The sequence below is a fragment of the Cornus florida genome, unplaced genomic scaffold (genome assembly GCF_030987335.1).
Source record: "Cornus florida cultivar Cherokee Brave unplaced genomic scaffold, ASM3098733v1 CherokeeBrave_3.0.0_Hap2_Chr10, whole genome shotgun sequence".
Lineage (NCBI taxonomy): Eukaryota > Viridiplantae > Streptophyta > Magnoliopsida > Cornales > Cornaceae > Cornus > Cornus florida.
In genome coordinates, this window is record NW_026775580.1 from 97,920,238 (window position 1) to 98,064,416 (window position 144,179).

Consider the following 144,179-nt stretch of genomic DNA (forward strand, 5'->3'; position numbering starts at 1 on the left):
ATTAATTTTTTTCTAGAAGTAATCAACCAACCCAACTCTCTTTTGCAATCATTTGGTACGCTAGAGTCGAAGTTGAAATTTCAACACGTATAATCCCTTGGGACGATCCCTACTCACCCTATCTATATTTTATATAGAGAAAGGTAGTAGTGGCTTTCTATAAATGTAAAACTTGGCCACCTCCTAAATTCACAACTCTTTAAGCTTGACTTGGTATCGCGACCCTTGTAAAAAGGAAACCGGTCAGTTTTTGGTGCCGTTGCCGGGGATTAACGGTTTTGTTGGAATTAAACTAGACAATAATGTTTATTAGATTGCTTCTATTTTTATTTTTTTTTTTTTTTCCATTGTATATTCTTTTCTCTTGATTCTCATTATTATTTGTTCAATTAGGTACTTGACCACAAGGAAGGCGAACTTTGGAACTTAAAGCAATCATTGGAGCTTAAAAGCTAAATTTGGAGTTGAAGTGCTAAAGGACCGTTGTGAGCAATTCTTGGAACTCTTGTATTTTAATTGTTTCACTTCTTTGTATGCATGTGATAGCCCTTGTTGAGGCTCATTTTATTGCTAAATTTTTGTCCAAACATAGGCCCTTGTTGAGGCCAATTTTTTCTTGCATTTGGGTTTTAATTGTGAATAGAGGAATTGTTTGATCCAAGTTTGGGGGGGAATTACATCCCTTCACCTTATGCTCCTCCATCACATTTTAATCCTTATGAGATTGAATCCAATTCATTTCATGCATCATCTTATTATGGACTTGATCACTCATTTAATCCTTCTTATGACTATTGCCCTCCACCACCATTTTATGATGAATCAATTCCACCACCTTCTAAGTACTCACCCGGATTTGAAGAAAAAGTGTTAGCTTTACTTGATGTGCATATTTCACACACTTCACTTATTAATTCTCATTCTCAAACTTTAGCCAACTTAGAAGCTCAAGTTGAGCAAATTACAAATACTCTTTCTCATCAAGAGGAGGAGGAAGAGGCAAATGAAAAAATGGCAAGAACTTCAATGTATATAGATGAGAGTGAGGAGAATGAAACAAGTGAGCTAATGCCTAGCACTCTATCTTGTATAGAGGAGGAAGTGGCAAGTGAGTTAGTGGCTAATCCAATAGAACATAACATGATTAATGAGGACTTTCCTTGTTTTGATTATGATTTTATCTCGGACATGGCTACTCTAGAGAGTGAGGAGATGTTGACCACACTTGAGGTAGGGGAGAAGGAGGAGGAACTTGTTGAAGAGGGCATTCCTTCTATTATCTCTAATGACCCTCTTGAGGAGTGTCTTTTGGAAATGTATAAAAATTGTGGTTTTGACTCTAAAAGCTCTAAAAATGAAATAAACTCTCTAATGGACTCCTTAGCTTATTTAGAAGGTGAGGAAATGGTAATTTATGAGGAGGAGAAGAGGGATGAAGAGAGGGTGTTTCTTATTAATCCAAATGAGTCTTTGAAAGACAATGTCTCACCAATTATCAATATGGATGATCATTTGAATGTGTTTCAAGTACACAACAAAGAGGCAAGCCTAACTATGATTGATTTTGTTTTCAAGACCGTGGATGAAAGGAACAATATCATCTCTTTTATTTCTTTTCAAGTCATTCTTTTGGAGGATGATTTTATTGTCATAAGTGGGTCATTATATGAGAAAAGTGAAAAGAGGGTCAATAAGGATATTTCATATCCAGTTTTTGATTCATTTGATTAGTGGGTTGACCTAACGTTTTGCTAGAGACGTTAAACACTAGTATTCGTAGAGTTTCACAACTCTATTCCTCCCTCATTTCTTTTTATTTTTCATTCTTGTGTACATTCTTCCATCTATTTTTCAAATTTTCATTCTTGTTACCATCATTGGGGCTTAGCATAGGATTTTCTGCACTTTCAGTTCAAAATTAGGCATTTGGTGCCAGTTCGATCGATCACAAGAGCACCTTCGATCGATCGAATTGTTCTTCGATCGATCCAACTATGGATTCGATCGATCGAACTCCACTTGAGTCCCAACACTTAGAAAAAATTTTGAGCTTTCATCAATTTTGAAAGTGCATGCTCTCGGGATCTCCAGGATTTTCGCTGTTCGATCAATCCAATTACAATTTCGATCGATCGAAGAGTACTTCGATCGATCCAACATGTGGTTCGATCGATCATGAGTCCCAACACTTAGAAAAATTTTCAGGCCTCATCCATTTTTCAAAAATGTATGCTCTCGGGACTTTTCAAAATTTTTCATGTTCGATCGATCGAATTTCAAGTTCGATCAATCCAAGGTTCCAACACGTGTCAACTCTTGAGCCCTTAAACTTGTACATTCTTTATCATCTTCGATCGATCGAAATCTTTCTTCGATCGATCGAAATTTGTATCTCATTAATTTAATTTCCTTTGATTTTTCAAAATTCAAAAAAAAAAAAAAAAAAATCTTTGCATTCCTTATTTTCTTACATTTTTATTTACTTGCCTTTTTATTTTTATTTGTGTACATATTTGTTTTGTCTAAACAAATAAAAAATAAAAAAATGAGACGATTTTTCAAAGAAGCATTCCGTCTTGTTAGAGACGTTAAACTTAGCACCCATTTTGCATATTTCTTATATTTTTCCTTTTTCTTTGCATATTTTCACATATATATTAAAAAAAAAAAAAATAAAAAACAAAAAGTAAGAAAATTTTGTATATACTTGCATTATACATATTCTTTCCATTTTTTTTTTTTTTTTTTTTTTTTGCATTGTATATGTTCCTTTTCATTTCTTGCATTGCACATATTGTTTTTCATTTCTTACATTGAACATATTCTTTCATTACATTTTGCCTTATTTAATTTTCTTTTTATATTTTGTTCATGCATTTCATTCTTTGTTTTTCTTGCATTTTGTATATACTTGCTTTCATTAAATGAAAAATATAAAAAGATTCATCATTGTGCCCTTATGTGTAGTCATGCATACTTTATGCTTTAGTTAGGGCTTGATCTTATATCTCTCTTGCATCATGTGTTACATTGCCTTAGAATGCTTGATTTGATTATTCTTATCCCATTTGATATTTGATGTGAGTTTGCTAGCGTGGTTATTCAAGTAGGTTGTTGATTCCAAGTTTGGGGGAGACGTCTTTCGAATTGGATCATGACCGGGCTTCATGTCTACACCACCACGGTATACTCTTTCCACTTTTTTTTTTTCCATTGTTCTCATTGCACATTAAGGACAATGTGCGGTTTAAGTTTGGGGGTAAGGTGTCTTGTTGCATTCTACTTAAGATTTGATCTTTAAATGCATGATTGAGATTTGAGATTGATGTTAGTTATGATTTTGATCTTTTGAGGACTATATTGCTTAAAATTTAAAATTTGCTTGACTTGAGAGTCCAATACTCCTTGTATGCCTTGAGGATGCCATTTAAAAGTAAATTTTTTAAAAGATTGATATCTTGCTTGCATTTGTGATCCACATAATCCTGATTTTGTGATTGTTTTGAGATTCATTCTAGGATTCTACACTAGCACCAGCGCACGCTAGCATTCAATTGTGGAGTACATGCTTTGTTGATTATTGAATTGGTTATATCCCAATTGAGCTAGTAGTGCATTGAAAGCTTTCATTCTTGATAAAGGTGGATAACAACCCATTTTTCATTGAGTAGCCGGGATTCTTGCCTCATTAAGCAGTGAACTTCTCGCGCCAAAAGGTGGAGGGCCCAAACTCTAGGTTAATAATTCAGTTTAAAAAAAAAAAAAAAAAAAAAAAAAAGTTGCAAAAGTAATAAAAGTGAGAACTTCTCCCAAAAGGTGAAAAGTAAGAAATGATTAGATGGTTGTTGTCTTGATTTGTAACCTAGTTGATTTGAGTTTGTAAGTCCGTAGGGGTGTCTTAACACCTAATGCCCTAAAGCCATCTGGTTTGGGAGTCATTGACCTAAAGCTCGCTACATGAATCTTCTAGAAAGCTTAAGAGATCAACACATTGCACAATATTTCCATCTTTGATCCTTAATAAATAAAAAATAAAAATAAAAAGAAAAAGAAAAAGAAAATGAGTGAAAAGAATAAGCGCACCTAGAACAATAAAGCTTTAATAAAAGGTTCACTCTCTTATCTTGATGTTCGGTACTAGATCTGTGTGCTAGTTTGAGGGTAAGGATGTGATTACTTCTCTAGTTGGCTAAGATAGCAACACACTTGATGCCGGACCTCTCACATGGATTCTAGACTTGTTTCGATTTTCATGATCATTTTCTTAATATGTGGAGGACCATACTTGCTTGCTTGATATTGAAATTTTGGAAGATTGCTTAGAAACGGTTGAAAAATTGCATACTTGAGGTAGTTTTCTCCCAATGCTTGTTTGCAATATTGGTGCCTCTTTTGAAAGAATGAGCTTAATGTTTGTGGGTACCATTTCTGGAAACCCTCACGAGACTTTACTCGTCCACTAGGGGTAACCTAGGGGTTTAAAAGGCTTGTTGCATATGCTAAATGCAATCGTGTTCCCTACGAAAATGGTGTTATCATTTTACTTGCTTTCTAGTTTATACTTGTATAGTTGTTTATTTCATTCCTTTACTTCTTAGTTCATTGTTAGGGACTAGCAATATTTAAGTTTGGGGGTGTGATGAGCACTGAAAAGTGCGCATTTAAACCCGTTAAGCTTAAGCATTCTAGTACCTTTATCTATCTTACTTTGCCATTTTAGACTTATTACGTGTTATTTATATTTTCAAGCACTAATCCCAAAATTTAGCTAACTCAGCCAAATAAAAGCTTAATTGAAGCAATCCTGAGATAAACCAAAGGAGGGAGCAAAGTGAAGAAAGAAAGGAGCAAAAAGGAATCAAGTTGTGGAGCTGAAAAGTTCGATCGATCCAACTTAAAGTTCGATCGATCGAACATCTATGATCGATCACAGTACTTCTCGATAGATCCAACCTTGGCCTTTGCTGAAATTCCAAGTTCGATTGATCGAACATCACCTTCGATCGATCGAACCCTATTTTGTCCTATTCAAATGATTGATCTTATCCACTGTTGTACGCCTACCAACCACTTTTGTCTTTTTCTTCATAAATATCTTAAAAATATCCCATCCTTGTCATTATCCGGAGGAGTCAGATCACTTCGATCGATCTAAGATGCAGTTCGATCGATCGAACCCATTTTCGATCGATCCAAGTTAAGGTTCGATCGATCGAACTTCCTCCAGCGAGAAAAAATTAAAGTCCAGCTCATTTATTCCGTCCTTCATCCAATGATTGGAGAATATGCCTTGCACGACCACAGCTCATCATGGGGTGTATTTGACCTACCTATATAAAGAATATGATACACTTTTTGAGGGAGTCTCTTGTCACACATTGAAAATCATCTTAGAGGCTATTCTTGGAGAGAAGGAAGGAGGGAAGCTAGAGCACCATTGGAGGAGATCTTCACCAACAAGGAGCAGCCATAAAGTTAGCCCTTGAGGGTTGGATCATCACTACCATGAGTGGCTAGACATCCTCTTGGGGCTAGAGTTAGCCCCAAGTATGCTTTCTATACTCTAATCTTGTGTATTATTGAGGGATTAGTGTTGTATGATACATCTTGATATTCATGTATATATAAATCTTGATTATTTCATGGTTTGTATGGTTTAATGCTTCCAATTGACTATTCTATTATATCCATATGCCTATGTATGCTAGAGTAGGATATTCATGTGTTTATCTCTAGATTTAGTGTTTTTGATGCATGTCTATGTGTATTGATGCTATAGATCTAGAGATTATCAAGATGATATGCTTAATGACTGTTATTTTGGTTCATTTGATGGTTTATACCTATTCTTGATGGTTTGTGCCTCTCCCCTAGTCTAGATAACTTTATTTTCATACTAGTAGTGTAGATTTAGTGTAGTGGTAGTGTAATGTTAGATGGGAGGACAATCTACTTTTGATGTTTGATGTTCCATGCTTGTGATTCCAAATGGCATATTCCTCTAATATTGTGTTGTATGTGGATTGTGAGCTTAATGAAGGATTAATGACTAGTTATGATATGTTGTATCTTTCACATGTGTTTAGACAATTTATTCCTCTCCCAATAGATATTTTGTACCTCTCACATGATGTTTAGATAATGCATGTTTAACTAAATCATCCTTATGGATTGCTTGGACTATGAGCTTAATGAAAGGTTTAATGACTTGAATTATTATTTTGTTATCTTCACATGATGTTTAGACAATATATTCCTCTACCAATAGATGTATTGTGGCCGCACACATGTTGATTGAGACAATTTGCACTTGTTGAGTCACCCTTACCAATTGAATGTCTTTTACACACACAACATTGTTGCAACACATTCATTTCCCTCATTAGTCACTTTATTATGGTTTGGAATAGTATTGTTTGGTGGTGATCTCTACACCCCAAGACCTTTCCTTCTTACTTATTCTTTATTTTATTGCATTTTAATTAATTCTTTTCTAGAAGTAATCAACCAACCCAACTCTCTTTTGCAATCATTTGTACGCTAGAGTCGAAGTTGAAATTCCAACACGTATAATCCCTTGGGACTATCCCTACTCACCCTATCTATATTTTATATAGAGAAAGGTAGTAGTGGCTTTCTATAAATGTAAAACTTAGCCACCTCCTAAATTCACAACTCTTCAAGCTTGACTTGGTATCGCGACCCTTGCAAAGAGGAAACCGGTCAGTTCTGTGCTTTGTTAATGAAAAATAAACTGTCTTACAGAATTAAAATTCCCACGACTAGCAAAGTTTTCCAAAAACATTTCATGCATAATAGGAACGTTTTATTCATATCTGTAAGTTCTTTTTCTTAAATTTTTCTTTATTGCAAAACTTACATATTTTTAGTTCAATTGTTAATATTTTTTTATCACTGACTAAAAAAAAAATATATATCATAAAGAGTAGTCATAAGACTCGTAACTGCTAAAAGTTATATATATATATATATATATATATATATATATATATATACGCGCGCACGCGCACACACACACACACACATTTACACGTTATTGAAAGAAACTATCAAGTCCAAAGTTATCGCATTACCTTTAGCCATGAAATCAAATTGATTAATGTGTGCAGAAAGAATGAATCGATTGCTAATGGACATGGTAAGAAGTATGATTAGTAATTCTTCTCTCCCTTTATCTCTATAGAGTGAGGCCAAAAATCGCTATGTATATCTTAAACAGGGTTCCAATCAAATTGATTCCAAAAACACCCTTTGAGTTATGGAATGGTTGGAAACTAAGTTTAGGACACTTACACATATGGAGTTGTCCAGTTGAGGTCAGGGTGTACGATCCTATAGAGAAAAAGTTGGACTTAAAAACAATAAGTGGGCTTTTTATTGACTATGCAGAAAAGTCCAAGGGGTTCAAGTTTTATTGTCCTTCGCATAAACCCATTATTGTTGAGGCGAGAAATACTAGGTTTCTTGAGGATATTGACATTAGTGGGAGTGAACAACCTCGAAATTTAATTTTTGAGGAAACACGGGATTTGGTTGTTAGATTTGTGACTAAAGAACCTTTACCTGTACTTCAAGACATTTTTCAAGATATTATTATGGAAGAACAGGTAAATTAAGAAGTTCCTACCCATGAGAATCATGTTGTCAATGAACCTGTTCTAAATGAACAGATAGAGTTAAGAAGGTCCTCAAGAGTAAAAAAACCTGCAATCCCCTCTGATTATGTTGTATATCTACAAGAAATTGACCATGATATTGGAATTGATAAAGACCCAATTACGTTTTCACAAGCCATGAGTGGAGAAAATTTAAGGTTATGGTATGATGCCATGTTAGAGGAACTAGACTCTATGGCTAAAAATCAAGTCTGGGATTTGGTTCAATTGCCAGCGGGGGCTAATGCAGTTGGCTGTAAATGGGTTTATAAGACTAAAAGAGACCCAAAAGGTAAGATTGAACGATATAAGGTCAGACTTGTAGCCAAAGGGTATACTCAAAGGGAAGGCATTGATTACCATGATACATTTTCTCCCGTTTCTACAAAGGATTCCCTTCATATTATCATGGCATTGGTAGCTCATTTTGATTTAGAGTTACATCAAATGGATGTGAAAACAGTATTTCTTAATGGGGACTTGAATGATGAGGTATACATGAAACAACCTGAAGGTTTTCATTCAGGTAAAGAAAACAAATTAGTTTGCAAACTCAAGAAATCTATATATGGGTTGAAACAAGCCTCACGTCAGTGGTATTACAAATTTCATGATGTTATCTCTTCTTTTGGGTTTAAAGAAAACATCGTCGATCAATGTATATACCTTAAGGTTAGTGGGAGTAAGTTCATTCTTTTGATCCTATATGTGGATAATATTTTGCTTGCCAATAGTGACTTAAGGTTGCTACATGAAGTTAAAGAGTTTTTCTCTAGAAATTTTGATATGAAAGATATGGGTGAAGCATCCTATGTCATTGGCATAGAAATTTATAGGGATAGATCACAAGGATTGATTAGATTATCCCAAAAGGCCTATATCAATAAAGTTTTAGAGAGATTTCGAATGTTGGGTTGTGCTTCAAGTGTTGCTCCTGTTGTCAAGGGTGACAAATTCAATCTAAATCAGTGCCCAAGAAATAATTTGGAAAGGGAAGAGATTGAAGTCATTCCTTATGCATCTGCAGTAGGATGTCTAATGTATGTGCAAGTATGCACTAGACCAGACATTGCATTTGCAGTAGAAATTTTAGACAGATACCAAAGTAATCTAGGAATGGATCATTGGCAAGTTGCAAAGAAAGTGATGCGATATCTACAAGGGACAAAGGATTCCATGCTAAAATACAAAAGATCAAATCTTTTGAAAGTGGTTGGATATTCTGATTCTGATTTTGGAGGATGCATTAACTCTAGAAAGTCAACATCAGGATATGTATTCCTCTTTGTAGGGGGAGCTATCTCGCGGAAAAGCTTAAAACAGAAATCAATCACTTCCTCTACTATAGAGGCGGAGTATGTAGCATGTCATGAGGCTACAGGACATGCCTTATGGTTCTGGAATTTTATCACAGATCTTAAAGTTGTGGATTCCATCTCTAGGTCATTAAGAATCTATTGTGATAATTCCGTTGCAGTTCGTTTCTGTAACAACAATGCAAGTGGGAGTTCAAATAGGTGGATTAACATAAAGTTCCTTATTGTTAAAGAAAAAGTTTACAATCATCAAGTGTTAGTAGATTACATAGAAACAAAGTCATTGTTCGCAGATCCAGTGACAAAGGGTTTGCCGCCCAAATTATATAAGGAACATGTAGGACATATGGGACTTATTGATATGTCTTGTGTTTGATTTACTGAGATGCTTTAAAATTTGCAATTGCATTTATGTTCTGATGATTTTTAGTTTTTTATTTGTCATTTTTAAGGAAATATACATAAAGATTATAAATGACAAATTATCCTTTTGGATAATAAAGTAGAACTTTGGAATGACTTATGGGAGCTTATGCATACAGATAGTCCATTGGGACAATAAAGTTGACTTCCTTGAATAGTTTTTGAAATAACTATTTATAAAGTACTACCACATAAAGATGTTTATCTAAAGAAAGACAGTGATATAATGATACATGGAAGGCAGTACTCATTTGTATAGTGTAATTTCCGCCATGATTTTATACACTGAAATTCTATAGATAAATTTTTTTTTTTTTTTTTTAGTTCTCAAACCCAGAAGGGTAATGAATGTGTTAATATTGGCCAAGTGGGAGAATGTTGGACACGTTTATTCATTAATCGTGGTGTAGCCTATATTCTCACACTATTCTAACCACTTACACTGACACAACGTTATTGAGAAGTTATAAGTACATGATTTTTGGGAAGTTACGGTGGTTTAATAATAACTGCCATTTTGAATCAAAATAGAAAAGAAGGCTTGTATGATAGATTACTTGCTTCTCGAATTTAATTTTTTACAGAATCTTATAGAGGTCCCATTTCTAACAAGTGCAGTTTGTGTTGTCTCCATCAAGTACACGCATCAAGACTTGTATAGGCGTGAACGTTATTAGGATTTCTCATTTTGTTTTGCAGGCATTAATCAATCTGATTTCATGGCTAGAGGTAATGCGATCTCTTTGGACTTGATGGTTTCTTTCAGTTATTAGATGCCTGTTAAGTTGGACTTGGGCTTAACTTTAGGCCATAAGGTCAGCCTGGCCTAGTCTTTTTTTTATACGTAAATTCGACAATGAAATGCAAAGTATGTAAGTTTTTTTGATGCAAGAAGTAGGGGTGCACAAAAGAACTGTGGAATCGGAACCGAAACCGTGAGAACGGGAATCTAAAATTTCGGTTCTCACAGTTCCGGTTCCGGTTTTGGTTCCGATTCTAGTTCCTAAAATGAAAAACCGTTGAATTTCGGTTCAGTTCCGGTTTCAGTCTCACGGTTCTGTTCTGCAACCGGAACCGTAATATATATATATAATTATATTATTAGTAATACAATATATAACATTATATAATATTTTATATAATGTTATATATTATATTTGATTATTTGATTATATTTTATTTTTAAGTCAAATCAATGAGGCTCAGCCTCCCCAATCGCCTCCATCTCTATTCTCTCGACTCTGAACTTGCCCTCTCTCCCTCTGCAACTACAAAATCTACAAGAATCAGAAGTTCAAAACCCATATATTTCAAATCTGTCTGCAAGAATCAAAAACTCAAAACCCATATCGGCATATCATTTCAGATTGTTCAAAAAATTAAAACCCATATCTTTCAATTTCCATCGCTTGCTGTTCCAGTTAATTCGGGTTCGCAAGCTTCAGCCACTGTCTCTCAACTCTCAAGCTTGCCCCCCTCTCTCTCTCTGCAACTGCTAAACTTGCCCCCTCTCTCTCTGCAACTGTAAACTACAAAATCTACAAAAATCGAAAGTTTAAAACCCATATATTTCAAATCTGTCTCCAAGAATCAAATGTTCAAAACCCATATCAGCATATATCATTTCAGATTGTTCAAAAAATCAAAACCCATATCTTTCAGTTTCCATCGCCCGTTCCAGTTCGGGTTCGCAAGCTTCAGCCGACAGCCACTGTCTCTCAACTCATGGTTAACAGTTCTCACGGAACCGAACCGGTTTTCGGTTTGGTTTTGGTTCGGTTCTAATTTATACGGTTTTGATTCCGATTCCATTTTTGTTTTTTAGGAACCATTGTGAACGGTTCCGGTTCCAATTCTGACCAGAACCGTAAAGAATCGAACCGTATGCACCCCTAGCAAGACAAAATTTTAGTTACACCAAGCCGAATCAAGAGCGAGAACACATGACTTAAGAGTGACACCTGTTAAAACGAATTATGTGACTGAAGTGTAGCCTAATATTTATTTATGTCAGTGATTGATCTTGGATACAATTTATTTTTTATTTTAAAATTTAACATATTTCTTTAAGTTAGTAGCAATTTAAAGAAGATTATTACTTAAATAAAAAATTTATAAGCATAAGAAATGTCCATGTAGATTCGCATTAATTGATACCATCATGGTGTACACATAATGAAGACATACATAAAACGTAAATTACACCCGACTCCCACAATTGGACCGTCGAGAGTCAACTTTTAAGCATTTTTATATAAATATTAGAAATCAACAAAAAGATTTAAATATTAGAAATAAATATATTTATAATATATGATCCAATAAATCTAGAACCTAGTCTGCTTTAGTTTGTGACGTTGAAATGGATGCTTCATCTAAGGCATGCTTGAGTTGGGGAAATAAAATGCGACCATAACACCAGTCCATCACTTGAGGGCATAAAGCTTCCACCATAAACAACGCCTTGTACCATTTTGGTTCGGTCACGTATCTTTCTCCTCGTCGTATCCCGTCAACAAGGGCTTCTGCAGCTCTCCTTGAACTCATCACCGGAACTAATCGAAAAACAACCTGTCCATAACCAAGGGCCGATTCAAGAACTGTTAATGGGGTAGGTGAATATTTTTTTGAGTAGGGTAATCATTTTTATATATATAAACTTGTAGCATGTATGCAACTATGTGTTAATCTTACATTTCTTATTATTCGATTTATTTAAATGAGGTATACCTTAGATAAGTGTTCTTGTCTGGTCATGTTTGAATCTATAAACCCAAGAGTTGCAATTGTTACTGTGATTGAAGGTGCCAATTCAGATCTCAATGTCTCAAAGAAAGTTTTTACAGCCGATTTACTTGCCTGGAGCACAATGTAAATAATAATAATAATAAGGAAACAATTTATATATATATATATAGAGAGAGAGAGAGAGAGAGAGAGAGAGAGGAGATAATATTTAGATATATAAATAATGCATGTGATTAATTCATACACTGTAGAAGCCCAATGTTGGAGGGTGCATCAATGCAGCAACTGAGGAAATGGCAAGGATTTTTCCCTTGCTTTTTTTGAGGTGAGGAATTGCAAAATGGGTTGGATAAACAAGTCCCCAAAAGTTTACGTCCTGTACATATAACTACGTATTCAGTTTTTAAAAGAAAATAAAGCAAGGGAAAAAAAATTTACTACTTATTATTACTCTTACTACAGAAGGAATATTACCATCACACGTGGGAAATTCGTAACATCTGTGATATTTTCAATTGGGCATACAGAGGAAATACCCGCATTGTTGACCAGGTGATCCACTGTCAATTAACAAGCAAGCCTCTTCAGTTAAACAATTATATATATATATAGATATATAGAGAAATCAATTGCTTAATAACTCAATTCAAGAGCATATATAACTTTTGGTTTATTGTGATTTATATATTTATATTTATATATGTAATTTGGTTCCCTAGGTCTAAAATTAGCCTGCAACAAGGGTCCCCTAGGGCTAAAATTTAGATTTATTAACCTTACAATATACCATTATAAAAAACACTAAGATGAAACAGAAGGAAGATTTGCCTTAAGAGATGCTAAAAGTCAAGATGGCCACACTTCCTAAGTAAGATCACTTTGATTACATTTAAGAGTCCACTGTCCTGTTTCACGAGCAATCCTGTTATAGCTTCTAGAAACCCAATTCAATGAAAAGTTAGTTATAGTAGCATCACCGGAAATAGGAACCTGTTATAAATTAGTGGAACTTTTATACATTCTATTTGAAAAGGAAGAGTTCAAGTTTTAATAGGAATATATGTTATTTGTAAATAATAATAATTAAAAAAAAAAAAAAAAACATTTACTATATGCCAATTATAAATATGTGTTATTTGCAAGTTCGAACAAAAAAAAAAAAAATCTCATTGTGTAACAATTATAAGCTTGAGACAGACCGCATGGACCATTTCATGACAAACATCAATGTCATCATAATTTAAGAGGGGTATGTATGTTTATCCTTCGGTGGTCCAGCCATTGTGGTGATTTTGTGGGTGGGTGTGTCGTGCAGGGTTGGTATTGGGCCTAGGTGATTGTTTAGGGCCTCCAATTTAGAAAGACTTGCAAAAAAATAAAAATAAAAAACACAAATAATTTTAAAGGGCCCAAACACACTTGTGTATAAATGATCTCGCATGTGAAAGTTGACCTAAGGTCTCTCAAAATTTTGGCACTAGCAGGATACTATATCGAGCGAGTTACGGATGTATAATCTCACATCGTCTAGGCATGGAAAGGAGAACTACTATATATGTGGAATTTGTACACTCTAATTGGTATGAGGTCTTTTAGGGTAAAACCCAATAAATAAATAAAATGCAGCTCGAATTCGAAGCGGATAATGTCATACCATGTGGTGGAGTGGGTAGTTACAAATGGTATCGGAGTCTGACCTAACCGGAAATATGGCCAACAAAAATACACTCCAATTGATATGAAACATTTTAGTGTAAAACCCCAAGAGCAAAATTGTATAGGCTCGGTCCAAATCAGACAATATCATACCACGTGCAGGAGTGGATAGTTACAAATGTCAAATAACATAATTACCCTTCACTTCGCACACAGACTAAACTAGGAAACAATTATACAATTATTGCCCTTAACCAGCACTCCTATAAACATTAAGAAGGGGATTTTAAAAAAAAATCAATGAAGAAGAAATTAACCAAATACAAATAGAAAACTCACATTGGCCAAAGTGTTTGACGGCTTCGTCAATAAAGCGTTTGCAATCTTCAAGAATGGAAACATCTGCACAAACCTGAATGATATCAGGAGAGCCAAGGCCACGAGCTGTCTCCGCAACCTTTGGAAGGTGATGGGCATTCTTGTCAACTATGACAAGTGAAGCTCCTCTCTTTGCATATTGGTAAGCCATTTGCTGCATACATACATACATACATATATATATATATATATATATGAGAGAAAGATATGGAAGAAATTAAATTAAATTAAATGCGTGATCGAGTATGAACCTCTCCAATTCCTGATGCAGCACCGGTGATGAGAACTACTTTTCGTTTCATGTTCTCAGGGAAGAGGTGTTGTAAGATAGTATGTATGAAGTTGAAGATGAAGACGGGAGGTATGATGAGACACAGAGATACACATACTAGAGGCATAAGCACTAGGTATATCAACTTATGAATCAAATCACTTACATCCATTTTCTAACCAATGAAGAAGGCAATGGTCTGGCTATTTTAGTTCAATATTCAGTGTAATGAATTGTTTATGGTTGAGATTACCTTTGAGCTGTCTTATACATATAGGGGAGAGGGAGGGTGATTCAACTCAATAAATTATTAATCAATAAATATTCTTTATTACGCTGAAATCACTAAAAACTTCTTAACATATACCAAAAAAAAAATACGATTTGGGGTCAAAATGTACTACTTTTATTAAAAGTTGTACGGAATCATTTCTATAAATATTGTACAATCAATTGTGGAAGGTTGTTGTGAGATCACAAGTAGAGTCCAATTAATATTACGTTGTATAAGAATAGTTTTAGTGTTAAAGTGTGTAGCTTTTTTAGAAATTTCATTTGATAAGGAAGAGATTTTGCATGTGATCGATAGGACGCTGTAACCATTAACGTGGATAGCAACCCGACAACCAAAATTTATGAAAGGAATGGTACCGGACTACCTGTAGAAGCTTAGGTCATTTGGTATGCACTTCTGATCATGTTATCTTTTCACTTTTTAAAAGTGCCTTGTTATGGTTATTCAATTTTTTTTTTATTTTTTTTTAACGAAGATTCTCATGTGCAGAAAGAAGTGACAAACTGTATACATACGTTTACAAATTATGAGAGAATAACTGTTGAGGCAAGAGGAGGCGATCTTCGTTGTTGGGGATTAATCTGGGGGAAGCTCTTGACACCCTGAGTTAATCTAAAAAAATTTATTGATAAGGAAGGGAGATAAATAAGCGGGGACCACAAAAGTTAATTAAAAATGTTTTTTAAAAAAATAAATTAATTAATTAAATTAAATTATAAAAGAGACAAATTAAGAAGTTACAAAGAGAGTTTCAATATTTTCTAAATTTCTACTCAGTTTATCAAAATTTGGATACAGGAGTAGACAATGAGAGGTGGAATCCACTCACTAGGGACTTTTCGCCCCCTCTTTTTACTTGCTGCCCATATTATCTACTATTGATTGCAATCCGGGTGCTCTTACATTTGCAATCTTTTAGATGTAACCCTTTTTTGTTTTTTTTTTATTTTATGGAGGAATGAAATAAGGTAGGAATAGGATGAATAAGAAAATGGAATAGGAATGGAATGAAAATAGAATGATCATTCACGTGCTCTCGTTTGATTATGCATGATTTAAAAAGGAAAACTAAACTCTATATATATATATATATATGCCTAAATATATATTTAGAAATTGAGGAAGAAATATCAAGAAAAAGTTGACTTTTATTGTTTGAGAAAAGTGTGTTAACAATCACATCGTTCAGGTAAAGTAATTCATTCCTCTAGTTAAAAAGTGAAATGATTTTGATGGAATGATCATTATCCGATAACTGTAGAGAATGGACATTCTATCTTTAAAATTATTTTCCAAACCAAAAAATGAAATTAAAAACATTCAATTCCACTTTATTTTATTCCATTTCCACTTACCAAACTAACCTTAAAATGATGAATGTATTATAAAGAAAACAAGTTAAGAGACTTTCACATTATTAAGCAAGCTAGTTTTGGGTAATCTGATATCATAACATCAATATTTACAGAGTTGTAGATGTGTAGGTACTACAAATTTAGCTCGTTATCCATTTGCAGGGTTGGGGATCATGTCTCTGTTTACCCTTCGCAATAAATTCTTCAATTATTTATTCAACATGTAAACCGGGCTCTTCTTCCTCGTCTCTCCAAGTATAGGAGAGGTTGAATGTTGGAAACATATAGTCGCTAGAAGCATAATGTAATAATTAAATTATAAGACATCTAGTTTAACAATTAAAGACATCTAGGCGTAAAATATTTTTTTTGAAGAATATTTTTTTTTTCAAGTAAAATATTCTTTTATTTTTATTTTGTCGGTATTTGACAAAGGTGTAGGTCGAGGTTGAAGTAGAGTCAATCAGCGAGACATGTAAAATAAGTTGCCGAAAATTGATGGATAATTATTTTTGTTAAATTTTAATATATTTTTTTCTTTGTAAATATTTTACGACAACCAAATATCAAAAAATATATATATATTTTACATCCAAACAAACGGAACCCTAATTTAATAATTAAAGAGATCTAAATTTTACTAAAATTAAGGTTAGTCGTCATTCCTGAGATTTTCTCTTGTAGTTTTCACTTTAGTCATCATTCCTGAGATTTTCTCTCGTAGTTTTCACTTTTGTGATCTACTCGTTTGTTTTGTTTAGTTAGACACTTAGACGGAAAAACTTAAAAATAATAGAAACAGAAAAAATTTAAAATTAAAAAAACGATTGAATATAATAAAAAGAAAAGGTTTTAGAAAATTAAAATTTTCACAATTAGCTAATTCTTCCAAAAACATTTCATGCATAATAAGACGTGTTGTTCATATCAGTAAGTACTTCTTTTCCTTAATTTATAATCCGTATAAGATTTTGTAGTATTAGTTCAATTGCTGATTTTTTTTTTTTTATCTGTAACATCAGCAAAATTGATTTCTTTTTATCCTTCTACCCTTTTCACTAATAACTGCTAAGAGCTTTATATATATACGCACTCAAATGCACACATTGGTAATGTCTTGTAAACCAGTAAGTAAGAAACTATACATAATCTCCATTGAATATGATTCAAGGTATAAAGAAGGTAACTACCAAAAAAGCATACCATTGGGCTTATGGGCTATGTAATATTATTAGAAAATGCCTGCTAGGTCAGACTTGGGCTTAACATTGGGCTATTAGGTCGGGCTAGCCCAGTCTGTTGAGTGGTCAAATACCGAGACCATTTTTCAAATGCAAAGTATGTAAAAAAAAAAAAAACACCCTTTTTTAAAAAAATAAAATAAAATAAATAAAAGGCACTCTTTTGATGCAATAAGTGCCCTTCAATACTGTATTTTAGTGCCACCCAGATGTGTGTAGTAAAGTCTTAAAATCCAACCAGTATGAATAGAAATGTCAGTGATTAATCTTGGATACAATTTAACAAGGGAAAAAAAAATTGTTGGATACAATTTCTGTTTTTTTTTTTTTTTTTTTTTTTTTTTTGTAGAGTTTAACTTTTTGCATTAGGTTATTAGCACTTAATTACTTACATTGATTAACTTTATATTTTAAAATTGTTTATATAATATCATTACTTAATGAAAAACAAAAATGGTAAGTAATTCGAAAGTCAGATACATTCGACTCTTTTATGTGAGTGAATAATGAGTTTTTTACATGTCACTCATTTACATGAATGTAGTTGATTATGTCATACTCTTATACCCTATATCACAATACAATCAAGAATTAGAAGCATAGAAAATGTCCATACAGATTCATATCAATTGATATCATTGTACACACATAATGAAGATATACATAAAACCAGCATTACACAAAGCATCTCCCACGCAGTGGGACCGTGGAGACTGGAGAGTCAACTTTTAAGCAATTTAATAGAAATATTAGAAATAAAATAGGTGTATAAATTATACAGTAGTATAATAAAACCTGAAGCTAGTCTGTTTTAGTTTGTGAAGTTGGAATAGATGGTTCATTCAAGACATGCTTGAGTTGGGGAAATAAAATGCGACCGCTATACCAGTCCACGAGTTGAGGGCATAAAGCTTGGAGCATAAAAATGGAGTTGTACCATTTTGGTTCGGTCACATATCGTTCCCCTCGGCATACTCCGTCGACAAGGGCTTCTGCAGTTGCCCTTGAACTCATCAGCGGAAGTAACTGAAAAACAACCTGTGCGTCCATAACCATTTTTACCCTTATTAATAATGAATTGGAATGCTACTTTTGAAATATGTAAAAAAATATATTCAAATTAATTTTAATAATGCTATTTGTAATGAGATAGATGTCTTGACAACATTTTTATATGTATTTACACTCACACTCATAAATTGTACATAAATCTTACACCTCTCTCATCCTTTGATCTACTTGGGTGAGGCCTACCTTAGACACTCGTTCTCTTCTGAGCATTTTTGAATCTATAAATCCAAGAGTTGCAATTGTTACTGTGATTGAAGGTGCCATTTCAGATCTCAACGTCTCAAAGAAGGTTTTTATAGCCGATTTAGTTACCTGAAGCACAATGTAAATAATAATAAAAATATGGAAACAATATATCCAGATATATATATATATAGGAGATATTATTTAGATATAAGTAATGCATATGATTAATTCATACGCTATAGAAGCCCAATGTGGGAGGGTGCACCAATGCAGCACCAGACGAAATGGCAAGAATTTTTCCCTTGTTTTTTTTGAGGTGAGGAATTGCAAAATGGGTTGGATAAACATATCCCCAAAAGTTTATGTCCTGTAGGTAAACTATATATTCAGTTTAAAATATTAAATAAATTAAGAAGGGGAAAAAAATAATTTGAAAAAATGTGTTATATACAGAAAGATTATTACCATCACACGTGTAAATTTCGTAAAATCTGTGACATCTTCAATTGGGCTCACAGAGGCAATACCCGCATTATTGACCAGATGATCCACTGTAAATTAAAAAGCTTCTTCAATTTCAACAATTATATATGTACATATATATATATATATATATATATATATATATATATATATATATATATATATATATATATATTCACAAACAACCAAGCTATATTAATCTCATTTAGTTGTGTTATCAAATACAAATAGAAAGCTCACATCGACCAAAGTGTTTGATAGCTTCATCAACAAAGCGCTTGCAATCTTCAACAATGGAAACATCTGCACAAACCTCAAGGACATCAGGAGAGCCGAGGCCACGAGCTGTCTCTGCAACCTTTGGAAGGTGGTGGGCATTCCTCCCAACTATCACAAGTGAAGCTCCTCTCTTTGCATATTGGTAAGCCATTTGCTGCATACACACACACACACATATATATAACTACTCAATCAATTTTGAATTTATAATTAAATAGAGAAATATATATATATATATATATATATATATATAAGACACATATGGAAGAAATCAAATGAAATGGCAATGTCTGAGCATGAACCTCTCCAATTCCTGATGTAGCACCAGTGATGAGAACTACTTTTCCATTCATGTTCTCTGGGGAGATGTAATATTGTAAGATAGTACGTATGAAGTTGAAGATGAAGACGGAAGGTGAGATGAGACACAGACACAGACATACTAGAGGCATAAGAACTAGGTATATCAACTTATGAATCACATCACTTTGATCCATTTTTGTAACTACAAGAAGACAATGCTCTAGCTAGTTCTTTTATTTTGCTTCTATATATATTCAATGCAATGAATTGTTTATGGATGAAAATTTCATTTTACTTGTGTTATACATATAGGGGTGAGAGTACAGTACTACTGATTTAATGAAGCAGAAGCTAATAACGTTTTACAAGAACCCTAAAAATATTATTAATCAAAACTACTTTATTATTAAAAGTCGTACAGAATCAGTTCTATAAACTTCAACAAGAAGGTTGTTGGAGTGACCTCACAAGTGGAGTCCAATTTAAGTTTCAATCGATATATATGGTTTGCTGACTCGCTGTTAAAGTGTGTATCTTTTTCTTAATTCTTTCGATAGTGTTAGGTTAGGAAGAGATGCCAACTATAAAATTCTGGTGTGATACGATGATGAAACCATTAAAATTGTGTGCAGATAGCAACCCAACGTTGACATCTAACAACCAAAATTACGAAAAGAATCCTACATTACATCATAGAAATTCAAAATGAATAGCGTGTGGAGACTAGATTGTGGACTTGAATCACAAAATTATTAATCTTGTGCAAATTTTTTTTTTTTTTTTTTTTTTTTTTTGGGTTTTTGATTCATACATTGCCATTAAATTCATACCATGTCTTGCTGAACTGATCACGAACAATATTGGTCTATATATTTTTGGTATCTTTGCTAAGTGAATGATCTATATATGTTGCTGTAATAAAAAGATGAATGTATTATAAAGAAAACAAGTTAAAGGGACTTTCACATTAAGTTAGCAGCTAGTTATGGGTAATCTAATTATGTCATAACATCAATATCTATGGAGTTCTAAGTACAAATTAAAACTGATTTCATTAATATTCGAAGTAGAAATTAAGCTTGTTAACCATTTGCAGGGTTAATGATCATCCTTCTTCCTAGTTAGTCCTGTCCAATATCTTCATTGTCATGCTTTACCATTAACTAATATATAATACTTTCTCTTCAAGCCACCTTTGTCTGTTTACCCTCGCAATAACTTCTTCAGGGCTCTCTTCCACATTTTTCTAAATTAAGGAGAGGTTGAATGTTCGAAACCTACAAGTAGAAGCTACCACAACAAATAAACTACAGTTACAGAATGAGTGCATTGGGCGGTAGTTTTGTAAGATAGAATGAGTGTATTGGCAGTAGTTATTTGCGCTCTTTGCGCTTCTTAGCACCACATTCATTTTTTAGACCACAAGAAAATATGAGGTTTTATATTTATTTCTTAATTCTCTAATTCATATAACAGGAAGGACCAAAAATATAAAATATAAAAGTCCTACAAAGATTTTGGAGTGACAAAATCAATTTTCGTAAATTTTATATATAGTTTGATCAAATTGTTTTTATCTACACATTTTACATATTACGTGGTATTTAAAAATATATCATTTTATGAAATGATGTAAATGATTACTTAGTACATGAGGAGTATGACACGCACTGTAAATATATTATAGAGGTATTTTGTGCACTTTATAAACTATTGTTATTTTCAATCTTTCGTTTTTTAACTGTTAGTTTTAATTGAAATCGTACTTCTATCGCGATTCGAATATATGACGACGATAAGTGATTGAATATATGTGTTGTTATGTAAAGAATTATATATATAAATATATATATATATATATATATATATATATTTGTAAAAATTTATTGTAAATTTTAAAGTTTAAGAATTAAATGTATATTGTTTAGGCATTAGGCTTGTTAGGAATATAATTGTGTATTGACATATTTTGTAGTCAATATATATTTAATTACATAGAACAAACCCGTCACCAACATCAAATTTTTAGCTCAGCCCTGACGTAGCACCCTCTCCCAAATCTTCTTGTTCCTCCATTCAACACCCGTGCCACCACTTCAATTATAGAGGGAAAAGGCAAAACATGCACCAAATTCATAGGAAAAAGCAACAATATTCCCATTTTCCTCACATTTTTTTTACTGTGATTTATTTTCCAGTGGACACTCGGAGAGAAAGGATTGCTGAAAAAGCAGAGGCAAATTTGGAATATCACACACATTCAAGTCAAATGGACGGTAAAAGCAATTGATTTGACATCATGATAATTAAAATTGCTTTAAAACCAAGCCCAACCAACCACAGCTAATTGTGAAAAACTTTGAAAATGATATAGATATATATTTACTACGTCTGTTTTATAAAGGTAAAGTGCATTAAACCCCCTCAACTATACTCAAATAGGCACAAAACCCCTCTGAATTTTTAAATGAGCAAAAAAACCCCCAAATTATAGTGTTTGGTTGCAAATCACCCCACTCTGGTAGATTATGACCGGCAAAAATAGCACATGTTATCACGTGATGGGAATTGTAAAATTAAAGGACCATAATGCCCTTGTTCACATGAAAGGACTATAATGCCCCTTTGTCACCATTATCGAATGGCAAATTCCCACTCCGATTCCCCAACGAAGCCGGAATCGGGCCAGAGAGTCTATTATTGGAGACGTCAAAGACGGAGAGGCGGACGAGGAGGCCCAGCTGCTGGTGAGCAAATTGTAGCCTCAACACCACCGCCACCCATCTCTGCAAACCCATAACCACCGCCACCCATCACCCCATTCCAAATCCGTAACCAAATAACACATCAAACCCATAACCACCGGTCCAGCACCACCACCACCACCCTCAACCAAAACCATCACCGCTCTCCACCCAAAACCTCCACAGTCACTATTCTGCCCAACCAATACACCCTAGCCGGGAAAATGAAATTAATCCTGGCTTTACCAAATTTCCCCCAATCATATTCAACCAAAAATAAAAAAAATCCCCAAATCATGAACTCTGCAACTGGTATGGTTTTTTGCTGCTGTCGAACCCAAAAACGGCGCCGACGAAGACAGCGGCACAAGGAGTTACTGGTGAGGCGGTGAGGACGTGCTGGGTGTGGCACAATGAGTTACGGGAGACCATCACCGTCTGCGCCGTCGACAACACTGGGATGTCAGATCTGCTCTCGTCGTCTGCCGCCGTAAAGAGGTCGGCTATTAAGAGGTCGTCCGATGAGGACTCGGCCGTGATGGTCCATCTCCGCCGCTCGAGTCTCTGCCGCCTTTTCTTCTATTCTTCGCGGGACACGTGGGACGTGTTGGTGATCTGGAACGCCGACGAGGACGACGGCTGCTTACCGTCAGTGTCACCGGTCAACGACGACATGAACAAGGTGGCGTCATAAATGGCCGGCAAGATCGATGTGCGCCCTCTCCTCTCTGTGCCGCACAGAGATATAGTATATATATATGTGTATATATATATATATACATATATTTATAATATATACACACACACAAAAATAGAGAGGGGGAGATAGAAACAATGTATTTGAATAAGGTTAAAATTGTCTTTTATCTTTTTCGATAACCTGAGTGGGCAAATTGCAAAAAAGTGAAAGTTCAGGAGAGTTAGTTGCAAAACCCCATAGTTGAGGGGGGTTTAATGCATATATACTCTCACAGTCCCATTCCAATAATACCATTTGAATTTTATAATTTTTGAAGGAGAGAAGCCTTTAATGCAATTTTCCTTTTTTAAAATTTAAAATTATTCTTAAAAATTTAAAGTATTAAGCTTGAAAAAAAATTTAAATATAAAGGATATTAATGGAAGGATCTCATGTGCATAAAACACTCTTAAAATATGCTTACATTGCATATTATACCCCTATTGTATCGTGCAGTAAATCATAAATTGTCTAAATTACTCTTAGTAAATTATTTTATAAAATATATAAAAATAAATAATTTTATTAAAAGACCGAAATACCCACAATGCAGTGTGGTCGTTCTGTACTCCCCATCAACACAAGTTGAGTCCATCCATATTCTCATTTTCATTATTAGAGAGCCTCGCGCGTTCTAGAGAGAGACCACAAACCCTAGCCCTAGGTTTTGTCGCAGGCCATTTACACAAGCAAGGAATGACTGGCGACAAAACCAGCAAGTCTGATGACAGCGATCAGAGAGGATTTCAGCGGCGACACAACACACTCCGGCGATGATGACGAGCTCTAACGATTCCGACGAGGAATGATGACAGAACTACCGACAATTGACCGGCTAGCAAGGATCACTGCGCCGTGGCCACATAGAACAGAACGGTGGACGGCGATGCCGGCGGGAAGTGGATCTGAACTGCGGGACTTGGTTTTGGGTGTTTAGTTCACAATAGGGTCTTTGGTTTTGGGATTGGTTTTGTTGAAGATGGGTTTGTGATTTTTGCAATTTGATTCTCGTTGAATGGTTTTGTTGGTGGTAATATGTTTTGGGTATAGCAACAAAACGTTTTTTTTTTTTTTTCAATTGGGGTTTGGTTTTGTGGTGGTGTCGATGGGTTGGTGGTGATGGTGGTTGTGGTGTTTGCAGTAGGCGGTAAAGGAGGTTTTGGGTGGACAGGGATTTGGGTGGTGGGCTGTGGAGTTTAGGACGGCGGTCGGCGGCGGCGGCGGCGGCGGCTAAAGGGTTCTGCTACTGGTTTTTTTTTTTTTGTTTTTTTTCAAGGCCTACAGTCTGTCCACAGGTTCACCGGCTGGGATGTCTTCTGTTTTTTCTTCTCGGTTTACCTACAACTCCTACCGAGAAAAAGGAAAGGAAAATAATAATAATAATAATATGAAAGAACCACCAGAATTGAATTTTTTTTCTTTCAAATTTGTACCAAGATAAAAGATATAATCAACAGAGCACTAAATAAATGAAAAATGAAGGGGTGTAATTCTAAATATTTGTCGTTGATTATACCTTAAAAAAAATTAATTTTTTTACTTTATTAAAAACGTATAGTGATAAGAAATTAAGAATCACACAATCAAGCAAGATGCACGAAAACTAAATTTAAAAACAATCTTTTCGAATTTTGTCACTAATTAATTAGATAAAATTACTACTAATTAAATTTAATCAAGTTATGGATAAAAATCTCAAGGGAACAAAATCTACCACCACTGATCCATATAAATATATAGTCTACTTTTCTTATATAATTTTTAAATAAAACACTCCACCAATCTAATTAGAACTTGAAAATATGAGAAATAGAGAGAGAAATACAATACTAGAGAGAGAGAGAAAACATTAAATGTTAGAAATATATATATAGAAAAAAAAAATATTTTTAAAAAAAATATAAGGTAATGTGCACAAAACACACCCCTATAGTATGAAATTGGTATCATATATATGTATATATCTCTTTAGGCATTTTTGCACAATATCAAAACTAAATTTAAAAACAATCTTTTCGAATTTTGTCACTAATTAATTAGATAAAATTACTACTAATTAAATTTAGTCAAGTTATGGATAAAAATCTCAAGGGAACAAAATCTACCACCACTAATCCATATAAATAAATAGTCTACTTTTCTTATATAATTTTTAAATAAAACACTCCACCAATCTAATTAGAACTTGAAAATATGAGAAATAGAGAGAGAAATACAATACTAGAGAGAGAGAAAACATTAAATGTTAGAAATATATATATAGAGAAAAAAATTATTTTTAAAAAAAATATAAGGTAATGTGCACAAAACACACCCCTATAGTATGAAATTGGTATCATATATATATATATATATATATATATATATATATATATCTCTTTAGGCATTTTTGCACAATATCAAAAGATTAGATGTGTTTATTGCATACTTTTTTAAATAGGGGGTAAAAGTGTTATGCGGAGTATTCTTTAGCGGTATTTTTTGCACTTATTCCCTTAGTTGAAAGATATATTCAGCTTAGCCTGACTTTTCAAATTTTTGACAATTATTTTGGGACAGACAAGAAGGAAAAGATAGATTATTAAACCGACAGAGGAAGTATATATTAGGATGTAAACCGGATGGATCTGGGATGAGGCATATTAGGATGTAAAATGGATGGGTTTGGGATGAGGCACTCCAAATCCGTTCCACCAAAAAAAATATTTTCCCAAATTTGGTTCAAGGTGCTTTGATAAATTTATTTTTTTAAGGAAAAAAAAAAAAAAAAATCCAAACTTGGACAAATTTAGAATAAATTTTGTAAATTTTTTTAGTCTAATCAAATATTTAATAATCATCATAATGGAAATGTTTTTAAAATTTAAATAAGAAATAAGGTAAAAGGAAAAAGTACAACTAATAAAAAAATATTTATTTAAATATTAATTATTAGTCGACTAGGTTTGGCCCAAATTCACCTCTAGTCCTATTAGAATGATTCCAAATTCATCCCAACAGGGACTAGATAGGGCGAGTCAACCAATCACAAATAGTTAAAAAAGATTTTATTGTGCTTGCATATATGGAACCTCTAAAGTTGGAGAAAGAATAAGTTACATTAATGATGAATATTATTTTACTAATTAAATCATATTTATGGTGTTTATTATTTTAATAAAAATACTCATAATTAATATTGTTAACTATTTTGTATTTATCATACATACATACATACATATATATATATATATATGGGTAAAGTGCAAATAACCCCCTTGAACTTTACACACTCTCTCTCTCTAAAGACCCCCCTTAAACTATTTTTTGTACAATTAGCCCCCCGAACTATCAATTTTTTTGCAAAAATAACACACCGGTGAAGATCCGTTTGATTTATCCGGCCAATTAGGCGCGTGATGAACACATAAGGAATATATTTTTAAAATGACAAAGCTACCCTTACATTATTAAATGTATAAAAAAAAATGAAAAAAAAAAAAAAAACCAAATTAAAACCCTAAATCCGTTCTAGTAACCCACTTTGGTTTCCCCCTCCTCTCTCTCTGCGCAATGCCGCCAATTCACTTGCCGCTGCGTCCTCAGCCACTTTCTCTCTCTCTCAATATCACCGTCGCTACCTCATCACCGCTGTGAACCTGCCGCCACCGCCATCGCACCGCTGCAAACTTTCCGGCAACGCGCTTCTGCATCTCCGGTATCTCTAACCCTAAACCTCGACCAATATGGTGAATGGTGATGGTAATAGCTGTGAGAAAATTGCGATGGTGTTTCGAAGACCTGCCGAACGTGGTTGTTGCAGCAAGAAGGTTTATTATAATCCCAACTATCGCCAATCGCCGCCGTCGGCACCACCCACACAATCCCAATCATCAATCGCCGCCACCACCCACACAATCATCTCCTCTCAAACCCATCACCAAGTCCACGGATGGTGTTTCGAAGACCTGCCGAACGTGGTTGTTACAGCAGGAAGGTTTATTATAATCCCAGCCATCGCCAATTGCCAATCACCGTCGTCGGCACCACCCACACAATCCTAATCATCAATCGCCGCCACCACCCACACAATCATCGCCTCTCAAACCCACCACCAAGTCCGCGGCCTCTCCCTTAAACCCAGATTTTGCTAAGATTGATACATATATATGTACGCACCCCCTTTCTCTCATCTCTCCCCTATCCGTTCTCTCTCATCTCTCCCCTAAGAGATCCGATCAGAGTGGTGTGGGTAGCTGCGACGGCGGCGGCAAGGGAGGCTGCAGTGATGGCGACCCCTGCCCTTGCCCCGCCGGCGGCGGCGGTGGCGGTGGTGTTGTAATATATATATATAATATACTGAGTATATAATAAAGCTCCAAAACACTGTCGTTTCACCAGGGTAATTTTGTAATCTTATTTTTCCGGTGCCGGAGACTTGCTTGTTGTCCTTAAATACAACTTTTTAATAGTTCGGGGGGGCATTTGTTAATTTAGGGGGGTTTTGTGCAATTACCCCATAGTTCAGGGGTTTTTTTTGCACTTTACTCTATATATATTTATCATACATACATACCTATATATATATATATAGGTAAAGTGCAAAAAACCCAATGAACTATGTTTAAATTTGTAAATGACCTCTTTGAATTATATTTTGTGCATAAAACTCCCTAAACTATCTCATTTTGAGTATAAAACTCCCTACACTATCTCATTTTATTACAACATATCCCAAGGACTGTATTATATTTTATTAAATGACCATAATGCCCCTTCTTAGTGAATTACATTTAATATATTTTTCTTATCTAAATAAATTATGAAAAAATTCATACTAATTTGATGAGATATTTTCCATTAAATTTGCATAAATTAACCTTTAATTTTTTAATTAATTATTTAAATAAAAAAAATTAGTATAATTTTTTTATTTTTAATGAATATATTACATGAAAAAAATGTATTTTTTTCAAAAGTATTTAAGTAAATTTTCATCAATATATTGTATGAAAAAAATGATTTTTTTTTACGATAAAAATGTTTAAATTGGTTATAAAACGTTTTATTATAAATAATAAAGTTTTAATAATAAGTTAATCAATTTAGAAAATGGTAGTTACAAATCTATTTATCTATTTTTTTTCATTTTTATTATAAATTGATACTAAAAATAAAATTAAAGTAAATAATATAATTAATATTTACATAAGAGAAAAGATAATAAAAATAATTTAATAAGAAATGAAAATTTTAATGAGAAAAGGTAAAATAGTCTTTTGTGATGGATTTGTCTTTAATTGTAACAAATCAATAGTTCAGGGGACGATTTTTAGTTCAGGAGGGTTATTTGCAAAAGGGCAATAATTTAGGGGAGTTTTTTATATTTAACCCTATATATATATATATATATATATATATATATATATATATATATATATATATATATATATATATAAAAATCATTCACTATCTCTTTATCTCAAGGAATGTGATTTTATAAAGGAATACTTTCCACCATTCTTTCTATATATCTCTTTATTCTAAACATATTTTTACTTGTGCATCCGGTTATATATCTATTTTATGTATTTGTGGGCAACTAGACAAATATAGTCCTAGACCTTAGATCTGTTTATCTACTTTTTGTGTTTGTGGGCAACGAGACAAATATAGTTTTGGTCCCGTGGTCGTGCACATTGCTCAAAAGTAAAAACTATCAGCTTTAGATTAATATGTTTACACATATCTCCTCGTCAGTCCAGTTCTTACTTATTTTACTATTATCATTTTTATTTCTTAATTTCTATTACTATATTAATTTTCTTTTGTTGAGAGTATTGAATTCTTTTGTTATGTGTTCTTATTCATTGATGTATCATTTATATTATTGAGAGAATTGCAAATTGACATGAAAGTATTAGCGATGTATTACACATACCTATTCGCTAAAGAATTATTATTCTGTAAATTATTTAGTGTAAGGTGTAATATTATAAATTTTCCTTAACATGCCACAACTCCAACACTTGGTTGTCAAAGAGAGGAAAACTTGTTTGTCTAAGATAAAGAGGTTGATCAAAATTTATATGGAATGAAGTAATAAGGAACTACCTTAAAAAATTAAATCTAAGAGAAAATATAATGAATAGTAAAAAAGAATAGAAACGAAGATTCATATGGAGATGATGATGATATTTTAAATATGTCAAACATGCCACTTTTTTATTATTATTTACAGTCTCTTCACCTCTCACTACTACAATAATTATTTAATTTGCATCCAAGAACTATATTTTGTTCTCACATATAAGTTGAACCACTACACACCTTAAATGTTCCTTTAATTCAATTGTGTGGTTTTGGTACTATTTGTTTGTGAGGTATTTTTCTTGAAATGACACATTCAAATCCAGTTGGAAGAATCATGGTTCGTAATCGCTGTATCGATTACAGTATCACTCGCGGTAATGTTACAGGATTCAGACGAATATCGGTGTAAATCGACTTGCTCATGGATGTATTTAACGGTATCAAACCATTAAAAAAATATTACAAACTGGGTGATATGTCACATATAAGCCAATACGGCGATATGTCACATATCAGCCTATACGGCGAACCATGGTAGGAATAATAAAAAACAAAAGCAAGCTAAAACCAAAACACCAAAAAACAAAAACAAAAAAACAAACCAGCCTACGCAACCAACGAAATTCCCTCTATACCCACTGAAATCAAGCTTCAACAATGGATTTAATCATGGCAGAAAAGCTTCAAGCCATGAAGAATTACAAGAAGGGTCACTTTGTCAACAAAGTATTTATTCTTCACTTTTTCATAGCTTTGATTTGTACTCTGTTTTGAACCTACCCTTTTGGTTGCCTCATTCCTCTGTTTTAACCAATCTTCCCATGGCCAAAAATCACCTCCATTCCAACAGTGCGCAATTTTCTCCATTTTGAAATGAGTGGAGGAGAAATGGCCACGTCGCTTAAAAAAGTGGGTGAAAAAAAGTAACTGCATAGTGTTGAACTTGTATTACATTTGTGTAATAATATGGTATATTTGTGTAACAATACAGTATAGGTTATATTAATACGGCATATTGTCCATTTAGCCCTTACCTATTGTATGAAATTGTCCATTTAACCCTTACTTTACATAATTTGTAAAGAATGAAAAGAAGAGAGAGAAAGAAGAAGGTCTGCGTGGGTCCGTGAAAAAGAAAGAAAGAATAAGGGATCCAAATCTGCTCTAGTTCACCTCTCACTGGACAGAATCTAGTGAGAATCCAAGGGCTGAGATCAAACCACCTCAACCCTTTTTGCCACATCAACCCGTAACACAATCTAACTCAGCACCCACTCAATAAAGTTATTGATTGTACTCTTTTTTTACCACATGTACTAATACAGCAAATCTCCAACATACACTTATACATTATATATATACAAATATTATACAAATCTTATATACAAAAATATATTATATACAAAAATATTTTATTCCATTCATTTTCAGTAAAATTACAAATCTCAATACAACATACACTTATACATAATATATATACAAATCTTAAATACAAAAGTATATCATAGTTTAGTATCCAAATATACGTATAATAATACATTATATACAAAAATATTTTTTTGCATTCATTTTCAGTAAAATTATAAATATCTATACAACATACAATTATACATTATATATATACAAAAATATATATACAAATTTCAGTTTAGTATCCAAATATATATATAACAATATATTATATACACAAATATTTTATTCCATTCCTTTTTAGTAAAATTGCAAATCTTAAACATTGATTATGTATCGGTAAAATTATAAATCTCCTTACAACATACAATTATATATTATATATATACAAAAATATATATACAAATTACAGTTTAGTATCCAAATATATGTATAACAATATATTATATACAAAAATATTTTATTCTATTCCTTTTTAGTAAAATTACAAATCTTAAACATTGATTATGTATCGGTACAGTTCAGTATCCAAATATAAATTTATTTAAGATTTTAGGGTTTTGAAATAATTGACTAATTATATAGATTTTAGAGTTGTGAAAGTTAATTTTTTTAACGTGTTAGGAAAATATGTTGATGTTATATGTAATTTATATATGATATATGTTTTAAAAAGTTGTGATAATAATAATTTGATCTCTCTAACTTTTGTATTGTATGCTATTACAAAAAGTAAGTGATGGAATATGTAAATCTTCCTACATATATGTTAAAAGTTTTTGTGATTCTTATTATTAATTTAGGAATTCTGAAATTGAGTTGTGGAAATTAATTTTTTTAACGTGTTAGGAAAATATATTGATATTCTATGCAATTCATATATGATACATGTTTTAAAAAATTGTGATAATAATAATTTGATATCTCCAACTTTTGTATTGTATGTTGTTACAAAAAGTAAGTGTTGGAATATGCAAATCTTCCTACATATATTTTGAAAGTATTTGTGATTTTTATTATTAATTTAGAAATTGTGAAATTGAGTTGTGGAAGTTAATTTATTTTAACGTGTTAGGAAAATATGTTGATACTATATGCAATTCATACATGATACATATTTTAAAAAGTTGTGATAATAATAATTTGATGTAGAAGTTAATTTTTCTTAACGTGTTAGGAAAATATGTTGATCCTATATGCAATTAATACATGATACATGTTTAAAAAAGGTTGTGGTAATAATAATTTGACTCCAACTTTTGTATTGTATGTTGTTACAAAAAATAGGTGATGGAATATGCAAATCTTCCTACATATATATTGAAAGTATTTGTGATACTTATTATTAATTTAGGAATTGTAAAATTGAGTTGTGGAAGTTAATTTTTTTAACGTGTTAGGAAAATATGTTGATGCAATATGCAATTCATACATGATGCATGTTTTAATAAGTTGTGAATATAATAAATTGATCTGTATGCTGTTACAAAAAGTAAGTGATAAACCCAGCCTTCAAAATTTTTGATTACCAATAATCATCATTGGATTACCGCCATATAAGATAAACTTTGATATATCATCATGAATAAAGTTACAAGAAATTCAAAATAATAACCTAATACTTATAATGATCGGAGTTTCAGCTTCGGACTGTCAGAAATATTTTGGGGGATCTCTCATTTTCAGAAATTTTAGCTTATCGCTGTAATATATGGTAATTTTTCGGACTAGATCTCTTTTTATTTACTATGCTTCTTCGATCTTCACCAAGAGAGTTTTTTACACATAAACATAAATAACAGAGTTTTGGGGAGAGTTTCTTCACCGGATTTCAAATTTCAGATAAATATTTCTTATTTAATATTTCAGACATAGTATATATAGCAGAGTTTTAAGGGAAGGTCAACTTTCCTTTTAGGGAGAAATTAAAAATTGAAACTCAAATACAATTTTGGAAAGATGCAATAATACGGTGCATAAAGAAGATGTATAAATTACGCCAAACTGGACTATCGCAGCTTCAGCTTCTCGCCGGACCGGATGATCGGAGCTTCAGCTTCTCACCGGAATGTATGGTGATTTTTCCAAACGGAGTTTCTTTAAACAGAGATCTTTTTATCTTCCACAAAACATCCTAAGTTCATCTTCTTCTTTTCCAAAATCTATGTCTGGTTCTTGGTTGCCTTCTTTCTCAGTTGTACTTGATCATGGAGTTTAGTTTGTATATTTCAGAAATGAGAGGGATATTTCAGATTGGCTATATATATGTATCAGTTTTGGCTCCAATCTCAACTTTCGTTTTGGGGGAATTTCAAATTGAAAGTGAAATACAACTACAAGTACAGGGTATACAAAACTTGGATGTACAAAGTATAAACTGCCATCAGTAAATACACATTTCACAAAAATACCACATCAGTCAGTTAACCCCTCACTTAACAATTTCCAGTGAAAAGCGAATGGAGAGGATTCATTTCCAGGAAGAAGGTCCTCTGTTTTTTTTTTTTTTTTTTTTTTTTTGAGAGGTAAATTTTCAATTTATATATAAATATTAACAAAGATACAAGCCCAAAGACAACAGGCCCAACTGTAGCTAACATAGAGTGCATCAGGACCAGCCCAATGACACAAAGCCTAACAACTGCAATTAAATGCACAATAAATGGCAGTTACATTCTACTAACTATTCCGGTGAACATGGAGAGAAATCCACATTTACTTGAAGCCTCAACATGTATGATCTGGTGGCTTAGCTGGTGGACGAGCAATTCCTTCAGAAAGATCCCATTCTGCTACAACTTTTTGCACATTGTGGGAGTCCTTTATGGTTAAGACCAGTAGCTTGGAACGGATGGCTTCCAAGGTGAGGTGAAGCACCGTGTTTGGAGAAAGGAATTTCTTCTGGAAGATTCTTCTATTCCTCTCAATCAAAATATTGTAGACCAAGGCTGCTAAACTCAGTTTTGAAACTGAATTGCTATGGAATTTAGAGATGCCCTTCCAGTAATGAGAGGTCCAAGTGATTACTTCCCTCTAAGAAGACGGCTGAATATGGAACCCACACCTTGCTTGTAGAAATGTCCACAAGGGCTTAGTGAATGAACATTTGAAGAATAAGTGGTCGTGGGATTCCAAATCATAGTTGCACAAAAACACAAGTAGTGGAATTAATGTGAGAAGTGCACCTTCTATCCAAAGTTGGCAACCTCTGCTGAATCGCAACCCATAAGGTGAAAGAATGCTTTGGAATAGATGGTTTAGACCATACCAGATGTGACCATGAGGTGGATGACAGATCCTTGTTGAGAAATTTCATAGTTGCTGCAATGGAGAAGGAGGTTGAAGAAGAAGGCTTCTAGATGAACTGATCATTTCTATGAAAGTTAGGTGCTGGCAGTGGTAATGATGGTTGCAGTAGTGGGAGGATATTGGTAATGGATTGTGGAAAGGCCCAGGATGAGTGTCTTAGAAATGAGCTGAGCTCAGTTTTAGAATTAAATCCTGAGTCTTGAATCTGCTGGGGAGAGACTAGTTGGTGAAGTGGACTTAAATCACACCAAGTGTCAAACCAAAAATTAGTTGAATTGCAGTCTCCAATTTCTACCTTAACAAGGGGCTTGATGCATTCTCTGAGGCTAAGAAGCTTCCTCCAGCTCTAAGAGCACTGACCAGGTACTTTAACTTCCCAAATGCTTCTTCCTTTTGGCAAATAAGTGTTGATCCAATGCACCCATAACATATCATTATAATTGATAATTCTCCAAAATTGCTTCATGATTGCAACCTCATTCCATGTAGAGAGATTAGGAAGACCTAAACCTCCAACTCTTTTTGGAAGACAGCACTTCTCCCAAGCTATTTTAGCTCCTGTAGTCTTGAGGGCAGGGTTAAACCAGAGAAAAACTCCAAAAATACTCTCCATTTCATGTATAATGCTTGCTGGTAAAATGAACTTGGAACTCTAATACATTTGTGTAGAGAATAGGATGGCTCTAATGAGTTGTAACTTGCCTGCAAATGAGAGGAATTTGCTGGTCCAGTGCCCAATTCTAGAAGTAATCCTATCAATGAGAGCTCTGCAGTCATTTGTCCTCAACATAGAAGAAACCAAATGCACCCCAAGATATCTTACAGTAAGTACACCTTTATCAAATCCTAGGAGTGACAATATGGCAACTTCAAGCTGAGGATTAATTCCAGAAAGGAAAACTTGAGATTTGTTCTGATTAATGTGGAGACCTGATAGGTTAGAGAAAGTATCAATGGCATACTTGAAAGTTTGCAAAGAGTCAAGACTGCCATGTGAGAATAACATAAGGTCATCTGCAAAAATTAAGTGGGTTAGGGCAATGTCTTTACATCTCCAATGGAATTTGAATGGCATTTCAGTTATGGATTTAGTGACAATGAGATAGAAGACCTGCATCACAATCACAGAGAGGAAAGGGGATAAAGGGTCCCCTTGCCTCAGCCATTTGATTCCCTTAAAGTAGCCATTGAATTCTCCATTTACAGAAATGGTGAAGGAAGGTGTGGAAACATATGATTTGATCCAACTTATGAAGATATCAGGAAATCGAAATAGCTTAAGGGAATCAAACAGATAATCCCAACACACAGAATCAAAAGCCTTTTGAATGTCAATCTTGAGAGCATATCTAGGAGAGGGAGAGAACCTATGGTAACCATTGAGGAGCTCTTGGGCTAAAAGTATACTATCATCAATTTGTCTGCCATGAATGAAAGAAGATTGAGCATTCCCAATAATGTGTGGCAATGTAGGCTTAAGTTTAGAGGCAAGGAGTTTAGAGATGCACTTGTAAATTGTAGAACAATAGGAAATAGGTCTGTAATGGTTGAGGGAAGATAGGTTGGGTATCTTAGGAACCAGGGATTTGTAGGTTGAATTGACTTCCCTGTTAGAAAGAACTCTTTAATGGCTGAAGTAACATCAGAGCCAACAATAGGCCAAACCTTTTTGAAGAAAAAGGCATTGTAACCATCAGGATCAGGGGCCTCGTCACTGTTCAAGGAGAACATACACTGTATTTCTTCATCAGTTGGAATTGCACATAGAGATGGTAGGAAGTTAGGAGACAATGTCTTTTGTTGCCTTTTTTGTAGTTAAAGAAAATCGCAACCTCTCTTGTTTACTTTGCAACTGGAGGTCATCCTAAATTTGATATTAAATTTACATGTCAGGTTGTGTCAGCGCATTATGATTTTATCACAACAAAACTGATGAGGTGACATCTGTATTATTGCTGACGTGGACTTGCAAGGATTAGGATAGAAGGAATCTCAGTTTTATAAAGTAGGCGTGGCTGTACCATAGTGCTACTATTATTTTAACATATATTCCAGAAATTTTCACGCGTTTCTTACAGGGATAGTTTGGTAAATACGGAAAGTGAAATCTGTCAACAAGGAAGAACCAGTGGGCAGCTTGTTGTCACCATCAAGCCACCGCGTTTAGAAGTCTCTAGAAAATGGAAGCTTCAGACCTATAAAAGCCGCTCTCATTCAAAAGCCTCCGTCTCATCTCATCTTTCTGTCTCTAGACTCGTATTCTCTCTCTCTCTCTAAAAGTATACTATTATTTATATCGATACAGAGAATCGAAGGAGGCGAATCGGAGAATTCGTTCGGAGATTCGATCGTGTCGAGATTGTTCTGATCTCTCTTGTTTTTGGATCAGCGAGTGATTGAAAGTTCGTTATTCTGTGAATTGGATATTTTGTTAATTTATTACGCATTTTTTTTAGTGCTTTCTCGCGTTTTTTATTTTCTTAATTCTATTGCAATATAGGTAGTGAAGATTTATTTTTAATTCTCTCTATGTGTGTGTGATGATATGAAAGTTATTAGGGAATTAAGATTTGTAGTTGAAAGTAGGGTCTGTTTGGTTGATGAGATTGAGAAGGAGAGTCTAGGTCTTTATTTGATTTATTACTTCTCATATTTCATTCTCGGTGTTTTTTTTTCTTCTTCCTATGGCTTCTCGAGAATCAAACGGGATATTGGGCTACATTTGGTACCCAAAAAAAATTGATATAGTGATTAAGAAATCCAACCAAGTTAGATAGTGGGTTTAATTCTCCCAAGAGAATTGTGGGTGTTATTTGCTAAGAAATTATTTTAGCAGTTTGAGGAACTTTTTTTTTTTCTTTCTCTCATTCCATTGAGGATAAAATGCAGTATTTTTATTTCTTTAGATTGCTATATACTTAGAAACTGTATTATTGTCATATTGTATGTGTTTTTGTGTTTGACTTGATTGAAATCTAGTAAATCTAGCATTTATCATGTCATAAGATGTTAATTTGTCACTGCTTGGTATAAATTCGTTGTTCTGTTGATTTTTTTTATATATATACATTTAGTAATATTTTGTTTACAACCTTATGTATCCCGAAACTGTATTCCTGTTTGTGTGTGTTCATCTCAATTTGAGTTTGTAAAATTCCGGTAAATTTAGTGTTTATCTTTTTTTACTTAATTCTTTGGATGTTATCGTTGCAGTGTTAAAAGGAAATTGTAGAAAGCATTTATTCGAAATTACATTCTTTTGTTTGGATTAGTTAACATTTGATAGATAAAATAATTATGGCTAATGGTGTATTTGATTGAATTCATAAGATAGAGAATAAGCTGCACTTAGGAAATACGTTTGAAGTTTGTGTCATAGAATCATAGTTTGTGGTCCAACTACAATTCGCGCCTTGCATTTATAATAGAAATTTTGACTTGACATTATCTCTTTGGCATAAGAAGTTTTATAAATAAGACTAAGAGGCCCCGTTAAGATTTGATATCTTCTTTCTTGTAAGAATGTGTCATGCATGATGATAAATGCTTGTAACTATCATATTGCTTTGTTAGTTCTTCTGATTGAGTTGGATGAGGCAATAAATTCGAATGTGTGGACCACGTAATGGCTAAGCTCATCAACAACTGAACTTGAAGGACACGTGAATTTGATTTAGAAAAATCTTAGACTATGATTATTTCTAATCATTACTGATGGTTAATTAGTATATACTCTGGGAAGAGAATTTGCGGTAACCTTGTTACCCATGGACTTTCCAAGTATTAGCAAATTGACGATGATTAATTTGATTTAGGCACCCCACTTAGAAGTAGATGGGGGTTGAATGCATTTTGTTGGGTAGCGAAGTTTGTTTCATTCTTATGTCATTCCTTTTTAAAGTTGTTGTGCCCTGCATCGGGATATTCGTAGCTGGTCTGTCCATCTTGGGCTGCAGGTATTCAATTGACCAACTAGACCTAGGTAGGTTCTGCGCGTCCTTCTTCATATGAGGGGATTTTTGTCTGTGCAAGAGGTGAATTTGCAGGCACTAATAAAGATGCTCGTTTCTATTTTGTTCTGTAAACCGTGATACCTTATTTGAAATACTATGATGTGTCTACTATCCGCCTTAGTTTCCCAAGGTCAACTCAATCAAACTAAGCTTTATCTAAACATAAACCACGTGGAAGGTTAGGTTATTGTTGCATTAACGATGTCCTTGGCTGTAGTAGCGATGCAGGCACCAGAACGTCTTAGCCTCTCAATGTTCAAAAAGTTGGTTCCTTGTGAAATTAAAGGTCTAAGATGCAGAAGCTGGAGCTATTGACCTGCTTAGCCAAAGTCCTTCTTCCCATACATAATCCCCAACTCCTTGCAAATCCAAAATCATCAAAACCCATATTAATCAAAATAAGAGTTACAGGAGACAAACTACAGTAATCTGAGGATGGATTTTGTCTCTGGGAACTAAAGGACTGGGTTTATGGAATGTCCTTACTTTTTGTCAAGCAGGCTATGAAGTTGTCACTTTCTCTGTCCTAAATCCAACCAGTTTAGATAACAAGAGTGTGTGAAGGTCAAATGAGCTAGAGTTTTCTATCGAAGAGAAGCCCATGGAGTTTTCATGATAACAGAAGTTGTTTTGGGCAAGTCTCGGTTATTGAAGACTTGTTGCAGAATCGCATATTGAGGTAGGCTTGTCGTTGATGGACAATCAACATAACTCATCCCTGCAACCTCTTGCACTGTTTCCCCTATATTTTCTTATCACTCTTTAGAGTGCATTTGATTTTGTGATTTATTGCTTCTCCCATAGGTTGGGGCGTCTGTTGGTGGTGCCCAATTTAGATGGATTTGGACTTCTTCAAGAATCGAGTGATCAGTCAATGGTTACTATCCACAGCTGGAGGCTTTGGAGTTCCTCAGTGCTGCATTTTAGTTATTATTTGGGATTCTTATAGATCTACTTGTTTGATGACTCCTTCTCTTGTTGCTGATTGGAGCTGTTCAACCCTAGTTGGATTATGTTGTTGCTGATTTCAATTGGTCTGCTGCAGTTTGCGAGAAAGCAACATTTATGGAGTGTTTGCCTGCTTGGGTGGGCGACTAAATAAATTTAAGTTTTAGAGCCCTTGCTAAACTTTTTCCGAAATGCAGGTGCTTCTCATAGCCAGCTGTTAGATAGTTTTAGTTTCATCGAGAAGATTTCAATGGTGGAGCTAGCAGTTGATCATTCTGAGGTGTTTCACTTTGAGCCCAAAAACCTGCAACACAAAACTAGTGAAGAGCATAACACAGAGGTCGCTATGTCAGACTCTCAGCACTCTCTCAGAGAATTCATGTCAACAGAAGCGACATATCTTCCAAATGCCATTGGCACAGAATCGCTGGATAAAGGATGCATGCAGTATGGGTATTGTACTTGCTCATGTTCCTCCCAAGTTTAAAACTGGATCTTTATGATTCCTTTGTTAACACTATTTTCTTCATTTGACAGGTGTACTCATTATCGACGAAGGTGTCGCATTAGAGCTCCGTGTTGCAACGAAATTTTTGATTGTCGTCATTGTCATAATGAGGCAAAGGTATGTTTATACTGATCTAATGTCTTTGTTTCTTATGTTCGTTTATATTATTTGGTTGTTGTAGGAAATAATTATGGAGATTTGCTTAATAGTAGTAACTGTATGCACCTGCAAATAAAACTTCTTTATTGGAAATTGAAGCAATATTATTTGCTAATAAGTGATGGAAGATATATTGCATTTGAGATTATTAATTATAAGGCAATCAAATTGAAATATGAATGCCTAACCGAACTGTCAAATCACTATTAGCTTGACTGGAGGCTTAAGCACAATGTAGAATGCTAGTGTATAAGTGGGTTACTCATGTTTAGTCTAGACAAGGAAATACAAATAAGTAACTAGTGTAACAGAAATCATCATCTATCTTGACATTAAAATAGTTGGTTATTCATGTTTTTAGTCTAGATGAGGAAACAAAAATAAGTTCCTAGTGTAATAGAAATCATCAACTATCTTGACATTAAAATTTCAGTTTTTTTTTTTTTTTTTTCAAATGGTTTTATCCAGCATTTGTTTTGCTGGAAAATCAATTGACCTAATACGTAGACCGGCCAGATCATGCAGGCTTTGTTACATGGTTTTTATTAAATTATATGGTAGCAGATACATAAGCAAACCTGTTTTAGATGGGTACTCTACAAAAAAAATAATAAGAATAAAATAAATAAATAAATAAATAGTCATGATTTGAGATTATTTGTATGTTTTGAAAATGACTTAGGAAGTAATTGCATTTTTTTTTTTTTTCCTGAATGAAAGTAATTGTAAATTAGCTTATGATGAATTGTGAGTCTCCTGATTTTGATTATTGATCATTTTGAAGTTGAGTATTATTGCATGTTATTATGAAGTTGTGGTTCTGTATTCCAATATTTATGTTTCAGTGTTGCCTTGACATGTGGTTGTTATGAGGACTCTAAAATGTTACTTACATGTTTACATATTGATTTGCAGAACAATATAAATGTTGATCAGAAACTTAGACATGACGTTCCACGCCATCAAGTGCGACAGGTAAAAGCCCTTTCACGAATAACCAATATTCCCCTCCACCCATTGAGTGCCTAGAGCTGGTTGCTTTATTTTTTTCCCCTCATAAAGCTTGTTTAAGCATTTGTTTTAACTGTGGGAGTATTTCCCCCCTTTTCAGGTCATATGTTCACTCTGTGGTACTGAACAAGAGGTGAGTCTTGATTGGATTGATGCTGCATTTCTATCTTTGTCATGAGGATAAGAGTGTATAAACCTGAACAACATGTAGCTTCCTAGTGGGTGATTGGATTGATTGGTTTCGTTAGGATAGATGCTACAAAAATGAAGTTGGAACTGTACTGTTAGCTTTGGTAGTTTCTTTATCTTATGTAACTAAGTTCTCTGACATTATTTTACTGTGTCATGTTTGCCGCTGCAATCACACAGGTTCACCAAGTTTGTATCAACTGTGGTGTATGTATGGGAAAATACTTCTGCGAGACTTGTAAGCTGTTCGATGACGATGTGAGTATATAGCACTTCTCCTATGCATGTTGTTCTTTTGTTGTTACCACACACCAATGTTTACCAGACAATATGAACTTTGACATTGATGTTGGTGTCTAAACCGGATTTTGGTGTCCTTACTACATGTGTGCACGCATGAACATGCACAAAGTAGCATGTTGTTTTAGTTCTTTATGCCTTCAATTGTTAGTATTAGATGTTTGCTGATCTCATTATCTTGTTCTTCTATTTTGCAGACATCGAAAAGCCAGTACCATTGTAATGGGTGTGGTATTTGCAGGTATGTTCATCTTGCAGTTTGATTTGCATTTCTTGGTGTTAGGAACAACTTGAACATGCTGCTGTACACTTGATTAAATTTTATCAAGAATGTCTCTTTTACTTTAAAATCTGTCTGGCGATGTAGTATTGTGTGTATGTATATTCATGTCGAATATCAACTCACTTGCGTGTGCTTTCATTACAGAATTGGCGGGCGAGAGAACTTCTTTCATTGCTACAAATGTCGTAAGTCACGATTGTTGTTCTTTTGTTCTCTCATTTCCTTGCTGCTGTAGCATCCTATTTGTGAGCTTGGACAGCTTGAATTGATATTGTGTTTAAAGTTTATCCTTACTGTATCCTGGGTATACAATTCAGGATGCTGCTACTCAGTTCATTTGAAGAACTGTCATCCCTGCGTGGAAGGAGCAATGCACCATGACTGCCCTGTTTGTTTTGAGGTATAGCACTATCATCTCTCCTACTAACTTGATTTTCCTTCGTATAATAGTTTCTATCTCGAATATTTTGGCGACACCTTGCACGTTTTAACTGATTTGAACTCTGGTTGGTTGCAGTATCTATTTGAGTCAAGAAATGATGTTACTATTATGCCTTGCGGGCACACGATTCATAAGAACTGCTTGAAGGAGATGCAGGAACACTTCCAGTGAGTATTAAAAAAAAAAAAAAGGGATTCTGATCCCTCTTATTTTGGTTTCCTTCTCACCTGTTTGTTTGACAGATATGCTTGCCCTCTCTGCTCCAAGTCAGTCTGTGATATGTCAAAGGTATGGGAGAAATTTGACGTGGAGATTGCAGCTACACCCATGCCAGAACCTTACCAAAACAAAAAGGTCTCTCTCTCTCTCCCTCACACACACACATTTGACCACATCCATGCATGTTCACACACGCACACATGTAACAAAAACAAGTGCGTGGTAACGGGTCATTGGTAGTCATCATGTTAGAACTATATTTGGGTACATTTGAAATGTAATACGTTCCTCCTCAAAGTGGAGAAAACTGATGGTAATATGATTACAGGTTTGCATCCTCTGCAATGACTGCGGAAATACATCAGAAGTGCGGTACCATGTTGTGGCTCAGAAATGTCCCAACTGTCGATCATACAACACCCGACAAACAAGATGAAGTTGCAGTGGCTGTTTAATTGGCAATGACAGATGACGATAAATGCACTATCATGCATCATGGAATTACCGTTCATTAATTCTTTCTGGCTTCCAAGCCTCATTAACGGGGAATTTGTGGTCCTGCATCTTATGCTGTCAGAGGAATGCCCTGCATCTTGTGCTGTCGGAGCCTTGGACCTTCGATTCTCTTGCATCAATTAGTTCCTGTTTGTTCCTTCTGGTCTTTTTCATTGATGTTGTCTTCTAAGCTCCACCATGTAGGGTGGTTGAGCTCGTGACTGCACTTTCTGCCTGTGCTCACGCGAAAAATGACATGTTAGGCAGATCCATCCATGGCTTAGTTGTGAAATATGGAATTACCGTAGATGGGTTTCTGGGGAATGCTTTGATAGACTTGTATGCAAAATGTGAACAGATAGATAAAGCTCACACAATCTTTCAGCAGTTGCACTACAAGAGTGTCGTTTTGTGGAATACGTTGTTGGATGGGTACTTAAGTCTGCAAAAGCAAAAGCTAAAACCAACACACCCCAAAAAAAAACACATACTAGCCTGCCTACCGTGGCTTTATCAAAAGCTAATGCCCTTGTACAACTATGATTAGAAAGCTGCAGCATGTGTTGAATTCACCAAAATATCCCCTCTTTTCTCCCCACTGTATAAGCCTGTGTTTGCACGAATGATCAGTGCATGAGGTGGGAATCTTCACAAAGCTTTACTAAGTCCTCAACATTTCCCTCCAAATTTTGCTTTTAGCACATATTCCACAAAATTCCCTCTATACCCACTGAGAATCAAGCTTCAACAATGGATTTAATCATGGCTGAGAAGCTTCAAGCCATGAAGAATTACAAGAAGGGCCAGTTTGTCAGAAAGGTACTCATTCTTCACTTTTTCACAGCTTTGATTTGTACGTACCTACTCTTTTTGGTTCCCTCAAGTGAGAATTCTTATAAACGATTTTGTCTTTGTTTCTATACCAAATTTTAAGTCATTCTTGTTCAACCCCAAGTGCTTGTTCATAGTAGGCAATGCCATTGTTGTCATCCTCGTCGCAGAATCAAAGCTCACATCTGGTTCACACTCGTCTTCAGCCACTAACATCTACGAGGAGTATGTAGAGAGGAGCTGGAGTCTTCAGGGAGCTGCCTCCAACATAAAGAGAAGTAAGAGGAACGAAAAGAGGACATAGGTTTAACTCAAGAGAGTAGTACTGTTAACAAGATTGAAGAAGAAGTTAGAGCTGTGGTATACATAGAGGAAGAAAAAAGAGAAACGGGGGATAAAAAAGATTGTGATAATGATTGTGCTGATGCTGATGATCATAAGGAGGAGGTGGAAGAGGAGAAAATTGAGGAAGAAGAGCCCGGTTTACCTATTACGGAAGAGTTGAAGAATTTATTGCAAGGGTAAACAGACAAGGGTGGCTTGAAGAGAAAGTACTATTAGTTTGTGGTAAAACATCACAATGAATTAAGATATTGGATTTAGGACTAGGAAGAAGGATGATCACCAACACTGCAAATGCATAACAAGCTTAGTATGTACTACCTACAAACATTGAAACCAATTTTAATTTGTACTTAGAATCAAGGCGGAGCCAGGATTTTAGTTTAGGAGGCAAAGTGTTAAAGAAAAAAAAAATTATTTAAAGGAGTAGATGGAAAAAAAAAAATTAAGAAAAAGGGAAAAAAAGTAGGAAAAATGACAACTTAAAAAGGAAAAAATTAAAATTTAATTTAACAAGGAAAATTGAACTGCTCATATGTTTGTTTACCGGGAAATTGCTTGAATTGCCGTTGTTCATTCCTTAGCATGGAAGACATTGGAAAACTGCCACCCTCAAAAAGCAACGAAGTGGTGAGCCTGCTCTAAGGGTGCACATGGGACTCTTTAAAACTATCAAATTGGATCTAACAAAAATAATTGTAGTTCTAGTGGTAGATGAAGGGTTTAAGTCCTCTTAAATGACAAAAATTTAATTGAGTCTACTAAAGTGATAACATGGTATTATTAATTTATTAAATAGTGTTATATAATGATAAGACTTAAAGTAATTTTACTGATGTGACATGATATAATTGATTGATAACACAAATAATGAAGTATTAAAGGTTTTTTTTTTCATACAGACAAACAAACGAGTTTATAAGTAGAATTCTCATTTATGTAAAAACCAAGTAAAACGGTAAAAATATGTTTATTGTAACAATAATCATACTTGTGAGAATAACCGTACTTGGTGTGTTTTATGTTAGTGGAGATGATATACATAGTCAAATTAAATGTTATCATCATCATGCCTGCTCAGTTCAATGTGTCCAACCCTCCTTATCGTGCACCGCGAAATACAGGATAACCATAAAGTTTGTTAGCTAGTTTTATAACGACCCTTCCTGACTTTTTTGTTATTTTATTTTTGACCCAACCTCTCCACTCGGTTGCTTTTGGGTGTTGGCAGTTTTCCAATCTCTTCCTTCCATGCTAAGGAAGGAATAGCAGCAATTCAACGTTCAAAAAACCACTCTCTTTTACTGAAAACAGCTTCCAAGTTTCCCGGGAAACGAGCACACGAATTTTGTGTCATAAATTCATAATTTTAATTACAGTTAATTTTAGTAAAAGAACCTTTTGAAAATTACAATCATTATAAACGTTTGTTTGGTTTACAACTCAACCATTATGCGCACATGTTGTCAGAATTCTAACATTGGGTGAAATAACTTAAATATCATTTAACTTTGTTAAAAGAATTCTTTAACAATAAAAAAATTTAATAAAAAAATTAAAATATCTCTAAATATTTTATAAATTTACAATTTTATATATATATATTGTGTACATTTCAATCTCTGGTCCAATATTGCCTAACGGACTCGACTTTGACCAAACCAAGAACTTTTTGAATTTTCAATATGGGTTTTCTAGTTTTGTTTTAAAGCTTTTGATTATATTTTGAATCCCTAAATATAATTATACAGCCAAGACCATAAAACAGAAAATTGAACAAAATTATGTTGCTAATTGAAGCAATTAATCACTTATGGATTTCTGTTTTAGGGTTCTATACTTTGGTTGCACTTATATTATGAAAATGAATGAAACAAGCATTTGGGTCCATGGATTGTGGCGAGACATGTAGTTCACCACCGCCGCTATTCCCACCTCCACCATCCCCACCCTCATAACCACCGCACCACTGTGTATTCCGGCAAATGAACCACTACTGTCTCCACCCCCAAACCACCATCACAAATGTATTCTGGTGAACGAACCGCCAACAACACCACTGCAATCCCGACCCCACAACTACCACCTACAGGATATTCAAGCGAATGAACTACCACCACCACCACCAAAACCCCATAGCCGGCGGTGCCTTGGTGGTATTCCGGCATAGGCTGCGATACTAGTCTCACCATGGTGGCAACGGCGGCGAGATCACTGCATTGCAGCAGCTGCGTTGGTCTTGGCATGGCAGCATGGAGTTCTATACCTCACCTAAAGCCCCGTACGAGGACTTTTAAAGTGGGATTTAATTAATTGTTTCTCACAACTAGATTTACTGATCATAGCTATGGAGAATACTTTTACTGCGCAAACCCAATTTTTTTCTCTCTTCTGTTTTTTTTTTTTGGCTTGGAGATGAGTGGCGGCGGCGGCGGCGGCCGCGAAAGACGCTGAACTATGAAAGAGAGGAATGAGTAGATAAAAGTAATTAATGAGTACAATTTCGTATTTTCATGAAGAGTAATAATATTTGTATCGATTACTTACACAGACTTGTTAGGCCTATTATATTTGATTGTTCAATGCATGTCAAATATGAAAAATGAGACCCTCCACTTCCTTATCAAATATATTAATGACCAATCATATATAGTAGGCCTAACAATTCTGTCTAAGTAATCGTGCAAATATCATTACTTTAAAATAAAAAGGCATTAAAAAATTAGAGTATTCTTTTTTTTCTAGTTGGTTGGTACTCACACTTTTTAAACGGTCTTAGTGACGGAAAAATAAAATTGAATTTAAATGATAATAATTTTGGAATGGTGTACTTAAGTGATTAATTTTCAAAATTAACACTTCTAATTAATTATATTATTGCTCTGAATAAATACACTCTAGGAAGAAGTTAGTTCATTATATATACAAATATAAATAAAATATAAAAGAAAAAGGGTATGCCAGTGAGATAATAAAAATCATAGAATTACCATTAAATTGATAGCATGTCATATTGAACTGATGACATAACATAGGTCTATATATGTTGATATCTTACAAATGAGGTAGCAAATAGCATTGCAACCGTTTTCCCTTTGATCCTCTGCTAAGTGATGGATCAATGTTGATACAATAAGAAGATGAATCTATTAAAAAAAACAAATTAAGAGACTTTAACACTGAGCTAGTTATTGGGTAATCTACTGTTATAACATTAATCTCTACAGAGTTGGTAAGTACAAGTTATAATTAATTGGTCTCAATGCAGGTTTAATTTGTGATCATCCTTCTTCCTAGCCCAATCTAACATCTTCATTCTCATGTTTTAACCATAAACTAATAGACCTTTCTCTTCAAGCCGCCTTTGTCTGTTTACCTTTGCAATAAACTCTTCAACTCTTTTGTTCAACTCTTCGGTAGGTAAACCGGGCTCTTCTTCCTCAAATTTCTCCTCTTCCACCTCCTCCTTATGATCATTATCATCAGCAGCAGCAGAATCGTTATCAGCATCTTTTTTACCCCCTGTTTCTCTTTTTTCTTCCTCTATGTATACCACAGCTTTAACTTCTTCTTCAATCTTGTTCACAGTACTACTACTACTCTCTTGAGTTAAACCTATGTCCTCTTTTCGTTCCTCTTTATTCTCTTTATGCTTGGAGGCAGCTCCCTGAAGACTCTGGCTCCTCTCTACATACTCATCGTAGATGTTAGTGGCCGAAGATGAGTGTGAACCAGATGCGAGCTTTGATTCTACGACCAGGATGACAACAATGGCATTGCCTACTATGAACAAGCACTTGGGGTTGAACAAGAATGACTTGAAATTTGGGATAGAAACAAAGACAAAATCGTTTATAAGAATTTTCACTTGGGGGAACCAAAAAGGGTAGGTACAAAACAGAGTACAAATCAAAGCTGTGAAAAAGTGAAGAATGAGTTTGTTGACAAACTGGTCCTTCTTGTAATTCTTCATGGCTTGAAGCTTCTCTGCCATGATTAATTCCATTGTTGAAGGTTTTAGAGAGAATTGGGTAAAATATGTGTTAAAAGTAAATTTTGGAGGGAAATGTTGAGGAGTTGGTGAAGCTTGGTGAAGATTCCCACTTCATGCACTGATCATAACTGCAAACACAGGCTTATATATAGTGGGGAAAAAAGGGGATATTTTGGTCAGTTGAACACATGCTGCTGCTTTCTAATTATATATGTATAAGGGCATTAGCTTTTTTGAAAAGCCATGGTAGGCAGGTTGGTATGTGTTTTTTTGGGTGTTTTGGTTTTGGCTTGCTTTTGCTTTCCACTATTCCTACAACTGGTTTTGAACGTGTCAAGAAACATTTTGTGAAGTGGTCCATCTTATTTGTGACAACAAAATATAGTCCTTGGATGCAAATTAATGAATTATTGTGACAATGAGAGATTGAGAGGTGAAAAGCAGTGTAGATAAGCAACCAAAACAATGATTAAAAAAAAGGGCAGTGTATGATATTTTTATAATTTCATCGCCATTCATGTCTTTGTTTTATATGAATAAAGTCGGGTCATGTTAATTTTTTTTTTTTTTCACCCTTTTTTTTAATTCACCATCTCTTCTCTTAAATTTAATTTTTTAAATCATTACTTGGCAAATACTCCCTCCATTCCATAATAGTAGTTCATTTTTTTCTTTTTACATGTCCCAAATTAGTTGTCCTCTTTAAAAAGTCAAAACATCTTTTCTTTATATTTAAATTAAAAAGGATAATTTGATAATTTTAAAAGGGGACAATACATTAATTACATGTTCCCTTAAAAATTCTAATTTTTAAATATAGACATCTATTGTGGGACGGAGATAGTAACTTTCGAGAGCATTGTGGTGGGACTCACAACTCCCTCCTCTTTTCCTCTCAACTGAGTGATGTGAGATATATATTTTGTAATTGACTTATTTCGTTGTCAAAACAAGTCCGATCGAATTGTAATTTTTCGGTTCAACAATTTTAAAGATTAAAGATTGGATGCGGATTTGAAGAAGGAAGTCAAGTGTTCATTACTACACTATGAGATAATGAGAAAGATGCTCGTTTTAAGAAGGTTGAGAGGTAGTGAGAACAGTTAGGAAGGTTTCTGAACGATTCGAAACGAGTATAATTGCAAATTTTCAAGACTGCCCATCTTGAACAGGTTCAAGAATCCATGGGATTTAGTACTGTCCATCTTGAACCAATTCAAGTTGGCTGAACCGGTTCAAGGTCTTCTAGCAACACTTGGATTTTAGTTTCCTTTTTGTTGAAAGTTTCCTTTTCGATTCCAACTTTCTTACAAGTCCTATGCACGAAATTTATCATATTTTCTAAATGATTAAGGCTTTCAAAACTCTATATAAACCATGTCATATACATTGGTTTATTCACAGCTTTAGGGAAAATCAATACTATATTTTGACGAAGCCTTTAGAGAGAGAAAAATTCAGAAAATCAAATCTGATTATTCTGAATTTATTTTTGAGAGCACACATATATATTCATGAGTGATTTAGTTGTAGTGTTTTTTATGTCATCAGAGTTATTCCAGATGATTAGCAGGATTTGATTCTTCTACAATCAAGTTCAGATCTTGAAGAACAGAAGTAAACGCAATCACACTTTGAAAAGGTTGGAGCATTCGAGTGCTGTCTGATCTACCTGCTACTCTTCTACAAGTATCAAGTGTAAATCTGAGGTCAAGTTGCTGTTGGACGGAAAGTCACAAAGCCAAAGGATAGTCAGCGATTGGTATGGTGTAGAACAATAGGGTGTAAGTCAGAGTCAAAGTTCGGTATATTTTGTTTCAAATATAGTGGATTGGTTTACTTTGGACTGCATAATCCACGAGATTTTTTCCATACAAATAGTTGACGTATTTTATCAACTGTGATTTTATCGCTAAAATTCTGGTGCAATCTCTCTCTAACTCTAACTTGTTTTATTTTTTATATATTTGTGATTGTGAATGTACATTTAAATTGGTCATATAATTTAATTAATCATAAATTAAACAAGTTAACCTAATAATCTAAGTCATTAAAGAAATTAATCATAATTAACATCAACGGACGGTTTTTGCACCCCTCCTAACTCTTGTTCTCACACCAGATTGAACATTTGTCAAAAGCAAGCATTACGAAAAGAATATATATATATATATAATAAAGCTGACAAAATTTGATGTCATTTTCAAGGTTTAGGTGTGGTAAGTTGTGCTTGGTTTTTAAACAATTAATTAAGGTAATGATATCATCTCCCTGTCGAAGTAAAACAGAATATTTTCTCTCTGCTTGCCTTCGCTACAAATCAATTGCTTTTACCGTCCATTCGATTTGAATCTGTGTGATATTCCATATTTGCCTCTGCTTTTCCAGCATTTTTATATATATATATTTTTGGAGTGTCCACTGGGAAAGAGAAATAACAACAAAAATGTGAACAAAATGGCATATTCTTTTCTTTTTTTTTCCCTATAAATATGACGCATGCATGACTTTTGGCTGTATAATTGAAGTGGTAGTGGCACGTGTGTTGAATGGAAGAAAAAGAAACTACTGTAGGAGAGATACTCATGACATCAAGGGGGTGCTAATTAGGTCATCAATGTCTACCACAAATCCAATTTAATATCAACAAAGTGTTATTACAAAACATGGCTAAATCAAGAACATAATCAAATCATAATAAATAAATCTTGTTCACAAAATAAATTTACTTAATCCGGTATATAATTTATATATACGATCGATGAAGATCGGCATATTTTTTTTTTATTTTGTGAAGAAATGGAAGATTACAATTTCTCAAAGCTAACCTCCAACCATTTGTGTCTCTCACTCTCTATTTCAACTTTAAGTGCCCCTGCAAAACAAACCCTAGCACCCTCTGATATCTTGAGGTACAACAAAGAGTAGAACTGAGTTTATGACCCACGAGTTAAAACGGGTCAAAAAATTATATCGGATCTATTTTTTTTTTTTTTTTTGTGAAGAAAATGGAAGATTACAATTTCTCAAAGCTAACCTCCAAACATTTGTGTCTCTCACTCTCTATTTCAACTTTAAGTGCCCCTGCAAAACAAACCCTAGCACCCTCTGATATCTTGAGGTACAACAAAGAGTAGAACTGTGTTTATGACCCACGAGTTAAAACGGGTCCAAAAATTATATCGGATCTAAATTTTTTTTTTTTTTTTTTTTTTTTTCGGACTAAAACAAAATTCGGATCACAACTTGACACAAAACTGATTTTGAAGTAATAAAAGATTTGTGACTTGCTCACAAATTCACAATTATCTTCCAAATACATAAATATATGTATATAAGCATGAAAATGGTTGAGGTAAAAGAAGATTTAAAGTAACTTTTGGAGTGAAGCATGCGTAGAGGGGTTGTTTGAGTGGTATATTTTGTGAAGGTTGTGCATGGCACTGGCACTCTGTTTTTCATGTTACTATGAGTACCTTTTAATTGAAAAGTTTCCTTCATTCCCCAACTATCATCTATTATTGTACTCTTTTTATTCTATGAATGCAATGGTTCAATGTATGGGAATTTTATATATATATATATATATAATAAATATGTATAGAGAGAAAGAGAGCATTTGTGAAAAAAAGTTGATGAAAAAGAGAGTGATTTACAATTGTTTGAAGGTGATAAGTGAAGCTTCAAAGAAGGGGTACAAAAAGGGCGGTCACTTGGAAAAGCTATGCTTTCTTCAATTTGTTAATTTCCTATAATTTGTGGTAAGTGCTTTAAGAGCATGCTTCAATGTCCTATTTGAATAAGAAAGTGAGAAATACTAAATTCCTTATTCTGATCTTGGGCGTTAAGTTATATAATTTTTCTCAACCGGTATTATTCTTATATTTCGAACACTCTCTCGCTCTCACTCCCGCACTTGTTTCTGTGTGAATTAGCTTGAGCCTTGAAATCCTTCCATAGTCGCGATAAAGACATTTTTTAATACGAAAGTGAAATGTCATATTTTCATTCCACTTCAAATTTTAAAAAAAAAATAATAAAACAAAATAATAAATGATTCTTTAAAAGTGGGTGGTAAGATTACGTTTTTTGAAATATTTGTAAGTTATGAGAGTAATTTTGAAACATAATTATGTCATTTGTTTTTCTGAAAGAAAAAAAGAAGAAGAAGAAGAATATAATAGAGTATAATAATATGAATTATATTAGGATGAAAAAATAAATAAATATTAGGATGGAGACACCACCTACAAGAAGGAATTACATTATATAATTATATTACAAGTAAAAATAACTGAGTGTACACATTAAATGGAAGGGTTTTTCCCACGTACAAAAATCCAAGGTAACAGTTAACGCTTTGGGCATGAATAAACAATATTTGTTGAAGATAGATATATATATATATTCAGCAAGTTAAAGTTTATTAAAAGAAAAACAACCCTCTAATATAATACAAGGTGCATACCATACCCTAGGAAAACTGGAAAATAACATAACTAAAAGCCCAACATAAAAACACAGGTGAAAAACCAAAAACACAAGTTTTGAAAAGAGAACAAAGCCCAATATTTCTTAGACCTGAATCCCAGAAAATTAAGGTCCACACAACTTCGAGCCCAATATGGGCTTCAAACAACAAATTGATGCAAAATAACAGCACTGAATGCTTTATAGGACTAATCCCTAATTAATACTTTAAAAAACAAAAACAAAAACAAAAACAAAAACAAAAAAAAAAAAACAAAAACAAATCAATGTCAAAAACTCATAAAAAATAAACATTTCATTTTTTTCATCTTTTTGAAAATGAATATTAGTTAATTAAATAAGTAAATTCCCATAAGCACCTGTACAGTAGTAACTTGTAGACAACAGAATACTCACTCAACAATCAAAATCCAGGCTAATTCACAAGCTAAGTATCAACTTTCATTTGACAGAGACAAAAAAAAGAAGCCCATGTAAATTTAAACTACTTGATAGCAACAACTACAATTTTCAGTTCTTTAAATTTCTTCTCATCTCAACAGGTCAAATATATTTTGTGTCTACATAATAGAGCAAGCATTAGGATTCTCATCACTGAAGAGCTGTGGAGCATATACAAGTCCAGGAGGAAAATTGTTGTATGAGTCTGTTTTTTCTTCTTTGTCCCCTTCTTTTTTCCCATCTTTTTTCACATCTTCTTTCTTCGCCGGTGCTGCTTGCTTCACAATCACCGCGCGCTTCCCTGCACGCTTGTGGATGTAATCCACCAGCTTCTGCGAATCAAACACTCCCTTCACTGTCACCTGAGCCTTCGCCATATCGGTCTCCACAGTGTGTACGCCTATAGCATCATATATGCACAAATTAATACTACATTCACCATTATAGCTATAGAAATCAGCTAGTAGTTGCAACCATAACAAGAAATCATAGGACATTATATTTCATAATCACCTACAATAGTAGTTTTTTCATTAACTTTTCCTATTAATGTAACTAATGTTGCTACATAGGAGAGTAGTTGTCAAAAAAGTACAGTGTTCTTTGCTGCCCTGAAGTTTAAAGGACTCATAGTGTAGTTCCCATTACTAAGAACATTAGTTTTAATTTGCGAAAATAATTGAGCAATGAACCTAAGAAAGCATAACAATTTAGACAGCATTTTATATTGATTTCTCAAAAATATAAACTTGAAATTAACAACTGGTTTAAGTTCCTATCAAATGTAGTACTCATTTGAACAAATCATTTGCTTTGTTCAAAATGCACTAAACTTAAAATTAACAATTGGTTTATACAGTTCTTCTTAACAAACATAATACACATTTGTACGGGAAATGAAATTTTAATTCTTTTGAAATATCGATGACATGGTATCACATTGATTGTTCTTAATGTACCACTATACTCATTCTATGGAGTTAGAGATGCCTAATAGAAGTGCTTGTTACTAAACCATTTCCAATTGGTTCCCAAATAATTGAATAGTTTGAATTAAACAGAGATTTAGAGAATGGAAGTATTAAATTAAAATAATAAACAAATTAAGATTGAAACAAAAAAATCATAGTAGATGAGATATACCCTGCATCTTATGAATCCTGTACTTGACATCCTGCGCACAACCATCACAATGCATGAAAACCTTGAGCACCACTTCCACCACCTTAGGAGGCTGCATTAAAAAATAATAATAATAAATAAAAATAAAAAGCCCAAACATTTCAATTTGTTACCAAAAACCAAGAACAAAAATGAATCTAATCACATCCCACAAAAAATATATGAACATCTTCAATTATATATATATATATATATATAGATAGATAGATATATATACAAAAATGAATCTAATCACATCCCACAAAAAATATATTAACATCTTCAATTCTATATATATATATATATATATATATATATATATATATAGTGTTTGTGACTGTGTGTGTGTGTAACAGAGACCTCTTCTTTTTTTTCTTTCTTTTCTTCTTTTTTCTCCTTAATAATCGGAGAGATAAGCTCGACGTGTTTTTTGGTCTTCTTCCGAAGCCGCTCGGCGACCTTGGTTGGGTCGGCGTTTTTGCCCTTCACGGTCACCTTGTGATTCTTGCTATCGATTTCGATTTCTTCAACACCTGAAATTCAAAATCAAGCCAACAAATCGGACACTACATGAATGTATCTAAATCTATGGATGGAATCGATTGAAATGAATTGATTAGAAGAAAAAAAATCGTCGATATACACCATCGAATCCTCTCAACGATTTGATGACCTTATCGGCACATCCTTCGCAATGAATATAGACACCCAGTACGATCACTCCCTTCGTATTTTGCGTCTTCTTGCTCTCTTCGTTCTCGGCATTACTCGCTTCTTCACTGTTCTGTGCAGGTGGGTTGATTTTGTTATTTCTCTGTTCCATCAATCCAAAATATTTAGGAATTAGAAATAGAAACTCGGTGTCAGAGTGAGAATTAGGGTTTACTACTCACCTTCCCCATTGCCGTAAGTTGGTGAGAGAGAAATTGCAGAGAGCTACGCAGAGGATGGAATGTGTGACATTGAGCTATATATTTATATATATATATATACTCGAGCAAGAAACAACTCCCACTCTCTCTCCAATTTAACTACTCAGCTCTTTAATTTCTAATACTCTCTCACCCCTCAGACGTTAGATAAGAGAATTTCCCTAAGCTCAGAAACAATGGAAGCATGTGAACCGTTTGATCAGAATGAACCTAAAATGTTATGCAATGGTTTTTTGGGGGTCATTATCCGATTCTATAGGTTCGTACATGGTAGTTCGGAGAGCTGGCAATTTTGCACTCCACATGGGTTCTGAGGGGTTTATGGGTGTTATTACACACAGATATAGATATATATATATAGAGAGAGAGAGAGAGAGAGAGATCGTTAAAATGTTGCCAAACAAAGAGATTCAGTATTATCTCATACGTTTTGTTTTTTTTGTTTTTTCCATTGTGATTGCCAATCTTGGGCTTACACACTAATTGGATTCTAATGACAAAGCAATTCAAGAAAACTATTCATATTCATTGGGTTTTGAAGATTATATTTATTTCAGCCAACTTAGGTTATCCACATTAAATTTAATTAAGATAACAACATAGTCATTAGAAAGAAACGGTCAAAAAAGAAATTAATTTTGGAAAGAGCTAGTTGTAACTTGTGTAAAATGGTTGGCCTTGTGGGATAATAATTAGACATCTTCCCATAACCATATATATATATATATATATGACATTTTTTAGTATTGATATATAATATATGACATTGAAACAACCCCCCTTTTTTAAAAAAAAAAAAAAAAAAAAGGAAAAAATTATACTGTAAATCAGTTACAAAACTTAAAAATAATTGCAGTTTTAGTAATCGTGGTGATTCAAGACATATTATTGGTCAATACCAATTTATTATTTTTGGTGACAAGTTGTTTTTAGGTTTGGTCACCATTGGTTTGTCTCATTTGAAAGAGGTTCATTACATGCAAGTTGTCACTTCCTTGAAACGTAGTAATAAAAAGGGTTAATTTCACCTGCGTTCTTTATCTTTGACCATATTTTATTAACAATTCCTCTACATTTTAATATTTCACTTACCTCTCTTTTCTGTAACAACAGTTTACTTTACTAACGGAACACGGTGATTTTACAATTTTACCCATCAATTGATATTTATAAAATTTTGAAACTAAATTGAAAAGACAAAAACACCCTTCTATATACATACATAGATAAATATACATATACCTGGCCAAAAAAAAAAACACACAACTCTACACCATGCATGGACTAAGACATCACATCTTTGCCCAAACTGACCAGATCATCACTGTCTTCGAGTTTCGAACGAAGATCCAACTCTGTCACCATCAACCGCTCCTCGCCCGGTCATCATAATCCACCATGGACGAAGACATCTGCAAAATTGCTGAATAGTCATTAACCGGGGTCAAATCGGAATACCAATCTACAGAATTGCTAAGAACTAGCAGAATCCAACGAGGTCGCGTCAAATCAAAATACCAATCGTCGTTTACTCAACCCAATCGTCGTTGCAGAAATGCTTGCCGTTGCAATCGGCCCACATCTCATCGCCATTGTTTCAGTCCTTCATCGTTGTTTCACCACCGAACATCATCCACCTCCGAACCAGACGCCGTTCAAATCGGAATACCAAACGCACAACCCAACAACAGTGATTCTAAGAATCGAGTGACTAGTTTGATCCTTGAGCACTTTCATGAACGAACCCCACTGACCCCATGTCAAAATAGACAACGTGGACGAGCATTGAACTGTTCACGGCCTCAAGAATCGCTTGATTGGCGGTGAAATTGGATAACATGATGATCGGAGAGACGTTAGAGAAGGTCTTGTAGGCTTTAATGGTCTGAACGATTTCTAAAGAAAAGGAAGGGCGAGTTGACCAGGTGAGCAGAGATTGAAGAGCTTCTCCGAAGTAAAACATAGCTCCCCGGAGTGGTTTTCCGGTGGCTGAACCATCCAGGTGTTGATTAAGCCGCGCCAATATCAAGTGCCCGAGTTGTAGGCAAGGTTATTAAAATCGGGATTCAGAATCGTTTTGGGCTCCGTAAAATCGGAATCGTAGAATTGGATCGTGAATAGTAAGATTCTCAAATTGTGAAAAAATAATTGAAACTAACTTATTAAACAATAAGATTCATAAAATATAACAAAAATGAGACCAAAATACACAATATTACATATCCATGAGTTCACAAATCTCAAATCCTAACAATATTTTAAAGTCCGAATATAAATAAAAGAGAATGTAGCTCAAAATAATATGAGTTTACAAATCTCAAATCTTTACTCATCCATCTCCAATGTTAGAAAGGAAATTTTTTTTTTTAACTTTATGCAATTTCCTTTTTTTTTTATTTTTTTTTCCTTCGAAAAATGAAGAAATAAAAAGACCTTTTTGTCCACCAATCCAAGTGTTACGGTATATGTGACCTTATTAGTTACAAGTATGAAATTAATCAAGAGATAGCACAACAAAATTAATGAAGCACGTGTTAACTCGATCTCATTATATTATCAGTTTAGACTACAAGATTATACCTTGGCTGGCATATCCGGCAAATCTTTTAAGTTTTTAAATTATTTTTAATTTTTAATATATATGATAAGCCTTCAAAAAAAAAAAAAAATAGTCAAATGAAAATATTGATCATGAAACTAAAATTTGTCTAAACCTGTTAGTCACGAGTATGCATCCTTGAGATATAATTGATCATTTTAATGTTTTATAATTAAACACAAAAATATATTATGGAACATCCACATGCATGGTAAAAATAATTGATATATATACATATATATATATATATATATATCTTTTTTGCCACTAATGAAAAATAATTTATATTTTATAGAATAAATATTTAACTTTGTATACTATACTTGGGTCAGGCCTCTTTTATTTTGTAGCCAAACCAACCAAAAAATAAAAAAAGTCCAAAATTAAAGGCCCAAACAACCAATTTTATAGAATCGGTAGAATCGTGTAGAATCGTACGATTCTACCTCCGATTCTACCAATTGAGCGATTTTGTTACGATTTGACACGATTTTGAGTTCTAAGTCGTAGAATCATGCGATTCTATGATTCAGAATCGCGATTTTGATAACCATGGTTGTAGGTTGTTCGATTCGATGCAATCAGAGGCTCGAACAAGATCATCCACGAAATCCAACACACAATTCCACTGACCCAACTTGGTCGGATTGAACAAGTCTGAAGATTGAAATTAGGCGAAAACAAGGATTTGAGAGTCGGACTGAGTCAGTTGAGGAATAGATACCACATCGTTCAACTAAGAACTCTAATATATATGTGTGTGTGTGTGTGTGTCTGTTCTTCACTTATGGTTTATTGGGTTTTTGAAGTAAGTAATGGTGGTGGGTATTTATATGTTGTGTGTATAGGTTTCAGTAGCGAAACCTCTGATTTGATTCAAGTCAGTTTAAAAAACATAGCTCTCTCTCATCTCAAGTCATCACTTCGCGTCCGCTTCACCCCCGAGTCCAATCGGACAAGTTAGCCATCACCGCCAAGAGTGTGTATATGTGTGTGTGTGTATATATATATGTGTGTGTGCACGCGCATTGGTATATAAATAAACTACATTATCATTTAGGGTGGTTTTGTAATTCCTCAATTAGTCGGTGAGGTTAAAGATGTCATTTTAAGAACTAAAAAAAAAGGTAAAATTGACCTTCTAACAAATTCCTCATGTTAACATCTGCACACACTATTAGTTGCTTAACGATAAGGGGTAACTTGCTACCTTTGATCAAAGGTCAGGGGCATGCGTGAAATATTAAAATCTAGAGGGAGTGTTAGTGAAATATGATCAAAGGAATGTCGGTGAAATTAACCCCAATAAAACTTGTAAGATTTTCACCCTCTCAATTTTTAGATCATTTTTCTACCACATGCTAAAAGGGGCAAAGTTTATAAATATGAAACCGCTTATAAATGATTCGATTTTGATTTGAAAGTGTAAAAGACTTATTAATCCGACCGAATTCAAATACTGAATCTTATAAATATATATATTTATATATTATATTATAATAAAAATTAATAGTTTACTTTATGCCTTTAATTATTATTATTATTTTTTTAATAGATGCCTTTAATTATTGACTGAAATTTATATTTTGCTATTCTGATTAGTGTATACTACATTGGACTACATTAGTGTATACCTCCTTTCAATTATTGTAATGTATATTCTTATTTATAAAATCCCCCCATTCAGGAAAAAAAAAATATACTACATTGGACTAATTGGGTCTGAACTAGTTATTAGACTACATTATATTTAGAAAAAAGAAATCAGAATTGAATCGAAGAACTATTCTCTCTCGATCCAGTTTGAACTGTTAGAACCGATTTAAATCTGAAATACTACTCTTAAACTGGTTTAATTTGAACCGTGTGCAGCCAAAGTGGGTTCAATAATGTAATTACATTTTTGCCAAAAAAAAAAGGGGCAAAACGTTTATGGTTAAAAGAATGGGGTACCATCGTTTTCGCTTCAGCTAACATAACAGAGGGATGTATATACAGTCCACAGAGAAAGAGAGAGAAGAGAAGAAGAAGAAGGTGGTGGTGGGAGGACGAAGAATAACGCGCAACACAGTCATTCTTCTCCATACTCAAGTTAGGGTTTGTTTTTTCTCTTATCTAATTTTAATTTTCACTTCAATCCACCTTTTTTTTGGGCGGAGAAATTTTGGCCGTGTATTTGCATCCATCTGTATCTCTCTCTCTATGTATGTGTGTGTATATCGTACCCATCACATATCTGTAAATAAACATAGTCTGATATGTTTGCCTCTTCTGCTCCCTATTGAATACCCAAACGTTTGATTGAAAATAAACCCAAATTAAATCTTCTTTAGTTGTGGGTGGTTGTTCAACAAATTCCCAAGTGCATGGACGGCGATCCTAATCTCTCCATAGTATATCACCTGTAGACTGTAAAATTTTGTGAACAAATTCTGCAACTATACTGCATTTCTCTGCACTATATCAGCTTCACAGACTCTGACCTATTATGGTAGAAACCCCTTTATGATTTAAAATTCTTTATCACTGTATCATAAAAAAGATTAAAATTACGAACAACATAGTACTCAATAAAGTATTGTGATGAAATGGAAATTATTGATTGCTTGAATGATGATATTGAGAGGTTTTTGACTTCTTATTTATAGTAATTAGTTTAATTTCAATATTATCAGAGATGGATTATCAAAATAATAATAATAATATATAAAATTATAGTATATTATCATTCTCTATCGTTTTATTTCATGTTGTCACGACTACACGTATCACGTTTCCATTTCCGTTCTTCTTAGTGTTTATAGACAAAGTGGGGGGCATTTTCTTGTTGGTTACTATTTGAACTATGGAAAAAATATATTTGGACATATTATAGACAAACAACAGCCAGAGAAATGTATTTTTGATATCTCATTACTTATTCTCTTCTATGCAGCTTTAGACTGCATTTTACGAGGCTCTGCAAGTAGGTTTTTAGCAGTATCATAACAAGGCTATCTTCATTCTCATCATCATCCTTTCCTTTATTCATATTTATATGAATGGAGTCAGTCACATGAAGTACTTTCTTTATTTTTTTAAATACTTTGTACTATACACCATGTTTCTGCTAAATTTTTATTTTAAAAATCATCTTTAATTATTTTCATATTTAAGTTTTGGTTAGCCTCGTTGTTGCTTACTTTTTAGGCAAACAACTCTTCTTATTCTAACCCGTGCATCTTCGGGTATACGTTGTATATGACCATACCACTTAAGTCTACATTCTCTAATTTTATCATTAATAGGCATTATTCCTAGTTTTTTGCTCACTCGTTCATTACTAATCTTATCTCTTCTAGTCACTCATGTCATCCCCCGTAGCATTATTATTTCTGCTACATGAGTTCATTGTTCTTGTTTCTCATAACAATGCTCTGCGTATATCAAACTGCTTGCATTAAGGATTTTTTGGATTTTTTGCGTCTTTGGACTCAAATTTTAATCTGAAGTTTTTTCAACAGGCATCGTGTAAAACTCTGTTGGAATATGAGATAAGTTGTAAAAGCTGAAAGGTTCACAGGAAATTTGGTAAAACTGGAACCACATATATTGAGTATATTTTCGTTGATAACATCATAACCTTTTCTTTTCTTATTAGTTGATTAGGTTTTTTAAAAGAGCTGTAATGAATTCTGTGAAGTACTTATCATCTGAGCATAAATGGCACTGAGGTATTACCATATATTTGCACTTGTATATTTCTGTTAGCTTAGATTAGGAAAACCGTGCTATAATATGCAACAAATGTCTTAATGTGATCCAAATATAAGGTTTCAACACAGCAGAACGATATAGAGAAGTGTTGACATGGGGAATTGGTAAGTTGGGACTATGAAACATGTCTGATGTAATCCTATCATCTTTTGTCTGGAAAAAGAAAAACTGATAATAGGTACCACATTTGAAATAAACAGTAGGATTATATGTTCTATTGTTTTCATTGAAGTACAAATATAAGTGAAAAAGGCTGATGAAGTCACCTATTCTTATATCAACCCCCCATAATACTTTAAAAGCCTTTTTTTCTTCTTTTTTTTTTCTTTTCTTTTTTTCCATTTCTTAGGCTTGTGAACTTAAAGATAAAGTTCCAGACATTTGAAGAATTACCAATACGTCATAATTAAACTTGTAAATAAGATGCCAATTGTATGAATGTTAAGTGCCTTGTTACATAAGGAATTGTCTTTCCTTTAGTATGACAAGGACATTGAAAAATGTTAATGTTTGGCCGTTATCGGTCCTTAGAGAAATGTTCCATTGTGATGTGAAATGCAAACTTTAATTAGCCAATGCAATCTAAAATTTGGGGTGTGGATTCCACTTCTGAAATGAATCAAGGAACTTCAAGAATTTACTTTCATGATTTTTGTATTATTTTCATGTTTATCTTGAACAAAATTTTAATCAAAATTCTTGCTCTTGGCTCTATGAGAAGATTTTATAGTTCTGTGTAACTCTGTTACTTTTTCCTATTCATTATATTTTTGGAATCACTAAATTCCATTGTGGGTTTTACTCCCTGTTTGTTGTTGCTTTATGCAGTCATGCCCTTTTACTGGTTGTATAAGAAAGTTGTTTTCCTTGTACTTGTCATTGCAGTTCATCTTGGATGTCCATATATATTTCAGCAGCAGCCTAACATTTTCAACATTATGAACATTAGATGGCCGAGGCTTCTGACGCCCACATACCTCTCTCAGCTCTTATGGAACCAAAAAAACCCGTTAACAGCTCTTCAAATCTTTAATGAAGCAACATCCAAATACCCCAACTACCGTCACAACGGTCCTGTCTATGCCACCATGATCAACATCCTTGGAAGCTCAGGTAGATTGACTGAGATGAAAGAAGTGATTGATCAGATGACAGACGACTCCTGCGAGTGCAGAGATTCTGCCTTTGAGAGTGCAATTAAGGCCTATGCAAAAGCTGGATTGCTGGATGAAGCCACCTCTCTATTTAAAAGCATTCCCCGATTCAACTGTGTAAATTGGACAAAATCATTGAATACTCTTTTGGAGATAATGTTGAAAGAATCTAAATTAGATTCTGTTCATTGTCTTTTCTTAGAGAATTCTTATGGGTGGGAAGTGAAGTCACGGACTCGTTCCTTGAATTTGGTCATGGATGCTCTCTGTCAGAATACTCGTTCTGATCTTGCTTTGCAGGTCTTCCAAGAAATGAATAGTCAGTGCTGTAATCCAGATACGGAAACTTATCGGATTCTTATGAATGGTTTGTGTAAAGAAGGAAGACTAGATGAAGCCACTCATTTGTTGTACGCTATGTTCTGGAGGATCTCTCAGAAGGGTAGTGCTGATGATGTGGTTATCTATAGAACCCTATTAGATGCTTTATGTGATAATGGGCATGTGCAAGAGGCTGTGGTAATTCTTGACAAGGTCTTGAGGAAAGGGCTGAAAGCTCCTAAACAACGCCGCAAGCAGTTTGATCTTAATCTGTTTCGTGATTGTGTGGAGTCTGTAGACATACAACAGGCTAAGGTTTTAATCAATGAAACTTTGATGAAATGTATGGTTCCAAGTGTGGATAGTTACGGTGCAATGGCAGTTGATCTTTACTCTGAAGGTAACATTGATGAGGCTAACAAAGTGCTCAATCATATGCGTGGTAGAGGATTTGGACCATCGCTTTTGATTTACGAAGCTAAGATGGCTGCATTGTGTAGGGAAGGTAAGGTGGTTGAAGCAATAGAGGTGATAGAACGGGAGATGGAGGGGAATCATGTGCCAACTGTGAAATCGTATAATACTGTAATAAAAGGTCTTTGTGATGCAAGGAGATCCACTTTGGCTGTAGGGTTTTTGGAGAGGATGAGCAAGCAGGTGGGTTGTGTTCCTGACAAGGAGACTTATAGCAGTTTAGTGAATGGTCTATGTCAAGATGGTAAATTTGTTGAAGCAAGCCAGGTTTTGGAGGGGATGTTAATTAGAAAATATTGGCCCAATGTTGACACATTCAATGCACTTATCAGTGGTCTCTGCTCTACAGGGAGACAATATGAAGCAGTTATGTGGTTAGAGGAGATGGTCAGCCAGGGTAAGATGCCACAACTATCTGTGTGGGATTCTTTGGTGTCTTCTTTCTGTTCTAGCATGGCTGTTACTGATGTTCTCCCTCAGATTCTTAAGCAACTAACAAGATCTTCTTGATGGGTTCTTGTGTAGCATTTTGATATTAAACATTTTTCTGTATCTCAGTTTTGCTTATGAATTTTTTTTCATCTTCATTGTAATTATGTGTAATTGTGTATTGTACTAGTTGACTTATAGTTGTACTACAGTATTAGTTAAGAGTTTGATTCTATGGTTTCCCAAAAAGGGTGTCAGCAACTTCAGTGAACTGTCTTTTCAAGCCTTTAAACATCCTACAATTTCCTTCAGTCCATGTGTGTCATGTGACACAAGTAAATTTCATCCTGTTGAGTTTGGCTTTGCCATAATTTTCATTTGCAAGGTTAACAAACCATAACACCAGCTCTCGCAAAGTATGAAAATGAGATCAAATCCGCCCTAAGCAACCTCTCAACCAGTTCTTTTATGATTAGCAAGGCAGGGAGCAAATTCGAATAGCAAGACGGGAGAAAGATACCATGTCATCAATGTCGTTAACCAATTATATCATGTCATTAATTTTTAATCCTTAGTTGATATTGTGTCACTAATATTAATATTTCAAGAGCATTAAAGTATTTTTTGTTTGGTAGGAAGGAAAAAAAATTAATAGAAGTGAGAAAAGAATGGATGACTGAGACATCTTAGGGAAGAGATTAAGTATTTCCCCATTTTTGTTCGGTTGGATGAAAGAGAATGAAAAAATCTGACAATTTATTTTGATATGTAAGATAAAAGGAAAGATAAATTTTTAAGTTATTTTTATGCTTAAACCCATCACTACTTTATTTATGGGATTATTAAATAATTTGTTCATTTTTTCCTATTTACCTTTCACCCCTTTTCTTTTTTTTCGGCAATCTTTGCTATCATGCCCGGATTTGGATTTACCCATTTTAAATAATATATATTTTAATAAATGTTTTACAACGGAATGAAATAAAAGAAAATATGGCACAAAAATATAATTTTGGTTAAGGGTCATGCATTGAAAGTAGTGTGTGAGTGAAGCCATCTGAAATTAATTTTTTTAGAAAATAATAATAATAATAACTTGAAATGACCCAGCATTTTTTATTAATTACTCAAATATGTTATCTGGAGAGAGAATTCATATTATCACTGAGGATATTATTTGAAGTGAGAGCATTCATATGCCAACATTCATTCATGTAAATTTAAAGTAAGAATAATTAGACAATTTTTACTTTTTATTTTTATCTAGCATTTCTGTCAAAATTAATATTATAATATTATTTTGTTTTATTATTTCTCCTAAAAGTATTTATCTGACCACTATTTTAAAATTTAATATTATAGATAGTTTGAGTGTGAAATTTTTATTTATGAAGATAAAAGAGAGGAAAGTTGGACCACCATAAATTTTGTGTAATTGTGTATTGACTCGACCACCGCAGGGACTATGGTCACGGACTAACAGCCTGCCGTCTATGACAAAAAGTAATAAAACCCTACTTCCTTTTCTGTCTCTAAAACTCATCAGATAATACAGAGATCTGTTTCTCTCTCTAGCATCTATCCTCAACACCCCAAGTACCACGCAAAACACACACTCCATAGAAAATGAAGATGAGAAACAAGGGGAAAGTACATCCCTCTCCATCATCATCACCTTCACCCTCTTTCTCTGTGATTCACAGAGACGCTTCGTCTGTATTGAAGCTCCTACCCACTGCCATTCTCGCACTAGCCTCTGTTCTTTCAATCGAAGACCAAGAAGTCTTGACATACATGATAACTAGGTCGATGAAATCGGAAAACCCATATTCGATGATCGAAGAAAAGAGAAAGAAATCCAATACCCACAAGCCTCCGGTGTTCGATTGTGGATGTTTCAACTGCTATACGAGCTATTGGTTCAGATGGGACTCTTCGCCCAATCGTGAACTCATCCACCAAGCTATCGAAGCATTTGAAGAACACTTGGCCAATGGCGAGCAGTCGAAGAAGAGCAGCAACAACAGGGCTAACAGAAAGAGAGACAAAATGGGTCGCCGTAAACCGGCCGATGTACCGGAGAAAGTACCCGATGTGCCGGAGATTGAGGACAGTTTCGTTGTGGTTTCAGTGGAAGATGTTAATCCTGTGGTGGTGTTACCATTACTAGTAGTCGATGAAAAGCCTGAGAAAGAGGAGCAGGAGGAGGCGGTAGAAGATGAGGCGGTGGTTTTTCACAGTCCAGCGGCGAACAACGACAAGGGTTTGGCGAGGAAGGTACTGCCGGACGTGTTGGGGTTATTCAATTCGCGTTTGTGGAATCTTTGGAGTCCGAAAGCGTAGTGGAAGCGAAAGTTAATTTCTTTTTTAATTTTCTAGGGGAGGAAAATAGGTAAGTTTAGTGCTGGTATTTTATAATTTTTGTACTAGAAGATATATAAATCTATATATCTTTTCCACTGCATTTCTTTACTGAAGTTTTTCCGGGAAACCATTTTCTCGATGTAATGTCTGCTGAAGTTTTTCCAGGAAAACATTTATTTATTTATTTATTTATATCATTAATACTAGCAGATTACTTGTTTTTGCTTAGTAGCTATATTTTGCAAGTATTTATATATATTTATGACATGAACCAGTGAAAAGCGGCCTGTACTACTACAACTCAGTGGTTTGGTATACTATTATTAAATTATTCGCATTTCCTTTAGTATTTTTTTATTATTATTATTTAATGTCAACGGATGTGATTTCCTATTTTGATTCCTTTTGCAAATAGCATATTATTTTAATTAGTTACTAAATTGGTAGACATCACTTAGATTCTGGACTTGGATACTCTGTTGCCTAAAATTGCCATTACCATTGGTCATAAAAATGGGTTACCCAAAACTTTTTAAAATATATATATATATATATATATATATGATTTTTCCCACCAATTTTAGTAGACTAATGGTTGAGTAGTCAAGTCAGTGTAATTGTCATTTTTGTATGTTTATTGGATTTTTTTAGTTCTGGCCGAGTTTAGTCTATAAATTATTACCAAGTTTGTTTTTCTATAGCTGAAGTTGGCAATGATATGCAGAATAGCCAATTTGTGTGTGTGTGTGTGTTTAAAGGGTAAATGCCCCTTTTGTGTAATGGAGGTTGACGATAGATAAATTGTTGGTGCTTTGTATTTTTGTGGGAGTTCCAAAGAGTTGATATCTGATCCCTATCAATAGGTGCTCCATTTCATATCAAGAATATAAAATCATGGATTAGTGAAAATTCTATGTGTTGAGGAAAAAATATGTTTTTGCCCCACTATCAAATGTTGCCAATTTACCTGTTTAGTCTTTCCATCAATTTACCTTAAAAGAAAAAAGAATTGTATTGGAAGGAATAAGGAAAAAAAATCAATTTTGATTAATGATTTGACCAAAGGAATAAGAGAAAAGAATTAAACAATCCAACAATAATTGAGAATGTAAGTGACAGGAGGGAAGAATAGGCACAAAGAAAGGAGGGGAAGGAAATGGAAGTGTTTGGGAACCCAAAATTTTTTAATCAAGAATGGCCAAGCAGGTCTAGCCACAGCAAATTTAGTGGTTCAAAAATTATAAAATTTTAATTTAAGTCACACAAAGCCGGAACATGAAAGCGACATAATTAAGTTATAAATAGTGAAAATTTGAATCAAATCGCTCGCGAAACGTGAGAATGAGAGTGACACTTATTGAGAAAGATTGTGAAACCTAAATCGACGTAACCTTATCGACTCTGTCGAAAAGGCTGTTTACCATGCCTTGCCACCAATTACTGTAAGTAATATATTGAATTCATGAACTAAGATTGAGAGGTCGTAAATGCTCAAACGTGCATTCTTATTGTTTGTGCATTTGTGACTTTACCAACATTGCACTATTTTGTTGGGTCATTTTTTGCTAACAAGCCTTATCCACGTAACTGGACATTTTATGGGTCTCTTTCTTTGATGAGTAACACAAATGCAAAGATTAAATTGGTAGGGACGAGAGAGCCTCCAACTATTTTTGTTGGCTTTGTCACTGACAAAAAGACCTAACACATCACTTTCCCTTACAACAGGGATGAGTCGGCACAATTCCTCTTTTACTAATCTATATTGATCCAAGACGATATTTTTATTATTATATATCAATTCAATAATAGTATTATAAAATTTTAATTCATTTATAATTTTTATACTAAAAGCTACTCTGAAGTAAATTAAAAAATAAAATTATGTCATTATTATAATTCTTTTTATATCATATATACCATTATTTCACTACTTTGTCATGATTGTATTCATATTATTTTCAAGATTATTGAATAAACTTGTGTTAAAAATATCCATAAAGTATCAATAAAGTGTCCGAAATAATAAAATTAATTTTTAATTATAAACACGTATATAAAGTGTCGGATACATAATGGAGTATCGGTGCCCAACACCGCGACACTGGTACGCCTCCTTCGTAAAAGTGTCCGTGCTTCCTGGATCCAAGGTGGAGGAGTTGAACCTTATTTTCATGGTTTTTTTTTTCAAGAAAATTATTTAAATCTGAAAATTCAAAAATAATTGACCAATTTAAAATTAGGGAGGGACTCAGGTAGTTTGGGGTGATTTAATGGTTCAATGGAGCTCAGGGTACTTAATCTAATTCTAACCGGACTTTCAATCCGAACCCAACTCATTTTAAAATTCTCAACTCAGTTGAGCTTGAGTCCGTGAGAAAAAATAAAAATAAAAATAAAAAATCAGGTTGATCTTATGTGAGCCTCAGTTGGCCCACCCAAGGATCAGGCCCGCTGCTGATGAGAGGAATAAGCTAATGAGATCTAGGCATATATAAACAGACCAACACCACCAAAGATTGTTTCCTGATTATGGAGCTAACTTTAGCTGTTCTATGAAGACCAAACTGGAGGATATTTTTTATACCATACTTACCCCATTAGACAAATTGTATTGGACCTGAGGTCCTCCAAGAACAAGACCAGTCTTGCAGGAGTTTAATTTTTCCGGAAGCTTTTCCTCTTTAGAAGGTTGTTTTTAACCCATCACACTCGATTGAGAAAGAAGAACCTTGAAACCACTTATAATTTGGGCTCAGGGCTTGTCCACAAAAACCACCTAAACAGCTGCTCTACTCACTTCTTTACGAGAAAAAGAAAAAAAAATGGAAGTGGCTGCTCCTGTAGACGTTTAAGCAGAACAAAACTAGAGTCTGTCAGCACAATAAAGACAATTTATAGGCAAACAACACATATCAAAACACATTAACACTTGTAGAATAAGAACCACCTTTTTGCAAGGGTTGCTACTAATCTAATTTAATTTGGAATAAGATCGTAGAAAGAAAATTAAAAATTCATAATCAAGCACAACACAAGTGACTCCAACATTCCACTATTCCACATCTTAGATGGTATGAGCTGAGATGCAGTTAACTGCGACTGTATCGAACAGTTCTCTTCAAATATATTGAAGAGAGTGACTCCAAACACGCCTTCAGCATTGAAAATGAAATAGTAAAATAAAAAGTTTTTGGTCAATGTCTCGATTTGGCATGTATTGTCCAACGAGAACTCTACATTGACAAGCACAGGAAGAGACTCTGCTTATTTCCTAATTTGTTAAACTTTCTGGCAGCATTATCCACCACCACACGATCGTGAGGCGTGGAACCACCAGTCATTATCATCCATCACTAATCATATTCCAAATCGGGTCATTGTGAATCAACCTTCACAGCATATATATGTTTGACACTATCTGTGTGCCTGTTTAGTGACTGTTTGGTAGTGCTGACTTAACACAGATAAGTTTAGGGATTTTTACCATTACATAGGCTTGAGGCCCAAATACTATCATGTAGTGATGTCAACTTCTTGATTTATCAATAAAATGAGAGGACCACTCAAACTTTTTCTTATAAATGAAAAGACCACATAATTATTTCTCTAAAATGGAATGATATTCTACTTTAGACCACACAACAAGTTATATTGTCACTTTGACCTAACAAAATATATGATTATATCATAATGGCTTTAAAACATAAAATAAGCTTACTGAAAGGTCCTTGAACAAACGGTTTAATATTAATATGGACTTATAGAGATGGAGTTATAATTCTGGGATAGCATCGAATTTAGGTTTATACATAAAAGATGGAAAAGTCGAATTACAATCACATATTGTCAAGAAAATTTTAGACTTTCCAGATAAATTAAAAGAAACCAAATTACTACAAGCATACCAGAAAGCAGCCTTGGTCTAAAATACAAAAAATAAAAAGATAAAAAGGATAGTAAAGACAAAGATAATAAGGATAATAAGATAAACACTTTGATCTTATATATAAATTAAATTCAACGAACCAGTATAGGCTCTGATACCAAAATTGAGTAAATTGAGTTGGATCTAACCAAAGAAAAGCATGCAAAATAATATAGAATAAATTTAACAATTAAATCACAAAAATGACTACCGAACCTGATAATGCTTTGATAACGTCCTATAAAAAGGCCTGAACTCCTGCAAGAACGGGCCAATAAGCCAACAGTTCGAGTCAACTCACAGAAGAAATTGCTAATTTTAATACTAAGGCTGCTTGTACTGGTTGGATTCAAGAAAATTCTAGGATCTACACTGTCTGGCTAAATAAAATCTATATATTAGATCTTTTTGTTGACAGAAGTCTTTTGCCCGAAAGTACTGAAAATACTAGATAAAGAAAAGGAAATTTTTTTTGAACATGAGCAAACTGGATAATTTATTTCATGGAAAATATATATATGGATACACACTGTTTATACATAGTTGCACTCTCACACACTATTATACAAAGGAAACTGAAAGAAGTCACAAAAGAAAACACACTGAAAGCTGAAAATGCTAGATGGTTCTAAACTTGATTGCTCTAAAACTCGATGATCCTTGCTTGAGAAAAGAAGTTCCTCTTATAGGAAAGGGAACAGATGAATCTTCGGTTGAGATTGAAGATGCTGCATAGATGGTTGAGATGTAAGATGCTTTAGAGATAAGATGGCCTGCATTATTGCTACACTGTTGATGTCAGCTTTTGAAGAATCTGATCTACTTTTACTGTTGGGAATTTGCTTTCGGTGGATATGCTTTTATCTGTACACTGTTGGAAATCTACTTTTCTTTATTGCTGAAGCTGACTTTATCTTTATACTGTGGCTGTGGAGAATCTGTTTTTTCTTTAGAATTCTTGCATATTGGACAAATTTCTATAGGAAACACTATCTGGTGGGCTGTCCCTTCTGTGTACGCGTGCCAAATATTCATCAGTGCTGTCTGGTGAGCTGGTTTCTTCATTTTTATAGACGGGGTCGAACTGTTCCAGCAACATTTTTTCTTCATTTATTATTTCTTCAACTTCTGGAGATATTTCAATCTCTGGAAGAGGCTTAATGACATGAGGAATTCTTGTTTTGACAAAAAATTTCATGCTAATATTATGGTCGTAGAGTCTGAAACCAGGGTTGTAGCTTAAGTTAACTCGACTATAGGCTTTATAATACATCAAATGGTTAAAGGAAGCTAGTTCTATCTCATTGCGAAAGCTATTTATAAAATCAATATGTTGAGTAAGAACTTTAACTTCTGTGGGATCAGAATGAATGTAAATTTGATGCTGTCCCAGAATTATAGCTCCATCTTTTACCCATTCTGGGGGAGTATTGTGGTTTTAAAGGAGGATTGGACTTTCTGGCCTGAAATTTTGGGTTAGTTTATGTTCGAAGGCAATGACTTGATTTAAACGGTTGGGAAAATTACCTAAAGAATTTAGATATTCTAATGGCATATCTTTTGGTATGGTGATGGTGTAGATCATTCCTAATTCTAACAGCTTATTTAAATAACAGGTGGTTGTTTTTGTGGAGAAAAAGGTTTTTCTGGTTGTAAAAGGATAGAAGAAAATAATGTCTACATCTAACAAAATAATGGCCACAGGTACGGAGTTTCCTGTCTGTATAATCTTAGGAAAAAATAGTTAAAACGGGTTCCTTTGGGTGGACTATTGTTTCTGAGGTAGTTTTGGATATCAACCCATTCCTTAATACCATCAGACTTGACTTCTTCAAAAATAAGATCCTTGAGGCCATCAGGAAAAAGTTTAACTTGTTGTCTTAGGATTTATCTGTAGGTTAGAGAGAACATGGGTAATAACCTGCCATACTTGGTTTGTACCTATAAAAATTGAACTTTCTGAAGATTTTCATCTTCATCCGTCCTTTGCTCAGAAATAGTTAGTTCTGTGGGGTTTGGTGTCGTTTTTTATAAGCTAAATTTAACTTTTTATAATGAGATATAAGCGTCTCATGTTCTTGCTGTAAATTTTGATATGCTTTATTGGATGAAACAAAATATTCACTTAAAGTATTTAGATTTCTGACGAGGGTTCTATCGGGGTTATTTCTAGAAAATCAAATATTATCTAAAATAAGTTTTTGGTCAGGAAAAAGATAATGTCTAGTGCGAAACTGTTGAGCTGAGATTTGGATAATCAAAAGAGGATTAGAAGTGACTGGTGTAAGGTTATAACTGTTGTTACTCTTGATTTCCTTTCCTGCAAAATTTAACAATCAATTAGTAAACGGGATAGAATATCTGTTAAATAATTGTCTTTTCCTTTAACATGTTCAAATAGGGGTTTAAAACCCCTTCCAGTAATACAGTAAATAAAGGAAATCCATCTTTTTGCAGACATCCGTTGTTGCTTTGCTTTATTTGCAAATTTAACTATGTTATCAGAATCTGTTCTTATAAGAAATTCTTTATCAAGGAATATCTGAAATTTTTCAATAGAGTTGGTTACTCCGAGAATTTCTAGATCGGCAGAGGATAAAGTAGATTGTGCTTTATTAAAAATTCCACTAGCATAGCGACAAATTTGTTCTTCATCTCGAGAGGATTCTTTTGTAGGTCTTTGAAAAAGTAAACCTGCCCATCCTTGAGCTGATGCGTATCTCTGGACTATTTTATAACTATTTTCAAGTGTGAGTTGTAAAGGTTCTAACTGAGTGACTAGAGCTTTAATTTTCTTAACTAGCTCTATATCTTGGGTATTAAAATATTTTTAACCATGTTTACCCAACTTTGAATACAATGGTCCTATTAACTGTCCTAATTTGGGAATAACATTGCGACCATAGTTTAATAATCCTAAAAATGCTTGTAGTAATTTGGTTTCTTCTAATTTATCTGGAAAGTCTAAAATTTTCTTGACAATATGTGATTGTAATTCGACTTTTCCATCCTTTATGTATAAACTTAAAAATTCAATATCTTGTTTTTCTAATATCATCTTTTTACTACTTATAATGAGTTCCTGTGTTATAAATTCGTTGAAAATAATCTCAAGATGTTTTCTATGCTCTTCTTTAGTTTAACTGGAAACTAAAATATCGTCTATGTAAATACAACAGAATTTTGAGTGTTTATTGAATATAGTATCCATTTTGCGCTAAAATTCTTGTGGGGCATTTTTCAAACCAAAAGGTATAACAAACCATTCATAATGTCCTTCAGGACATGTAAAGGCCGTCCATTCGATGGATTCGTCAGCCATACGGATTTGCCAAAATCCTAATTTACAGTCAAATTTATAAAACCATTTTCTATCTTGTATTCGATTTATTAAAACATCTTTATTAAGGATTTTATAACTATCATCATAAGTATTATCATTTAATCATTTATAATTTATAACCATACAAGCTTTTTCTTTTTTTTTTATCTCTACATGATTTCTAATCATAAAAGTTGGACTCCTATGTCTACTATTACTTTTTCTTATTACTTTTAGTAATAAAAGTTCTTTAATTTATTTTTGAAATTTTTCTTGATCGTCTAGGGTGTGAGGATTATCTTATGCCTTTATAATTATAAAAGGATTTATTATATTTAATTTTGCTTCAAATTTTATTTTTATACCAGTGTTTCTGGGGATCTTTGTCTAGAATCTCTGTGACTTCAGCTAGTCTTATAAGATTGTCAATGTTTAGTTTGGGGTTTTTTAATATAACTTTATTATTAAGGAAAATCTTTGGTTCATCTAGATGACTAAGAAACATTAAGGCTTCAGTAACGTCTTCTAAAAATTCGGATACATCAAATAAATTTTCTGTAATTTCTTCTGTTATAGGTAAAGTATTAACATAAGTAATAGCTCTTTTTTTTTTTTTTTGAGGAATATAAGGATTTCTAGATGGAATAAAGGTTCTTTTCTTAACAAATTGTAAATCTGTAGGAGTATACATGAATCATCCAGTGAGTGAATTTATAAAATTTGATTTTAAAATAAAATCATAAATGCTGGGGGTATTATTTACTACATAGGTTTGTGGTAAAACAAAATTTTCATTATTAATTAATATAGAAATATTCTGAACATAATGGGTTATAGGTAGTTTTTCATTATTATATTGACTCATATTAACATTATAACTTAATTTTATTAATGCTTCATCTAGTACTAAATGTTTTTGAATTATACTTTTAGATGCTCCAGTATCAAGCATAGTTAAGGTTTAAACTAATTTTTCTCTAAATTCTAATGTTACTGGGAATTGGATTAGACTAGACGATTTATATATTGAATTTATAGATTCGACTAGAATATCTTCTTACTTATCTTCATATTTTGTATAGCAATCATGACATAATAAAGTTTTACAATGGTTTTCACAGTAATGACCTTTTTTAATGAATGTATTGCGTACTGTTTATAATTATAATTGGAAAATTGAAAACTAACTAAACTATACTGACATGATGGATTACTTATAGTGTAAACGAAATCTTCCATTGAATGAAACCCTTGTTTAAGGTCTTCATCATTATCAAAGTTGCTATCTAAGCTTTCAATACTATATATACTTTCATTATCATCGTTAGAATCATAAATATTTTCTAGTTCATATAATTCTTCTATCTGTTCTTCAATATCTTCAAGTATGTTGATCTTTCTTGTATCATTTTGATAGGATTATGCTTGTATCAATAAGGGCAATTTGGTCTTATATGCCCTGGATCTCCACAAATAAAACATTTGCAATTTCTTTTGTGGGTAAAATGTTTACCTTATTATCCTTATTATCTTTATTATCTTTATTATCTTTTTTATCTTTATTTATTGTTTGTTTTTTTATACTAAGACCGCTTTCTGAATTGCCTAGGTTTAGTCTTGACATAAGGTTTTTTATTGCGATAGTTCTTATAGGTCTTACTTTTGCGTAGATTATATTTTTTAGGTTTATTACGCTTATAATTATTATTTTTCTGAGGCTTACAACCATACTGGGGTGGAAAATCTATTTGTCTACACGTATAATAAAATTGTTTTTTGATTTGTTTGGATTCTTTACGTTGTCTACATTCTGCTTTTAACATGTTATACACATGATTAACTCTATCTCCTATGGTTAGCGTATCGTATCTAGGATTTTCTAACCATTTTTCCCATATTTTAGTTTCTACACTTCCGGGTAACTTCTGAAGATACCTATCGAGTAATATTTTATCTCCTGTTTTACCAGTGGCCGCAAAATACTCGAAAAACTTATTAGTGTAGTCTTTTATGTATCTAAAATCACAATTCTGCAATAATTCTAAATTACGAAAAGCTTCATTTTGCTTTATTAAGGTGTCATCTAATAATCTATCTTCGCCAACTAATACCTTTTTTATTAGGCTGGTAAAGCCTTGAATTATAAAATTATCTCGTAAGAGGGCATAATCATTGGGATAAGTTACTTTATAAGATTGCCACCAGTCATGAATGGTTCCTCTTAATAAGGTTTCACAATAGCTTAGGGCTTGAGTTCTATTGTCAAAATTGGTCAAAATAGATTGCCTAATACAATCTTGTTCCCAATTTTCGATGATTCCCCGGCAACGACGCCAAAATTATGATGCGACCGAGCGTATACACAAAATAATGCACAACACTTTAGGTTTAGAAATAATGTCAAGTGGGCACCATATTTTAAAATTTATAAAACCACTAAACACTTATATTATGGAATATGAAATGAGCAGGGATCGTCCCAAGAGATCTAAACAATTACAGGTTTTTCATAATCGAATTATACTTTAGTGCTTACGTAATTGCTAAAAATATTTGATTTTGTGATTAGACTAATTTTAAACTAAATGATTGCAATAAAATAATGGAGTTTAAAATATTGGAAAGAGACTTAGGGTGTAGGATTAACCACTAAGCACATTCCCTAACTCACAAACTTTCAACTAATTGGGGAAATAAAATATATAATCTAAATGTGGCTTGCAATGGAAAGTATAAAGCATCAATTTAAAGCTTAAATCGTTTACCTAATGACAATTAACTAAGTGTAAATCAATTCACCAATTCAAAACATGATCCATCAATTCATTAAGCAATTTCAACTCACACTAATCTAGAGGATAATGTAAATTGTGGCAACAAGCATAGAAATCAAACACAAGCATGAATTGTCTCCTTACCTAAGAACGGGTGCAATTAAACTAATTAAGCCTGAAATTAACTAAATTCAATAAGAACTTTACCTAATTTAACTAACCGTGTAGTGCAATCCATCTAGTAGAACCAAATTCCATCAAATCAAAACACAAAGACAACTAATTAACACCATGTATAGCCATCACAAGAATCAATTAACAAAGACTTCAAGTGTAGAACTTGATTACCAATCAAACACACATAAGACAACATGATATTGACATAGATAATCAAATCAAAGAATTAAATTATATTATTCAGAACTATATATCAAATACAATTAAATCTCCAAAAAGTAAAAAGAGAGAGAAATTAGGTTACATGCTTAGGGTTTATCCAACCCTAAGTTGAAGAATTAGCCGCTCATGGTTGATGGATGCAAGATGTCAACAAGCCCCATACTTTGATTCATCTAGCTCCTCTTCTTCTTCTATGAACTTTTTCTCAAGAACCCTAGCTTTTCTCCTCTTCGTATTTTCCAGAGAGAACGTAATATATCACGATACAAAAAAAAATAATAAAACTTAATAAAAATCAAAATAAAAATCACACCTAATTAAAATAATGAAAAACTAACCCTAAAAATAATGGGCTTGTATTTCCTTAAGTAACAAACTCTATTAAAGCCCATGAGTTACAAAAATAAGCCCAAAAGACAAAATCCCGTAGCCATCAAAACATAAATCCTGTAATGCTGCCAGGTGCTGGGGGATCGATCCCCCAACCTTGGGGATCAATCCCCCAAGGGCATTTTTAGTTCTGTGAATAGTGGGGGATCGATCCCCCAGAGTTGGAAATTTCCTTTAAGCCTTATTTAGCTCCATTTTGGCATTGGGTTCATTAGTTTGCGTCTTGATCCTTGGGAACGTCATCAAAGGCTCGAAAAAGATAGAATTGACCACTTTTGAAAAATGAGCACACTATACAAACAATGGGTTGTGACCTCTTTTTGCCATTTTCTGAACTTTTTCCGAATATCTTTGTTTGTCTCCAAAAAGGCTTTAATGAACTGAAATTAGTCCGTTTGAACCTTATTGACCTGAAATTAACAAAAACATAAGTTAAAACTAAAACATGAAAATAAGATGATGCAAGGACTAAAATACCCTAGTTTAGGTGCTGAAATGTGCAACATTTAAGCACTTATCAAGTTCTATTGTCAAAATTGGTCAAAATAGATTGCCTAATACAATCTTGTTCCCAATTTTTGATTACTTTTGCCCAATCTTGGGGATCATGTCTTGCTATGTCTAATATTGTTCCTGCTTGTTGTACTGGTATATTTTCATATTGTCTACGATATTGTGTTAATGTGTACATATCTGGTATATTTCTATTTTCTACATAAGTTTCACATGAGGGATTTAATCTTTGTCCAGTAGTATAGTCGTCATTTATGGTATTACTACCTGAGGCGTTAGTCTTTCTTTGGTCAGTCATTTCTTAGTCAATTAACTGAGATTCTGATCCTTCTGGTGCTTTTCCTTCTCTATATTCTATTACATTTAACTTTTCTTTAACTGTATTTAACTCAGATGTTGTATAGAAGGATTCAAATCCTACGCTTAGAATATTTTTCTTAATATCATCATTATTTCCTTGTCCTGAGTAAATACTTTCTATAAGTTTATATTTAGGTTCTAGATACTTGTCTTGCAATACTTCTAACTCTAAATTATCAAAATCGTACATTATTTTTTCTAGAATTTCATCTTCTAATCTATCATAAAGGATATTTATTTCTTCAGGAGATTATATTTCGATAAATGTAGTTAAAAAGTCTTCTTGGGTATCATCTACTAAATTGTCTTGTCTCTTGTAGTTACTAAACCTTATGCTAACTTCTCCGTTATTTGTAACATATATCATATTATTTTCGAGAATCTTTTTAGGTGTAGTAGTAAGTTTAGGTAATTTCCATTCTGTTCCTTCATAGGTAACACTACTTACTTTTCTAGCTTCTATCATCTGAACGTACTTGCTGCTAAATGGTTTAACTATTTCACTGAATTGTGCTTTAGATTGTAAGTTATATTGATTAACTACTTTTCCCAAAAATAAAGAATTAATTAGTAAGTTTTCAAATTGCCCAGTCATATTGTATCCTTTTGTGGATATAGCTATCTTAATATGTTTACTGAATTCTCTAGTAGTCATCGTATAATTGGGGATACATCCTACTATTGTTGCGTTGTCTGCTAGATATTTCAACACTGACTATTTGTGCTTGTTGATGGTTATTCCATCGATCATCGTAAATATAAGTAAGTGCTCTAGTTCCAATCTCTACTCTAGTTAATCCTATTAATCCTATCATTATGACACCTAAATGCATAAGTTCTAAATTATTATCATGTAATTCTTGACATGCTTCGGGTGTAATAAGGTCTAAAATAATTTGATTGTTGACTGCACTTATTTTTCTTTGGCTAAAATGATTATATATTTTGCTCTGGAAGTCTAGTAAATTATTAGAATAAAGATTGACTTTATTTTTTATCTTCTTCATTCTTTTTTCTATATATTTTTTAGCATCATGTTCATTATCGTATAAATCTTCTACTCTCATTATTTCTTGGGTCTTTCTAAGGATAATGGCCATTGTGGTACTCGCTTATGAGGTTAAGGTTGTAGTAAATTCACACGCTTGGTTGTTGTAGGAGAGGATTGGTTATTGGTTGACAATTTTATTTCTTTTATTTTTTCTGATAATTCAAATAATTCTTTAGAAGATTCTCTGGGAATACTTTCTTGTATCACTTCTAACTTCTCTTCAAGCTTATTAACTTTATGAGATAACTAGAGTAATAACTGGATTAAAAAGTTATTTTGTCTAATATGTTATTAGTTGATTGTACGTCGGTTTTAAAACTTGTAAATCTTATAGGTTCTTTATCAATTTTATAAAGTTCAGCTAACGCGGTTAGATAATCAGGATTACTAGTGCTCATAAAACTATTGTAATAACCTTTGGATATCGGTTTTAAGGGATTTTAAGTAGTCGATAATTGTTTTTTGATTTTCAGCAATGTTTTTAATATCACTATTGATATCTTTAATTGCGACTAATATTATCTTGTTATCTAAATTATTTGGACTAAAATTCTGTATTACTTGTTCTTTAATATAATCAAGATTCTCTCCTAGTCGTTTTATAGAGTTACCTAAATTATTAAAGTCTATTCTATTCATAAACTAAAATCATTGCCGTCTAACTTCTAAAATATTTTGTATTATTATAATTCTAGATTTGAGTTCTTCGATTCTTCTTTGTAGACTACGCATTGTGTCTCCTAATTTTAGTGCTATGTAGCAGTTTCTAAGTGTTGTTTGACAAAATTCTAAGACTTGAACAAGTTGTTCTTTGGGTAAATTGTGCATAAAGTAAACTTTTGGGGGTGAAAATATAATTTCTAATACTAAAGGGTTCAAATAAAATATTTTGACTTTCAGTCCATGTTAATATACCTTTGCTACTACCACCTATATGTAAAATTCCCATAAGTTTAAGGTTAACCACACACCGGTTAGCTGAGGCCGAATCTAAGTCAATCTCTTAGTGACATCTAACAAACAATCCAGAATGCCAAATCCTTCACGTATTAAAAACCCAAATTTTGGACCTCCACATTTTTGGATTGAGGATGTAAATACTGCTTTTCAGTATAACACCATGATCAAAGTTTATTTCAGGCCAAACACTGATAAGACACCATGAACTATATAGTTAACAAACCTAATCCCAAGTAATAACGTTTGGACGTCCATGTTATATATTGTGCGATAGAAAAAAGTTTGACTCTCGCGATAGTGATGGATACTTTTTAGGTGGTTGTTCTAACCATAGAATTGATAAAGTTATGGAAACTATTAATGTCAAAATACATGGAGTCATTCCAAAATCATTATACAATGATGATGACAACATTAAGGTTAATGGGAATAAATGAGATTATTTAAGGTGGGTCTAATTAGATTTTTAATTATCCCCTTTTGAATTTTTGGTATGTAAGACATTCACAAACAAACACCAAAACACTCCACTATTGTCCATAATGGTTACTTGGACCCTAGCTCATACAGCAGGAGAGGGTGATAATAGTTAATACCACTTGAGCTAAAGGATAGAAGTATTAGATTCTAACCATCTATCTGAACATTTAAGCTTCTTAAAACATTCAGAAGAATTTTACCATCAGTAGTTCATGACAAGATTTTATGTAGGACACACTATATGAGAGTCTGGAATTCTCGGAAAAGATTAAGGGTTCTTTTATTTTTGTTTTAGATCTCTGCCCTTCTTCAATTTCATTTTTGTCTACCAATTTCTCTATCTAGGCCGAACAGTCAGTTCTAAGTTCTAACTACTCCTTATCATAAAAAATTAGAGCTCTGTTAATTTTTGTGTAGATTTATGCATTTTGATGCAGATTTGTGCATAGTTTCAATCTAATATATATGTATAAAAACATATATGTAGATTAATGTATAGAGAGATAGGGTGAGTATATGTAATTTTTTTTTATCGTGACAAATAACTCACTCACGTTGTCCCCCATACATGGTGAACCCTCAACACGTTGAAAATTGTCCATCATCACATTATATTTTAAAAGTCTCCTTCAGAGTTAATTCCCTCATGTCAGTGGTAGGAAGTGGTCCATGATCACTTTGTATTTTTGCCTTTCGTTGGCCTGCCTAAAAGAAGAAGACATAGAAATCACTTGACCTCAATTATTTCCCAACCCATCTATATATATATATATATATTTTCCATCCAATTGGAAGGTTGGCAGACACCCACAAGAAAATCCTCCCCAAATTGAGAGGTCACTGTTTTACAAAACGATAACTCTATATCTAAAGCTTAGAAATAACACCATAACCTCTTCTTCTTTTTTCGTACAACACCGTTCAGACAAGTAGTGATTTAAACGTTAGTGTCAAACAATATACGTTTAAGACAATCATAAAATGCAACTAAAAAGATTTTGTTAAATATGGCAACCGTATGCAAAAATCATGGTGGTGGAGAATAGGATCTTAATACTTGCTTTATGGACTGCCCTTGTTAAATCTAAAATAAGTCAAAGCGCAACAATAGCCATAAAAATAATTGATACAGGATTATATGTGCATAATTCACATAAAAACAGCAGAAATATGACAAAAAGATAGTCTACTGATCTGTGTTCTAACAATTTGTATTGAAGAATGCATTTTCTTGCTGATAGATATTCAAGAATGCATTCAAATACACAAAAAGTTTATATGCTAATAAGGCCGCCAGAACAAGTGGTTTGGTTTCTGTTGCTGTGCTTCCTAAAATCATATTTACACATTTTCTCTTAAGTCGCATTTTCTAAGGCTTGCAGTTCATGCTGCTTAACAACTTCTAGTGATCCAAGCTAGTAATAAAAAGAAACACACTATTATCGTATGGCCCAGTTCTCTTAGATCTACGCTGCGATTTCACTCTAACCTAGGAAGCACGAACACGCATAAAAGGGCAAAGAATCCATGTCAGAGGTATTAAAGATTCTATTTGTTTGATGAACATATCAGGACAGTTAGTATAAAGTGGGAAATAATTGACAAATTTGTTCATAGTATGACTTCTAATTTCTCCACTGCAAAGAGTTTTAAGTCGGGCATTTCCATTGGAAATGAAAGGTGGTCATAGAGAAATTCCAAATAATTACAATTTACAGTTCTTTTTTTTTTTTTTTTTTTTTTTTTTTTTTTTTTTTTTTTTTTTTTACTTCCAGCTAGATAAAAAAGCGATTTAGAGTATAAAAAATCAGTAGCTTAATCCTCTAAACGACGACATATGGCTGTTCGGTTTACTTGCGTCCAAGTGGTCAAGCACAATTAGTATCAGGTTCATCTAAAATTGACGTATTTTTCCCCACGGTCTTAGGAGATCTAAAGAACTTCTAACACAAGTAGGATTGACAGATTAAAATAAAGTATATTCCCTTTTGCCCCTTGTTTATAAAATAATCTCAAAAATTAATAAAAGGTTGTGCACATCTGTTGTCAACCATAAATTGTTAAAGAATTCTTAAAGATGTTTGTGCCCATCAAGAGTGGTCTGGCTTGATACTGTCTCTACATGTAAAAAAACTTTTATCTTATGTCAGCTGACTCTTAATCATAAAAATGCATGTGGGGTGCACCAAATTTCTTCAAAGCTGAGAGACATGTTCCAGTGGGGGCCCCTTCTATGAAATAGAACACATTTCCAGTACGGCTTTTATGAACATGAAGATGAGTTGATCACACACGTGGCAAGTTTACTGACGCACATGAAAAATTAGCAGAGAGATGGGGGGTTATAATTCCTCTAAATGGTAATTAAATGCAAAGCTGGAACAAAGATATAATGGTTAATAATACATTTTCGTCAATCACAATTAGTAAAAAGGCAAAAAACATAAAGGTTACTACTTGAAACCGAAATATATCAGAGCAAGTGCTACACAGTGGAACACAGAACAGTAGTTCAAATCAAAGCATATTTAAGGTTTGGTCATACCTGCAATGACATACCATATCTGATCAGAGCATGGCCTGTTCAAGGACACAGTAAGGTATAAGTTGCTAGCAACACTTGAAAAGTCTTTATTCCAGATTAAGGCAATTAAAGTTATATCAGTATACCAGACAAGGGCTTTCAAGACCAATTTAAAAGAATTAAAAACTCCTTTCAATCTAGTATTACGAATTAAACGTTAAGGTTCCTAATGGAAAAAGATCTTTTACTTTGTCATATTATATATCTTTGAACCTATTAGATTCGACAAAATATTCTCTAGACTCCCTCCTGTCTGTGTATCATATATCTAGTAAAATATTGATGTTTATGAGAATGGAAAATCCATTATTACCCCATGCAGACAGTGCATGAACAAAAACATGTCAAATGTGGAAAGCCACTTGAACAACTGCAACAAGGCACCCCTGAAACATGTTCACATGCATCTTGAGAAGCTATTTTACTCCATTGAATGTGCGCTGTGATGGATGTAAGATGAAAGTTATGCCTTGGAGATAGGTGCATTGACAGAATTACTAACCCAAACTCGCAAAAGAACATAATTGCATGGGATCAGATAAAAACATCGGCTTGTGGGGTCCTGAGCCCATTCCTATTTTGGCCACATAATTTGACATGACAAAAAACTAGCCAGCCAAATCTTGTAACTTTCTTAATGTTTCTCTCCACCTGCTCCTACCTCAGGCACTTGGAGGGCTTCGGGACCCGTTTTGGCATCACATTCATTAAAGAGTAAGTCATGGACCTACTTCTAGAAATCAACTTCTCTCACCCCCTCCTTACTACCAAAGAGATCAAACATCAAGCTCGGTGGAGAAATCAAAACAAAAATGAGGGTAAGTCCAAATTCTCTCACTTGGTAAGGCCAAAGCTACCTCCAATTCTTTCTAAATTCATCATTTTATTTCTTCATTGCAGTTACTTTGTTCGACGCATCGTAAATTGAAGCAAAATAGCAATGAACCACTCAAGGACTTTCCCTTCAGTAAGTCCTGTGTTCTTCTTCGCATATTTCCTGCTACGATGTTTTTCTAGGCATGCATCACTTAGAGTAATAGCAGTCATGTTGATGAACAAGCAATCAGAGTCGTACCATAGGTGCATCATTAAACTTTGTTATTGGTTGGTTGTCAGAATAGAGTCCTGCCAAGGATATACAAATCTAGTTTTCAAATAGTAGATCATGGGAAACTTGATAGCTTAGGTGGCTTCCAGGGAAAGACAGCTTCGATCATAGAGGAAGCTTCACAAAACTAAAAACAGAAGTGACCACACAGGACCTTTAGAGTGTAGACTTGGCAACTTCCAATGCCTCATTTTTCAAGCTGGAGTACAAATTTGATATAAACATAAAATAAATCCATAAGAGTCGGTGTTAACAAACCAATGAATAGTGACCCTTGTGCTATACATAAAACAAGCGATAAGTTGCCTCCAATTTTTTGAGACACATTCAAAGAAGCTCAGAAGTGACATTCCTGCAAAATGCACTGGTAAAATCCCCCCCACCGTTAAACCCCACCACCATTTCAATTAGTTTAACATTTTGTGTAAAGGCATTCTTGTATTTGTCTTTCAGGCCAGCCATTATTGGATGATCAACAATACCACCAGAAGTCAAACTATGGCACAAGGCCCCTACACAAAGCACAAAGAGACAATCACCGTGGAAAATCATTCACCAGCCTAGAAGCAGTAAGAGTAGAAGAAGAAGACTACGAAGAAGAAGAATCAGCTGCAATCTCTGAGCTCTTCCATGGCTTCCTTCCCATAGGTACACTTGGTTCAGACACAGTCATAACTGATCCACCAACACCAACATTCCCCATCTTGGATAACATAACTAAAAAGGAAAGTGGAGTAACAGTGGATGAACTGAAGTTAATTAATTGCGAGTTGGAGACAGTTCTAGAGGTTGAAGGTAAAGAAGATGGTTTTAATGAGTCATCTGGGAGAAATAGTCATGTTAGCACTGGGAGAAGCAGTCATGCTAAAACTATTACACTTGGTGGCAAGCCAAACAAAATCACGGAGACCAATGGGAGTGGTACAATAATCTGTTCACTCCAAGGCTGTGTTTCTGGATCAGCAAATGAGTTGCCTGAAATAACAGTGGCAAAGAAGGAACATCGAGTATCACTTGGGGAGCTGTTTCAGAGGACAAGCACGGAAGATAATTTTTCTGGAGCTAAATCTGAAAGAGGAGAAAAGCGAACAGAGAAGGAAACTGGTAAATCTGCTGTGCACTTCATGAAAAAGATGCAGAAGAGAAGAATGTTCCCTGCTTCCTCTCGGATCTCCAGCGTAGCTGCTACTGGAGGAAATGCAGATTCTAATTCAACAGAGACAAAACTGCACAAGGTACATTTACTAGTACCAAATGCTAGATTATCTATGTGGAACTCACAGGATCATTATAAAATCATCTGTATTTTGTTTACAAAAAATACAATGTAAACAAAACTAATCCGATGGTTCACAGCCATCTGATTGTTTATGTTTACATTGAGAGATAGGTTACAAGTTACTACACGTACTTTTAGTCCTTGTATTTGCTTATAATTGAATATTTATAGTCTTTAATATCTTCTAATTAATAAATATGTGTGTGTGTGTGTGTGTGTGTGTGTGTGTGTGTGTGTGTGTGTGTCATCAGTATGACTCACCAGTTGCATCAGTGATTTCACAAGAATCGCAACTGGTTCTGTGAACTTAAATTGATTTTTCAAATCATAGGTGTAGAGAGAACTGAAAACCGTAGAAAGTCTCTACTATTAATTGTTAAGAATCAACTGCCTTTAAAAGCTTAAATCACTAACACAATACCAGTGCAAAAAATAAATAATAAATAATAAATAATCATAATTTCAATTTTTATATCCGCCTAATAATTATAGATTTCAGGTAGGCAGTAAAATTCAAGCTTGGGCCCCTTGCATGCTCTAATACCGTGTCACTAATCAAATGCTCTATAAGTATAAGGTAAAGCTTCTAGAGCATTTGGTCATAAACACTGATAATAAAACTTGTTTCAAAGCATATCATGAGCACATTACCCCAGTCATGCAGAATTCTGCCAATGGACCCACAATTAAAAGCAAAAAAATAGTCTCCATTTGATTGATGACACAACCCATTAGATAAACCAATTTGAAATATCTGCAGTGCTTCACATATTTTATGTAGAAAAATAAGAAATAATAAGCCTTTCAAAGTATTTTACTGAATTTGATCCTACATGTATCTAAATGTCCAGTTAAATTTCCTTATTCCATGATCTGGGGCTTGCAGATCTTACATATGTTCCGCAGGAAAGTCCATCCTGAAAGTTCGACAGGTATTCAAAATTACGAAATGTCCAAAAAAGAGATCACGTACAACTTCAACTATGAAGAGGGGTGTGCCAATGGAGATCAATTTTCTCCAGATGAAGATATCATAATAATTCCTCACAGAGCCATCTCAAAAGTGAGCATACGATGCTTCAAGAGCCAGTCTAACCCACCCCAAGTCACACTCAGTGGGAGCGATTCAAATGGAAACAGGGAATGTTGGATCAATACCGATGCAGACTGTAAGTATAAATATGCACCATACCCCGAATCCACTATAGAATTTTCATTGGCTGTTCCATGACTTTATGGTAATTATAATTTGAATGCGCAGAACCTACAGTGTGGTCCACATAGATGTTTGCATTTACAAAATCATTTTTGGTTTGACAATGATGTAATTCTGCCTTTTCTAGTCTTAATTAGTACAAAAAAAAGAGACCTCCTATTTGGCCCTGTTCTAGTCTTGCATTCTTATATCTATAATTTCACAAAAAAAAAAAAAAAAAAAAAAAAGAAGTGACTATATAACTACTTGTGGAGCACTAATGTGACTAAATTATTATAGTATATATTTTCCTACATAGAGTGTAGTGTGTTCATTGCAATTCCTAACATTTTGGTAATTGACCTTACCTATTTCCATTGTTTGCTTTGTAGACTTGGTGTTGGAGCTCTAGGAGGCAGGAAGAAGAGCTGATCATCTGGTTTGCTACCAATATCTGAGTGCCGAGCGGTGATGTCACAATGAGCATGAGAGGAAAATAATAACAAAAGAGGTCCTCCTCTTAATATTATGAGTAATCTATGTAAAAACTAAGGTCTACTCCTTGGTAGTAGACATGACTCGGTAATAATGGGAGCAAAAGTTACATATTGAAATTATTATTAACTTGATTTTCTCGTGAACTACTAATCATTTCTTTTCTAGGCATATGAACAATTTTAGGCAAACAATCAGAAAGGAACAACTAAGAAAGCCAACTAACTGTTTGTACTTAGTACCCATCTCGACCGACAGACCATACAAGTTACCTTTCTGAAAGAGTTGTGGAAATTGGAAGCTGTGGACCACTTTGAGCCAAACAATCTTCATTTTCTTTAGCTTTTATTTTTTTCTTTACACACACACACAAAAAGAAAAAAGAATGAATAGCTGAGAAATGGTAAATGAACACAATGTCTTAACAGTGACTATTACAAGTGATTTTCTGAACAAAATCTTTGAGAATGGTAAATGAACACGGAAAAAATGAGAAGAACATAGGAGAAACCAAATTTTTTTAAGGTATATAAATTCGCATAACACTGACTTTTCCATCCAAATTTTCCATGATGTTATAGAAATCATTGTCAGCAACCTATATTAAAATTATCCAAGTGTAAATTGAGAGATAAAAATCACACTCACAATTATGAGCAATATGCTCATCAAATATCAACAAAATAAATATTTTAATTTCAAATAAAATGTGAAATACAAGATGTAAGCAGTTTTATACAAACAAATGTCAACTTGATGTCATCGTTTTATGCAAGCCAAAAGGCAACAGTAGGTTTATGGCTCACTTTGAACATTCATAGATAACCTAATCTGATAGCAATCAATTCAGATGACAGAGTAATAAGCATCAATCAACCAAAGGATAAAATTAAAGCCTGATATATACACACACACTGACACACATACAAATTCACATACCAATTTTTGTTTTATATTAGATTGCAATGCCTCTGGATATGCAGTCGTAGTGTAGAAATTATGTATAAACACACTTTTATACACACAGCATTATATGTTTTACAATAGACTTGCCTGGAGAATGAAGTGCCGATGATTTAGGGTTCGAGAATTCTCCACCACACTGCTCGCATTCACGAACGGTGAGTAATTTGGTTCTTGATTTGTTGCTTTTGTGTTCCTTTTAGATAATAATAATTCCTCACAATGTGGGCATTACGATTTTGAATTTGGTTGTCGTTTTGGTTTGGATTTTGGTGCGCATTTCAAAAGGGAAATTTGTTTAGATAATGGCGGGTAAAGCCTACAGAGGTGGATTTGGGCTTCCAACCACAACGGTTCGTAAAAATGGATAATCTTATATGAGTAACAAAAAAGAATTTTCAAATTAATATAAAATTTAAATGTGATTGGTCATTCTTATCACTTGTTAAATAATTAATTTTTAAAAACGGTTTAGTAAATGAGATAAATAAAAACAGGTTAGATTTAGTACTTATTTGAAATTAATTTTTTGATCTACTTGTCATTATTCATCTTATATTCTACCAATTCTTTGTACATCTCTAGCGGCAATCATCACACAAGCAAACACTGAGTTAAAATTAATCAGGTTAATAGTTTTAGAGATGCATGCATGATGCTAGCCCAACATTAATCCCGTATTATTAGGGTTGTTTGGTTCGTGTTTGAAATTGATCAACATTATTTTTTCATGAAATGGTCTTAGCAGGTTTTTTTTTTTTTTTTTTTTTTTTCTGACTGAGAATTATATTAACTATAAATAAAACAGGTACAACATAATTTTTTTCTTTTTTTTTCTTTTTTTTTTTTTTGGGTAATTCATAACTTATCGATACCCAATAGTCTAATTTTTAAAAAAAAAAATTCAAAACTTATTGGCAAGTATATCACTGCTCTATATTTTTTATTGTTTGGACAAATAATTGGGTGTCCCAAGTATATCACATTGTTTTTAGACAGATAATCAAATACATTAATATGTTTGAAAGCATTAAATTGGTCTTGAATTTACAATTAAAAAAAAATTACTTCAAAGTTGAAACTAACTTTTCTGCAATTATAATTCAAGTTTCAAAGCATCAATAATTCCAAACGCAACATAGGCATCGACATATATATCATTGCTCAAATTTTATTGTTTAACCTTTATCCTCCTCTTAAAAACTAAGTTCGAGGGAAAAGAAAAAAAAATATATATATATATATATATATGTGTGTGTGTGTGTCTTCCGTTTTTGAACTTTGGCTTGGAGAAATGCCTCCTTATTTTTTTCGGAAACTTAGAATGTTTTCCTTTATCTGTAGATTTTACGGGGAATTTTCCCCGTAAAATCTCTATACCTTCCGCAGAAAATCTCTATACCTTCCACAAGAAAAAATGCTTCATGTGTGTCAACATTCTAACTAGGCGGTAATTGGTCAAACTGGGTTGGAATTGGCAGTCAAAGATAAGGTTTGTCCGTACCTAGGCACGTACGTCATTAGTGACGTGGCTCCATTGCTGATTTGGTCAATATTATAGTACTAAGAATCCAACATATATATATATATATATATATATATATATATACTCAGCTTAATTTTAATCAGTCTAATGTAAAGAAATTCACAAAATCATATATATACATCAAGAAGATATATGAATAGATATGCATATGAATAAATAAATAGTAAATGGTTTACATATATGGTCATGGTTTTATTTTCTTCGTTCAACCTGTCAAAGCTGGCTATGAGCTTGACTATAATGCTTTGCAAATTCCATGAATCAGAAGCTTCTTTAATTACTATATTAATTACATGTACAATTATGTATCCTTTGACTGCCAAACACTTACATATATATATATATAATTTCGGATCAGGCTTTGTTCAAAAATCCAAGTTTCTTAAATAACATTAATGACAACACTCTTTGGTTTGAGAGTTTGAGTTGAGAATTGAATGTGTACGGTATTGCTAGGTCTGTACAACTGACTGAAATATATATATATATAGATATAGAGGGAGATAAATGAATATATAATTTTTAGTTTTTGCTTCTGTATCTTCAAATGCTGATGGAGTCACTTACCTTCAATGGCCACCACTAATTATTTTTTATTTTAGTGTGGAAAAAGTCGTGGCTGCTATGTGCAAATTCAATTTTTTATAACTACTAATTAATTATAGTAATACATACACCAAAATAACATTTTATTAAAAAAAATTGGAAGTTGAATGCACCAAAATAGCATTCGTAGACCTACAATTCTACCAATTAACTCGTGAGATGGAAAGATATTACAATATATATATATATATATATATATATATATATATATATGTATATTTATACATATAAGTAAATGCTTGAAAATTCCATGGAGTTTAATTGAGAGACGTACACCTCCTATCCTAGTCTATTGATCCAGACCTGATGGTGTGAATATGTGAGACTGTTTCCATGCTACTTAATCTTTTTTCCTCATGAAGAGTAGCTTCGATCGATTCTACAAAATTATGGATATATATATATATATATATATATATATATATATATATATATATATATCAAGGTATTGCAAAGAAGTTGGAGAGAAATGTCAAATGGTCTTGTCTCTTATTTGATAAGTCAATCACATACATTTCTATTGTCCTGTTTTTGGATTTAAATCTTTAAATTTTCATCTAGAAGGAAAAGTAAATATTGATAAAAAGAATGTTGAAATTAATCAAATTGATATATATATATATATATCAAGGTATTGCAAAGAAGTTGGAGAGAAATGTCAAATGGTCTTGTCTCTTATTTGATAAGTCAATCACATACATTTCTATTGTCCTGTTTTTGGATTTAAATCTTTAAATTTTCATCTAGAAGGAAAAGTAAATATTGATAAAAAGAATGTTGAAATTAATCAAATTGATAATAGACTATATACAGTGACTCTACACTTATTCATAGCTTGAGGCTTGAACCGTCATTTCCATACACACAAATACATACATACATATATATATATAGATATACACACATATACACATGCCTGAATGTATAGATTCTTCAAAATTTAATAAAACAGTGGGCGCGGATGAAAGTGGATTTGACAATACTTAACACCGCCAACATTTTCTTGGGCACGTTTTGCACTGTAAAATCCTTGGGTTCCAAAAGAGAAAATCATAAATTACAAAGAGAAATGATAAATACACTAATTTTTTTTTATAAATGCATTCTTTTTTATTTTTCAAATTTAATTTTTTTAAATTAAATGATGTAAATGTCTCTTATACTTAATTCTCATTACAAAGGAACACAACCTTATTGATCCATTCACAAAAGATTTATCGATCAAGATATTTAATCGTCATATGGAAAACATGAGAGTTAGATGTGATTCGAATTGGCTAGAAGGACAAGTGGGAGCTGTTGGGATATGTGTGCCCTAGCATGTCAAATTCTTATTTGAATTGTAAAAGTCGTGGTTCCATATCTAAATATTATTATTAAGGCATTATACAGTTGGTGAATGGAATGTATTATTTTTCTGGTTCATTATGGAATTGATTGTATCCACGTAATTACAAAATATATTTATATATGTATGTAATGGCAATTAATACTAAGTTATAAATTAGTAATCATAAATGGTTCAAAGTTGGTAATTATATATGGACTTTTAATTAACTAAGACTTGAACCGAATCCATGATAGGTTGAGATATATTGCTAAAGCCGTCGTATGCAATTATTCTCTATCATAGTCATGATTTTTGACTCTCAAGCATGAGAGAGGTATAGATTCGTTTATTAATTAATAATTACTTTGATTTGTTCGGTGGATACTTCGAAGTCCTTAAACCGACACTTTGGGTAATTACGTAATTAATAGTTAGAGGGTTATATTATCAATATTTGCATCAGTTCTACTTGTATTTATTTTGTATTGATTATAGTTGATCACAAATTAAATTTGAAGGTCTTCGTATGTTTTAGACAAAATATTTTCTATATATTTATTTAGTAAATTATTATTTTTGTCAAACAAATTTTTATTGTGATCAAGTCAGAAATAATCAAAGGTAACAAAATAATTATATTAATTATGTTGTCGGATTAATGGCTTTATAATCCGATAAATAATTATGCATAGAGGGGTCAAAGTACAACATTAACTTAGAGATATTTACTATTTAATTGGAGTGCAATTAAATTCTTTTAGTAAAGTAGAAATTAATTTATGAATTAATTGAATTGGGTCCATAGTTTAATGGACCAAACCAATTATTAATTTATAATAGCCAAGAAAATAATAAGCCCAAATAATTCTCACCCATAACCCAAGTTGATATTGGAATCCTATTAGAATTGAGATATGGTAATTAGAGATTGAAAAGGATTTATTGTTTCCTTTTCTTATCTTTATTTTGCCTATATATATATGGGTCCATGTATATTTTTAGGTGAACTTTTGGAAGAAAAAGAAATATATTTTCTCTCCCTAATTTTTAGGGTTTGCTTTCTCTTTTAAAGGAGGTTACCACAAGCCTTGCCTCTAAGGTTATTCATCGAGGTATATTGGTGATTCCTAAAGGGAAGATTACTATCAAGAAGAAGAAGAAATGATCTTACTAAGGGATCTATAATAAATGAGAACATTCACTTTAGAGGAAAGATTTAAAGGTTTACTCAGACATTTAATATAAGTATTCAATTTATTAATTGAATGATATATCATATTTTATTTTTTTTGTATAAAACTTGTCTCTATGTGATGAATCAAGATCTATGAATGAAAATCCCTCAAAAAGTTTTTAAAACTTGTTTATGGAAGGATATATTGATATATATAGGTATATATATGTGTGTGTGTGTGTGTGTAATATAATATATGTTTATAGATATATATTATTTAAACATTATTATTTTATTTGATGGTCCTAGTTGGAATAGGATTTGAATTTTAATGGGTATAAATATACACATAAGGTTTTAGGGTTAAAAGCTTACACATTAGAAAAATAAGAGAAACACGGAGAGAGAGAAAAAAAGAGAAGGCCGACAAAGAGGAGGCCGGATTAAAGAAAGAGGACATCAGAATTGAAAGAGACAATTAAAACTTGAAGCATTAGTTTCGTTTCAAAAATTTCAGATGAGTTCTTCTCTAACTTTCTTCTTAGAACTCATAAGGATTTCACCTTGATTGGAACGGATTAATTAAGAGCTTGAATTATTATATTTTATTTTTAAAAAAACTTTGGATTTTGAATTGTTAGACGTATATGTTGTATTTATTTAAAATCAACTAATATGCATGATCTGTGACCCCATAGGTTAATTAGAGTTTATATAATTTCTGAGAATTTTTTGTAATTTTTGGGAATTTTCTATAATTTTTCTGGAATTTTTATGAGTTTGTTTTATATATTTTTTAATTTTTTAGAAATTATTTTATAGTAATTTTGGTCTTAAATAATATAACTGATGCTACTGGAGGCTTAATAGAAAATCGGCGTGCTTATAAGAGGGGGAAATTTTGTGCGACGCGGCACATAGAGTTACGGTGCGCCCCAAATCAGGACCATTGGATGGTCCTGATGAGCAATGGAATGCTCTGGTGTGGGCGTGTGCATGGCAGGGCAGTACACATGCTGATCTGGGTCGTTGGGTGAGGTTGATAGATGGAAGATAATCCGGTGTGGTGCGGGTCCATGGATTTTAGTGCATAATTGATCTGGACCATGGATTAGGTCCGGTCAACAATAGATTAATCTGGTGTGGGCGAGTGCACCGGAACACATAGAAGCAGCCAACCAGAGCAAGCCAACACACGCAGAAAGTGGATCAGGCGCGTGCAGGCACATTGACGCTCCTGCCAGTGAATGATGGCGCGTGGAAGGGCGTGCAGAAAGTGTGGGAGCGTTTGGCAGTGCATGGGCACGCGTGAGGAAGTGTTTGGGGTCCCGATAAGGTCCTGTGATGTCCGGTGAATATCCAGAATTTATTTTAAGCTTGTTAGGGTTGAAATTAACCATTAAAGAGCGTATTCTTGGTGTTCTGAGAGTCTTAGAGTGTTACTAAGATATTTAATATCATTTAATTGGCGTAAATATAATTAATTAAATATTTTGCCATGGAATGAAGTGTGTGTATGTGTGTGTGTGTGTGTGTATAGTTATAGATGTGTATATATGTGGTTGATTTAATTTATGATTCGTATAGAATGAGGTATATATATACATATTTACTTATATATATGTGTATATGATTTTAAATAATCAAAGATTATTAAGGAATGTATTATACACATATATACATATTAAATAATATATGTGTATATGTATATATTATTTAAGATGATTATTATTATTATTCTTATTTGATATATCTGGATAGGCTGGTTAGTAAATTTGTGATATGCTTCTAATTTGCATGAGATGTTTATGTATGATAGTTATCATTGAGTCTAAAGTTGGTACATGGTTAAATTGTAGGCATGAATGGGTTGTCATGTGTGTAAATATAATGCCTAAATATTTGTATGAATAAATACATACATATAAAGCAATGAATGAGTTACTAATTTAAAGGTGAAAATAAATATACTTAAGGAGGCATGTCCGACTTGCCAATATATAAATAAATATATTTTTAATGGCATGATTGATTTGCCAATGTATAAATCAATATACTTAGGGAGACATGCTTGATTTGTCAATGTATAAATAAATATAGTTAAGGAGGTATGGTTGAGTTGCTAATAAATAAATAAATATATTCATAATAGCATGGTTGAATTGATAAAGCATAATTAAATTGCTATGTGTATTAGATGATTAAAATTCATCTATGGATACTATATGTATAAGTTGGAATATGATTAAATATTATTAAATTAGAATAATCTAGTAGTTACATGTTAGTATATTATTTTTTATATATTAATAAAATAGTATTGGTAGAGATATGGATGATTTGTCAAAGCTAATATATTGGCTGTATGATTTAAATGATTAAATTCAATATTTGATGAAAGCTGAAAAGTACACATTTAAACCCCTTAAGCTTGAGTATTCTAGGACATTTATCTATCTTATTTATCCGTTTTAGTACTTATTTGTGTTTTTATCTATTTCAGGTCAATAATGTTAAAATGGGCTAAAAATGAGTTCTTAAGGCCTTTTTGGAGTCAAACGAAGTCTTAGCGATAATCCAGAGCAAAAAGAGGCTGATTTGGAGCAAAAAGAAGCTGATACTGAAAAGCTGAAAAGTTGGATGGATCGCAGAAAAAGTTGGATCGATCGAACTTTTAGTTGGATCGATCAGAAAAGTTGGATCGATCGAAAAATAAGTTGGATCGATCGAAAATAAGTTGAATCGATCGAACTGGACATGCTGGCAGCAAGCTGTCACTATTTCCGTGCGCGCCCAAAAGTTCACCTACCAAAAAGTTGCGGGATTAGATATTTTTGGGCATATATTCTAGACTTAGTGACTAAGAAAAGGACCTTCTATATAAAGGGAAGTAACCCATTTGTAAAAGGGGATTCTTTAGGCTTTTTATCATTTTTATTTTCTACATTGTAATTTTTATTTCTCTCTCTAGAAAAGTTAGAGATTAGGGTTAGAAGAAAAGAGAGAAGTGGAGGCACATCTCAAGAACACATCTCTAAATCCACTATCTCTCCATCTCTAGAGCTTCAAAGAAGAAGAAGAAGATGGAGCCATGTTTGGAGCTTGATCCCATGACTACATCCACCTCCTCCATGATTGACTAGATCTACACTTAGGGCTTGGATGAGCCCTAAGTCTTGTGTAATCTAAACCCTTGTATTTCTATTTTTGGGGATTTATATATATATTGTTGTGATTAGTGTTCTAGCCTTGTGAATTTCATGAATCTTGGTATATTTCTATGATTTCCATGGTCTAATTCTTCCTATTAATTCTCTAGTTTATTTACATGTCTATGTGTTATTAAATTAGGAATTATGTCTCACATGATTCATATGGGTTAATTCTTCCATTGATTCTCTATTTTAATTACATGTTGTCTTATGTGTGATTATTTGGGGAATTGATCTCTACACTAGTTTTTCTATATTAATTGCATGTCTATGTGTGGTTAATTGAGAATCTAGTGATGGCTAGACATTAGTGCTTAATGGAATGCTCTTGTTATGTCTTTTGATGGTTCATACTTATTCCTTGATGGATTGTACCTCTCCCTTAGTTTATTTTCATGCTAGTAGTGTAGTTGTAGTGTAGTGTTAGATGGGGGAGACAATTCATGCTTGTTCTTTGATGTTCCATGTTTTTGAATGCAAGAAGCACATACTCTAATATTGTGGTGTAATGAAATTTTGAGCTTAATGTAGGATTAATGACTTGTTATGATGTATTGTATCTTTCACATGTGTTTAAACAATATATTCCTCTCCCAATAGATATATTGTGGCCTCTCACATGATGTTTAAACAATACATGTTTAACTAAGTCATCCTTGTGAATTATTTGGACTATGAGCTTAATGAAAGGTTTAATAACTTGATTTGATATTTTGTTCTCTTCACATGTTGTCTAGACAATATATTCCTCTTCCAATAGATATATTGTAGCCTTTCACATGTTGTTTAGACATTATACACTTGTTGAGTCACCTTTGCTAGTCGAACCAATTTTGTTCACAACAATGTATTCCCCATTAATGGAAAGCAAGTGGTTAATTACATGAGCTTAGTGGTGATTCTAACACCCTAAGTCCTCTCTTCTCATCTCTTAAATCCCTATCTCTACTTAGTTTTATTTTTATTGCATTTTAATTAATTCTTTTCTAGAAGTAATCAACCAACCCAACTCTTTTTTGCAATCATTTGGTACGCTAGAGTCGAAGTTGAAATTCCAACACGTATAATCCCTTAGGACGATCCCTACTCACTCTTGCTACGTTAGTAGTGGTGTTGGTAGTGGTTTTTATAAATTTAAATTTGACATAAAGGGCTTTTCTTGAACCACACATTCACTACATTTAGTTTGGCGTATTGGAACGGCCGTCGTCAGATTTTGGCACCGTTGCCGAGGATTAACGGTTTTGTTGGAATTAAACTAGACAATAGTGTTCATTAGATTGCTTCTATTTTTATTTTATTTTCCATTGTATATTCTTTTCTCTTTATTCTCATTATTATTTGTTCAATTAGGTACTTGACTACAAGGAAGGCGAACTTTGGAACTTAAAGCAATCATTGGAGCTTAAAAGCTAAATTTGGAGTTGAAGTGCTAAAGGACCATTGTGAGCAATTCTTGGCACTCTTGTATTTTAATTGTTTCACTTCTTTGTATGCGTGTGATAGCTCTTGTTGAGGCTCATTTTATTGCTAAATTTTTGTCCAAGCATAGGCCCTTGTTGAGGCCAATTTTTTCTTGCATTTGGGTTTTAATTGTGAATGGAGGAATTGTTTGATCCAAGTTTGGGGGGGAATTACATCCCTTCACCTTATGCTCCTCTATCACATTTTAATCCTTATGAGATTGAGTCTAATTCATTTCATACATCATCTTATTATGGACTTGATCACTCATTTAATCCTTCTTATGACTATTGCCCTCCACCACCATTTTATGATGAATCAATTCCACCACCTTCTAAGTACTCACCCGGATTTGAAGAAAAAGTGTTAGCTTTACTTGATGTGCATATTTCACACACTTCACTTATTAATTCTCATTCTCAAACTTTAGCCAACTTAGAAGCTCAAGTTGAGCAAATTACAAATACTCTTTCTCATCAAGAGGAGGAGGAAGAGGCAAATGAAAAAATGGCAAGAACTTCAATGTATATAGATGAGGATGATGAGAGTAAGGAGAATGAAACAAGTGAGATAATGCCTAGCACTCTATCTTGTATAGAGGAGGAAGTGGCAAGTGAGTTAGTGGCTAATCCAATAGAACATAACATGATTAATGAGGACTTTCCTTGTTTTGATTATGATTTTATCTCGGACATGGCTACTCTAAAGAGTGAGGAGATGTTGACCACACTTGAGGTAGGAGAGAAGGAGGAGGAACTTGTTGAAGAAGGCCTTCCTTCTATTATCTCTAATGACCCTCTTGAGGAGTGTCTTTTGGAAATGTATAAAAATTATGGTTTTGACTTTCAAAGCTCCAAAAATGAAGTGAACTCTCTAATGGACTCCTTAGCTTACTTAGAATGTGAGGAAATGGTAATTTATGAGGAAGAGAAGAGGGATGAAGAGAGGGTGTTTCTTATTAATCTAAATGAGTCTTTGAAAGACAATGCCTCACCAATTATCAATATGGATGATCATTTGAATGTGTTTCAAGAACACAACAAAGAGGCAAGCCTAACCATGATTGATTTTGTTTTCAAGACCGTGGATGAAAGGAACAATATCATCTCTTTTATTTCTTTTTAAGTCATTCTTTTGGAGGATGATTTATTGTCATAAGTGGGACATTAAATGAGAAAAGTGAAAAGAGGGTCAATAAGGATGTTTCATATCCAGTTTTTGATTCATTTGATTAGTGAGTTGACCTAACGTCTTGCTAGAGACGTTAAACACTAGTATTCGTATAGTTTCACAACTCTATTCCTCCCTCATTTCTTTTTATTTTTCATTCTTGTGTACATTCTTCCATCTATTTTTCAAATTTTCATTCTTGTTACCATCATTGGGGCTTAGCATAAGATTTTCTGCACTTTCAGTTCAAAATTGGGCATTTGGTGCCAGTTCGATCAATCACAAGAGCACATTCGATCGATCGAACTGTTCTTCGATCGATCCAACTATGGATTCGATCGATCGAACTCTACATGAGTCCCAACACTTAGAAAAATTTTGGACCTGCATCCAAATTCCAAAATGCATGCTCTCGGGATCTCCAAATTTTCAAAAGTTCGATCAATCGTAAACCATTTCGATCGATCGAACTACCTTTCGATCGATCCAACATGTGGTTCAATCGATCATGAGTCCCAACACTTAGAAAAATTTTCAGGCCTCATCCATTTTTCAAAAATGTATGCTCTCGGGATCTCCAAAATTTTACATGTTCGATCGATCGAATTTCATCTCGGATCGATCACAGCTATTTTCGATCGATCGAACTTCATCTTCGATCGATCACAACTTTGCCCCTTTGACTCTTTCACTTGTTGACTTTTTCCTTTTTCTATTTTTATTTTATTTTATTTTATTTTTTATTTTATTTCATTTAGTTACCTCTCTTTCTTGACTAAAAAAAAAAAAAGAAGAGAAGTTTTTGGAAATTTGTTAAAAACACAAAAATATTTTTGTTAATTTTATTTTATTTTCAAAAATTCCAAAAAGATTTTTATTTTATTTTCATTTTTACTTTTATTTCCAAGCTTTATTTTTATTTTTATTTCAAATATTTAAAATTAAAAAAAAAAATCAAATCCCAAAAACATTTTTCTTTTATTTTATTTCCTTTTATCTTATTTCCAAAAATTCAAAAATATTTTGTTTAACTTTAATTTTTAATTCTTCTAATTTATCAAAAAAAAAAAAAAAATCTTTGCATTCCTTATTTTCTTACATTTTTATTTACTTGCCTTTTTATTTTTATTTGTGTCCATATTTGTTTTGTCTAAAAAAATAAAAAAATAATAAAAAAGACGGTTTTTCAAAGAAGCATTCCGTCTTCCTAGAGACGTTAAACTTAGCACTCATTTTGCATATTTCTTACATTTTTCATTTTTCTTTGCATGTTTTCACATATATATTTAAAAAAAAAAATGAAAAAGAAAAAGTAAGAAAATTTTGTATATACTTGCATTGTACATATTCTTTCCATTTTTTTTTGTATTGTACATGTTCCTTTTCATTTCTTGCATTGCACATATTGTTTTTCATTTCTTACATTGTACATATTCTTTCATTACATTTTGCCTTATTTAATTTTTTTTTTTATATTTTGTTCATGCATTTTATTCTTTGTTTTCTTGCATTTTGTATATACTTGCTTTCATTAAATGAAAAATATAAAAAGATTCATCATTGTGCCCTTATGTGTAGTCATGCATACTTTATGCTTTAGTTAGGGCTTGATCTTATATCTCTCTTGCATCATGTGTTACATTACCTTAGAATGCTTGATTTGATTATTTTTATCCCATTTGATATTTGATGTGAGTTTGCTAGTGTGGTTATTCAAGTAGGTTGTTGATTCCAAGTTTGGGGGAGACGTCTTTCGAATTGGATCATGACCGAGTTTCATGTCTACACCACCACGGTATACTCTTTCCATCTTTTCCATTGTTCTCATTGCACATTGAGGACAATGTGCGGTTTAAGTTTGGGGGTAAGGCGTCTTGTTGCATTTTACTTAAGATTTGAGCTTTAAATGCATGATTGAGATTTGAGATTGATGTTAGCTATGATTTTGATCTTTTGAGGACTATATTGCTTAAAATTTAAAAATTGTTTGACTTGAGAGTCCAATACTCCTTGTATGCCTTGAGGATGCCATTTAGGAGTAAATTTTTCAAAAGATTGATATCCTACTTGCATTTGTGGTCCACATCATCCTGAATTTGTGATTGTTTTGAGATTCATTCTAGGATTCTACACTAGCACCGGTGTACGCTAGCATTCAATTGTGGGGTACATGCTTTGTTGATTATTGAATTGGTTATATCCCAATTGAGCTAGTAGTGCATTGAAAGCTTTCATTCTCGATAAAGGTGGCTAACAACCCCTTTTCATTGAGTAGCCGGGATTCTTGCCTCATTAAGCAGTGAACTTCTCGCGCCGAAAGGTGGAGGGCCCAAACTCTAGGTTAATAATTGATTAAAAAAAAAAAAAAAAAAAAAAAAAAAAAAAAAAAAAAAAAAGAGAAAAAGTTGCAAAAGTAATAAAAGTGAGGACTTCTCCCAAAAGGTGAGAAGTAGGAAATGATTAGATGGTTGTTGTCTTGATTTGTAGCCTAGTTGATTTGAGTTTGTAAGTCCGTAGAGGTGTCTTAACACCTAATGCCCTAAAGCCATCTGGTTTAGGAGTCATTGACCTAAAGCTCGCTACATGAATCTTCTAGAAAGCTTAAGAGATCAACACATTGCACAATATTTCCATCTTTGATCCTCAATTAAAAAATAAAAATTAAAAAAAAGAAAAAAAAAAGAAGAAAAAGAGTGAAAAGAATAAGCGCACCTAGAACAATAAAGCTTTAGTAAAAGGTCCACTCTCTTATCTTGATGATCGGTACTAGATTTGTGTGCTAGTTTGAGGGTAAGGATGTGATTACTTCTCTAGTTGGCTAAGATAGCAACACACTTGATGCCGGACCTCTCACATGGATTCTAGACTTGTTTCAATTTTCATGATCATTTTCTTGATATGTGGAGGACCATACTTGCTTGTTTGATGTTGAGATTTTGGGAGATTGCTTGGAAATGATTGAAAAATTGCATACTTGAGGTAGTTTTCTCCCAATACTTGTTTGTAATATTGGTGCCTCTTTTGAAAGAATGAGCTTAATGTTTGTGGGTATCATTTCTGGAAACCCTCACGAGACTTTACTCGTCCACTAGGGGTAACCTAGGGGTTTAAAAAACTTGTTGCATATGTTAAATGCAATCGTATTCCCTACGAAAGTGGCGCTATCATTTTATTGCTTTCTAGTTCATAGTTGTTTAGTTGTTCATTTCATTCCTTACTTCGTAGTTCATTGCTAGGGACTAGCAATATTTAAGTTTGGGGGTGTGATGAGAGCTGAAAAGTACACATTTAAACCCCTTAAGCTTGAGTATTCTAGGACCTTTATCTATCTTATTTATCCGTTTTAGTACTTATTTGTGTTTTTATCTATTTCAGGTCAATAATGTTAAAATAGGCTAAAAATGAGTTCTTAAGGCCTTTTTGGAGTCAAACTAAGTCTTCGCGATGATCCGGAATAAAAAGAGGCTGATTTGGAGCAAAAAGAAGCTGATACTGAAAAGCTGAAAAGTTGGATAGATCGCAGAAAAAGTTGGATCGATCGAAAAATAAGTTGGATCGATCGAAAATAAGTTGGATCGATCGAACTGGACATGCTGGCAGCAAGCTGTCACTTTTTCCGTGCACGCCCAAAAGTTCACTTACCAAAAAGTTGCGGGATTAGATATTTTTAGGCATATATTCTAGACTTAGTGACTAAGAAAAGGACCTTCTATATAAAGGGAAGTAACCCATTTGTAAAAGGGGATTCTTTAGGCTTTTTATCATTTTTATTTTCTACATTGTAATTTTTATTTCTCTCTCTAGAAAAGTTAGAGATTAGGGTTAGAAGAAAAGAGAGAAGTGGAGGCACATCTCAAGAACACATCTCTAAATCCACTATCTCTCCATCTCTAGAGCTTCAAAGAAGAAGAAGAAGATGGAGCCATGTTTGGAGCTTGATTCCATGACTACATCCACCTCCTCCATGATTGACTAGATCTACACTTAGGGCTTGGATGAGCCCTAAGTCTTGTGTAATCTAAACCCTTGTATTTCTATTTTTGGGGATTTATATATATATATTGTTGTGATTAGTGTTCTAGCCTTGTGAATTTCATGAATTTTGGTATATTTCTATGATTTCCATGGTCTAATTCTTCCTATTAATTCTCTAGTTTATTTACATGTCTATGTGTGATTAAATTAGGAATTATGTCTCACATGATTCATATGGGTTAATTCTTCCATTGATTCTCTATTTTAATTACATGTTGTCTTATGTGTGATTATTTGGGGAATTGATCTCTACGCTAGTTTTTCTATATTAATTGCATGTCTATGTGTGGTTAATTGAGAATCTAGTGATGGCTAGACATTAGTGCTTAATGGAATGCTCTTGTTATGTCTTTTGATGGTTCATACTTATTCCTTGATGGATTGTACCTCTCCCTTAGTTTATTTTCATGCTAGTAGTGTAGTTGTAGTGTAGTGTTAGATAGGGGAGACAATTCATGCTTGTTATTTGATGTTCCATGTTTTTGAATGCAAGAAGCACATGCTCTAATATTGTGGTGTAATGGAATTTTGAGCTTAATGAAGGATTAATGACTTGTTATGATATATTGTATCTTTCACATGTGTTTAGACAATATATTCCTCTCCCAATAGATATATTGTGGCCTCTCACATGATGTTTAAACAATACATATTTAACTAAGTCATCCTTGTGAATTATTTGGACTATGAGCTTAATGAAAGGTTTAATGACTTGATTTGATATTTTGTTCTCTTCACATGTTGTCTAGACAATATATTCCTCTTCCAATAGATATATTGTAGCCTTTCACATGTTGTTTAGACATTATACACTTGTTGAGTCACCTTTGCTAGTCGAACCAATTTTGTTCACAATAATGTATTCGCCATTAATGGAAAGCAAGTGGTTAATTACATGAGCTTAGTGGTGATTCCAACACCCTAAGTCCTCTCTTCTCATCTCTTAAATCCCTATCTCTACTTAGTTTTATTTTTATTGCATTTTAATTAATTCTTTTCTAGAAGTAATCAACCAACCCAACTCTCTTTTGCAATCATTTGGTACGCTAGAGTTGAAGTTGAAATTCCAACACGTATAATCCCTTGGGACGATCCCTACTCACTCTTGCTACGTTAGTAGTGGTGTTGGTAGTGGTTTTTATAAATTTAAATTTGACATAAAGGGCTTTTCTTGAACCACACATTCACTACATTTAGTTTGGCGTATTGGAACGGCCGTCGTCAATATTGGCTTTTGGATTAAATATAATTTTTCTTGAATTATATTTTATTATTTAAATAATTAAATAATTATTTAAAATGGAATTAAGGATAAAGGGGTTTCTCTTTAAAAGGAAATGAGATTTTGGATTGGTTTAAGTATGATTATTTTTTAATCATGGTTTAATGATTGGTTATACTGTATATAATTATTTATACATACGTGTATCATCGTTTATTAAACTTAAAACTTTATTAGGTTTGGTTTTGATTAGAGATGATCTGTTTATTGATTTTCAGAGGCCTGGTAGAGAGCTTACTCGTTGGGTTTAACCCACGATTTGTTTTTCAGGTTATTAGAAGTTCCAGTCTCGAGGTTGAGGATCCGTAACTAGGAGACTGTCTTTCATCTTGTTTATTTTAATTGTATTAGATATAAGGAAAGTTGGACCAAATGATGTAGTCATGCACTTGAATGAAACCTTGTTGGGTAATTAATAAAGGCCTATGGTTATGTAATTATTTGAATGATCATTTTTGGATATTTATATCTATAAGATTTCAACTGCTGATTCAAACCTGAAGGTAGAGTATATTGCAACCTTAAAGGCAGCAAAGGAAGCCTTTTGGTTTGATCTCACTGATTTAGAGGTTGTGGAGCATACTAACCTGTCTATCGAGCTATATTATGACAATAGTGCAGATTTAATGACCTGGTCATTTTCATTCATTTCATTTTCTCAGATTTTCACGAATATTTTTTTTCCGTTGGTCTTTTCCTTTCTGAGTTTGGTTTCTCGTCACTTAGTGTCATCTTGAGTGCTCGGGGATGGTTTCCGAGACTCTTTTCCGTGGATTGACGACTTCCTTTGAGGACCGAGTTATTTTCACATTTTCACTTTTGTGACACTATTCACTTTTCGTCTTTTTCTCGGTTGTCACTTTGTTGGCATAACCTCACTTTTCGTGTTCGGATTTTATTCCGATTTTGCATGCATCCACGATATTTAAATTTCATACTATGTGTATTTTCACTTTTGTAGAAAAGCATGCTAAGTGCTTACTTTTCTTGTAAAGGGTATAGATGCATAACTTTTTTGTAATTTTCCTAACTTTTGGGATTTTTGTGTAATTACGGTAAAATAATTATTTTTCGTCTTAGGGACCATTTTGTAATTTAATTTAGAAGATATTTTCAAAAAGGACTTTTTTGTAATTTTTGAAAAGTGTGACAAGTGTCACACTCTTATTGGTCCACTTGTTGGTATTTGTGTGGAAACACTTTGAGGCCTTGGATGAGGACATGTGGAGGGTGGAGATTTAACCACTTGTTGGCCTAGGATTGGTGTACTTGTTAGCTTGGATGGTTGACAAGTGTTGGCTTAGGATTAAGCCTACAATGGATGCTTGGATGAGTGACAAGTGTAGGCTCACAATTTGATCTTGCATTAGTGTGTGTGTGAGAGGTAGTGTAAAAGCATATAGTGAGTGGAGGATCTCTATCCCCTCCACTCACATTTCATCTTCATCATTTCTCACTTCGTCCCTCTCTTGTAAAGAAAACCCTAGTCTCCATGGATGGAGCCTAAAGCCTTAAGCTTTGACTTTGATTTTTGAGAGCCTTCCATTGATTTCCAAGCTTGAACTTGGGAATACATTTTGTTCCCCTCATCTTCCTCTTCATAACCCTAGAAGGGTTTGCCATTTTGTGTTGATTTTGTCTTGGATTCTAGAGAGACACTTCTCTAGTGAGGTAGGGGATGTTATAGGGTTATAGGTTTGTTATCTTGCATGTTTTTGATACTTATACAACTTGTATGCAATTATTGTATTAATTTGAGAAATTATGATTAATGATAGTTGCTTATAACTCATTTTGGACTAGATATATGTCATGGCCATGACTTGATCTTTGTTGTATATTAAATTGGGACGATTTAAATGAGTTTTTAAATCTAAAGATTTAAAGAATTTAATTTGATTTAAATTCTAGTAAATTGTGTTTTGCTTGTATCCCATTTTAGACTTGAGATATGGTATGACCATGAGTTGGTGCTTGATATATATTAATTTGGAATCATTTGAATAACTTTTGAAATCTAGAGATTTGATTAATTTAAATTAATTAAATTCTATGTGATGCTATCTTGCTCATTTGATACTTTTGATTTGATATATGTAATGAGCATGCTATATTGTTTAACATATATTAATTTGATATTATTCGAATTTGATTTGAAATCTAGAGAATTTGATTATCTTGTTTAATTAAATTATATCTAATGGCTCCATGGATCTATTGGTATTTTAGAAATTGTTTCTATATTCAAATCATGGACTTGAACTTGTTATGTATTCACTTTGTTGTGTTTTGAGCATTTAACAACTTTGTTGTTATATTTATATTCATGAGAATATATTTTCTTTATGGAATATATTGATGCCATGTGTAGTGAATTGCACACTTTGTAATTGACATTATGTATGTCATTTTAGAATTGAAATTCTAAGGCATGGATTGTGTGGTTTCAACCTACTCGTGCATGGAAGGTGTTTTCATGCATTATATAAGTTATGTATAAGTTGTGAACTTATTTGGTTTAATTTTGGAATCTTGGAACATTGTTGAGTTGAAATGGTTAGGGTTTGGCTCTAGTACGGGGACGTGAGTCCTCTAAGTTATTGAGATAGTGCGTACTTAGGGTGGTCTTCCCTGCGGGTTAGTGCCCAGAATAACCATTGAGGTCTCAGCAGAATTCCGAGCTTAGATGTCCAAGTCTTCCACTATTTGTTTTCGCATTCAATTCCAAGCTAACAATCATGTTTATATTGTAACTTGTGGTTTTGGTTATTAGCAATTTTGATGTTGTTAAGTGCATCCATGTTTATGATTTTAATGAATCATTCTGACGTTGTTAAGTACATCTATGTTTTATGATTTTTATGAATTATTTTGATGTTGTTAAGTACATCCATACTAAATTGTTATATTTAGTTAATTACACACTTTTAGATTTCTAGTTGATAACCTAAAGAACCTATGTCTTGATGTGTGGTATTAGATATTCTAATTATGCTAAATTGTTATATTTAGTTGATATTGCATTTTAGACTTCAAGTTGATTACTTTGAGAATCTATATGTTGTTGCTTTGTGTAAGCATGCTCCTATGTTGTTACCTTGTGTAAGCATGACCCTATGTTGCTAAAATTGCATGAATGAGGTGATTGATGCTAGAAATGATCTTAGGTAGCTAGGATGTTCCTTGAGTCTCACCTTTGATATAGACGTTAGGTGGAATGAACCACAATAATTATATAATGCAAACTTGTAAAACGTAGGTCGATACATGCTCATTTCCTACGAGTAGCTTTATGTTACTCACCCCTACGATACTGGGGCATATTTCAGGTACAAGAACCAAGGTTGCGATTCTCATTATGCTTGGATGATTAGTGGACTTGAAGATTTTCATTTCTTGTAAAGGTTGGCTTAAAAAGCCATTTGTAGTCTTATATGTCAAAATATGTATATTTGAATTTAAACATGTAATGTGTATACGAGTACACTCTTTTCAATGTATTTGACATGTATGAGATGAGGCCGGAGGCCAATGACATGTATTTGTATCCTATGTAGTTTTGAATTCATGAAATATTATGAAAATATTGAAAAATGTTAAGTTATTGTCTCACTATGTTTGCATCGGGTGTGGGAATTCCGTTTTGATTCTTCTGTAGGATCTCATTAATCATGCATGAAGTGCGGCCAAGGGCCAAACGGTAATTTCCAATCATTTGTTAATTTTGGTTTTTAAAATATCCATTTCAAATTCATTTTCGCCTTTTTGGCCGTTGGGGGGTCGGATTTTAACTCGACCATTTATGGGAGCCATGGACCATTCTTGTGCGCTTAAAATCACTTATTACATTTGCGTGCATATTCCTTTCAGCCTAAAAATGCATTTGGGGTCAAATGCATACTTGGTGCAAAGTTGCATTTTCGCCGTTTTGAGGCTAATCTGATCTAAGGGCATTTTGGGATTGTCACATGAAAAATAAAGTTTTCTTTTGGCATGGTTGGCTAGAAAACATGATTTTGAGGGTAGTTTCTTCTTTGTGTTTTTATCAAAAAGGCCCGAAAAGTCCTCAAAATCACATTTTAAATTCAGATTTCTGCTAAGCTTTTAGCAGTTCGAGCGCTTTAAAGGGGGTTCGAGCACTCTAACTTTGGGCAGAACTCTCGGGGCAATTTTTGAGTGCTCGAAGCCCTTGCTCGAGAGCTTGAGGTACTGTTCACGGGTGTATGTGTGTCTTGGTTCAGCATTGCACCTCCGACTTCAAATCATCATATCTTCTTCGTTTTAACTCCGAATTGGTCCGTTCTTGAGTCTAAATTGATCGCGTCGAAATAAGCTTTCCAATGGTACTAATTAGAGCTTTAGATTCTTCTTGTAGCTCAAGTTATTCAAGTTTTAGTAAGGTAGTGTTTGTTTTTGGTTCGAACCGGGATAGGGTTTCCCTTCATTCGACTTCAGAACTTGATATTTTTGTCGTCCGGACTCCGAATCATGCGATTATTGAGTCTATTCTTGTTGATTTTTTGTTGTCTTTCCAATGGTGTGCACAGTGGCACCCATTTCAGTGTGGAATGACCATTTTGCCCCTAGGTTCATTCTTATCCGTTTTTGAAACGTTGCTTCCGCATTTACTTCCTTTGGGTTTTGTAACCTCGTTGAGGGTCACATTGGTGTCTTAGAGGAGTGTTGTATCTCTAGAGACCATTGTTCTATCTTTTGCTTCCGCATTTTGGATCCGTATTGGGTCATCACAGGACACACTGGGTTGAAAAATCCAAAGTCATCACAGCAGAAGTAGTCTAAACCAATAACCCAAGGTTCCATAGAAGAACAAGGTACACTAAGAGGAAGTATCATGTCTTACATGATATTGTTCGACAATAAAATGTACTCGTGGTTAGAACATTGCATTGGAACACAACTTTGTTGATCCATTAACAAATGTGCCATTGATCAATAGTTTTGATCGTCACCTGGATAACATTGAAGTTAGATGCAATTAGAATTGGCTATGAGGGCAAGTAGGAGCTGTTGGGATTTATATGCCCTGGCATGGCAAATTTCTATTTGGATTGTAAAAATCATGGTTCCTTATTTGAAAATTATGATTAAGGCATTATACAATTGCTGAATGAAATGTATTATTTTTTCGATTCATTATGCAATTGATTTTGTCCACTTGACTACAAGATATATTTATATATGTATGTAATAGCAACTAATACTAAGTTATAAATTAGTAATAAAAAATGATTCAAAGACGATAATTATGGATGGACATTTAATTAACTAAGACTTGAACCGAGTTCATAATATGTTGAGATATATTGCGAGAGCCGTCGTATGCAGTTGCTCTCTATTACAGTTATGGCTTTTAACTCTCAAGCATGAGAGAAGTATAGACTCTTTTATTGTGATACCCCTCGGATCCGAGATACGGGTTGATCAGGCCCAGGCCCAAATCCAAGGGAAATATCAAACAATTAATACTTTAATTAACACAGAATACAAATTGAATTACGAAATAAAATTTAAGCTGAAATAAACTAAATATAAATCCTTTAAAAATTGAATACTGAAAATCTGACAATCCAAAACTCCATAAGTTTAACAACTCGGGAATCCATCACTAGTGGACCCATAATAAAAATCCAAACTGAATTAAAACAACTGAAAGAACATCCTGATATAAGCTATGGAGAGAAATCCTACGTCGTCGGTAGAATGACTAGAACCTCTACTCAGCACGAACACGTCTAAGTTTGGAACTGTCGTGTACCTGAAAAATAGAAGTGGGTTAGGCCCACGCGCAAGTTCTATACTACTACAATCCGAACAGAGGCCCGATACGCATGTACACCCTAAATAATTCAACAATAGCTAATAGTCCGTAAATATATATATAGTCACATGAAAGGACTCTCACTGGACTACAGGCCGGTCTCAACCTGAATAGAGGTAACATGCTAAAACGCATACGAAGTGGGCATGTGTTGTAATACCCCTACTTTTAAAAGGCTAGTCTCAGTATTTATTTATTTGTTTTAATTGTATTTTTAATTATTTAATTGATTATTTGAATAATTATTTATGGGTTTAATTAAATTAAGTGTTACTTGAGTATTTGATTATGTGTCTATGTGTTATTTGCATTTGTTTATGTGTTAATTGTTTAATTAGATTATGTGCTTAAATGGTGTTTTGATTAATTATAAATTAAATGTTTTCTTTTATTTTATTTTTCCTTTATGGTTATGATTAGTAGTAATGGGCCAATCAATTGAGCCCCATGGACTACTTGGATAGAAGGTTGGATGGGTATGAATTATTACCCATGGATAGTTGTGTGTATATATATATATAGATATATTATATACATATATAAAAGGGAAAGTAATTTATTAATTACTTTTATGGTAACTTGGATAGTAATATTTAATCTAACGTATATGTTTTATATTTAAATAATAAAAATGTACATCGATTTGATACGTGTTATGTTTTAAGTTACTTTATAATATTATGATAACTTAAGTATTATTGGATAATCTATTAATAAATAATGGGTAATGTATTAATTACTTTTATAGTAACTTGGGTAGTAATATTTAATCTGATGTATATGTTTTACATTTAAATAATAAAAATATACATAGATTTGATACGTGTTATGTTTTAAGTTACTTTATAATATTATGGTAACTTAAGTATTATTGGATAATCCATTAATAAATAATGGGTAATGTATTAATTACTTTTATGGTAACTTGGGTAGTAATATTTAATCTGATGTATATGTTTTATATTTAAATAATAAAAATATACATAGATGTTTTGTATTTAAATAATAAAAATATACATAGATTTGATACGTGATATGTTTTAAGTTACTTTATAATATTATGGTAACTTAAGTATTATTAATTAATCCATTAATAAATAATGGGATGTGTATAATTTATTTATTTAATAAAGATATACATAAATTATATACGTAACATATTTTACTTACCTTTTTAATGTTTTATTTTTTATTTTTTTAAGTTGACTTGGATTGGGAAAAGGGTTATGGTTATTTTATTTAGCCTATAAATATATAGCTATAGGTTGTAAAAGGGGGTTAGAAATATTCACGTGATATATTCTAGAGAGAGAGTTAGAGAGGGAAGGAGGAAAAGGAAGGAAGGAGGAGAAAAACCCTGTAGAGAGAAGATCAAGGAAGAAAAAGTTTAACTTTCGATCCGAAAGTTTAAGGCAAGTTCTTCTTCTATCTCTTTCACTTTGATTCATGCTTCTGTACATGCCTAGGAAATTCCAGGATTTATTAAACACATAAAATTAAATAATTATGCATGTTTAATTGGATTATAACATAGGTTTTATGAAATTGGTTCATATTTGTCTTGTGTTATGAATTGATAAATGCATGATTTTGATTTGATTTCTGGTGTGAATTCTTACATGTTTAAATTATGTATTTTTCATATCTGTGGAATGATCAAACGTAGAAACATACCTAGGATTCTTGAACATTAAATAGAGACTAGGTTTGGGTTTAAATAAATTTAAATAAACTCAATCAAAATGATGTTTACCATTCGAATGTTTTAAACAAACAAATGAATTTAATCTTTTAAAATGTTTTAGCTATTGAGATTAAATGTGTATGATGAATTAGATATGAAAAATGCTTATTTGACGGTATGATAAAATATTATTGTTACTCAAGAATTGACTCTAATGGGGGGGGTGAATAGAGTCAATGGCCAATTTTCGTAATTTATAGAAATACAATTTCTAATTAACAATATAACCTATTGTGCAACAATCAACATATGAAATCAAGATATGAAAGTAAACAATTTATAGCACAATTATAAAAGAGATAAGGGAAGAAAAATTGCAAACTATAATACGGCGATTTTTGCGAGGTTCGGAAAACTCCTACTCCTCGGCTCAAGATCCCTCTTGAGACTTCCCAATCCAATATAGCTTCTCCTTACGGGTGGAGAGCAAACCTTGATTAGAAGTAACTCCTTGCTAAGAGAAAACCTCTCTTAGTCTTCCTTTGGGTCACACCAACCCTTACAATATCCTTGCTAAGAGACCACCACTCTTAGTTTTATATAGGCCACACCAGCCCTTACAATTTATTTGCTAAGGGAAACTCTTCCTCTTAGTCTTACAGCAGATTTGTAGATAGAATTTGTAGTACAAGAAATCTTCTCAAGAACTGATACAAATCAAACCTCACAATAGAGTATATATGAAGTCAAGTGAAGCTCAAACTCTAAGTATGAAATGTTTGAGAGATGATGAGGAAAAAATGCAGAACAAAAGCTCTGTATAATGATAGAGCAAAAAGCTCTCTTGGATGCACTTGAATGAATGTTCTTGAATGCTCTCTCAAGTAGTATAATAGAGCAGAAACTCTATGAAGATTAAAATAAGAGCAAAAACCCTTTTGATCTTTTACTAGAATCTCTCAAAAATAGAATAAGTGTGAAATGAGAAAGAAGAAGATGAGAGAACAAAAGCTCTCTTGAAATGTAATATTATGTCTCTCAAAATGGTGGTGTTTTTGCTTCAGTAAAATGAGCCTTCCTTATATAGACAGCCGTAGCTTAATATGTCTGTTAGAAGTAGTTGGAAGACTTAAATGCAGAAAAGTGCCGTTGAAGATTCAAATAATTTAGAAGAGCCGGCTCTACAAAAAATTGGAGGAGGCTCCAATAAATGGGAGGCGGCTCCAATAACTGGGAGGCGGCTCCAATTCACAAAATGCATTCTACGACACACAATTTGGCTACTGTAGTGCAAAGAGGCGGCTCCTATAATTGGGAGGCGGCTCCAATAAAAATGGGAGGCGGCTCCAATTGATAAAATGTGCTTGCTTTAGTTTTCATGGAGGCAACACGTTGTTTTGGATTTTGACAGAAAATGGCATGACTTCAAATGGACATAACTCAGTCCATGAAACTCCAAATGAGGTGAAATTTAAGTCTAAATTTATTGCCTTGAAGTCAACTTTCTAAATCCACTGGCCTTGCTCAAAAATTATAACCACAGAAATGGTTATGGTCGTTTTAGTGCAACCTGGTCAGAATTTTTGCAGACCAAAGATATGCATTTTGTAATGCTCATATCTCATTCAATTCAAATCCTTTTTAGGTGAAATTTGAGTCTAAACTCAAGAGATCGAAGTCAAATTTCTAATGCACCTAGCCTTACTTAAGAATTCCAACTACAAAAATAGTTATAGCAGTTTTAGCATAGGCTGGTCTGGAAATTTTCTGGGCTGAAAATTGCTTCTTTTGAGATAACCATCTTTCTAGCACCTTGGACTTTGATGAATGGTTCAATTTAGTTCAAGACCTATTTCTAAGAGTCTAGGGACATATAAGGATGATAAATATCAAGTTCATTGTGTCCTAGAGTCATTTACTAAATTATGGCAACAAAGGCTTTAAAGATGAAATATTAAGTTCAATGCCTTTTCCTTTTCTTTCTAGACACCAAAGTAAATCTTATGATTAATGTGCATGGCTCTAGCATTTCTAGCTCAAGTTGCGAGTTCTTTCAAAGCTTATGCAAGCTTGAACTAACCCTTTCTTAGCAAAGACTTCATATGACAATATCTATGAATGAAGTGCAAAGTCTATTATTAAGGATATAAGAATATGTGAATGATGATAATATGCATGATCCTATAGAGATGAGCTTCAAATGGATTCATAAATACTTTGACATTGAATCCAAAACACTCACCATCCTATCTACCCCTTTTCTTCATGCATTGTCCATGATCGTTTAGGCTTGAGGTAGTATTGCTTTCTTTCTTCCTTTGAGTTGCTTTCTTGCTCATTGAAGTCCAAGCTATCTTTGGACATTGCATTTTGTTCCTTGCAACTTCATGTCTTCATTGTATCCATTTCTTTCCTTGATGTGATCTTGAATAATGGAATACTTTGAATGATCTTTAGTGCTTCATTGAGGTCATTCTTTAAATGTGAATAATCTATGTAACACTCAATGTAAACATTAGTCCTTAAACACCATTAATGGTTTGTTATCATCAAAACACCTAGATTGTTATTGGATGAAATCCTTAAGGTCAACAATTATCATGTATAAGATTTAGTTTATGTAGGACATATGATATAGGAAGTTTAAATAAATAATAAGTCATTCATATTTTGTGATAACTTGATATCATATTATCATAGTTATTTCTGGATTGTTTGATGTATTTCCTTAATCTTTACATCAATTGTTGGATTATGTGGTTTAATGCACCGGTATGGGACGGTGGCATTCTAGGAACGGATTAACTTATCAGTTAAGTCCTACCTATTTTATATAAGGGAATGGATTAACTAAAATGTTAAGTCCTACTTATATTCAAGTCAGGCCAGCTGAATAAGTTGAATGACTTATGGAGAATTAATTTATTATATAAGGGAATCGATTAACTAAAATGTTAAGTCCTACTTATATTCAAGTAAGGTTAGCTGAACAAGTTGAATGACTTATGGAGTGTAATACCCCTAAAACTTAAAAAGAATATAATCGGAATTTTATTATTTATTTTATTGTTTTCAGTATTTATTTTAATTATGTTTGAGGTGCTTACGTGGCTAGGTGTTAATGAGTTTAATTACAAAAAAATTGATTATTGATTTGCATTTATTATTTGCGATTTGAATTAAATGGATTTAATTGTTTTATGTGAATTATTTGAATTAATTAAATGGTGAATTTGTATTTGTTCTATTTAATTTCCACTATGGTAGGATTAGGTTAGGGTTTTAGTGTTATTATCACCTTCAATTATGCAGCCGACGTTGGTATAATATAGGTTGGTCTATGGGCCGGATAAATCATTTAGGGTTTAATGGAACCTAGAATTGGTGGTCTATAAATATACCAGTGATGTTCTGCCTAGGGTTGAGGGTTGTATTCACGATATAGAAAAGGCAGAAGTAATTTGGGAGAAGTCTGGGAAGCAACAGAGAGGGAAGAAACAGAGGGTTGGCCGGAGACTTTAGGACGACGTCGGTGTAAGACAAGTTCTAATCCTAACTCTATCCCATTGATTCGTATTCTTTGCATGTCTAACACAACTCCAGGGAACTGTTAAGGATTAAAATTAAACTGGATTTTTTGTACCTCTGTTGTTTTAAAACTGATTGTAGTTGTAATATGTGTACTGGGTGTTTTAATTGTCTTCCTTGTGTAACTTCTGTTTAATTCGTGTAATCTGATGAGTAAGGATTCTAATTAGTTCTATAACATGTTGGGAAGCATTAGAATTAATTTAGGTTGCAAGTTTGATTTGCTGCAACAGTTGATGCTCAAGAATGCTTAAACTGCCCGTATTAAATTCTTTTTGCAAAACCCATGTATTAAATTGAGTTTGGTAATTGAACAGAGAATTCAATAGATTCTGGAACATGTGGAAACTTAGTTTAAACATCTAAGAACCTTAGGATTGGAAGACAGTTCCTCAGAAATTCACCGGACGTGGAGACGATGAACACACAGGAAGAGAGACGGCTCAAAGATTAAAGAGCAGGCTCTTTGGAAACAAAGAGCAGGCTCTTAAAATCAAAGAGCCGGCTCTTAGGGGACTTGGAGCCGGCTCCAAGACTAGAAGAGCCGGCTCCTAGCAAAAGAGAGCAGGCTCTTCTTTTAGAAGACCAGGCTCCTTCAAGGTTTTTCCAGTTTTTGATGTTCCGGCGACCGTTTGGGCTACGAGGGTTGGATTTTGGAAATTTCAGATCCTGTTAGAAGGTATAATTGGGGTTTTCAGTATGTTCTAAGGCCATATTAAAGTTTCTAAGGGTTGGTTAACTGGATTAAAACACTGGTGTTTATAGTAAAACAATGCATAAATTGTTAGAGGCAAATCTGGTTACCGTTTTTGGAGATGTAGAGGTTTAATTGCCTTTAATCTAATCTAGCAGATTACTAAGGATGGTTACACCATGTTAAACATGGAATTGTGGTAGGAACAAGTATGCCTAAGCTTTAATTACTGTTAGCTATGGATTAACTGTTATATAGAACTTAACTCGTTTCAGTTTTGAGCATAAAGACATGTTAAGTCGATTGTTGTTTTGATGTCATATTAAATTCCTATTGTTATAAAAATCTGATGGGATGCTATTGGGTGTAAATTAGACTCCTATGATTAGTTTTAAAAACCAATAGAGTGATAGGAATGATCCGGTGAAGGAGCAGAGAAGCTGAAACAGAGCAGAACAGAGGGAAGGCTCACAGGGGGAAGGAGAGCCGGCTCTGGAATGCCAAGAGCCGGCTCCCACCTGATTAGAGCCGGCTCCAAGGTTGTATGGAGCCGGCTCTAGGCTGTTTTGGAGCCTGCTCTACTTTGCCAAGAGCAGGCTCTTTCCAATTTGATGGAATTTGACGCATACTGTAATGTTTTTAGCTATTGTTTTGGCACTTGGGGTTCTTGAACAGTTTTAGAATTTTAATGGGGTTTTCATTTATTAGTTTAACCTGTAATCAAGTTCTTTAATTTCATAAAATACCCCTTTTGTGTTAATGGAATTAATAGTACGCTATTTAACAACTATGCGTACGGTTAACGACTGGAAGGTAATTAATTGTCTAGTTTAATTTGACACTTTAAGATGCTATAAAATGATTCTAAATTAGGTTTTAGATGCACGGTGGAGTCTTTTAATTAGTAAATTGGACTTGGGGCATAGGGTATGGCTCCGTGTTAAAGGATAAAACAGAATACGAGTATAACACTTAGTACGTTGTTACCGGATGGAAAGAACTAAATTGCTTAAATTAATTTAGCAATTGTTTGAATTATAACATGATTATAAAACTGGTTTAAATGCATGATAGAGTTGTTGATTTATTAAAACTGATCTATGCATGCTCTGGATGCTGGTTGTTGAACTATTACACCGTTTCTTGCAAATACATGGTTTAGATCTTGGATTTAAATTGCTGAAATTTTAATTACTTTTCTGCAATGGTATGAATATTTGGTTTAGGACTGTAAATTACTTGCTTATTATTTATATATTGTAATTTACACGGATATGGAGGATTGTATGCACCGGTATGGGACGGTGACATACTAGGTATGGTTTAGCTCAAAACGCTAATTCCTACCTTATGGATTTTAATTGCTGAACGGTTTTACCTGTTCTATCAATTGTATGGATTTTGTGGATTGTATGCACCGGTATGGGACGGTGGCATACTAGGGACCGACTGATTCAAAATACTCAGTCCTACCTATTTTGGAATAAGGGTGCGAATTATAAAAACATAATTCTCCTTATATTTAAGTCTGTGCAGTTGAATAAACTGAACGACTTATTGGATCTCTTGTATAAGTCTGTGCAGCTGAATAAACTGAACGATTTATTGGATTTCCTGTGGATGGATATGTATGGATTTTAAATATATTTGTATGGTACCACGAGATGAGCTTGAGTCTCAGGCTCGTTGGTTAGGGTGCGTATATGTAGTAGGATGCGTAGCTGGATATGAGAGGTTGAGGTGTACCCTGTTAGGTCTAGGTACTCATGCCCACCTATGGGTGCGTTTTCGCATGTTGCCTTCTATTCAGGTTGAGGCCCTCTCCATAGTCCAGTGAGAGTCCTGTAGTGTGAACATACATATCTACGGACTATTTAGTTATTATTGAGTTGGTTAGAATGTATATGCGTATCGAGTCTCTGCTTGGATTGTAGTAGGTTAGAACTTGTTCATGGGCCTGACCCACCTTTATTTTTCAGGTACTTGTCAGTTCTAGACTTAGACTTGATCGTGCTGAGCGGAGACTACTACTCACTCTTCCGACGACGTAGGACTTTCCTCCATGGTTTACTCCGGATGTTCTTTAAGTAGCTTCCATTTCAGTTTGGATTATTATTAGGGGTCCATTAGAGATGGATTCCCGAGTTATATTAGAATTAGAGAAGTTGGGTGTATCAGACTAATTATTTATTTATAAAATTTTATTATGAGTTTTCCAGTTTTGGTTTATCATTCTAGTTTCTTTTCAGCAATTTATTTATTCCTGTTTTTTTAATTATATTCTGTGTTCATTTATTGCTAATTGGTTTGATATCCTCGGGTAATCGGGCGTGGGCCTGGCCAACCCGCATCCGAAAATCCGGGGGTATCACATGGAGGATTAATTTATACTGGATAGAATGGTTACTGGATTATATATATATATATATAAGTATGGTGTCATGATATGAGGTTGAGTCTCAGGATCAGTGGTTAGGGCGCGTATATCACCAGGGATGTGTAGCTAGATATAGTGTAGTTGTGTACCCTGGTAGGTCTAGGTACTTATGCCCGCTATATGTGCGTTTTGCATGTTACCTACTATTCAGGTTGAGACAACCCTATAGTCTAGTGAGGTTCCTTTAGTGTGTGTGTATATATATATATATATATATATATATATATATATATATACGGACTACTAGTTACTGTTGGATTGACTATAATGTATACGTGTATCGGATCTCTGCTTGGACTGGAGTAGAGTAGAACTTGTTTATGGGCCTGACCCATCATTATTTTTCAGGTGTTTGTCAGGAGTAGAGGTTGTTCATGCTGAGCGGGGATCAGTCTACTTCATTATTCCGATTCTACATAGAAGATTCATTTATGTTTCGTTCTTCAGTTGTAAATAGTTATTACTGTCACTTGTTCAGATTGGTTTTTAGGGGTCCACACAGTATGGATTCCCAAGTTGTATTAATGGAGGATTTATTGTGTCAAAATGATTTTATTATTAATGGAAATTTATTAGAGGTTTTATTATTGGATTTTTCTTTTAGTTTTCTTTTAGCAAATTATTTATTCCTATTTATTCTTTTGTACTTTGTGTTCGTTTATTACCGATTTTGTTTTTGATATCCTCGGGTATTCGGGCGTCGGCCTGGCCAACCCGCATTCGAAAATCCGGGGGGTATCACATGTGTACCTAAGCCTAAACAGGGTACACCTCCAACCATCGTATCCAGCTATGCATCCCAATGCATATACGCTCCATAACCATCGATCCTGAGACTCAAGCTCATATTGTGGTACCATAACAATATATTTAAATTCCATCCTGTATCCTAGTAGTGCCGCTCAACTAGTTATTGCCATGACACTACAATTTAATAAGACTTAACTTTTGGTTAATCCATTCCTAAATCCAGAGTAGGTAGGTTCTGGTATTTTGAAACCAAACCGTCCCTAGAATACCACCGTTCTATACTGGTGTATACTATCTAATCATCCAGCAGTTGATAATACCAACAATTAAAGTAAACCTCAACTAAATCCATATCTCCATCACTGATACTAACAGGCATAGTGTAAACATCAATAAACAAAATCAACTATATACATAAACATGATCAGTTTTATATCTATCACTGATACTAACAGTCATAATGTAAGCATCAAGAAACATAGTCACAGTATATATACAAACTTACTCAGTTTAGGTTGTTCCATAAAATCTGATATAATGATAGGATTATTTGAAATTATCATTCAACACTCAGCAGTTGATATTACAGAAATTTAGAGTAAACATCAACAAAGTCCATTCCTCCAACAGTTGATACTAACTGTAATAGTGCAAGCATCAAGACAGAATTACAGTATGTATATATACATGCTTAGGTTTGGTTGTTTCACAAAATCCAGTTAATGTTAAATTAAAACTTAATATCGTTCAACACTAACACATCCTACACATGTATAATTTAGATACATGATCATGGTATATGGTGAAACGTGTTACAATTATATAATTTATCTCAGAAGATTACTAATTCAAAAAGAGTTAAACATTACTAGCTTCACAGATTTAAACATAGTGTAACTACCCGATTAAGTCCCTACTATCCAAGCTTTTCCAAGCAAGTAGACTTAATTAACACCACATCTGAAGCTTTAATTTATCCATATACATTAATTAGACCTTCCATATTCAATCCTGCACTTAACTGAAAACTCCAGAATCAACCACTGCATGCAAAACTGGCTGGAAACGAAGAAAAAAATAAAAAAACTCAGCAAGAAGACGTCTCCAAAAAGTGGAGCCGCCTCCTTTAGGCCTTGGAGCCGGCTCCCACACTTGGGAGCCGCCTCCATATCAAAGGGAGCCGGCTCTCTCCAAGGGAGAGCCGACTTTCTCTCTCTCTGCCCCGTCTCTTCGTCTTCCCTCTTCTTCAGACGCCTTCTGCAACCTCTTTGTCCTATGCTATGGTTCCCAGAAGCTGTAACTCCATCCAAGTAACTTCCCTGTCCATATTTAAGTCTTTAATACATTCCATGCATAGGTTTAAACAGAGAATTAAACAAACAAATAACACGTTTTAACAGGTTTTGCAAGCAAGCACACATACTGTGATAATCCAAGTTTTAGCATAAACAAATAATGTTATTATTGTTTAAATCAATCCTAGAATTATTTAGGAATGCAAAGAACACGAAGCCTAAGGGAGAGAGTAAGGATAAAACTTGCCTTACACCGACGTTCGTCACAAATTTCTGGCGAATCCTTTGTTTGTTCTATGTTCTTTCCCAGCTGTTTTCAAAACTTTTATCAGCCTTACTATGTCGTAGTTTTCTTCTAAAACCCTAGGTAGACATCCTAGGTGAGTATTTATAGACCACCCCTAAACCTAAGTCCAACTAAACCCTAAACTGAAACTCGGCCCATAGAGAAATCTAGGTTATATTCAATGTCGGCTGTGAACTATAACCCTAATGTATAACTATCTGTGTGCAGCCTTCCATACAGTTACGTTAAGATAGAAACTAATTAAATTTAATTAACTAAATTCAATTAAACAAGATTGTAACCAAAACAATTAAAACAATCAATTATTAATGAATACAATTAAATCCATAATTAAAATAACTAATAAATCAATTAATCAAATAGTCAATTAAACCAAACAAAAGTCAATTAAAATAACAAATAAACCAATTAAATTAACACATAAGCACCTCAGCAATTAAAAATGTAATTTAAACAACAAAGTAAATACCATTACTATCCTTTTGAAATTAGGGGTATTACATTCTTCCCCCCTAACAAAAAGAATTCCGTCCTCGGAATTCGCTCTTACCTTCTTCCAAAATTGCAGGAAATTGCGAGCGAATTGCGTCTTCCCGTTCCCAAGCAGACTCAGCCTCATTGTGATGACTCCACTGAATACAAACTAAAGGAATAACTTTGTTACGAAGGATTTGATCCCGCCGGTCGACAATACGACATGGTGGCTCCAAATAAGTTGCATCCGGCTGCAACTCAATGTCCCCAACATCGATATGCTGATACCGATCCTCATCTCGCAGAAATTTCCGTAACATGGAAACATGGAATACGTTGTGTACACGATCCAAATTATCCGGAAGTGCCAACCGATACACAACAGCTCCGACTCGATCCGTAATCATGAATGGACCGATAAATCGCGGTGACAACTTCTCTTTCTTCCCAAAACTCTAAAGTGTCTCCTATGACTCCCTTCATAGGAGACACTTTGAGTAGAACCCGATCCTTAACTTGAAACTCTAAAGCACGTGTGCGACGATCCGCATAACTCTTTTGCCTACTCTGGGCAGTGCGCATGCGATCTCTAATAAGAACAATCTCAAAAGTATCCTTGATGAACTCAGGACCCAAGAATCTGCTCTCGCCAACCTCCATCCAACAAACAAGCGATGAACACTGTTGGCCGTATAATGCCTCAAATTGTGCCATCCCAATAGTCTTCTGAAAACTATTGTTATAAGCAAACTCCACAAGCGGTAAGTAATCCTCCCAGTGGCCCTTGAAATCAAGAACACACGACTGGAGCATATCTTCCATGATCTGATTCACCCGCTCAGTCTGTCCATCAATCTGAGGATGATAAGCAGTGCTAAGATGCAACTCTAAACCCAAAGCCTGCTGAAAACTCTTCCATAATCCAGACACAAAGCTCGAATCCCTGTCCGAGATAATAGACAATGGAATGTCATGTAACTTCACAATCTTGGTAATGTAAAGTCTTGCCAACTGCTCCGAAGTGTAGTCAATGCGAATAGGCAAGAAATGAGCTGATTTCGTCAATCTGTCCACGATAACCCAAATAAAATTGTGATCCTTGAAGGAATTTGGCAACCCTTCCACAAAATCCATAGAAATGCTCTCCTATTTCCATTTCGGTATCGACAGTGGCTGTAAAGCTCCTGGCGGCCTCTAATGATCAATCTTGACTATCTGACAAGTACTACATTGTGAGACAAAAAGAGTAATGTCCCTCTTCATACTAGCCCACCAAAATTGCCCCTTCATATCCTGATACATCTTGTCGCCTCTTGGATGAACAGAAAACTTAGAGTGGTGAGTCTTAGTCATCACATCCTTCATTAACTCATCAGCAGAAGGTACCACTAACCGTCCCTTGTACCGTAAACCTCCATCAACCCCAACATGGTAGAATGAAACCTCTCCGGAAGCCATCTCTGCAACTTTGTCAATGCACTGTTGATCCGTTAGTTGTGCCTTCAAAACTTTATGAATGATAGAAGGTGTAACGACCATGCAAGCCATGAAAGCATCCGATAATTCATCCACTTTCTTCAACGCATTCCACTCAGTAGTGAATAGAGCGGAAAGACTACCAACAGGTTGGTGACTGAGTGTATCCGCCACCACATTCGCTTTCCCTGGATGGTACTGTATAGAGAAGTGATAGTCCTTCACAAACTCCAACCATCTGCGCTATCTCATATTCAGCTCTCGCTGAGTGAACAAATACTGCAAACTCTTGTGATCGCTGAATAATCTGAAGGACTCACCCAACAGATAATGCCTCCAAATACGTAAGGCAAAAACCACAGCTGCCAACTCCAAATTATGTGTTGGATAAACAAGTTCATGAGGCTTAAGCTTCCGAGATCCATACAAAATCGGTCGCTCCTCCTGCATCAGAACACATCCAAGACCCTGCAACGAAGCATCTGTGTAAACCAACAATAGTATCAGAGCATGATTTGATTCATTCTTAGAGATCATGTTTTTATGAAAATTGTCATTCATGGATCCAAATTATGTATGCATATATATATTTATTGATGTATGATTTAATATGTTAATATATATTGATACATGATGATGATGTATGTATAATTATGAATGGATGATGATGTATTTTTGGGCCATGGATGAAGCTTATAGGTTTAATGTGATATTATCTTTGGATGAATGTAATTAAGGCTTTGATTTAACTATTAGAAAGTTTAATGATGTAATTTAATTATTTTTTCATTGTATTTTATATGTATAATTAATTTTAAATCTTCATCAATGGGTACTATGAAACTTCAAGAAGGTCCAAGAGTATTAAATAATGTCCCTGGAATTTTCTGGATTTTTTATTTTTATTTTTTTTTTATTTTTCTAAAATTTTTCTAGAATTTTTAGGGCTTTATTTAAATTTTTCCAAATTTTCTGCAAATTCTGGCGACCGTAGATTTGCCGGCGACATAAGCGGCACCGGAATCACAAATAAACATGAATCCCAAATCTTAAAACTTCATTATTCTCACATACCTATATTGGATAAATAAATAATTAAATATAAATATCTCGATCTGTAATTGCAAATATCGTAGATATCAAGTCAAATGTCGAGATCATTTTTGTAGAATGAACAACGTGATAAACTGAAAGTCAAAGTGTAGAAACTGATTTTCTCTCTCTTGGCCTTTTGCACACATAAATATTATACGTATTGTTTTCATTAACGTACATAATTAATGGGAATATGCACTTTTATAAAGGCAGAGAGAGGACGAGTTTGCCTTTTAGTAACTTTAATACCACTTTCCATCAAAGTAAGGAATAAATAGGAAAAGACTTATCCAATAATTAATTACCAAAAAAGTAATTTATAAGTTGATCAAATAATATAATATTAATCTGATATCTATTTTATTCATCAATTGGTACTATGAAGCTTCAAGAAGGTCCAACAGAATTAAATAAGGTCCCTGGAATTTTCTGAAATTTTTTGGGATTTTTATAGAATTTTTCCAGATTTTTTAGGGCTTTATTTAATTTTTTTTTACCATATTTTCTACAATTTCCAACGATTGGAGTATCGCCAGCGACGAGGGCGGCGCCGAAGGAAGACAAGGGATCCGATGCGGCGCGGTACACAAGCGTATCGTGCGCTCGAATCCACAGCCGCTAGATCAAATCAAGAAGAGAAGATCGATCCGGTGCGGCGCACCTACTAATACACCAGGCATGGGATCACACACCGGATGTTGGCTGACGTGCCTTCCAGGCGCGTGCCACGCGCCACAGCGCCCCCAGGCGCGTGCCACGCACTGCTGCACCCCCAGGAGAGTGCCAGCGCGTGCAGGGTCCTCCGGGCGTGCTCCAAGGGCTGTTTTGTTTCTCTAAGTGTGTACCAGCTCCCTACAGGTGTTTACAAGCTATTGGTGGACGCTCGTACAGCAAGAATAGTATTTAAATGTTAAAAGCTGATTCCATTGGCTATTTAATTTGCTTTTGTCTGTTGTTTAACTATTTATGTGATACATGAAATAATTAATTGCTAATTATTATTATTGTTCATGCACTGGATTTATGATTTTTTTTTTATCTAAATGACTTGATTTATATTAATTAAATTATGAAAATTAATTGAATTTGATTACTAATTAATTAGAGGGCACTTATTGGGAAACGAAAAATTATTTTTGTAAATTATTTTTAAAGTGTGCCTCAAATTAAATATTAGTGAATTATTTAAAGTTTAGATATTTTCTAAATTTAATTGGATTAAAATCAAGGCGTTTTGCATGCATTAAATCATGAATTGAAAATCCTAATTATAAATAATTAAAAATTGAGTGGGAGTGGGAATTTTTATACATTACCTCATGGCATTCGTTATTATAACCATTGTGATTAAATCTTTAAAAATAAGGCCCCACGCATGATTTAAAGAGTCTAGATTACAAGAATAGTGGTCTCACGTAAATATAATTATTAAATGTCCATTATAGTTAGATCTTTAAAAATAAGGCCCCACGCATGATTTAAAGAGTCTAAACTTATAATGGCAATATATTTAATATTTGATTTTTTGTTGGAGCATTAATAACGTTATACACTCAATCTAAAATCAATAGTATTAGCTCCCTAACGGATTGGTCTATACTAGGTGATTTTAGAAAGGCTAAATAAAATCGAGAATTATTTCATATATAGATAAGGCATTGCCTAAAGAAATATGAAAATAATAAGTTTTTCTCGTCAATAGTAATAATGAACTCCACCAACCGAATAAGTTATTGGCATATTAATTGTCCAATTTTTCATACAAATTGGTTAAGGGACCCACAATTCATTAATTTTTTTATTTTGCATGATTATTTTTATTCACCTTATTTATTGTATGAATGTTTTTATTTTCAGATTTATCATGACTAGTCCATTTAGTCCACTTGCAAAACATACTAAAAGAAATCGGTTAACTGGACCTAATTATATCGATTGGAAAAGGCTACTAGATATTGTACTCACATATGAAGGGTTCAATTATGTGTTTCCTACTCCCCGACCTTCTCCACCTTTGCTTGAGGATCCTCTTGAGGAGCATGAAGTTTTTAAGGAGTGGAATAAAGTAGATGAGATGACTAGGTGCTACATTCTTGCTTCACTTTTGAATCTGCTCAAAAGTCATGCTTAACCTCAAGGAAATATTTGGGCAAGTTAGTAAAAGTGCACGCCAAACCACTATGACAAACTTGATGACCACCAAGATGGTCCAAAGTACTCCAGTTCGGGATCATGTTTTAAAAATGATTGGTTTTCTAAATGAACTTGAGATCCTTGGATACAACTTGGATGGTGAACTTCAGATTGACATGATTATCGCTTCATTGCCAGACTCATTCAACTCTTTTAGGGTTAATTATTCTATGAATAAGCTTGAGTACTCACTCGCTGAAATTTTGAATGAGTTGGTAGCCTTTGAAGGGATAATCAAAAGTAAGGGTGTATTTATCAACTACACTCAGTCTGCTGGACCATCCACTTCTAGGCCCAAGAGGAAGGGCAAAAAGAAGAAGAATGATGGTGCCCAAACTGTGTTTGTGCCAAATAAAGTGATCCAAAAAGATAAGGGAAAGAAGAAAGTGTGGGTTGAAGGCGAAGGAAACCGCTTCCATTGTGGTCAACCGGGTCACTAGAAACCTAACTACCCAACACTTCGCACGCAAGGCAAATGAAAAAAGTATATTCATTGTTGAGGCATGTTATATGGTTGAATCTATAGATTCCTGGTGCATAGATTCTGGAACCACTAATCATGTTTTCAATTCATTGCAGGGATTCCAGGAGTCCAGAAGCCTTAATGAAGGAGAGATATACTTGCATATGGGATTTAATGCAAAGGTGGAAGTTAAAGCAGTGGGAGTGGTTCATATGCAGTTTGATAGTGGGAGGAGTCTTATTTTAGAAGATTATCTTTATGCGCCAAATGTTAGGCGTAATTTAATTCAGTTTATTCGTTGGTTTGCAAAAACTATATTTTTACTTTTGGGAAAACTGTTTTAATTAAATTGAATGGTTGTGTTATAACTTTTGGTGCATTGAAAGATAGTCTATACATTTTAACTCCTAGCTCATATCAAATGCAAAATTATGAATTAAATGCAACTTCATCTAGATTAAATGTTAAAAGAAAGTAGTTTCTCAACTCATTATATCATTGGCATCTACGATTGGGTTGCATCAATCAAAATAGGATTCAAAGGTTGGTTAAAGAATGTTTATTACCTTGTGAGGCAGAGGAGCTTATGCCAACTTGTGAATCCTGTATTGAATGAAAGATGACTCAAAAGGCTTTCTCAGCCAAAAGATATAGAGTCAAAGAACAATTAGAGTTAGTGCACACAGACGTGTGTGGTCCTATGAACACCCAAGCAAGAGGAGGGTTTGAGTACTTCATCACTTTCATTGATGATTATTCACGTTTTGGATATATTTACCTAATGCGACACAAGTCAGAAGCTTATGGAAAATTCCGTGAGTTTCAGGCGTAAGTGGAGCGTAGATTAGGTAAACTTATCAAAACACTTCGATCTGATTAAGGAGATGAATTCCTCTTGGGGGAGTTCAAGGATCATATGGTCAATGAGGGTATTGCACGCCAATTATCCGCACCTGATTGCCCCCAACAGAATGGAATGGTATAAAGGATAAACAGAACTTTGTTTAACATGGTTAGATCGATGATGAGTTTTGCTACATTACCTCTATCATTTTAGGGATTAACCTTAGAATCAGCGATGTACATCTTGAACTATGTTCCATCCAAGTCTGTTTCAGGAACACCATATGAGCTGTGGTTTGGATAGAAACCTAGTTTAAATCACATGCATATATTGGGGTGTCCAGCACACGTGCGTAAGAAACAGACAGACAAGTTGGAAGCAAGATCAGATGCATGCTTATTTTTTGGCTATCATAAGGGCACTAGGGTGGATTATTTTATAATCCCAGGGACAATAAGGTTATTGTCAACACTCATGCTGTATACCTGGAAGAGGATTATAGTATGAACTACATACCTAGTAGCCAAATAGTGTTAGAGGAGATGGTTGGCACATCAGATATACCCCCTGTGGACACACCTAATATAAATACTGAGAATGATGAGACACAAAAAGTCTCTGTTGAAATACCATCATCTAGTACATCGATTCCTGCACCGGTCCTTCGTCGTAGTGGGAAGACTATCATCCGACCCGATAAGCTAACGCTTTTGGGTGAGGTCTATGAGACTGTCCCCGATAAGCATGAGTTGGACCCAGTAAGCTATGTGGAAGCGTTGATCGATATAGATGTGAGTCGTTGGAAAGATGCCATGAAATCAAAGTTGGAATCTATGTATTCTAACGAAGTCTGGGAAATTGTGGAACTTCCTAATGGGGTTCAGCTCATTGGTTGTAAGTGGATCTACAAACGAAAGAGAGGAATGGATGGGAATGTTAAGACATTCAAAGTTAGAATAGTTGCCAAAGGCTTCACTCAACGTGAAGGTATTGATTATGAGGATACTTTCTCACCAGTTGCAATGCTTAAATCTATTTGCATTCTTTTGGCCATTAGTGCTCATTATGACCATGAGATATGGCAGATGGATATTAAGACGACATTTTTAAATGGCCATCTTGAACAAGACATCTACATAAGGTAACTAGACGGTTTCGTGGTTAAAGGTTGTAAGGACAGTGTGTGTAAGTTGAATAGGTCTATTTATGGACTTAAGCAAGCTTCACGCACATGGAACATTTGTTTTGATTAGGTAGTTAAATTATTTGGTTTTGAACAAAACGTGTTTGCACCTTGCGTTTACAAGAAAAAACAGGGTAATATCATCATGATTCTCGTTTTATATGTTGATGACATCTTACTCATTGGTAATGATATAGAGGCTTTGTTATTAGTTAAAAGGTGGTTGTTCAATAAATTTGAGATAAAAGATCTTGGAGAAGCAAGCTATATTCTTGGGATCAAGCTTTTGCGAGATCGAGTTAAAAAGTAAATAGGCTTGTCTCAAGAGTCTTACATTGACAAAGTTTTGACCAGGTTTGGAATGGAAAACTCTAAGAAAGGGTTTTTATCATTTAAATATGGATTGGCTCTTTCTAATGACCAGTCTCCCAAGACTGATAAGAAAATTGAGCAAATGAAGAGGATACCATATGCTTCGGCAGTTGGCAGTTTCATGTATGCCATGGTCTGTACCAGACCAGACATCTGTTACTTTGTAGGGATTGTCAGTAGATATCAGTCAAATTCTGAACTTGATCATTGGCTAGCTGTGAAGAATATCTTAAAATACCTTAGAAGAACTAAGAATCTCATGCTCGTTTATGGAAGCGATGATCTGGTTCCAGTAAGATATATGGATTCTAATTTCTAATCGGATGCAGATGCGAGGAGATCTACATCTTGATATGTGTTCAAACTCAATGGAGGGGCAGTTAGTTGGAAGAGTGTAAAGCAGGGGACAACAAAAGAAGCTATTTGGTTGAGAAACTTTCTAATTGAACTGGAGGTTGTGGAGCATATAGATCGGCCTATGATGCTTCATTGCGATAATAGTGCGGCTATAGCCCAAACCAAAGACCCAAAATTTCATAAAGGAACAAGGCACATTCAGAGGAAACATCATGTGGTTCGTGATATAGTAAAGTGAAGAGATATACTTGTGGCCAAGATTGCATTGGAACATAACCTTGCTGATCTATTCACAAAGGCTTTACCAATCAAGATGTTTAATCGTCATATGAAAACATGGGAGTTAGATGTGATTCGAATTGGCTATAAGGGCAAGTGGGAGCAATTGGGATATGTGTGCCCTAGCATAACAAATTCTTATTTGGATTGTAAAAGTCATGGTTCCTTATCTGAATATTATTATTAAGGCATTATACAATTGGTGAATGGAATGTCTTATTTTTCTGATTCATTATGGAATTGATTGTGTCCACTTGATTACAAGATATATTTTATATATGTATGTAATGGCAATTAATACTAAGTTATAAATTAGTAATCATAAATGGTTCAAAGTCGGTAATTATGGATGGACATTTAATTAACTAAGACTTGAACCGAGTCCATAATAGGTTGAGATATATTGCGAGAACCGTCGTATGCAATTGTTCTCTATTACAGTTATGGCTTTTTGACTCTCAAGTATGAGAGAAGTATAGACTCTTTTTATTAATTAATAATTACTTTGATTTATTCGGCGGATATTTCGGGATCCTTAGACTGATACTTTGAGTAGTTATGTAATTAATAGTTAGAGAGTTATATTATCAATATTTGCATCAGTGCTACTTATATTTATTTTGTATTAATTATGGTTGATCACAAATTAAATTCAAAGGCTTTCGTATGTTTTAGACAAAATGTTTTCTATATATTTATTTAGTAAATTATTATTTTTGTCAAACAAACTTTTATTGTGATCAAGCTGGAAATAATTAAAGGTAATAAAAACAAATACCCCTAATTTTAAAAGGATAGTCCTGGTATTTATTTTATTGTTTAAATTTTAAATTTTAATTGTTTAAGTGTATTTGTGTTTGTTTCATTGATTTAAATTAGTTGTTTTTATTTAATGGTTTTAATTATTGCTTTAATTGTATTATTATGTTAATTATTATTTAATTGTTTTTTGTTTTAATTAATTGTGTTAAGTATATATTTAAAGTTATGAATTTATTTAATTAAATGTAATTTATTTTTTTGTTAACGTAACTGTTAGGGTTTGTTGTATATATAGTATACACTTAAGTAGCCGACATAAGTTTTAACCTAGATTTCTCTATGGGCCGTGTAAATCCAATTAGGGTTGAGAGAGCCTAGGATTAGTATGGCTTATAAATACTCATATACGGTGTCTGCCTAGGGTTTTAGAAGTATATTACGCCATAGTAAGACACATGAAGTTTGGAGACGTCTGGGGAATCAACCAAGTGAAGAAACAAAGGATTCGTCGGAGATTATAGACGGACGTTGGTGTAATGCAAGTTCTATCCTTACTCTTTCCCTTAGGTTTCGTGTTCTTTGCATTCCTAAATAATTCTAGGGTTGATTGAATAAAAAAAAAACGTTATCTGTTTATGTTAAAACTTGACTTGAAACAGTATGTTTTCATACTTGCTATAACTGTTAAAAAGTGATATTTGCTTGTTTAATTCTCTGCTTAAACCTATGTATGGAATGTAATTAAGCCTAAAACATGGACTGGGAACCTACCGGGATTGAGTTACAACCTTTGGAAACTATAGCGTAGTGCAGAGAAGCTGCAGAAGTCGTCTGAAGAAGAGGGAAGACAAAGAGATGGGGCAGAGAGGGAGATAGTCGGCTCCTTTGTGTTTAGAGGCGGCTCCCAAATGTGGAGCCGGCTCCTTTGTGTTTAGAGGCGGCTCCCAAATGTGGAGCCGGCTCTAAGGTCTAAATGAGGCGTCTCCACAATTTAGGAGACGTCTCCTTTGGTGAATTTTTTTTTTTTTTTTCGTTCTCTGTAATTTTTTCATGCAGTAGAGTGATTTCTGGGATTTTTGGATGAGTTTAGGTCTGAATGTGGAAGGTTTAAATGAGGATCATGGCTGTGTTAAGGTTCCAAGAGGTGTATTAATAAACTAAATACCTGGGTAGCTTGGACAGTGGATAGTTTAAACAAATTAACGCAATGCTTAGAGCTAGAAGATTTAAATTGCTTAATCAGTTATGTTAGTAATTTTTCTGGAATGAATAATATAACTGGAACATGTTCCACCATGTATCATGATCAGTTGCTGAATTACATCTGTTTTGGAAGAGTTAGTGTTTAATAATGTTGAGATTCAGACAACTTAACACTACTGGATTCTGGGAAATACCATGGATTAAGCATATATATACACATACTGTAATTCTGTGTTGATGCTTGCATTAATACTATTAGTATCAACTGTTGGAGGAATGGACTTTGTTGATGTTTACTCTAAATGTCTGTAATATCAGCTGCTGAGTGTTGAATGATAATTTGAAATAATCTTATCATTATACTTGATTTTATGAAACAACCTAAACTGAGTAGGTTTGTGTTATACAGTGACTATGTTTTTTGATGCTTACATTATGTCTGTTAGTATCAGTGTTGGATATAAAACTGAACTTGTTTATGTATATAGTTGATTCTGTTTATTTATGCTTACACTATGCCTGTTAGTATCAGTGATGGAGATATGGATTTAGTTGATGTTTACTTTAATTGTTGATATTATCAACTGCTGGATGATTGGATAGTATACACCGGTATGGGACGGTGGTATACTAGGGACGGTTTGGTTTCAAAATACCAAGACCTACCTACTCTGAATTAGGAATTGGATTAACTAAAAGTTAAGTCTTATTGATTGTGGTGTTATGGCAACGACTAGTTGAGCGGCACTATTAGGATTCAGGATGGATTTTAAATATATTGTTATGATACCTCGATATGAGCTTGAGTCTTAGGATCGACGGTTAGGGAGCGTATATGCATTGGGATGCATAACTGGATACGATGGTTAGAGGTGTACCATGTTTAGGTTTAGGTACACATGCCCACTTTATGTGCATTTTAGCACGTTACCTCTATTCAGGTTGAGACCGGCATGTAGTCCAATGAGAGTCCTTTAATGTGACTATATATATATCTACGGACTATTAGCTATTGTTGAATCGTTTAGGGTGTACATACGTATCGGACCTCTATTTGGATTGTAGTAGTATAAAACTTGCGCGTGGGTCTGACCCATTTCTATTTTTTAGGTACACGACAGTTCCAGACTTAGACGTGTTCATGCTGAGCAGAGGTTTCTACTCACTCTACCGATGATGTATGATTTTCTATTCATAGGTTATATCAGGATAATCTTTCAGTTGTTTTCATTTAGTTTGGTTTTCATTAGGGGTCCACTAGAGATGAATTTCTGAGTTGTTTAATCTATTGGAGGTTTTGGATTATTGGGATTATCAGTATTCAGTTTTTAAAGGATTTATATTTAGTTTCTTTCAGCTTAAATTTTATTTCTTAATTCAATTTGTATTCTGTGTTTATTAAAGTATTAATTGGTTGATATTTCCCTTGGGTTTGGGCCTGGGCCTGATCAACTCGTGTCTCGGATCCGAGGGGTATCACACAAAATAAATATATTAATTATGTTGTCGGATTGATGGCCTTATAATCCGATAAATAATTATGCATAGAGGGGTTAAAGTGTAATATTGACTTTGAAGTTATTTACTATTTAATTGAAGTGCAATTAATTTCTTTTAGTGGAATAGAAATTAATTTATGAATTAATTGAATTGGGTCCATAGTTTAATGGATCAGACCAATTATTAATTTATAGTAGCCAGAAAATAGTAAGCCCAAATGATTCTCACTCATAGCCTAAGTTGATATTGGAGTCCTATTAGAATTGAGATATGGTAATTAGAGATTGAGAATGATTTATTGTTTCATTTTCTTATCTTTATGTTGCCTATATATACATGGGTCCATGTATATTTTTAGGTAGACATTTAGAAGAAAAAGAAATATATTTTCTCTCTCTAGTTTTTAGGGTTTGTTTTCTCTTCTAAAAGAGGCTACCACAAGCCTTACCTCCAAGGTTATTCATCGAGGTATATTGGTGATTTCTAAAGGGAAAATTATTATCAAGACGAAGAAAAAATGATCTTGCTAAAGGATCTACAATAAGTAAGAACATTCACTTTAGAGGAAAAATTTAAAGGTTTACTCAGACCTTTGATGTAAGTATTCAATTTATTGTAAGTATTAAATCTATTAATTGAATAGTACATCATTTTTTATTTTTTATTTTTTTTGGTATGAAAATTGTCTCTATATAATGAATCAAGAACTATGTGTAAAAATCCTTCAATTTTTTTTTAAAACTTGCATGTTTCTTTACAGTTTTCTTGCTACATAATCTTTTTTCCTCATGAAGAGTAGTTTCGATCGATTCTACAAAATTATGGATATACATATTAATATTAATATTAATATATATATATATATATATATATATATATATCAAGGTATTGTAAAGAAGTTGGAGAGAAATGTCAAATGTTCTAGTCTCTTATTTGATAAGTCAATCACATACATATCTATTGCCCTGTTTTTGGATTTAAATCTTTAAATTTTCATCTAGAAGGAAAAGTAAATATTGATAAAAAGAATGTTGAAATTAATCAAATTGATAATCGACTATATACAGTGACTCTACACTTATTCATTGCTTGAGGCTAGAACCGTCATTTCCGTACACACAAATACATACATACATACATATATATATATATATATATATATATATATATGCACACACACATATACACATGCATGAATGTATAGATTCTTCATAATTTTACAAAACAGTGGGCGCGGATGAAAGTGGATTTGACAAAACTTACACCGCCAACATTTTCTTGGGCACGTTTTGCACTGTAAAATCCTTGGGTACCAAAAGAGAAAATCATAAATTACAAAAAGAAATGATAAATACACATTTTTTTTTATTTTTATAAATGCATTCTTTTTTTATTTTTCAAATTTAATTTTTTTAAATTAAATGATGTAAATGTCTCTTATACTTAATTCTCGTTACTAGTTAAAATTTAGAAAGAATTGTTAAAAATAGTTTAGAATGAAAATTGTAGACTTTTCTTAATGTTTTGTGAAATAGGAGGACTATAAATTAGTACGTTCACGTGTATAATATGAAAATTGAAAAATGCTGAACAGTCTAATTCTAATTAAATCCTCCATTTGCCTCAAGTGAAAATCATTTGTTTGCTCTGAATGCTGAAAATTATTGGCAACACTTTTGTGTAACATAAAAAGGAAATGCATGCCTTTTTAGTGTAATAATTGAGCGATGGCAAAAATAGAAAAAGGGAAGCTATTTATATATATATATATATATAGACGTGACTTGCGAAACACAAGTAATCATACATATACGATAAGTATTAACATCAAACCAAACCAGAAAAAGTGTGTAAGTGTGTGTGTGTGTGTGTGAGAGAGAGAGAGAGAGAGAGAGTTTGAAGCCTCCTTCGTCTTGTGCTGGGAAAGTTCCTTTCAACGTGTCTCAGAAATTGATTGAGTGTGGAATTATGAAACAGTCAATTCAAAGAAGAAAAACACGAGTGCAGGAACACACCTATTCATACATTGCAGTGTGTATATATATATATATATATATAGATAGATAGATAGATAGATATACACGTTGTCTTGAATTCACCAGTTATTTAAAGCACCTAGGCGTATGAATTTGAACACTACATCATGCTTTCATCAATGTGTTATGGGGAGACGTCCATGCAATTTAATTAATTTGGACCGGGTTAGATACCCTGATCTCATCTAAATACAATAAATGCTTTCTTTCATCGGATTAGATAATTCAACTAATAATTCATAAACGAATTCATATTTATTAGATTCGATGATACACTCCGTTAGTGCAAAAGAAATTAATGTTTAAAAAAATCAACTAACAATGATCAAAATAAAAGAAAGAAAACTAAAGACAAATAAAATATAGAAGGAAAAAGAAGAAAAAACCTACTTAGATTTTTATGTTATGTTTAAAATAATAACAGTGGAAAGAAGAAGAGAAAATAATAATATTAACATCAAAATCTGAATGATTTGATTGCCAAGGCCTAATCATATACGTTTAGTTTTACAAAAAAAAAAAAAAAATTATTAACGACAACTACTTTGCTCAACAAAATATTTTTTCTAACTATTTTATTAATTATAAATTTTTTTTGTTATATGAATTTTGTTTGGTACATGATTTGTCGAATCCGTCAGTTTGTAACTTTTTTTTAAGAGTCCGATACCGTACATGTCTTTATGAACTGATTGATTCGACCGATTTATATCAATAGTCATCCAAGTATATTATATCACGATCGCAATTGATATTGCGAGTACGAACATTCGTTCCCTTCCTCCATTAAAAAGTAAAAATTGTTAAAAGAGTCCTCTAAAGTAATATCACCATTACGCCACAATTGACGGTAGATAATTTAAGATAAATATGTCATTATAATGGAATCATTCATGCGTGTTCATCCACAATATCACTTGTGATACAAGATTAAGTTTTTTTTTTTTTTTTTAATTATTATTATTTATTTTAAAATTTTACATGACTGGGATGTCTAACTAGAAGTCATGATTACTGTAAGAAAAGTTGCTCCGAATTAGGTAAAAAAACATGACCCAATTACTTGAAATCCTGACCATGACTGACCGTCAGACCCGTTAGCTAGGTCTTTAAAACGATCCGGACTTGGTTCGGTCCAAATGACCATCATGCCCTCATCTACACCTGATCTGATGCATATCCAATGATACCATGGAACAATATAAATTGTCAAAAACCTAACTCCATCAAATCTGTACTGATAACATAAATTGTCAATCTGAATTTAAATCAGTCAAGTATCAATCCAAACCTGACAAGACCCAACCTGAAAAAAATAAGTATAATAAAGTTTCTAAGAGAGTGAAAATTCTGCTGTTAGAAATTTTAATCCTGTTATGATTCAAATTGAGTTATTAAATATATTCAATATATACTATAAAAATTATTAGATTATATTTTGATTACATTTAATAAAAGTTTAATTTATTGACAGGTCTAATGCTTACACTAAAGTATCATATGAATAGATAAATAGGGTTTATAATCGTCCGCAAAATCTTATGTGGCGGGAACTTTGTTTTGTATAAACATTAGAGCATATTAACAATTTATTTAACGCGTTTAAAAATTTCAATCTTGACATAACAAATTTTTTTCCTTCTTGACATAACTAATTGAATTGATTTACTACTATAATGGATAGAAAATGTTACTCATCATACATTGAATAGGATCCAAATTCAAATAGGTGCAATATTTCGTTACTATATTCGTAAATTGTATCTATAATCATAGAGTCAAAGCAAGACGATTAGTTATTATTATGATTCTCAATCTTCGTTCTTTACATTTGAATGTAAAACCACTAATAAATTATAAGAAATGTAATCACTGTTCATTAGACTTGTTGAGAATATTTTCGTTCTAGTCGAATCCTATCATCCTCTAATGCCCTTTATTTGACCAATGCAACACGACCATATTAAAGATGCAGTATTCATAAAATTATGATATAACACTTTTACAATATATTTACACAGAGGATTTAACATTTGTGTAACATCTTACATCATGTAAGGCTTATATTTTTATTTTTTATTTTATTTTATTTTATTTTTAACAAATAACAAACAACAATCAAAAGTCTCTAAAATCAGTGTAAGTCAAGCTGCGTTCGATGGAGGATATTCAACGGAATATGAGAAATAATAGTTTCCTCGTAAATATGATTTTTAAAGATTTTAGATTTGATATTTTATTGTCATGTCTGTGCATATGATTAAGCCAAAACGAGGACACTCTCGAAAGCACGCGAAGGAAGGACAAAGGAAGGCTTATATTTGCTTATTTTTACTTTTTAACATTTTTACATTACTTATTTAAATTCACTAAAAATATATAAATACTGAATCGAAATGTCCAGAAGAGATGATTGATTTTTATTAGATTCAAGTTCGACGCAATGGATGAGGTCAGCATACAAGGCATGTAGACATTGACATCTTTGAATTTGGCCAAAATAATGATTCCTCGGAAAGCTGTGGCTGCGCCTCTCTGCTGACTGATCGATCCCCTAGCAAGGCAGCAGCAACCCGTCTCAATAATCCAATTTTCAGACAATTCAAACTTTCAATGGGGGCCCAAATGACATTATTTCATGACTTCCCAGGCACAAGAAACTTCAACTGCACATGTTTTATAATTCCAACCAACCCCCTCCCATAAAATAAATAAATTTAAAAATAATATAAACATTAAAAGAAGAAGAAAGTAAAATAATTATGCACCAAACAAACAAACTCCAACACATCTGAGTTATCAGGCATCACGCAGAATTACCATCTCTCCGAACGAATGTACTCATATTCGAATTCACTTCTTTCTAATTTGTCAGAAATTTAGGGGTGGACAAAAAATCAACCAATCCGCAAACTCGATCCGATCCGTACGGATCGGATCTGATTACCAGATCCAGGGATCGGTGGCGGATTTTAAAAAATTAAATCCTTAGTTCACGGATCGGATCACGGATTAGGTTGTCAAAAATTCAATCCGATCCGTGGCAATCCGTGGGTAATTCGTAAAATATATATATATAATATTAATATATAACAACTCTGTGGCAATCCGTGTGCCACATATCATTTTTTTTGGTAACTAATTAAGTATTATACATATTAATATATTACACACTGATATAAAACATATTAGTATTTTTTTTGATAACTAATTAAGTGTTTTTTTGGATAATTTGGATAACTACTGTCCTTTTGGTTATGCAATATTTTACAGTTTGATTATTCTTGTTATTATGCATTTAAATTGGGTTAATCTATGTTCTATTATACACTTTTGTAATTGGATATGAAATTGGTAAAAAATTAAAAATAGATTAATTTGGATAATTCAGTCCGCGGATTGGATCCGATCCGATCCGTGAATTCACGGATCCCATCTGATCCATAAACTAACAGATTGATGGCGGATTCAAAATTCCCTAATCCGTTATGAGCGGATCGGATTAGAATTGATGCATAATCTGATCCGATTCGATTCGTGGTCACCCCCACAGAAATCTACTCTTAAAAAATAATATTACCATGCGGTTGGTGGACTTTCACAATACTTAATTTCAATCATGCTTGTGGTTTAGCACAAAATTTTAAAAGGAATTCATACATGGTAGTCGTAATTGATATGACACAATTGACCAATCTAATCCTCCTCACAAGATAACTGTAGCTTACTATTCAAATCCAGTTAATACTTTAATAAAGAGAGATGGCATATAGTCCAACATCATGGACTATGAATAGTGAAGTCCCATATAGCTTTCCACATCCATTGAATTCTTGGTAAAATACAGTATAGATTTGCTAATGTTATAATTCGTATTATATAAGTGTTAAAACTCTTGACACAATTATTGGAACAAGAAGGACAAATTAAAGAATAGTATTGTAGAAACATGTGGGTAGGTATGGTTTCTTTGACTGCCCTAAAAAAACACACAAGGTTTGAATTTTTTTAGCACACCTCTTCCTTTTTATTTAACCATATTATAAATAGGATTTGTCATTTTTAAGATCCATTAATTATTGGGAAGTGCTTTCACGTGAACTTGGTTCCTAAATCGTGAATTTTTTTTTAATTTAATGATGACTTTAAGAGTATAGTGTAATGACAAAGACGTTTATTTCATATTTTGGAGGTCGAAAATTTAAATCCTCTTAAAACTATCAAAAGAAAAATCAATGATACAAAGTCGCATACTCATAGATCAAGGGTTGTGGTTTAGTGAAAAATATATTTGGTGTGTTCGGTGCATCGTGCATCGAGACATTAGAATGTCATTCATTCTCGTGCATGTTATGCATGAATAGTTCTGACATGCTTAATGCACGATACAGTGAGAACATTAAATATTTTTTTAATTTAGTGATACTTTTTACCGTATAAGATAAAATATCAATGATTTAAGCCTCATAAGGAGAAAAAATGAGTGTCTTTCCTGGTTAAGGAAAAACAAAAAAAAAAAAAAAAAAAAAAAAAAAAATAGTAATGTGTGAAAAGCATATCATTTGTTTTTTTTCTTGGAAAACTCCCAATCTTCGAGGACGAGGACACAAGGGAAGCTATCTAGGGTAAAATTGTAATGTAAGGGCCTGTTTGAGTTTTGTTCTGTGGTGTGGCGTATTGTTCCCAACAGTGCTACAGTAGTACTATTGAGCATTATTGAGGAACAAAACATGTTTAGCGTAGGTTATGCTGGTTTGAACAGTATCAGAACACTTTGCACTGTTTGGGCCAAATGTTGGAACAAAAAAAACTTGTTCCAAGTGTTCTGCCTCCATCTCTATTCTCGTCTCAACTCTGAACTTACCAGTCTCTCTCTCTTTTTCTCTCTCTCTCTCTCCAACTGCAAACCTGTAGGGGTTTTGTTTTAATTTTTTTTAGGGCAAATCATTCAGCCTCCTAAATGCCTCAATCTCTATTCTCTCTCTCCCTCTTCGCCGGCGCCAAGCCAGTCGTCTCCACCGGATCCTCACAGCTCATGGCCGGATCTGGATTCTCAATGATGAACTTGCCCTAGTCTCTCTTTCGATCTCTCTCTGCAACTACAAACTTTTGATACCCAATACCATATATAGCAAATTGAGTTGTTTCGGAAACCTTTTTGGGTATTTTCCTTTGAGAGACGGGATGTAGGGCACGGTTTTTGCCATTTTCGATCTCTTCAACCCTAACCAACCAGGGAATGAAAATTGGAGTGTTTGGTTTGGGGTTTTGTTGATTGGGCTGTTGGAGGAGGTAGATGGTGGTTTCGGTGAGAGAGAAGAAACCGTCACGTTTGGCTTTTCGACCTAGGACAAGATGGTTGCGATTGGTGGGGGAAGGAGCAAGGAGAGGCAGAGGAGACGGTTGCCATTTTTGTTCTCTGATACGAATTTTTTTTGAAGATGAAGCCAACTCTAGGGTTTCTGTGACTAATTAATGATCAACGCTAGACTTCCCTTTTTTTTTTTAGGGCAAATCATTTCAGCCTCCCAATTGCCCTAGTCTCTCTGTCTCTGCAACTGCAATTCTGTGTGGTGTATAGTTTTTGTTTTAATTTTTTTTCTAAATCAACTAATCAAGCTCTGCAATTCTTGTTTTGCAAACTAATCAAGTGAAGTAATTAATTTATTTTAATCATTAAAAAAAATTATAATAATTTCTATTCCAAAATTTTCAGTGCAAATTTTTGTCGCCAAACATGTTTTGTTCTCCTCTCAAAACACTACACCACACAACACTTATTCTGTTCTAGGCTAAAACACTACACTACACCACACTACAAATTCCAAACAGGCCCTAAGTATTGAGAATATTTGATAAGCAGCCGTTTTGTTTTTAACTTTTTACTAAAGGCCACATGGTGGACATGCAAAATTTGCTGCTTGCTAAAGTGTTTTGGTGTGGTCTTGATCTACAAGAGCACCCACGGGATTCGAAAAATTCCACTAGAGGACAACGGGCATCTAGTCAGCTTGGTATCGTTGCTTATTGACCCGATTTTGTTTGACTCATTTCCAACGGGCAAATTTAATTATGCCCAAGCACAGTAAAATAATCACCAACTAACCTCGTGGTATATATGATATCGGTATCTAGCATAATATATATACTGTTAAATTTGAGTTTAAAATATATAATTTTTCTTGTTCAAATTGCCTCTTTTACGTTAAACTCATACACTTATTTATTTCTATTCAAAGAAATTTAATTTAATTTTTATTAAATTAGTAAATATAAAGGTTTATAGTCATACTAACGGTAATAAGGGTCATTTGTCCCATATCAGATTTAGATGAAAAAGTTATTAGATATAAATTGGTAAGTATGTAGTACTATTCAACCGTTTGAGTTTTTAGGTAAATGGATAAGCGTCCACCCATTACAGTTGGTATAAAAATCAGGTTCAGTCCTTGATCTGGTGTCATGCCAAGCGTTCGGGTGAGCACCCCGGATGGGCAAAGTGGCCCGTATCACAACGAGAGTGTTGCTAGTTTTGGTGGGGGAGAAACAAGGGTCATTTGTTCTATATTGAATTCGGATGAGAAAATAATTGAGTATAAATGGATGGGTATAAGCACTTGTCCATTTATAAAAAAATTCAAGTTTTTTTGAATAAATAGATAAGTGCCAACCCATTACACTAATCCACTAAACTAGTGAAACATTTGCCAACAAATAAGTGTATGATCTGCTTATAAAAATAAAAATGTACTAGTAACATTTAATGAAATTAATTCCACCTATAAAAAAATTACTCCATATATTTTTATTAAACGGATGTACCAATAACGCAATACACTGCACCGTATATCTACTCCCCTTTATGATATCTATATTCTTCTTCTCTACCTTGAAGCTTCTTCTTACTTCCGGACTTGTTTGATTGCACGTGCTTTGACCAAAGAGATTGTTCCACGTGAGATGAATTGACAGGGGAGGACATAATCCATGAATCGCATGCTCGTGGGGCTGGCTACTTTATTAGGAATTTTCTCTTAACATGTGAAAATTCATTGGGACGAAAAATCCACTTGTACTATTCTTTTTCCTTTTTATTTTTTATTTTTTTTTGGGTAAAATACTAGTATATTTTTTTATTATAATAAAATATTAATAATAAAAATCTTACATTTTAGAGGTTAAGAGTTCAAATTTTAATGGGAGACTTCCAAAACTTGCTCGGTATGTATAGAATGGAATAATTATGTGTATTTTTTTGATAAATTATATAGTGTTCAAAGAGGTTAAGGTATATATATATATATATATAAAATAAATTTAGTCAAAACCAACCGATTGACTAAGAATAAAATAAACATGCATGATATTACAGTAATTTGGTATCCTTAATGATGAATCCACCACATATTCACCGTTGTTAAACACGAAATATAATATATAATGCTAAAATAACTGACTTGTCTACTACCGATCGATCTTACCAAATTACGTGCCGTTTACGACAACAAACACACAAGCATAAAGTACTGCTGGAGGCTAGCCATCAAGCCGCCTCAGTACTATTTAATCACATCCACCCTTTATAACCACAGAACCCCATTTATTCTTCTCACTTCCACAAACCTCCCTTTTATTTCTCTCTCTACCTTTCACACAGTGACACACACACACATATGGAGATCAATTATCCGAAACTGTTTCAAACTTCATCTTCAGCATCATCAGCTTCCCACTTGTCATTAAACCTGCCTTATCCCCATGATTATACTGAATTTCAGGTCAACAAACCATCAAATAATGGTTTCTTGGGGTTGATGGCTAATATGGGAGTTCCAAGCAGTAATTCAGATGTCAACGATGTCGTTTCATCTCAGAACAAAAGCTTTGTGGGGAGTACTACTGAAAGTACTGATGATGCCACCAAGTATTCAGGGAAGAAGAAGGTGGAGAAGAAGATCAGGAAGCCTAGATATGCTTTTCAAACAAGGAGTCAAGTTGATATTCTTGACGATGGCTACAGATGGAGAAAATATGGACAAAAAGCTGTCAAGAACAATAAATTCCCCAGGTATTTAATTTTTGATCGATTGACTTATTTATATACATATATATATATATATAGCTTCTTTGATAGCAATTTCATGTATTCATCATCCTGGTGCATGCATTTTACTTCTGATCACAACCAAAGTTTTGAGTCATGACTAGATCTAGATCGACCGTTTTCGCGAGTGCTATAATTAATTTTCTTTAATTTTGAGTTTGGTACAGTAAACAAAGTTCAATAAATAGAAATGACATCCGGAGGGCAATCAAGATAGTACTCAAGTTCACCAAAACTATATCGTTTCGATTCACAGGAATCGAAATGATGTAATTTTGGTGAACTTGATGTGCATAGGATCCCCTCCGCTGGAGGAGGACATACTAATTAATTAAACCATGGTAGAGGAAAGAAAGAAAGTTACTATTGAACCCCTTCTTCATTTGTCATGCCTATTTAGATTGTATATTTGGTGATTGAACCTTTGGTTAAATCTTGATTAGGGAATCATAATGAATCTTTACCTGCAGGTTGCATAGCTCTAGTTAGTTTGCAAGGCATTGGTTAATTAACTTAACCACATGTAGATGTTTCTTAAGATATATATAGAGGTCCTTCCGTACAACCTTCATTTCTACCAACCCTACTTTCATTTTTCTTCTATTTCCCGGGACCCCAATGCTCCATTTCATTAAAAGGTTGCAAGTTAGTTCATAGAAACCTTGTAATTTAATTAGTGATTTTGAGATTCTCCGATGATGATGACGTAGTCCTTCATGACTTACAACTGCAATGATCTCTTCAAACCGTACTAAATGGATCAATGGTCGTAACATGATATAAACAAATCCTGTCATTCCAATATTACTGCGTGCTATAGTCAACAATATAGATTAATATTTGATTCCATTTGAAATACTTTATAGTTTATACACAATACCATGCAATTTGGATAATAGATAAGCTGTATTCACATGATATTCTATTTGTCTCACGCAATGACAAAGTGACAAACTAATGATTCATAACATGAAAAACTAAACAATTCTTCTTTTCAGTTTGAAAGCACGGACCACATTCTTAGAAGAGGTCCATAAAATACTGTCATATATAACTTTATTGTCTAGATATGGTTGAAATCCATACACCAAAGATTTAAAGTAACTACAGTAAATTATATATATACATATATATATATATATATATTGGTAGGTAAGAATTATATTACATGATGAGCTGAATGTGCAAGTTAAACATTTTTTTGCTGTTTGTTGTTTACAGAAGCTACTACAGATGTACACATCAAGGGTGCAGCGTGAAGAAGCAAGTTCAACGCGTGTCTAAAGATGAAGGAGTAGTTGTGACAACTTATGAAGGAATGCATTCACATCCGATTGAGAAGTCTACCGATAACTTTGAACATATATTGAGCCAGATGCAAATTTATGCTAATAATTCATTTTAAGTTTCAAGTTGAAGATCAAATATTAGACAAAGAATATTAGTCTGTATAATGTATTTGTTTAAATTATATCATATATGTAATAAAATTGCATCAGGGAGAGATATATGTTAGGCTCACATGTACAACTGACAAGTAATGGTTTGTTTGTTTGTTTGTTTTTTTTTTTTTTTTGGTTAGTTTGGTTTCATGTCATTCTTATATATTTTCATTTCATTTAAAGCAAACATGGGTTGTTTTTGGTAAGAAAAACATGGGCTGCTGTTAATATGGAGAATTTGAAATTGGATTTGGAAACATGCTTGACAGTGCCAGCATTGGCCTTTTGGCTGTATTTGACAAGTTGAGCTACTGTATTAATATTGTATGGTTAATTTTTAATACCTTCCGGCTCCATTTGTTTGAATGTAA

The 144,179-nt window shown here is 33.6% G+C and overlaps 10 protein-coding genes across 19 annotated transcripts; 5 read left to right on the forward strand and 5 right to left on the reverse strand.

The window, feature by feature from the left end:
* Positions 1–11,749: 11,749 nt before the first annotated feature.
* Positions 11,750–14,348, reverse strand: LOC132278203 (11-beta-hydroxysteroid dehydrogenase A-like). The gene is made up of 5 exons (XM_059780011.1): positions 14,159–14,348; positions 12,638–12,723; positions 12,408–12,539; positions 12,146–12,274; positions 11,750–11,986 (listed from the first exon to the last, which is right to left on the reverse strand). Exons 1-5 carry the CDS (start codon positions 14,346–14,348, stop codon positions 11,750–11,752), a joined length of 774 nt encoding a protein of 257 aa, XP_059635994.1.
* Positions 14,349–17,715: 3,367 nt separating this feature from the next.
* Positions 17,716–19,884, reverse strand: LOC132279363 (11-beta-hydroxysteroid dehydrogenase A-like). Its single transcript, XM_059781322.1, has 6 exons — positions 19,681–19,884; positions 19,340–19,532; positions 19,082–19,167; positions 18,852–18,983; positions 18,614–18,742; positions 17,716–18,397 (listed from the first exon to the last, which is right to left on the reverse strand). The coding sequence occupies exons 1-6, from the start codon at positions 19,873–19,875 to the stop codon at positions 18,161–18,163; spliced, it is 972 nt and encodes a 323-aa protein (XP_059637305.1). The 5' UTR covers positions 19,876–19,884; the 3' UTR covers positions 17,716–18,160.
* A 13,489-nt stretch (positions 19,885–33,373) lies between these two features.
* LOC132278204 (uncharacterized) lies at positions 33,374–35,686 on the reverse strand. Its single transcript, XM_059780012.1, has 5 exons — positions 35,577–35,686; positions 34,658–35,376; positions 34,316–34,513; positions 33,832–33,967; positions 33,374–33,623 (listed from the first exon to the last, which is right to left on the reverse strand). The coding sequence occupies exons 1-5, from the start codon at positions 35,684–35,686 to the stop codon at positions 33,374–33,376; spliced, it is 1,413 nt and encodes a 470-aa protein (XP_059635995.1).
* Positions 35,687–36,173: 487 nt separating this feature from the next.
* Positions 36,174–44,054, forward strand: LOC132276194 (probable E3 ubiquitin-protein ligase RZFP34). 6 transcript variants are annotated; one of them, XR_009470846.1, is made up of 13 exons: positions 36,174–38,647; positions 38,773–39,369; positions 39,454–39,541; positions 40,499–40,558; positions 40,695–40,727; positions 40,964–41,041; positions 41,281–41,324; positions 41,511–41,551; positions 41,684–41,766; positions 41,884–41,975; positions 42,051–42,162; positions 42,356–43,341; positions 43,457–44,054. XR_009470846.1 is itself a non-coding variant. In XM_059777518.1 (12 exons), the coding sequence occupies exons 2-12, from the start codon at positions 39,167–39,169 to the stop codon at positions 42,461–42,463; spliced, it is 942 nt and encodes a 313-aa protein (XP_059633501.1). In that variant the 5' UTR covers positions 36,174–38,647; positions 38,773–39,166; the 3' UTR covers positions 42,464–44,054. The 6 variants fall into 6 exon arrangements, 1 of the variants encoding a protein (XP_059633501.1); XR_009470848.1 differs by having other exon boundaries at positions 43,478–44,054; XR_009470847.1 differs by having other exon boundaries at positions 43,491–44,054.
* Positions 44,055–47,020: 2,966 nt separating this feature from the next.
* Positions 47,021–47,701, reverse strand: LOC132278205 (uncharacterized). The gene has a single exon (XM_059780013.1). The coding sequence runs from the start codon at positions 47,699–47,701 to the stop codon at positions 47,021–47,023; it is 681 nt and encodes a 226-aa protein (XP_059635996.1).
* Positions 47,702–52,740: 5,039 nt separating this feature from the next.
* LOC132278206 (heavy metal-associated isoprenylated plant protein 7-like) lies at positions 52,741–54,684 on the reverse strand. Its single transcript, XM_059780014.1, has 5 exons — positions 54,676–54,684; positions 54,428–54,596; positions 54,143–54,315; positions 53,765–53,855; positions 52,741–53,021 (listed from the first exon to the last, which is right to left on the reverse strand). Exons 1-5 carry the CDS (start codon positions 54,682–54,684, stop codon positions 52,741–52,743), a joined length of 723 nt encoding a protein of 240 aa, XP_059635997.1.
* A 4,446-nt stretch (positions 54,685–59,130) lies between these two features.
* Positions 59,131–63,708, forward strand: LOC132276196 (pentatricopeptide repeat-containing protein At1g05600). 5 transcript variants are annotated; one of them, XM_059777522.1, is made up of 3 exons: positions 59,131–59,404; positions 60,817–60,883; positions 61,955–63,708. In XM_059777522.1, exon 3 carries the CDS (start codon positions 62,008–62,010, stop codon positions 63,526–63,528), a length of 1,521 nt encoding a protein of 506 aa, XP_059633505.1. In that variant the 5' UTR covers positions 59,131–59,404; positions 60,817–60,883; positions 61,955–62,007; the 3' UTR covers positions 63,529–63,708. The 5 variants fall into 5 exon arrangements, with proteins under 5 accessions (XP_059633505.1, XP_059633504.1, XP_059633503.1 ...); XM_059777521.1 differs by lacking the exon at positions 60,817–60,883 and having other exon boundaries at positions 59,222–59,410; XM_059777520.1 differs by lacking the exon at positions 60,817–60,883 and having other exon boundaries at positions 59,227–59,404.
* Positions 63,709–64,916: 1,208 nt separating this feature from the next.
* Positions 64,917–66,000, forward strand: LOC132279364 (uncharacterized). Its single transcript, XM_059781323.1, has one exon. The coding sequence runs from the start codon at positions 65,074–65,076 to the stop codon at positions 65,788–65,790; it is 717 nt and encodes a 238-aa protein (XP_059637306.1). The 5' UTR covers positions 64,917–65,073; the 3' UTR covers positions 65,791–66,000.
* A 17,384-nt stretch (positions 66,001–83,384) lies between these two features.
* Positions 83,385–125,201, forward strand: LOC132278210 (protein LAZY 1-like). Its single transcript, XM_059780018.1, has 6 exons — positions 83,385–83,390; positions 83,473–83,539; positions 84,134–84,915; positions 85,846–86,128; positions 87,816–87,924; positions 124,928–125,201. Exons 1-6 carry the CDS (start codon positions 83,385–83,387, stop codon positions 125,199–125,201), a joined length of 1,521 nt encoding a protein of 506 aa, XP_059636001.1.
* Positions 125,202–141,827: 16,626 nt separating this feature from the next.
* Positions 141,828–143,995, forward strand: LOC132276198 (probable WRKY transcription factor 75). The gene is made up of 2 exons (XM_059777525.1): positions 141,828–142,330; positions 143,588–143,995. Exons 1-2 carry the CDS (start codon positions 141,936–141,938, stop codon positions 143,769–143,771), a joined length of 579 nt encoding a protein of 192 aa, XP_059633508.1. The 5' UTR covers positions 141,828–141,935; the 3' UTR covers positions 143,772–143,995.
* The last annotated feature ends 184 nt before the right edge of the window (positions 143,996–144,179 follow it).

Excerpts from the sequence above, each read along its gene's own strand:
- LOC132279363 (XM_059781322.1), bottom strand. The coding sequence starts at position 19,875 with ATGGATCAAAGTGATGTGATTCATAAGTTGATATACCTAGTTCTTATG. Across the intron at positions 19,533-19,680 it reads CTACATCAGGAATTGGAGAG|CAAATGGCTTACCAATATGC; the intron begins GTTCATGCTCAG and ends GTGTGTATGCAG. Across the intron at positions 18,398-18,613 it reads GAAGAGAACGAGTGTCTAAG|GTTGTTTTTCAGTTACTTCC; the intron begins GTAGGCCTCACC and ends ATGGACGCACAG.
- LOC132278204 (XM_059780012.1), bottom strand. The coding sequence starts at position 35,686 with ATGTTCTCCTTGAACAGTGACGAGGCCCCTGATCCTGATGGTTACAAT. Across the intron at positions 34,514-34,657 it reads CAAATTCCTCTCATTTGCAG|GAGCTAAAATAGCTTGGGAG; the intron begins GCAAGTTACAAC and ends TCAAGACTACAG. Across the intron at positions 33,968-34,315 it reads TTGGGAAGTTAAAGTACCTG|CAACTATGAAATTTCTCAAC; the intron begins GTCAGTGCTCTT and ends TCTCCATTGCAG.
- LOC132276196 (XM_059777522.1), top strand. The coding sequence starts at position 62,008 with ATGAACATTAGATGGCCGAGGCTTCTGACGCCCACATACCTCTCTCAG.
- LOC132276198 (XM_059777525.1), top strand. The coding sequence starts at position 141,936 with ATGGAGATCAATTATCCGAAACTGTTTCAAACTTCATCTTCAGCATCA. Across the intron at positions 142,331-143,587 it reads AAGAACAATAAATTCCCCAG|AAGCTACTACAGATGTACAC; the intron begins GTATTTAATTTT and ends TGTTGTTTACAG.
- LOC132278206 (XM_059780014.1), bottom strand. Across the intron at positions 53,856-54,142 it reads AGAAAGAAAAAAAAGAAGAG|CCTCCTAAGGTGGTGGAAGT; the intron begins GTCTCTGTTACA and ends TTTTTAATGCAG. Across the intron at positions 53,022-53,764 it reads CAGGATTCATAAGATGCAGG|GCGTACACACTGTGGAGACC; the intron begins GTATATCTCATC and ends ATGATGCTATAG.
- LOC132278203 (XM_059780011.1), bottom strand. The coding sequence starts at position 14,348 with ATGGCTTACCAATATGCAAAGAGAGGAGCTTCACTTGTCATAGTTGAC. Across the intron at positions 12,275-12,407 it reads CAACATTGGGCTTCTACAGT|GCAAGTAAATCGGCTGTAAA; the intron begins GTATGAATTAAT and ends ATTGTGCTCCAG. Across the intron at positions 11,987-12,145 it reads GACAAGAACACTTATCTAAG|GTTGTTTTTCGATTAGTTCC; the intron begins GTATACCTCATT and ends GGTTATGGACAG.
- LOC132276194 (XM_059777518.1), top strand. The coding sequence starts at position 39,167 with ATGGTGGAGCTAGCAGTTGATCATTCTGAGGTGTTTCACTTTGAGCCC. Across the intron at positions 39,542-40,498 it reads ATTGTCATAATGAGGCAAAG|AACAATATAAATGTTGATCA; the intron begins GTATGTTTATAC and ends ATTGATTTGCAG. Across the intron at positions 40,559-40,694 it reads CACGCCATCAAGTGCGACAG|GTCATATGTTCACTCTGTGG; the intron begins GTAAAAGCCCTT and ends CCCCCTTTTCAG.
- LOC132279364 (XM_059781323.1), top strand. The coding sequence starts at position 65,074 with ATGAAGATGAGAAACAAGGGGAAAGTACATCCCTCTCCATCATCATCA.
- LOC132278205 (XM_059780013.1), bottom strand. The coding sequence starts at position 47,701 with ATGGAATTAATCATGGCAGAGAAGCTTCAAGCCATGAAGAATTACAAG.
- LOC132278210 (XM_059780018.1), top strand. Across the intron at positions 84,916-85,845 it reads CAGAGACAAAACTGCACAAG|ATCTTACATATGTTCCGCAG; the intron begins GTACATTTACTA and ends TGGGGCTTGCAG. Across the intron at positions 86,129-87,815 it reads GATCAATACCGATGCAGACT|ATAATAATAATTCCTCACAA; the intron begins GTAAGTATAAAT and ends TGTTCCTTTTAG.